Here is a 128,270-nt window from a genome sequence, read left to right as displayed (position 1 = left end):
GCAGAGTTGGTTTGTCTCTCTCCCTCTGCCCCCCTCGCACCCCACTCGCACACACGCGTACGTACACTCTTTCAAATAAAAATCTTTAAAAAAATTTTTTTTAATTTTTAAAAAGTATTTTTCAGATGGCCATATATCAGGCAATGTAGGTAGGGTGTTGAGTCGACCTAAGAGTTGTATACTTCACAGACCAGTAATACACATTTTTCACATTTCTGACTTTTTTGTTCTGTCTGGTAAGAGGATTTGCAAACAAAACAGTCAAACCTGATTGACATCTACTGGCATTCTCATTTTATGAAAGTACCAAAAAAAGCAAGAAAGTTTATTATTTCAGAATAAAGGACAGTCTCTTCAGTAGAACACATTTAGATTTGCAGAAAAATCATGGTGGGGGCTGACTCTGAGTTACTGTGGAGCAGTTACTCCCAAATCTGCTTTGGTAAAAAAAAAAAAAAAAAAATCATTTTGTTTCTTAAAACACACACACACACACCCCCAAAAAAGAGTGAGCTCCACCGATCCCAATTACATTAAAATTTTTGCTATTTTTAAAAGTTCTCAAAATAAAATAAAATAGGGGATCCCTGGGTGGCGCAGCAGTTTGGTGCCTGCCTTTGGCCCAGGGCACGATCCTGAGGACCCGGGATCGAGTCCCATATCAGGCTCCCGGTGCATGGAGCCTGCTTCTCTCTCTGCCTGTCTCTGCCTCTCTCTCTCTCTCTCTCTCTGTGTGTGACTATCATAAATAAATAAAAATTTTTTAAAAAATTAAAAAATAATAAAATTTAAAAAATAAAATAAAATAAAATAAAATAATAAAATAAAATCTCTCCAGGCATTGGTAATGTGCAGCCAGGGCTGCGAACAACTGCCATGGAAGATACTGGACCTCAAGGAGCTTCTAACCTGGCGAGTTGAAAGCCGGGATCACAAACTGAGATACCCACAAGGTCAGCAGGGAAGTGGGTTACGCAGCTGAGTGTTACACCAGCTCGGGAAGACCGGGAATGGATGTTTTCCAGGGACAAAAAAATGTACAACATGCAAATGAAGAGGCCGTGGAATCGCGTCAGCCTCGGCCGCGCCGCAGCAGGACACGACAGGGCACTGGCTTCCAATCCTGAGGGACAGGGATCTCCCGCCCAGGGTTCTTAGCCAGTCACCACCAATCAAGGGGACAAAACAGTTAGAAGTTTCCAGGTCTCCACTTCTCAAAACTTTCACCCCTTGGGGACTGATTCCCAGGCAACGGAGGAAGCTGCACTGAAACGCTGGAATAAGCCAACAAAGCAGCCCTGGACTAGTTGGGACCGAGAGGTGCAGCCGGGGGAGCCGGCGGGGCGACTGCAGTCCGGGCGCCGCCTGAGGTGTACCGTGTGGCTGCTGCAGCCTGAGGAGGAGACGCGTAAGTGACGGTGTTTCTGTCAGTCACAGTTGTCACAATAGCTAGCTGTTACCAATAACTGCTTGTGTTTCACTTCTTTTTGAAAAAAAGTTTTTATTTATTTGAGAAAGAGCCCAAGCAGGGGGAGCAGGAGAGGGAGAAGCAGGTTCCCCGCTGAGCAGGCCCAGGGCCCCGAGATCATGACCTGAGCCCAAGGCAGACGCTTAACCCACTGAGCCACCCCGGCGCCCGTGTTTTATTTCTTGATCTTGGACTAATCCTTCACATATAACAGAGGCCCTCGGATGCTTACTTTTTAACCTCTCTACAGAGAAACCCCTCACAAGGACTGTATTTACTGTTTGTCTCTACTTACTGTTCTATTTTTGTATTTTTGATATTAAAATCTGTGATATAGCTTCAAAATTTATGCTTCTCTGAGAAAATAGAGTACAACATGCTTTCTCTTTTCCTCCTGCTATGCATAACTAAAAACCCTGGAAAGGGGCACATGGGTAGCTCAGTCAGTTGAGCATCCAACTCTTGGGTTTTGGCCCAGGTCATGATCTCAGGGTCCTGGGATCAAGCCCCACACTGGTGCTGTTTAAGTCACAAAGATTGTGGAAGTTTGTGTTGGAAGCCCTAGTAAACTGTAACAACTACAGAAAAGATTGTGTCCTTGGCCTGTCCCATTCTGGCAAGGGCCAAGTGGAGAGCCTAGACTTCTACACTCATGATGCTGTAATGAGACACCCCAACACCTCTGCCAGATAGTGTCAGCAAAGACCAAAGAGGCAAAAACTTTCACCCACTGGGCACCAATGAAACCAACCACTTCCATGGTGAGAGAGGAGCCTAGACCTCCACCCCCACCAGCAGTAATAAGGTTATCTCTCACTTTCTCTGATATGAAGGCCAGAAGAAACCTAGTGGAGAGTCCAGACTTTTACCTGCTGCCTAGAGTAATGGGGCCACCCCACTGCATCGTCAGTGGAGATCACACAAGGAATTGAACTCTCAGGCTCATGCAACCAGTAACAAGACATCTCCTCTTGGCTGTCAATGGAGGCCAAGGGGAAGCTACCCTTCCAACTCCACATGGTAATAATGAGGCAGTGCCCTTCCTCCTCAATCTTTTCATGTCGGACAAGTGTCAGAAAGCCAGCTGAAAGATAATGTTTTGTTTTGCTTTTTTAAGATTTTATTTATTTATTCATGAGTGACACAGAGAGAGAGGCAAAGACACAGGCAGAGGGAGAAGCAGGCTCCATGCAGGGAGCCCGACGTGGGACTCGACCCCGGGTCTCCAGGATCATGCCCTGGGCTGCAGGCAGTGCCAAACCGCTGTGCCAACAGGGCTGCCCCAAAACAGAAGGTTTAAATACGATCCAAAGTCTTATAACATTACACAGAATGTCCAAGCTTCAATAGAAAATCAATCACTTGCCATACCAAGAACCAGAAAAATCTCAAACCTAATAAAGACAGACAATAGATGCCTATACCAGGCTGACAAAGATATTTGAATTATCTGACAAAGATTTAAAAGCACTGCATTAGAGTTCTCCAGAAAAACAGGACAAATAAGTGAATATAGAAGTGGAGAAGTCCCAAGATCTGCTGTCTGTAAGCTGGGAACCCAGGAAAGCAGCTGATGTAGTTCAAAGGCCTGAGAGCCAATGGTATAGATTCCAGTCCAGATATGAAGGCCCTAGAACCAGGAGCACTAAGGGCAGAGATCCAAGTCCTGGCCTAATAGGCAGAGATCAAGGTCAACTTTCCTTCACCTTTTTGCTCTATTTAAGCCATAGCAGACTGGATGAGGCCCAACACATTGGGGAGAGCCACCTGCCTTACTAAGTCCATCAATTCAAATGCTAATCCTTTCCAGAAACACCCTCACAGAACACTCAGAATGATGTTTTAATTAGCTATCTAAACATCCCTTGGCCCAGTGGAACAGATGCATAAGACTAACCATCCCCAAAGTCATGATTACAATGTTTCAACAAGCAATTTATGCACAAGCTTGAAACAGATGAAAAAAGAACCGCCTCAGCAAAGAATATAAAAAGTCTAGCCCAGAAATAGAACATGCAAAGACAATCCAAATGAACATCTTAGAAGTGAAAAATACAATAACCAAAACAACAAAACAAAACAAAACAAAAAACCAATAACCAAAACAAATAACAAAATTTAACAAAAAATCGGTAGATGGGCCCAACAGTAGAATGAATGTGACAGAAGACAGACTCAATGGACTGGAAGTAGAACAGGAAGTAGAACAACAGGAATCACCTAATACAAACGAGAGAAAACCAACTTCAAACAAACAAACAAAACTTCAGGAATCAGTGGGAATATATAAGAGATGTAAAATTTGTGTCACTGGAATCCTAGAAGGAAAGAAAAAGAAGGACAGGGCTGAAAAAAGTACTTGAAATAATGGCTGAACACTTTCTAAATTTGGCAAGTTACATAAACCTAACAATTCAAGAAGTGGAAGAATCCAAACAGGATAACCTCAAAGAAACCCGTACAAAGATACATCATAATTAAACTTCTAAAAACTGAAGGCAAAAATATATATATTGAAAGCAATTACAGAAAAATGACACTTTATCTACAAGGAAAAACAAAATGACAGTGGATTTTCATCAGAGGACATGGGAGGTAGCATAGTATTTCTCAAGTATTGAGATAAAAGAATTGTTGGGGCACCTGGGTCGCTAAGTGTCTGACCCTTTTTTTTTTTTTAAGATTTTATTTATTTATTCATGAGACACACACACACACACACACACACACACACACACTACAGAGGCAGAGACACAGGCAGAGGGAGAAGCAGGTTCCATGCAGGGAGCCTGACTTAGGACTCGGGGGGTCTCCAGGATCACACCCTGGGCTGAAGGCGGCACTAAACCGCTAAGGTCCCCCCAACCCCCCCACCCCCGCCTGCCCTGACTTGATTATCAGCTCAGGTCTGGATCTCATGGTCATGAGTTCAAGGCCCACCCCCTACCCTTCACCCAAATAATTGTCAACCTTTGATCTCTACTCAGTGAAATATCCTCCAGGAATTAAGGAAAAATCAAGATATTCTCATATAAAGGAAATCTGAGGATTTTTCACCAGCTGACTTATAAAAGAATGGCTACAGGAAGTTCTTGAAAAAGAAAGGAAATGGAACAGAATGAAACTTGGAATATCATGAAGGAAGAAAGAACGCAGTGAGCAGAAATACATATATATACAATAGTCATTTCTTCTCTTGAGTTTTCTGAAATATGTTTTATGGTTAATGCAACATTGTCTGATATGGTTCTAAATGTATATAGAGAAAATATTCAAGAAAGAAAATTGTGCTGTAAACGGGGAAGGATAAAGAGTGTAAGGATCATTTCACCTGATCTGATAAAATGATGACACCAATCAACTGTTTTATAATCCCTGCTATCCAAAAGTGGACCATTCCTATGAAATTTTTCACAAGCTGAAAGGGTGTAAAGTTAACAATATCCCCTGCTTTCTGAAAGTTCACATTAGACCATTTCACTTTACAAAAGACCTACATTAGTACCTGTTTTCACAAATGCAAAGAAATCCAAAGAGGACTTCTGCATTTATGAAAAAAGCCATTAGTATACTAATGTAGATGTATGTATACCTACATATATATCTGTATAAATACACACACACAACATATATATGTAATATATAAAATACATATATATCCATTCATGAATATACATATGTGTATATATGGTATAATACCATATATTATTACCATAAGTAATAGGTAATACCTATTGTAATAGGTAATACCTATTACATATGTATATATGTATATTTTATATATTATAATACATGTGTATATATATGTGATATATATAATATATATATAATATGATTAAAAATACCTAGTATTTTTAATACCTACAACAATTACTAAAGAACCTACAAAAAGACACTCAAAACACTTCAGACAAATCAAAATGGAATTCCAAAATATGCTGAATCAACCCACAAGAATGCAGAAGAAAGAAAACCAGAGAACAGAAAACAAAAAAGAAAAATGGCAAACTTAAGCCCTAATATATCAAGAATAAAATTAAATGTAAATGGTCTAAGTAGACCAAACAAAACTCAGAGACTGACAGAGTAAATTAAAAACAAAAACAAAAAAATGACTCAGCTATTGGCTATCTATAAGAAACTAACTCCAAATATATTAATATAGAGAAGTTGAAAGCACAGTATGAAAAATATATATCATGCAAACCTTAATCAGAGGAAAAGAAAGGCTAGATTAATATCAAATAAAGTGGACTTTAGAGGAAAGAAAATTAACAGAGACAGAGAGGGATATTATGATAAAATGGTCAATCCACCAAAAAGATATAGCAATCCTAAGTGTATATTCATAAGACAAAAGAGCTACAAAAACTGATAGAACTAAAAGGAGAAAGACAAATCCACAATTACAATTGGTGACTTAAAAAAAAAAAATTGGTGACTTTAACACTCCCCTTTCAAGAACTGATAGAGCAACTAGATGGAAAATCAGCAAAGATATAGAACTCTACAAAATCAAAATATTTTACCCATTAACAGAATATGCAAGTCTTTTTAAGTGCCCACAGAACACATAACAAAACTGACCATCTTTTGGGACATAAATCAATAAATGTAAAAGAATGGAAATCATATAGACTGTTCTCCAAACACAATATAATCAAATGAGAAGTCAGTAACAGAAAGATAAGAGGAAAATTTCCCAACACTCAGAAACTAAATAGCACATTTCTAGGAAATCCATGGGTCAAACAAGAAATCTTGAGCGGGAAAACAGAGTTTAGTAATTCTGCAGGATACAAAATAAACATACACAGACACATTATATATTAGGAATGAGCATGTGGAAACCAAAATTAAAAATACAAGATCATTTACAGTCACTAAAACAAAACAAAACACTTATGTGTGAATGTAACAAAACGTGTAGAATTTGTATGCTGGAAACTACGAAATGCAGATAAATCAAAGACCTAAATTGATGGAGAGACATACTATGTTCATGGATTGAAAAGACTCAACATAATAAGGATGTTGACTCTTCCCAAATTGATAGACCGGTTTAATGCAATTCCTATCGAAATCCCAGCAAGATTTTTTAGAGATAGAAACATCATTCTGGGGCACCTGGGTGGCTCAGTGGTTGAGCGTCTGCCTTTGGCTCAGGTTGTGGTCCTGGGGTCCTAGGAGATAATGAATAAAAGATCAGTCTACTGGATTTTAAAACCTTATGTGTCTCCAGTAATTATACTGTGTGGTACTGACAGAGGGGCAGACCCATAGATCAAAGTTAAAAACAGAGAACTTAGAAAAAGACTCACATAAATATGTCCAATTAATTTTTGACAAATGTGGGACAACAATGGAGGAAAGACAGCCTTCAAGGTGTCTGGGTGGCTCGGTGGGTTAAGCATCTGCTTTCAGCTCAGGTCATGATCCCATGGTCCTGGGATCAAGCCTCGTATCAGGCTCCTGCATAGCATGGAGTCTGCTTCGCCCTCCCCCTGCTTGTGTTCTCTGTGTGTGTGTGTAAAATAAATAAATGAAATCTTAAAAAAAATGAACTATTAAAACTTAACAGTAAAAAACCAATTTAATTAGAAAAATGGGTAAAAGACATTTCCACTGGGATGCCTGGGTGGCTCAGTAGTTGAATGTCTGCCTTCAGCTCAGAGCAGGATCCCAGAGTCCTGGGATCAAATCCCACATCAGGCTCCTCGCAGGGGAGCCTGCACCTCCCTCTGCCTATGTCTCTGCCTCTTTCTCTGTGTATCTCATGAATAAATAAAATCTTTAAAAAAAAAAAAAGATATTTCCACCAAAGAGAATTTACAGATGGCAAATAAGCATGTGAAGAGATACTCAACATCATTAGCCATTAAAGAAATGTAAACTGAAACCACAGTGCAAGACCACCACACATTTAGCAGAATGGCTCAAATAAAAAGTGGTGACAACCAATCCAGGGAGGATTCAAAGAATATGTTGCTGGTGGGCATGTGAAAATGGCTTAGCCCCTCTGGAAATCAGTTTGTCAGTTTCAAAACACACAACATGCAGCTTTTCTGCAGCCCTCAGACCTTCACTGCAGCCACACATACCACTACCACCACCATGACACACTGTTCTTACCTCCATCAGACAAGTGCTTTGTCTTCTGCCTCAGAGGACTTAGCAAATTTCCACTCACCTTTTAAGGTTGACTTTGCTCCCTGATCTTCAGGCAGATATGGTCAGCCCCCTTCCTTTCTTGGTGCTACTCTAGCAATGGTAGCACCTTTCTTGGTGCTACCATTGATCCCGTGGTTGATTCTTACCTACACCTGAGGCTGTCCCCTTAGTGTCCACTCCTCCAGGAAGCAGGGGCTCCAGAGTGAATCAGGTCTAGGCTAGGATCTTGACTACACTAGTCACTAGTCATGACCTTACACAAATTAGTTCACATCTCTTGAGCCTAAGTTTTATTGTCTGAAAAGTAGAATAACAAAAACAGTAGGGGATCCCTGGGTGGCTCAGTGGTTGAGCATCTGCCTTCAGCCCAGGGCGTGATCCTGGACTCTGAGGATCAAGTCCCACATCGGGTTCCCTACATGGAGCCTGCTTCTCCCTTTGCCTGTGTCTCTGCCTCTCTCTCTCTCTCTCTCTGTCTCTCATGAATAAATAAATAAAATCTTTTTAAAAAAATTTTTAAAAAAAATTTAGCATTGTGCCTGGCATATAATAGGGGCTCAATAAATGCCGATTCTTATAATTGCTATAATTCTCATCAGTCAAACACTCTCATCCCTCCAAGCACACAAGCCGATTTGGAATACTGGGCTCCTTTATCTGTTTAAACAAAATGAGTCAGCTGTGAACAAAATCTTAAGTTCACAGTCCAAGGGAAAGAAAGCAGGGGCGGCTGGCTGGCTCAGTTGGTGGAATGTGAGACTTGATCTCAGGGGTTGTGGGTTCAAGCCCCATGCTGGGTGTGGAGACTGTTTAAGAATCTTTTAAAAGAAAGCAATATTTAAATTAGCTTCAGAGGACAAATATTACAATCCATGAATATCTAGAATTAAGTTAGGTTTTAGTCATTTCTGTGAAAAGGCAGATTCTATAGGTATAGATTTAAGATGCAACTCTCCTACGGAGGATAAGAAATAAAGATGTTCAATAAATACTTGACAAATGAAAGGAATGAGATGAAGATGTTCTGGAGAAAATAATCTATTTGCATTCATTCAATGCAACATTTACTCTACACATGTTATGTATCAGGCACTATGCTTGGTATCAGATGCACAGAATATGAGAAAGTATAAGTAACTTGTCATGAGTTACAATGATATCTGCATTAAAATGACTGGAGACAAGGAGTGCCTGGGTGGCTCAGTTAGTTAAGCATCTGACTGAGGGTCATGATCTCAGTTCCTGGGTTCAAGCCCCACATCAGGTTCTGCGCTCATTGGGAAGTCTGGTTCTGCCTCTCTCTCTGTTCCTCCCCCAGTTTGTGTTCTCTCTCAAATCAATGAATAAAATCTAAAACAAAAAACAAAAAAACTAGAGACACAAGAAATCCTTTTCTCCCTCTACTTAAAAGATTAAAATTGGATTCATCAAATCTCACAGAAGAAAAAATACACACATTTAACTTTTAGTTTTTTATTTTGTTTCAGACAGCTGGACGAGGCATCTACATTCTAGCACATCTTCTTAACAATCACTAAACAAATGAAAGACGGCTTACTTATATATAAAAAGGCAAGGGAAAAAGGTCATGATTGTCTAACAGGGAATTTGAATCCCCAAATAAATTATCTTACAAAAATATCAAACTTGCTTTTCCACATCTCTACTGTTAAAAATGAAGGGAAAAAAATTCACATTAAAAAAAGTCTGCAGGCTGGTATAGCAAGATAATCATTTTTACATACTAAGTAAGTCCTTCAAATAAATATTTTAAACAAATTTAAGTTTTTCAAAAAAATAGGTCAAGTATTTACCCTATATTTGTTTGGTCCACCAGAAGACCGTTTATAAAACTGACATTAAACTGGACTGTATGTAGCTCATACCCTATGAGTAGTAACATACATATCACTGAGGCTGGGTATGCACAAGTGCATATTACATATATGTGAATGGCTACTGCTGTACATACTACTTTCATAAGTAGTTTTACCCTGTAAAAATCCTATAGCCTATCACGAATCAAACTGCAAGGAAAGAAAAAAGAAAATACTTTGCCTATTGTAGACACTTGTTCAGTAATTGTTAATAACGCAAAAATTATCACACTTTTGGGACTTAAAGATTACTGAACATGAGATAAAATTCAATACTGCTGACAAATACTTGAATATGGAGAGCATATTCACCACTCAGGTGGAGAGCACACAAGTGAACGTATATTATAGAACTCTGGTGTCTCGCTGGTCTCTTCCTATTGCTTGATCCTAGAGTTTTACATGACCTTGGATCCTTAGAAGATATAAATTTAATCAGATAATGTTAAGTTTTTCTGTTCTAACAATCAACTTTCCAAGAAGTACACAGTGGAAGGATATAGGGCTTTCTGTATCTCCTCATACTTTAAAGGCCAATTTCATTTTTTATCGTGATGCTGTTAATTGAAATTAACACTATGCTACAAGGAAGGCTGACCATACTACAGTTTTGTCCATAATAGTCAAATCTCTTATTACTGATATATTCCAAAATAAATCCAGTAAACTATTTCCACTTCCAATGGCTTAACTACGAGATGAATCTAACAATTTTTTTAAAACCAATTACAATTAAACTGAGCTGGGGACAGTACGTTTAAAACCCTGTAAAACCACAGCCAATCACTCAAAAATCTAGAATACCAACACTTTCCATCCAGGATAGAAAAAAGAGCATCCAAAATAAAGAGAACAACAGGACTGCTCAAGTAACCAATCAAAAACCACTTCTCTGTTATTTGAGCTAATAGTTACTCGAAGCTTGAAGTTTCCTCCTTCGTTATTATTGGTGGATCCTAGAGTCACAGCTTCAATGTCAAATGTGACAGTGGACCCAGAGGTAACTGCTGGCAACTGATTAGTCATTTCTTTTCCATTTACAAAAACTGCACCTAAAATGTTAAGGTAAAGAGTCATTTACACATGAACAATAACAAAAAACTGAAACGGATTCAAGATGACTGATATCACAGGTCATTTCCCAACTCAGATCAAGAAAACATTTTAGAGTGCCAACTGGTCAAAAAGAATGCATTTCAATATGATAATTAAACCCCATCCCCAAGGCAGGAGAAAAAGTTAAAGCTTTAATCACTTCTTAGAGTTTGGTCCAGGGTTCTAATGTTTTAGAATAGAGTTTCCCCCACATGGACAGCATCAAAAGAAACATAACTCAATTACAAGATTAGATCTTGTGGAATAGCAACATAGTTGAATATGAAATAAACAAGAATCTTGTTCTACTATTGATTGACCCATACCACAAAATATTAACACATCTCAAGAGGGGATTTTATTATTATTATTTTTTAAAGATTTTATTTATTTATTCATGAGAGACAGAGAGAGGCAGAGACACAGGCAGAGGGAGAAGCAGGCTCCATGCAGGGACCGCGATGCGGGACCCGATCCTGGGACTCCTGGATCATACCCTGGGCTGAAGGCAGGTGCTAAACCGCTGAGCCACCCAGGGATCCCTCAAGAGGGGATTTTAAACGTATAATTACTGTAGGTGTGACTGGGTGGCTCAGTCGGTTAAGCGTCTGCCTTTGGTTCAGGCCATGATCTCAGGGTCCTGGAAAGGAGCCCTGCTTCGGGCTCCCTGCTCAGGAATCTGCTTCTCTCCTTCCCCACCCTTCTCATACTCTCTCAAGTAAATAAATAAAATCTTTAGAAAAATAAAATTAAATAAAAAATAAAAGTGTGATTACTATAGAGTAAGAGGTCAAAGAACTCTAGGGAGATAGAACAAATTAACTAAACCTTCGTTTCAGTTCATCAATCGATGTTGAATTTAGATGACCTACACACACAGAATCCAGAGACAGACTGCCTGGTCCAAATCTCAACTCAGTTACCTCTAAGCTATGGGAGTTTAAGCTGGTCACTCAACCTCTCTGTGGCTCAGTTTTCATCATCTATAAAATGAGTGTAATACTTCTCCCTACCTCAACAAGTTGTTAAAAGGATTAAATGATTTATTATTTGTAAAGGGAATAGAATAATGCCTGGTACACAGTAGCCATACAGATATATCATAAAGACTTAAACTTTCTCATCTCCTGCTACAAATGTGTGATGTTATGACAGGTTCATATCTTATTACTGTAATTCATGTATTTCAAAAATAACACCAGTTATTTATCTCTTACCATTTGTACTAATGCACACTGCTTGATCACGCTGCAGAGAGTCATATCCATTCTGTTTTTCTGCACACACTCCTATACTGTCTCTTCTGTCTGGCTGTCCCACAGTTTCAACTCTGTAAACATGGAAGAAAGGTCGTTAATTTTTTTTAAAACATGATATCTAACAGTTACTAAAGTTAAAAAGAGTAATCTCATCATAATTGCTCTTAATAATAGCTAACAATGATTCAGTACTTCCTAAATTCCAGGCATTGATCTAAAAACTTGTATCAGTCATTTAACTGAATTCACCGAACAACCCATGAGGTAGGTGTTATTATTACCATACCTCTTTTATACATAAGAAAAAACACGATTAAAAAGAAGCTAAATAACCTGACCCTGAGCACCTAGCTGAATGCTGGACCCAAAATAGGAATTCAGGCATTCTCATTGTAGGCTCTGGAGTAACTACTTACAGCTATGACAATGCATTCCCATTTTATGTTCCAGCTCTAAACAATAGAAAATGTGTCATACTTGCCAATATAGAAACTGTTATAGTTTCTAGTGACTGTTAACTGCCATCACCATTCAATGTGAGAGTCTATGCAGTTGTTTGATTACTGTTATCAAATATTTAAAGTCTTTAAGAATAGACATTATAATTTGTATAAAATGGATAATACAATTATTAACATATTTTGCTTGGAGAACATCATATGTGGAAGGTTTAAACATTTCTTTGTGTTTTAGTCTCAAAATACATCATCACGCACTCTGGAAATAGGAAACTTACATATAGTCAACCTACATCTCTTCTACCAGATGCATCTTTCCCTCTGTTCCAGAAAGCCAGACTTCACAAGGACAGAAAAAGAAAAACTAGCAAGGAACAGAATGTAGCTTTACCCAAGGAAGATGGGATTATTTATACTTGGCATGGCTTCAAAATGTCTTTTGTTGCAAAGTGGCAAACATGCAGGATCAAAATAAATAGTCGGCGGGTTTCTGAAGTCATTTCACTTCTAAACCAGCAGTCTTAAGAAGTGTGCGGAAAAGGAGAGCCATGCCAGCAATCCTCAGTCCCAGTCCTCCTACCACAGAAACACTGCTGTTAACAATGAGATACAGACCACAATGGCTTTATGAGATTCCAGAACCCAGTTAAGAAGCTGCAGTACCCCAGGAGCACCTGGGTGGCTCAGTGGATGAGCATCTGCCTTCAGCTCAGGTTGTGATGTGGGGTCCTGAGATCGAGTCCCTCATCAGGCTTCCTACAGGGAGCCTGCTTCTCCCTCTGCCTATGTCTCTGCCTCTCTCTGTGTGTCTCTCTCATGAATAACTAAATAAAATCTAAAAAAAAGAGAGAGAGAGAGAAGAAGAAGCTGCAGGACCCCAAGGGAGCACAAGCTGAAAACAGTGGCATTGAAATGGGTAAAAAAAAAGATATCACTTTCCCATGTCAGTCCCTGTCCCAAGCTACATAGCTCAGTGCCTGGTAAGAACTACCCCAGCTTCTGACTTTTCCTTTGGAATGGGGAGAGAGAAAGGAGTGGACCCTGCATCCAACGTTCCAACTCTTCAGAAGGTTGCCTGAAGGGCTGATTTCCGTTGTGTCTGAATGCTTTTAAGACCAAAGAAATGGAGGGGTGGAATCCAACAGCCAGTACAACTTGGTGTGATTAGAAGCAGGTGCATAACTTAAGGCTTCTCTCCTTTGGAAGAAAAGAGAAGAGCTGCATGTGCTTCTGTATCAGCTTTACACAGGGCTGCTCAAGGAAATGGTATCTGTCTGACTGCATGTAGGCACTGCTGGGGAGTTGGCAAGCTCTGGATGCCTGGTAGCCACTGAGTACAAGAGAACAAGGCTGCTTGCTGCTGTCACATCAGAGAACAGGCAGCGCCACACACAGGCACCAGAGGGAGCAAGAGATTACAAGCTCCTGAAAGACCCACAAACCCAGGGAAGTAACATCCTCCCAAAGAAGGTTGCAGAGGCCCCCCACATCTCTAGCTGAGTTCATTTGTAAGGCTCTTTTCCTGTACAAAATCAAGTCATAAAAACTGGGAGAGGGGGCTGTTTTCTCAGATGTATAGAGCCTAACACAAAACTATAAGATATATGGAGAAACAGGGAAACACGGCCCAAACAAAAAACCAAAATACACATAGGGGTGTCTGGGTGGCTCAGTCATTTAAGCATCTGCCTTTGGCTCAGGTCATGATCCCAGTGCCCTAAGATTGAGCCTCACATGGTACTCCCTGCTCAGCAGGAAGCCTGCTTCTCCCTCTGCCTCTGTCTCCCTCTGCTGCTCCCCTTACTTATGCTCTGTGAAATAAATAAATAAAATCTTAAAAAAAAAACAAAACCAACAACTAAAATAGATCTCAAAAAAATTATCCTAATGGGGGTGCATGGATGGCTCTGTCAGTTGAGTGTCCAACTCTTGATTTTGGCTCAGGTCATGATCTAGGGGTTGTGAGATCAAGTCCCATGTTGGGCTCTGTGCTCAGCTCGGAGTCTACTGGAAATTGTTCCCCCTTCCTCTCTCTCCCCACACTTGAGCTCACATGCACTCTCTCTCTCTCTCTCTCAAATAAATAAAATCTTTTAAAAAATTATCCTAATGAAATAGAGACATTTGAATTACCTGACAAGCTATTCAAAACAACTCTCAAAGATGCTCTACAAGCTCAAGAAAATAAAATATGTGTAAAATAAGAATACCAACAAAGAGATGCAAAAACAACAACAACAACACAGAACAACTAAACAGGTATTTTGGACCGGAAGAATAGTAACTAAAAAATTCACAGGAGGAGTGCAACATCACACAATCAAGTAGGAGAAAGAAACATCAAATTAGAAGACAGGTCATTTAAAATTATCCAAGAAAGGCTGCCTGGGTGGGTCAGTTGGTTAAGCATCTGTCTTCAGCTCAGGTCATGATCCCAGGGTCTGGGATCGAGCCCCGCATAGGGCTCCCTGGTACGTGGGGAGCCTGCTTCTCCCTCTCCCTCTGCCTGCTCTTCCCCCTGCTTGTTCTCTTGCTTTCTCCCTCCCTGTCAAACAAATAAAATCTTAAAAAAAAAAGAAGTTACCCAAAGACAGGGACAAGAGAAAAAAAAATGAAAAAGAATGAAGAAAAGTCTAAGGAACTTATGGAGAAGAGAGAAAGGGGCAGAATATTCATTTAAGGAAATAATGGTTGAAAATTTCCAAAATATGGAGTAGGCAATGGACATCTAGATTCAAGAAGCCTAATGGAGCAATGCTTGGGTGGCTCAGTGGTTGAGTGTCTATCTTCGAATCAGGACATGATCCCAGAGTTCTGGGATAGTCTTGCATTAGGCTCCCTGCAAGGGGTCTGCTTCTCCCTTTGCCTGTGTCTCCGCCTCTGTCTGTGTCTCTCCTGAATAAATACATAAAAATCTTTTTTTTTTAATTTTTATTTATTTATGATAGTCACACAGAGAGAGAGAGAGGCAGAGACATAGGCAGAGGGAGAAGCAGGCTCCATGCACCGGGAGCCCGACGTGGGATTCGATCCCAGGTCTCCAGGATCGCGCCCTGGGCCAAAGGCAGGTGCTAAACTGCTGCGCCACCCAGGGATCCCAAAAATCTTTTTTAAAAAAAAAAAAAACCATTTTATTTATTTATTCAGGAGAGAGAGAGAGAGAGAGAGGCAGAGACACAGGCAGAGGGAAAAGCAGGCTCCATGCAAGAAGCTGGATGCGGGACTCCATCCCGGGACTCTAGGACCATGCCCTGGGCCGAAGGCAGGTGCTAAACCGCTGAGCCACCCAGGGATCCCCCAATACATAAAAATCTTAAAAAAGAAGAAGAAGCCTAATGGACACCAACTAGGATGAACTCAAGAAATCACATTGAAACACATTATAATCAAATTGCCCAAAGTCAAAGACAGAATTTTTACACCATCAAGAGAAAAGCGATTCATCATATACAAGGAAGTTCACATAAGACTATCAGTGAGGGCTTCTGGGTGGCTCAGCTGGTTAAGTGCCTAATTCTTGACTGATTCTGGCTCAGGTCATGATCTCTGGGTCATGAGATCGAGGCCCCGTGTCCATCTCATGACCCTGAGATCCCTGCACTCAATGGGGACTCTGCCTGTTCCTCTCCCTTTCCCTCTGTCCCTCCCCGTTCTCTCTTTCTCTCTCAAATCAATCAATCAACCGATCGATCAATCAAATCTTTTTTTAAAAGGCTATCAGTGGACATCCCAGGTGGCTCAGAGGTTTAGTGCCACCTTCAGCCCAGGGCGTGATCCTGGAGTCCAGGATTGAATCCCTCATGGGGTTTCCTGCATGAAGCCTGCTTCTTCCTCTGCCTGTGTCTCTGCCTCTCTCTGTGTCTCTCATGAATAAATAAATAAAATCCTAAAGAAAAAAGACTATCAGTGTATTTCTAAGTAGAAACTTTGTAGTCAAGAAAGGAGTGGAGTGATATATTCAAAGTGCTTAAAAGGGAAAAAAACTCTGCCAACCAAGAATACAATATCAGGCAAACTGTCCTTAAAAAAGAGGAATAGGGAACCCTGGGTGGCGCAGCAGTTTGGCGCCTGCCTTCGGCCCAGGGCGCGATCCTGGAGACCCGGGATCGAATCCCACGTCGGGCTCCCGGTGCATGGAGCCTGCTTCTCCCTCCGCCTGTGTCTCTGCCTCTCTCTCTCTCTCTCTCTCTGTGTGACTATCATAAATAAATAAAATAAAAATTAAAAAAAAAAAAAGAGGAATAAATAGACATTCCTACAAAAGCTGAGGGAGTTCATCAACACTAGACCTGCTTCACAAGAAAAGCTAGAAGGTAAATACACAGATAAATATAGAACACCGTAATACTATAATAATAGTAGTGGGTAAATCAGCCTAAAATACATTGTTATAGGGATTCCTGGGTGGCGCAGCGGTTTGGCGCCTGCCTTTGGCCCAGGGCGCGATCCTGGAGACCCAGGATCGAATCCCACGTCAGGCTCCCGGTGCATGGAGCCTGCTTCTCCCTCTGCCTGTGTCTCTGCCTCTCTCTCTCTATATGACTATCATAAATAAATAAAAATTAAAAAAAAATACATTGTTATAACTATAAGATGTTTTATGTAAGCTCTACGGTAATCACAAGTAAAATACTTACAGAAGACACACTACAGAAAATGAAAAAGGAATAAAAACATGTCACTACAAAAAAAAATCAATGAAACACAAAAGATGGCAATGAGAGAGGAAAAGAGAAACCAAAAAGCTACAAGATAGCAAATAATGACAAAATGACAATAGTAATACCTTAGCTATCAATAATCTTTAAGTCTAAATGGATTAAATTCCATCTATGTATTAAGCTCTATCTATGAAAGTTAGAATAACTGATAAGTATAAATATTCAATTATATTTTGTCTAAAACAGGCTCACTTGAGATTTAAGGAGAGGGTGGGAAAAGATATTCCAACAAATGGTAACCAAAAGAGAACAGAGATGGCCATACTTAAATCAGACAAAATAGATTTTTATGTCACAAAATAACAAAAGAAGCAAAGACATTATATAATGATAAAAGGGTCAACTTACCTATAAGATACAACAATTATTAATACATATGCACCTAATATCAGATCACTCAAATATATAAAGCAAATATTGACAGAACTAAAAGGAAAAATAGTTACACAATAATAGGATATTTCAATATCCCATTTTTGTTTTGTTTTTGTTTTTGTCTTAAAGATTTATTTATTTATTTATGATAGGCATAGAGAGAAAGAGAGGCAGAGATTCAGGAGGAGGGAGAAGCAGGCTCCATGCCAGGAGCCCGACACGGGACTCGATCCCGGGACTCCAGGATCACGCCCTGGGCCAAAGGCAGGCGCCAAACCGCCGAGCCACCCAGGGATCCCTCAATATCCCACTTTTGATAATAGAACATACAGATAGAGAATCAGTAAGGGCAGCTTGGGTGGCTCAGCGGTTTAGCGCCGCCTTTGGCCCAGGGTGTGACCCTGGAGACCCAGGATCGAGTCCCATGTCAGGCTTCCTGCATGGAGCCTGCTTCTCCTTCTGCCTGTGTCTTTGCCTCTCTCTCTCTATCTGTGTCTCTCATAAAAAAATAAAATATAATATAAAATAAAAGAAAAGAAAAAGAAAAAGAAAAGAAAAGAAGGGACGCCTGGGTGGCTCAGTGCTTGAGCAACTGCCTTCGGCCCAGGGCGTAATCCTGGGGTTCCGGGATCGAGTCCCACATCGGGCTCCTTTCGGGGAGCCTGCTTCTCCCTCTGCCTATGTCTCTGCCTCTCTGTGTGTGTCTCTCATGAATAAATAAATAGAATCTTCAAAAAAAAAAAAAAAAAAAAAGAAAAGAAAAGAAAAGAAAAGAAAAGAAAGAAAAAGAAAATCCATAAGAACAGAAGATTTGAACAACACCATAAACCAAATGAACATAACAACACCAACAGAACATTTTACCCAGCAGAAGTAGAATACACATTCTTCACAAGCACACGTAGAACACTGTCCTAGACGCATCACGTTAGGTCAAAAATCGTAACAAATTTAAAAATGTTAAAAATCACACTATGTATATTTTCTTTTTTTTTTTTTTTAATGCTTTGACTCGCTCTTCATCTTTTTTTTTTAATTTTTTTAATTTTTATTTATTTGTGATAGTCACAGAGAGAGAGAGAGAATGAGGCAGAGACACAGGCAGAGGGAGAAGCAGGCTCCATGCACCGGGAGCCCGACGTGGGATTCGATCCCGGGTCTCCAGGATCGCGCCCTGGGCCAAAGGCAGGCGCCAAACCGCTGCGCCACCCAGGGATCCCATGTATATTTTCTGACAATAGAATAAAACTAGAAATTAATGGCAGAAGGAAAACTAGAAAATTTCAGTATTGTCACGCTAGATGGCCATATATCTCTCAGAACAATGGGAGCATCATGTTTGGAACTCCCCCAGATCTTGCCCTTTGGTGGGTTATGATTTATACCCTTTTGCTATAACAAAACTATAATCATAAATGTATACTTTCCTAAGTTCTGTGAGTCATTCTAAAATATTATAGTGTTTGAGGGTGGTCGTGGGAACCCTGGAATTTGTAGCTATCTCTGTAGTTAGAAGTGAGGGTAGGCCCTGGGGACCCCTGAACTTGCAGCTGGTAGCTGAAGTGAGGGCAGTCTTTTGGTGGACTATGCTTTTCTTATCCTTGAGTTTGGCCAACTTGTTGCAAGTACACTTTTTCAGTAAAGATTTATTTATTTACTTATTTAAAGATTTATTTATTTGGGAAGGGGGAAGGGCAGAGGGAGAGGGAGAGAATCTCAAGCAGACTCCCAGCTAAATAGCAGGGCTCAATCTCACGCCCCTGAGATCATGACATGAGCTGAAACCAAGAGTCAGATACTTAACTGACTGAGCCACCCACATGTCCCATCAGTAAACTTTTTACATCAATAATTCAAACAAAATTTCATTAAATCAATTACAAATTGTAAAACAGAAAAGACCTTCAATACAGTGGGAAAAAAAATCCTGGAAAGAAGGAAAAAACCCTCCTAATTTGAATAAATTACAAAGTAATTCCTAAAAGCATCTTTCACCAAAACAGCATGTAATAAATAAGTTGCTCTGAACATGGAATGAACCAGGTAAGTAAATGCTAATATACCTGAGACACAGAAAATTATATTCATAGTTGACTAAGAAATAGAATGGAATTTTAAAATCACTGAATTTTTAAGTTGCAAGACAAGTAGTCAGGACATTATATCCTAAAACTACTGTAGTTGTTCTCTCACATAAAACAAGTTTTGTAAGAAACTACATAACAGGGCAGCCCTGGTGGCACAGTGGTTTAGCGCCGCCTGCAGCCTAGGGTGTGATCCTGGAGACCGGGGATCAAGTCCCACATCAGGTTCCCTGCATGGAGCCTGCTTCTCCCTCTGCCTGTGACTCTGCCTCTCTCTCTCTCTCTGTCTCTGTCTCTATGAATAAATAAAATATTAAAAAAAAAAAAAAAGAAACTACATAACAAAGAAAAATGCTATACAAAATAATTTATGGCAAGGTAGAGTGACTTCCTCTAATGCAAGTAAGTACAACTGAAATGTAATTAATAGAAAACTGACTTATGGGCAAGTTACTAGAAATACATCCACTGCATTAAAGCAAAGGAGTAGAATGTCCTTCGTAATAATTTTTCTCAAAGTAAAATATTCTGAGAGAGAACATGGCCCAAAACAGGAGCAAATCTAAGGCAACAAGAGGTCTAACCTATTATTCCTATTACTCTGCACTTTGGCTAATTTTGATTAGATTTAAGTGACACAACCTCTTTCCTATACAATCTCAAACTTTTACATCACAGCGAATGCTTGCAGCAAAATAAAAAAATTCAGTTGCTTAGCTAATTAAATATATGAAAAACATCCAACTTTATAATAAATATAATAAAATGAAATTTTTATTTTAGCCTAGCAGCTACAGATTTATTAAAAAACAGCAATATTTAATACTGACAAGGATTCAGTGATATCAGTATCCTCACACGCTGCTGGGAAGAGTCTAAAGTGCTTCCAGGAACACAGCCAATTAGACCATGTGTCACTAACAGGAAAACTAGCCCAAGGAATAGAAAATGACCATGTATCAACAAAGAGGGTCATGGCACAGCTTGATATATCAGAAGTAAGAGACAGAAGTACCTTGTCAACTAATGGCAAAGAAGGATTTCCGAAATATATTTGAAATAGAAATACATTGCTTACTATACAAATCCTAAAATAGCTTTTATCCTTTCTCAAAACAAAACAGATAACCTAAATTAGTCCTATATCTACTACAGAAATTGGAAATCTTCCAACAAAGAAAATTCTAGGATGGCAAATTGATTGGTGAATTCTACCAAACATTTAAGGAAGAAAAAATACCAATTTTACACAAACAGTTCTGGAAAGAAAAGAGGAAGAAACACTTCGCACCTCATTTTATAAGGCTGGTCAAAACCAAAAACATCATAAGAAAAAAAAAGAAATATCTCTCTCATCTATAAAAATCCCCAACAAAATATTAAAAACCAAATTTTGCAATATACATAAATAATAATATATGACAAAGTGAAGTTTCTCTGGGGAATGCAAAACTGGTTCAATGTTCAAAAATCTATCATTGCAATTCACCATATTAACAGAAGAAAAATGGTATGATTACCTTAACAGATGTATAAAAATAGACAAAATTAAATATTCGCTTATAGATAAAACTCTCAGCAAAGCACAATTAGAAGGAAACTTTTTTTTTAAGTTTTTATTTATTTATGATAGTCACACAGAGAGAGAGAGGCAGAGACACAGGCAGAGGGAGAAGCAGGCTCCATGCACTGGGAGCCCGATGTGGGATTCGATCCCCGGTCTCCAGGATCGCGCCCTGGGGCCAAAGGCAGACACTAAACCGCTGCGCCACCCAGGGATCCCAGAAGGAAACTTTCTTAACCTGATAGAAGGTATCTACAAAAAACTTACAGCTGAGGCAGCTGGTTGGCTCTGTCAGTAGAGAATGCTACTCTTGATCTCAGGGTTGTAAGTTTGAGCCCCACCCTGGGGGTGCAGAGATTACTTAAAAATAAAATCCTTAAGAAACCAAAAGAACCCTACACATCATTCTTAATGTGAAAGACTGAATGCTTTCCTGCTGAGATGTGGAATAAGTATGTCTACTTTCAAAACTGCTATTCAGGGATTCCTGGGTGGCGCAGCGGTTTAGCGCCTGCTTTTGGCCCAGGGCGCGATCCTGGAGACCCGGGATCGAGTCCCACGTCGGGCTCCCGGTGCATGGACCCTGCTTCTCCCTCTGCCTATGTCTCTGCCTCTCTCTCTCTCTCTCTCTCTCTGTGACTATCATAAATAATAAATAAAAATTTAAAAAAAACAACCTGCTATTCAGAGTCATACTTTATTTTTTTTTTTTTAACATTTTATTTATTTATTCATGAGAGACACAGAGAAAGAGAGAGAGGCAGAGACATAGGCAGAGAGAGAAGCAGGCCACGCAGGAAGCCCGACATGGGACACAATTCTGGACGCCAGGATCACGCCCTGGGCTGAAGGCAGGCACTAAACCGCTGAGTCACCCAGGCGTCCCTAGAGTCATACTTCTTAGCCAGTGTAATAAAGACAATAGAAAGAAATAACAAAACACTGATGAAAAACATTTTTTTAAAAAACTAAATTAAGGGGATCCCTGGGTGGTGCAGCAGTTTGGCGCCTGCCTTTGGCCCAGGGCGTGATCCTGGAGACCCGGGATCGAATCCCACGTCGGGCTCCTGGTGCATGGAGCCTACTTCTCCCTCTGCCTATGTCTTTGCCCCTCTCTCTCTCTCTGTGACTATCATAAATAAATAAAAAAATTAAAAAAAATAATTAAAAAAAACTAAATTAAGAAATATACAATATCCATAGATTGGAACAATAAAAATATTAAAATGCCAATTACTTCCAAACTGATCTATAGATTCAAGTCAATCTCAATCAAAATCCTAGTGAAAGAATTTTTCTTAGAAATGGGCAAGCTAAATCTAAAGTTAAATAGAAAGAAGAACTAGAATAGTTAAAAAGAGAATAAAGTTGGAATAATTCTACTTGATATCAAGACAATATAAATCTACAGTAATCAAGATTATAGTTCTAAGAAACAAGAAACACACAGATCAATGAAATAGAGTCCAGGAACAGATCCCACACATACAGTCAATTCATTTTGACAAAGGTGAAAGGACAATTCAATGGAGAGAGGACAGTCTTTTCAACAAATAGTGCAGGAACTATCGAATCAGATACAAAGCAAAACTCAGGGATCCCTGGGTGGCCCAGCGGTTTGGCGCCTGCCTTTGGCCCAGGGCGTGATCCTGAAGACCCAGGATCGAATCCCACATCGGGCTCCCTGCATGGAGCCTGCTTCTCCCTCTGCCTGTGTCTCTGCCTCTCTCTCTCTGTGTGACTATCATAAATAAATAAAAATAAAAATAAAAATAAAAATAAAGCAAAACTCAATTCAATCCATATTTCACATATTATACTAAAAGTAATTCTAAATGGCTCATAGATCTGAATGTAAAATTTAAAAACATAAAGCGTCTAGAAGAAAAAAAAAATCTTTTGACCTTTCACTAGGGCAAAGATTTCTTAGATACAACTCCAAAATGCACTGGATGTATTTCATCAAAATTAACAACTTCTACTCCCCAAGAGATATTATTAAGAAAATGAAAAGACAGGGATGCCTGATGGCTCAGTAGTTCAGTGCTTGTCTTGGGCCCAGAGCATGATCCCAGAGTCCAGGGATGGAGTCCCACATCCGGCTCCCTGCATGGAGCCTGCTTCTCCCTCTGCCTGTGTCTCTGCCTCTCTCTCTGTGTGTCTCTCATGAATAAATAATAAAATCTTAAAAAAAAAAAAATGAAAGGACAAACCTTAGACTGGTAAAAAACAAAAAACAAAAAAACAACTAACATTTTAGAAACATGTAACAAAAGACTTATATTCATCAAATTTCAATAGCCTGGGTGGCTTAGTCAGTTAAGCATCTGCCTTTGGCTCAGGTCATGACCCCAGAGTCCTAAGACTGGCTCCCTGCTCAGTGGGGAGCCTGCTTCTCCCTCTCCCTCTGCCCCCTCTCCTGCTCCTGCTTTCTCTCTCTCTGCTCTCTCTCTCAAATAAAATCTTTTTTAAAAATTTTTTATAAATAGGCAATAGATTTGAAAAGATACTTCACCAATGAAGATATACAAATGGCCAATAAGTGAGCACATGAAAAGATACTATCTTTGGCTGCCAAAAAGAAAATTAGAACGACAATAAGGTACAACTATATGTATACAGAATAGCTGAAGTTAAAAGCAAAAACAAAGGCCTGGCTAGCTCCATAGGTGGAGCATGTGGCTCTTAATTTTGAGTTCTTAATCCTGAGTTCAAGCTGCACATTGGGTGTAAAGATTACTTAAAAAATAAAATATTATGGGACACCTGGGTGGCTCAGCGGTTGAGTGTCTGCCTTTGACTTAGGGTGTGATCTCGGGGTCCACGATCGAGTTCCACATTGGGTTCCTGCGGGGAGCCTGCTTCTTCCTCTGCCTGTGTCTCTGCCTCTCTCTCTCAGTCTCTCATGAATAAATAAAATCTTTAAAACTAATAATTAATAAAAAGCAAAAACTAAACAAGTGACAATATCAAATGCAGACAACTATGAAGGACAACTGAAAATCTCATATATGCTGCTGGGAATGTAAAATGGTGCAGCTATTCTGGAACACAGTTTGACATATAAACACAATGGGACCCAGCAATCACAATCTTAGATATTCATTTAATCTAAATTTTTTTAAAAGATTTTATTTATTTATTCATGAGAGACACGGAGAGAGAGAGGGAGAGGCAGAGACACAGGCAGAGGGAAAAACAGGCTCCATGCAGGAAGCCTGACGTGGGACTCGATTCCAGGTCTCAAGGATCACACCCTGGGCTGAAGGCGGTGCTAAACCACTGAGCCACCGGGGCTGCCCTAATCTAAATGGTTTAATCTAAAAACTCTCAAATTAGTAAATCCAGCCTGTTTTTCTCCACCGAACTCCTGATTTGTGTATCCAACTGTCTACTCCTCATCTTCACTTGTAGGTCTAACAAGAAACTCAAATCTACTTTGTGAAAGAACAAACTGATTCTTCACCCAGAAATATGCTCTTCCTACACTCTTACATACCTCGGTAAATGACAATTCTGGCCCAATAGTTATTTAGACCAAAAGTCCTGAAGTCACACTGGACTCTCTTCTTTCTTACCTATCACAAGCAATCCACCAGCAAATCCTGTCAGTCCTTTCTTTAAAATATATCCAGATTAAAAAAAAAAAAAAAAATCCAGATTCAGGGGTGCCTGGGTGGCTTGGTTGGTTCGGCATCTGCCCTCAGCTCAGGTCACAATCTTGGGGTCCTAGGATTGAGCCCCATATTGGGGTCCCAAGCAGGGAATCTGCTTCTCCCTCTGCTCCTCTTCCTGCTCATTCTCTCTCTCTCTTTCTCTCAAATCGATAAATAAAATCTTTAATATATAGGTAGATAACTAGATCCATCCATCCAGATTCTGACCACTCATCATTACCTCCACTGCCACATCCTGGTCCAAGCCACCATTAGCTCTCACCAACATTATTGCTATAGGCTCCTACCTAATATCCTGGCCTGTACCCATACCACTTTATAGATTGTTTTCCACACAGCAGCCAATCGACTTGTAAAACATGTCAGGTGATATCACTGGTTTGCTCAATATTCTCCAAAGGCCTTTCACCTCACTAGTCACAGCAGAGTCCTACAGAGCTAGACTGTCAAGATTAGAATCTTGGCACGGATATTAATCTGCACAACTTCTGGCAAGTTGCTTAATCTTTTTAAGTAGGCTCCACCAGCGTGGAGCCCAATACAGGGCTCAAACTCACAACCCTGAGTTCAAGACCTGAGCTGAGATCAAGAATCAGGCACTTAACTGACTGAGCCACCCAGGTGCCCCAAATTGCTTAATATTTTTACATCTCAGTTTCCATATCTCCAAAATGTGTCTACCTCATGAGGATGTAATGAGGATTTACAGACATTTACTCATTAAGTACTTAAGAACTAACACACAGTAAGGTTCCACAAATGTTAGCCACCTATTAACATTTTGTCTGCTCAACTTGTGAATTCATGAAGTCAAAAGGAGAGCATGCCCCCCTTCCCAAAATAATGGAACATAAGCCTGACTTGGTGAGGCCTTTTCTGGGAGGGAAGGGTAGAGGTGGGTCTCTGTTTGCAGTGTCAAATATCCTTCCTGTAAATAGGCACAGGTGACCTCCAAAAGGGTATTTCTTTGAGTAATTAAAAAAGAAATATAGACAGCCTATTCAAAAGTATATCCTACTTTTCTGGGATCCTCTCTGACTATACTGCCTGTCTCCATTAATCCAATCCAGACTCACTACTTGCTGTTTGTATTTTTCTACTCCCTATCTTTGGCTCTTGCTTTGGTTCCCCACCTGAACTGTCCTTTCACCTTTAGCTGCACTAAGCCTTCAACAACCCCTCATCTAGAAGTAACTTTTCCTTCCTCTATATTGCAGAGCAGTCTAGATCTCTCTTTTAAGATTTTATTTATTTACTTAGTTGTGAGAGAAAGAGCAAGTGCATGACAAGTGGGGGAAGGAGCAGAGGGAGAGGGACAAGCAGACCCCGCACTGAGCTCAGACCTGACTTAGGGCTCTATCTCATGACCCTGAGATCAAGACCGGACACACCTTCATGATATCATGTAACCCTCCATCTATAGACAAACTAAAAGCTAAAAGCTAGGGTACAAAATCCTAAAGGAGATCTACTTAGGAAACCAGCAGACTTACCTTACCTAAGTCTATATAATCAAGAGTCTGTGGGGAAAACTTCTGTCTGGCATTCCCCACATCTATCATAATAGCCAAAATCTAACCTGAAAGGACTATACATCATATTTCTAGAGGGGACCACTTTGGCAAAATACAAAACCCAGCAAAGCTGTATTCTTCCCAGAACAATGTGTTCTGTCTCAATATAAGCATAAATCAACAAAATTTCAAAGACCCTAAATTACCTTTTTTAAAAAAATTTATTTATTTAAGTGATCCTTACAACTAATGTGGGGCTTGAATTTATAACCCCGAGATCAAGAGTCGCAAGCTCCTTTAACTGAACCAGACAGGCACCCCAAAACAAATTAACTTTTTTTTTTTTAAGATTTTATTTATTAATGAGAAACACACACACACAGAGAGAGGCAGAGACACAGGCAGAGACACAGGCAGAGGGAGAAGCAGGCTCCATGCAGGAAGCCCGACATCGGACTCGATCCCAGGTCTCCAGGATCACACCCTGGGCTGAAGGCAGCGCTAAACCGCTGAGCCACCTGGGCTGCCCACAAATTAACTTTTTAATCCTAGTAGAGGCTATGCCTTATTCCTAAACTTCCCAAGAAAGATTAAATTAGTAAGATTTTTTAAATATGAGGCGCTAACAGAATTGAAGATATATCTAGTATCTGGTAATGACAGAGACCAGCCTTGTACAGAAAAAGAAAGATCTCCTCAAGCTTAAATTTATTCAGGGGGATCCCTGGATGGCTCAATGGTTTAACACCTGCCTTTGGCCCAGGGTGTGATCCTGAAGACCTGGGATCAAGTCCCACATCAGGCTCTCTGCATGGGGTCTGCTTCTCCCTCTCTCTCTGCCCCCCCGCCCCAACTCTCTCTCTCTGTCTCTCATGAATTAATAAAATCTTAAAAAAAAAAAAGCTTAAATTTATTCAGAAAAAGTAATGCTAACACTTAACCAAAGGTAAGCATTAAACCAAGTAACCCTTTTTAAAGATTTTATTTATTTATTTGACAGAGAGCAAGCACACAAGCAGGGGAAGGAGCAAAAGAGGTAGGAGCAAAGGAGGGGAGGAGGAGCACAGGGAGAAGTAGGTTCCCCACTGAGCAGGGAGCCTGATGTAGGGCTTGATCTCAGGACCCCAGGATCATGACATGAGCCAAAGCCTAATGCTTAATCAACTGAGCCACACAATCACCCACCAAGTGATCTCTAACAATTATCAACCCTAGTACTTCTAAAATAAAGCCCCTAAATTCTTTGACACTTCTTACATCAAGAAGTGGGATCTATGTCTCTTCTCTGGAACTCAGCCACCACGCTGTGAAGAAGCCCAAGAAAGAAACACCCAGAACCAGAATCAATTTGCTAGCTATGTGAATGAGCCATCTTGAAAGTAGATCTACCATTTCTAACTAAATTACTTGCTACTAACACATAAAATCTATCCTTGCCAAGACATGCAAATTGTAGTTTCCTGAGCCAAATAAATGACTATTGTTTTAAGCTTCTAAGTTTTAGGGTGATTTGTTACACAGCAATTGGTAACTGTAACATTAGTTTTTAATGTTCTTTTATTTATTTATTTTTAAAGATTTTACTTATTCATTTGATACAGAGTGAGAGAAGGAGCATGAGGGAGAAACAGACTCCCCACTGAGTAGGCAGCCTGATGTAGGGCTCAATCCCAGGACCCTGGGATCATGTCCTGAGCCAAAGGCAGCTGCTTAACCTGAGACACCCAGGTGCCCCTTACGTTTTTTCATTTTATTTATCTATTTTTCTTCCTTATGTTTTTCTTTTTTTAAAGATTTTATTTATTCATGAGAGAGAGAGAGGCAGAGACACAAGCAAGGGAGAAGCATGCTCCATGCCAGGAGCCCGATGTGGGACTCGATCCCAGGACTCCAGGATCACACCCTGGGCCAAAGGCAGGCGCCAAACCGCTGAGCCACCCAGGGATCCCCCTCCTTATGTTCTTTTAAAGAAAAAGTCTATAACAAAAAACAGCTAGCCTATTGCCCCTTGATTTACCACCTCATGTGACTTGTGGGAGGCAGGTAGCACAGTGGTTAAGAGCACAGACTTGTAGGGCTAGACTGGCAGAATTTGAATAGGGGGAAATCACATGGTCCCTGTACTTTTGTTTCTTCATCTATAAAAGGAAGACAGGAACCTTCTAGGCTCTTAGGATTAAAGAAGGCTGTTGGAAAGGAAGCTATTTTAAAGAAAGGAGGTGGGGGATCCCTGGGTGGCTCAGCGGTTTAGCGTCTGTCTTTGGCCCAGGGCGCGATCCTGGGGTCCCGGGATTGAGTTCCACATCAGGCTCCTGGCATGGGCCTGCTTCTCCCTCCTCCTGTGTCTCTGCCTCTCTCTGTCTCTATGTCTATCATAAATAAATAAATCTTTAAAAAAAAAAAAAGAAAGAAAGAAAGAAAGGAGGTGGTAGCAAAGAGAAGCAAAAATATGGTTTAAAAAAACGGTAAGTAGTCAGAATGGCTGAAATTAACAAGTCAGGAAATGACAGATCTTGGAGAGGAAGTGGAGAAAGAGGAACCCTCTTAGACTGTTGGTCAGAATGCAAGCTGGTATGGCCACTCTAAAACAATATGGAGGATCCTCAGAAAGTTGAACACAGAGCTACCCTATGACCCAGCATTGCACTATTAGTGATTTATCCCAAACATATAAAGGTAGTGATCCAAAGGGGCACCTGCACCCCAATGTTTAGAGCAGCAATGTCCACAATACCCAGATTATGGAAAACAGCTCAGATTTCCATTATCAGATGAATGGATAACGAGGACGTAATACACACACACACACACACACACAATGGAATACAATTCAGCCACCAAAAAAATGGAATCTTGGCATTTGCAATGACATGGATAGAACTAGAGTATATTACGCTAAGCAAAATAAGTTAATCAGAGAAAGACAATTATCATATGATCTCACTAGTGTGGAATGTAAGAGACCAGAGGATCATAGGGAAGGGAGGAAAAAAATTAAATGAGATGAAATCAGAGAGGGAGACAAACCATAGGAGACTCTTAATCATTGGAAACAAACTGAGGGTCACTGGAGGAGAAGAGGGTGGGGGATGGGGTAATTGGGTGATGGCATTAAGGAGGCCATGTGATGTAATGAGCACTGAGTGTTATATAAGACTGATGAATCACTGACCTCTACCTCTGAAACCAATAATACATTATATCATTATACGTTAATTAACTGAGTTTAAATTTTTTTTTAAAACCCACAAAAATGGTAAGATCAGGGAATCTTGGAAGGAAAGGGAAAGTAGGAATGTTCAGAAAAAAATCAAGGAGAGGAATGCCTGGGTGACTCAGTGGTTGAGCATCTGCCTTTGGCTCAGATCATGATCCTGGGGTCCTGGGATCGAATCCCACAGGGAGCCTGCTTCTCCTTCTGCCTATGTCTCTGTCTCTGTGTCTCTCTTGAATAAATAAAATCTTAAAAAAAAGAAAAAAAAAAAAAAAGAAAATCAAGGAGAAGCCTACCAGGAGGGGGTTGCTTAGCAGACCTGGCCACCAAATGAGACTGGGCTCTAGAGACTGACAGAGCTGCCAGGAATGCATTCCAGCAACGACAGCAGGAATAGACTGGGCTGAGCAACAGGGCACTGCCTACAAGAATATAATCTCCCTTCTAACTGTGAGGCCTTCCAACATCCTCAAAAAACTGAATAGTTTACCTTTATTCAAGTAGACTCATCTGCCCCTCCCCCATTCAGCCCCTACCCGCACCATCATCTGACTTCATTGCTGATGCCTGCAGTTCCTTCCAACAAGGAGAGAAGACATTTTCATTCCACATTCAAAAGAAAAATGACAAAAATGCAAAGGTCTGGCTACAATAATAGTGAGCTGAATGAAGATTCAGTTAATCACCCTGCCAAGTGGGGCCCAAGTGGGGCCCAAGTGGGGCCCAGTCAGACATCTTTGGAAGGAGAGGAAGGAACTAATGGTTTATTGAGGCCTACTAAATGTCAGGCCACGGTCCTTAGGTAGCAAGTAGATTCACATCAATTTGGATAATTTCCAAGGTCTTAAATATTTATTGAATAACAGAAGAAACAAATCTAAGTATGCCATTTATCACGCTTGTGGTGACAGAGGAAGTATCTAAAAGCAGGAGAGTATCAGGTCACCATCACTGGGGGGAAAAGGTCATAGAATAGAGAAAAAGAAAAGATCTAAGGATATTGATGCAGAGAAACTATTGATTTCAACACTAACTAGAATCACATTTACTCTCCCATGAAGAAGACAAAAATGATAGAGACTAGCTTTGCCATTTACATGGCTTCGGGTAAGTGATTTAACTTCTGTGTGCTTCAGTATCCTCATCCCTAAAATGGGTAATTACACCTATTTCACTGGGTTATTGTAAGAATCAAATGAGCTAACATAAGTAAAGCACTTAAAATAGGACCTCGTGCGTAATTAATGCTATTTAATTATTGCTTGCAATTATTATTATTACTATGGTTACCATTCTTCTTGTCTGAGATATCTGACCCAAATATATCAACTCAGGAAGACCTATCATTACACAGAAGCACACTGTTCTCAGGAGATTCACTAGTGGCAGTAAAAGCAGAAAAAGGGTTTTTGTAAGCATATAAAACCCATGAATTCCTCTTTGGGGAATAACTAGGTAGACTTCAGGTATTAGACTTTTTTTTTTTTTTTTTTAAGATTTTATTTATTTATTCATGAGAGACACAGAGAGAGGGAAGCAGACATAAGCAGAGGGAGAAGCAGGTTCCCTGCAAGGACCCTGATGTGGGACCTGATCCAAGACCCCGGGATCACACCCTAAGCCAAAGGCAGACAGACGCTCAACCACTGGGCCACCCAGGTGTCCCAGGTATTAGACTCTTTATTTCTCCTTCTCTTCGTTGGTATTTTTCTGGTTATTAAGTCATTCTTCATAACATAAGGGGTGGGAGGAGATGTGAAAAATGAGACAAAGCATAAACGAAAAAAATGAATAAATAAAATGAATGCATAAAGTGCATTCTGAGAACTGCTGACAGTTCAAACAACTTCACTGGTGGAGAACATGGCCACATTAACTTACATAAATACTATCCATACTTCGTATGACAAGGGATTGAGAACGACAGGAACTAGGAACTAGCATTCACCATAAAATCTGATGATCTCAAGGCCTAAAAATGAGAGAAGAGTTTGCTCCCATGCTTTTCCTAATCAAAACTGGGCTTTGGTTTCTAAGAAGAGCTATTCAGAAACAAGACCATAGAGAATACATCTCAGATAACATGAAAACAGGAAATTATTCTAATACAAGAAGAAATGGATAGAGAAGTAGAAAAGAGACTAGTGGTAGGACACCTTGCTTTCAGTTTTATTTTAAAGAGAAGTATACACATATGTCTATAACTATATATTTTACAGAGAATTATATATGTTATGTATGTAATTCTCAGTATGTTTACACTGAAAGGTTGTCTCTCAGAGACCTGCTCACACTGATTCACAAAGGAAAAAAACTCTTGGCCTCTGCTTTTTAAGAGTGACTTTTGAGAGGCAGACTACTTACCTCGATCTTCCAAGAAGAAAAGAGACATAAACATATTAAGTGCATGCTACGTATCAGGCATAAACAAGGTATCTTATATACTTTATCTCAGTTCATCTTCATGATAGCTCTATGAACACTTATGAGAAAACCAAAGCAAAGAGAAATGAGGAACTCTCCCCAACCAACATAACACTACCTATAAATGATGAAATAAACTCAGGTGTACTTTCAATCCAAAGCTCATGTATGTTCTATGGACTTCACTTTACTGCCTAAGGCATGACAGATACTATACTAAACAGATACTATAATATCTACTTGCCTGAATGTCAATGTCTGCCCACAGAAATAAGTTGGAGCACTGGAGTAGAGCACACCCGAGGACTCAGAATCATTCCGGAGGGCTATATTTCTTCGACTACTCAAGCTGTACCCCTCAAAGCCAGCTGTCCACTCTTTAAAAAACAAAGATATTGAAATTAATATCTTTTGAGGAGTATCTTCAACACTGACACATTAAATAAAAGTTGGAAGTGGGGGCAGCCCTGGTGGCGCAGCGGTTTAGCACCTCCTGCAGCCTGGGATATGATCCTGGAGATCCAGGATCGAGTCCCACATCAGGTTCCCTGCATGGAGCCTGCTTCTCCCTCTGCCTGTGTCCCATTCTCTCTCTCTCTCTCTCTCTCGCTCAATGAATAAATAAATAAAATCTAAAAAAAAAAAAAAAAAGGTTGGAAGTGGAAGAGGCTACTCTTAGGGGTCATGGGCAAGTTCCATAAAAGAAGAGATTCAGTGACAGGGGATCTTGGTTAATCCTAAAAAAAAAAAATCACAAAAAATGTTAGTCTATTCCTGCACAATTCTGGCATGGAAGATCAAGCGAGTGTTAACTCCTAACTAATAAAATCAGAGTGTAGCATGAAAGTTTGAGCTGATTCAAACCTGATTAATAACTAACAAATGAGTCTGAATATTTTTTAAAAGACCAATTTCAAATCATAAGACTTCCATCCAGATACTCATTGAAAGTTTGGAAAATCAGTATCGTTCTCCCCCTTTTTTTAAAAATCAGTATCCTGATGCAACATTTAAAATCTTTGGATTTAGGGGATGCTGATAATCCTGCCTGGCAGTATTTCTGGACTCTGGAGATAAGAACTAATGGAAATTTCTCAAAATCCACATGAAGTAATTTGAATAGGACCTGTTCCATGTTGTTCTCACCAATTCAGGTTTTACTGTCAGAAAATATGGTTGTCAGTGCGCTGCCCTGAGCACAGGTACAAGCATTCTGAGACACAGTTATGCTTCAGGAGTGAGAGGACAACAGCATACCATGAGGCACCAATGTGGAGTGACCCATCTGGGGGACACTCCAAGGACTCCACTCCTGTCGGCCATCTCCTCGGGCGCAAACTCTGAACTGATAATCAACGTTGGGGTCTATGTGCAACACAATGAACTCAGTTTCAGAGCCTACGTATACGTCTTCAAAATGATTTGAAGTGCATTTGCGGAACTGGAGCCTGTAATCCTGGGCTGTAAAGTCGTCATCCACCTAAGGAGAAAGGCTTTGTTAGGTAAAAACCAGGAAATGAATGATTTCTCTCAGCATCATGGCTTAAGAACTCTGAGGCCAAGCAGAGAAGCCCACGTGCTGAATATGGGCTACTCTCAGGAAGGACAAAGGAAATATGCCATAACTATTTCCCTTTATTTCTTTACTGAACCATGTGTTCTATACTTCCTACTCTGGTTTGTAGAACTCTGTTTCCTTTGAAGAAATGCCATGTTTTCTTTTTCTTTCTTTCCTTCTTCCTTTTTTTTTTTTTTTTTTTTTTAAGATTTGTTTATTCATTCTAAAAAGAGGAGAGAGATGGAGCAGGGAGGGCAAAGGGCGAGGGACAGAGGGAGAATCTCCAAACAGACTCAACAAACTGAGCCACCCAGGTGCTCTGATATGGCACATTTTCTACACAATAATGCCAAAGATAAAATATTCAAAATATAAAGATAGGAATCCCACAACTAACTACATCATTCACAAGACCAAGATAATTAATAAACAAAACATATAAAAGACTCCCCTAAAACTTAACAGGAGAGAAACCACCCAATAAGAGAATAAACAAAAGGCACAAATAAGCATCCTATAGAATTAGAGATATAAGCAACCAAAAATACATAGAAATAGTCAACCAAATTTGTAATATAGACAATGCAACCTGAAACCAAAATGAGATACCGTATTGGCAGAAATGTAAAGTCTGACAATGCCCAATATTGGTCAGGATGCAGAGTACCAGAACTTATACACTGCTGGTACAAGGAAACTCTGGTACAAAAAAAAAGAATTTGGTATTTCTAGTAGAGTATAAATCCAATACTCTAAGACCTCATAATTTTACTGGGTATATACCTGAGGAAAAAAAAATCTTATATGTGTAAACAAGGGAACATGCATAATAATGTTTATAGCAAAAAAACTGGAACTCTAGGCCCACTGACAGTCAAAAGAATAAAAATGATAAGTCTTGGGCAGCCCCGGTGGCACAGCGGTTTGGTGCCGCCTGCAGCCTGGGGTATGATCCTGGAGACCCGGAATCGAGTCCCGCATCAGGCTTCCTGCGTGGGGCCTGCTTCTCCCTCTGTCTGTGTCTCTGCCTCTCTCTCATTCTCTCTGAATGAATAAATAAATAAATCTTTAAAAAAACAACAACAAAAAAATGATAAATCTTTGTTTTGAACCAACACAAACATCTCTACTTCTTTCTTCTATAACAAGCTTTCAGGGATCCCTGGGTGGCTCATTAGCACCTGCCTTCAGCCCAGGATGTGATCCTGGAGTCCCTGGATCGAATCCCATGTCAGGCTCCCTGCATGGAGCCTGCTTCTCTGCTTCTCTCTCTGCCTATGTCTCTGCCTCTCTCTCTCTGTGTCTCTCATGAATAAATAAATAAATAAAATCTTTAAAAAAAACAAAAACAAAAAACAAGCCTTCAGTGAAAACAATCCACTTAAGGGGTGCCTGGGTGGCTCAGTTAGTTAAGCATCCGACTTGGTTTCAGCTCAAGTCTGATCTCAGGGTCATGAGATCCAGCCCCATGTTGGCTTCCATGCTCGGCAGGGAGCCTGCTTGAGCTTCTCTTTCCTTCGCCCTCAGCCCCTCCCCTTTCTCTCTCTCTAAAATAAATAAGTAAATCTTTAAAAAGAAAATTCATTTAGGGGCACGTGGGTGGCTCAGTCAGCTAAACATCTGCCTTTGGTTCAGGTCATGTTCCCAGAGTCCTGGAATCGAACTCTGCATGGGGCTCCCTGCTCAGTGAGGAGTCGGCTTCTCCCTCTCTCTATGCCCCTCTCCTCTGCTCATGCTCTTTCTCTCTCTTTCTTTTTTTTTAAATATTTTATTTATTTATTCATAGAGACACACAGAGAGAGAGGGGCAGAGGCACAGGCAGAGGGAGAAGCAGGCTCCATGCAGGGAGCCCGACGTGGGACTTGATCCAGGGTCCCCAGGATCAAACCCCGGGCTGCAGGCGGCGCTAAATCACTGAGCCACAGGGGCTGCCCTCATGCTCTTTCTCAAGCGCAGTCATGCTCCGTCTCAAATGAATAAATAAAATCTTTTTTTAAAAGTCCATTTAAAGGGATGCCTGGGTGGCTTGGTTGATGAGTGTCTGCCTTTGGCTCAGGGCATGATCCCAGCGTCCAGGATCGAGTCCCACATCAGGCTCCATGCAGGCAGCCTGCTTCCCCCTCTCCCTGTCTCTGCCTCTCTCTATATATATATCTCTCATGAATGAATAAATAACATATTTTTAAAAAGTCCATTTAAGAAAAATCAATCATTTCTGGAAGCTGAGCATCCACTCTGAATGATGTATTTGTCAATAGCCAAGACACTAATGACTCATTTGGATATGGTTTCTATCTATAATATGGTAACTTATTTACATAACATGATTTAATACAGAAAATTCTCAGCAATGCTGAGAATGTAAAGAAACCACAGTTTAGGATTTTATTTCAGAATTATCAGTTCAGTGTGAAACAGAAAATATCAGACACCCAGTATTTGCTATCATCTTTTGACTTTTGTAATAAACAGAAACGGAAGAGATCTTCAACTCACTAATAGTTAAGTCTGGGAAATCTGTGATGGGAAATACTGCTGTGATACAGATTTTTAAAGGTATTTTTTAGAATTATTTATATCAAACTGGAAGACCTACCTTCATTCAAGTTCCCTGTAACTTTAATCGTAAAGGAAGAGGGACTTTTGTTTGTGAAGAGAAGAAAACGTTCAAAGATAGTTAATAAGAAAGTCTAAAAGGCCCTCAGATCTCAAATGCATCATATTGAAGCCATTTCTACAATTCTTAATTACACACCTTACACCATCGAACAATGATGCCTCCAGGTTTCTCTATTAGTTCTTCTATCTGTACTGGTGGGCGAGATGCTACTGTTCCATGCTTGAAAATGTGGTCTTTCACTATGTTCAGAATTGAGTCATCCAACTGAGCAGACAAACAAGGCACATCAACCAGTAAAGGCACTTCTGGTAAGCTGAGGAAACAAAGTTCATGTGTTTATGAGACTTTTAATTGAGTGTTAAAAATATGAAGCATAGCTTAGATCAGTCACATACTATAATGATGCTGAAGCCCCCAGGAAATAATGCTAAGGCCAGTAGGGGCTTTGTAAAACATTACATAAAGATTCTCTTCCCAAATAAACATAAGTAAGAAAAGAGAAAATTGGTAGGATCACCACTGTCGAGTTTATACCAAAAGATCTGGTGTGCTCAGTTCCCGTATAGTCAGAATTTCTAAAATTAAACAATTCTTTTACATGTTAGAATTGAAGAAAATCTATAGTCAGACTATACCAAAAAATATTAGCACAACTATTTCATACCACTAATACTGGTATTGGGCAGTGAACCTTGAAATATATATTCTCTATCTCATTAACTCAGAATCTTAAAGGGGGGGAGGGGAAGCAGGCAGTTTAAATGTTTAAAACTAAACCTGAAAGGTGCTAACTCCTTTACCTGTCCAACTGAATGTGTGAGGCCTTTTTGGTAAAGTTCCACAGTTTTTCATTCTGTTCTCCTATGCCACCAAGAATGGCAATCTCCCCTACAATCAGGAATGAGAGAACAAATACAGCAAAAATGGTCACATTATAAAGTAATCATTATAACCCATGTCTAGGTGGGTCACTGGTTTTCTTGCAAACAATTCTCAAGTGATTCCACAGTCAAGTTCCCAAAAAGTAAAAGCAGAAACTATTTTAGAAGTGACTCTATTGTGAAGCTCACAAGGAAAGGGGGTACATAATGGTAACATTTTACCAGAGACAAAAGATTCTGCTCTATACAAAGAAATCTAGTTTGTTGACCAGTTTTATACAAAGAAGAAGATCCATGTACTTTTTTCCATCTTTCCTACAGAATCTTTATTTACAGAACAAACAATCTTTATTTACAGCTCCAACAGGAGCTTGTACAGATATTACCCTGACAGAAAAATAGGGCTTTTTTTTTTTTTTTTAAGATTTTAGATTTTATTTATTTATTTGAGAAAGAGAGAGAGAATGGGGGGAAGGAGAGAGAGAGAGAAGCAGACTCCCTCTGAGCAGGGAGCTCAATGTGGGGTTTGATCCCAGAACCCTGGGATCATGATCTGAGCCAAAGGCATCACTTAACTGACTAAGCCACCAAGGTACCCCACGGGCATGGGGTCTTATAAAGTCAAATGGTATAGCTGTCTTCAAAAAAAAAAAAAAAAAAAAAATCACTTATCGGGAATTATTCCACAGAAAAAGAAAAAGAAAAAGCTATATAAAGGCATTAAAAAAATTACGAACTTCTATGTCCTTTCACAGCCCCAAAGAAACACTACTAGAACTCTTTTCCATTTGATATGCCCTGGAGTAATTCAAGTTTTGGGGGACCACATAACATGATATTCTCTCTCACCAAAAGGAAAATAGGAATATTGAACACTGCCTCAAAGTCCTCAAAATTCCATAAGTAAGTTTTTATCCCTTGGGAAGTAGGAAAGAGACTGAAATTACAAAAAAAAAAAAAAAAAGTATAAAAATTTTTAAGCATCAGATGCTGTAACAAACAAGTTTGTGCCTCAAAGGATTTATTTTCTAAAATAAAAACATTTCTCAGTCCTCGGGGTGATGGGTGTACACTCCTGACCTGTGAACTGTTTCTGGGTTTGTTTCCAAATGCAAAGCCTCTAGGGAAAGACATTCTGTGGTCCCACTAAAAAGAATTCTCTCAAAGGCACAGTTAGGGTCAGTGGCAAATAAGCAGTTCTCACTGAAGAGAAGACAAAATGTAATTAGCATGTAAAGATAACACCATACCACATTCTAAATGGGACTAAATAAAAGGGAATGAATTTCCAGTTAGAGCAACAGACTTGTGAGCCATGTACCCTTTTTATCCCATGCCACTCATAGTACTCAATGCAGAAGGGTAGTGGTATTTCAGTCTCCTTCTCTGGCTTTTTCCTTACTTGTCCTTTAAATGCTGGCATCCAGGGCACTTGGATGGCTCAGTGGTTGAGTGTCTGCCTTTGGCTCAGGGTGTGATCCCGGGGTCCTGGGATCGAGTCGCGCATTGGGCTCCCCAGAAGGAGCCTGCTTCTCCCTCTGTCTATGTCTCTCTCTCACTCTCTGTTTCTCATGAATAAATAAATAAAATATTTAAAATAAATAAATAAATGCCAGCATCTTCTGCCACCCTCTCTTCTCGCATTAGCTTTGGAAGATTTCCTTACTCCCATGGATTCAGACATGATATGTACACCATCATTTGCCATACTGACATACTGATCTCTCTCCTAAGCCACATGCCACATTCCCAACTCCTTTGGGGCATCCTGAGCACCTCACACTCAACATGCCCCAAACTGAAGGCCTAACTACCCACTGAAGCCCATCCTTCTTTGTTTCCAATGTCAGTAAGACAGCACAACTCACCTGGTCATCCAAAATTAGGCTGGTTTTTGTCTTCCTAAATTCCTCCCTTTATTCTTCAACCTATCTCCAAGCAATGACCAATAACTAATACTCATTGGTAGGTAAAATCATCAATAATTTTACCTCTGAGAAGTCTTCAAATCAGCTCCACTTCATCTCCACCTGTCACTGCATTCATTATTTCCTGTCTGGATCAGTGCTAGAACTTCCTAATTGGCCTTTTTTTTTTTTTTTTTAAGATTTTATTTATTTATTCATGAGAGGCACAGAAAGAGAGAGGCAGAGACACAGGCAGAGGGAGAAGCAGGCTCCATGCAGGGAGCCCGATGTGGGACTCAATCCCAGGTCCCCAGGATCACACCCTGGACCAAAGATGGCGCTAAAACGCTGAGCCACAGGGGCTGCCCCCTAATTGGCCTTTTTTACCTCTAGTCTTATGACCTCAAATATAGTCTCCAAACTGCAGGCAACATCGTGTTTTTTTTTAATGCAAATCTGATTGTGTAACTCTGCTGCCTAAAATACTTCAATAGACCCTTGATAAGCCATTCACTTCACTCGTGATGTTACTTCCACTACTGCCTCAAATCATGCTGTTACTTTCTTTTCTTCTGTTTAATGAATTCCTTCAAGCCTCTGTGGAACTCCTCCTACAGAGAGCTATCCTACACTCTCCCACAGTTAAGTGCTTCTCCTTCTGTGCCCCTGTAGGTCTTAGATCTCTCTCAGCATGTATGCCTCTTACTGTGCTATGAACCCCAAAGGGCACAACCGTTACCTTTTTATTTAATGTACTTGACAAAGATCTATGTGAAGGGAGGAAGGTGGATGTGAAGACAGGAAGATAGCAAAGCAAGATCTGGGCATGCTTTAAGCACAATAATTGGCTGCAGACAGGTATATAACCACTACAATTTCAGAAGTAAACATCAACCAGTTTTTAAGCTTCTAAAACTAACAATGGAATTAAATTCTATGAACACTCGGAAAAATATTTGAAGAGACTCATAAGGACCTCGAAATCACTGTGTTACAAGTGAATTAAGATACTATCATAAAACCATTTGAGAAAAACCATTTACCGCTGGTTTTGTAAATCATTATAATTAACACTTTAATTGCACTCATCCTGAGATATCTCACTGTATATCTACTATCCTATCTATCCTGAGGTAGGAACTCTCTAAGCATTCCACAGATGCCAAGAAGACTGCCTGGTACCCTGAGAAATCAGCAAAGTGCCCATCTGAATGTGCCACACTTAATAGGCTCCTTGGACTCCCACCTTCTTGGACTAAGTCCTCTGCAGTATTAACTCCATGCTCTATGAGCTTCTGGCAGTCATCTAGAGGTTTAATGGTTTCCTGTTCAATGGTATCCACCTCTTGCAAAAGGGTTACCAATCGCTCATCCAGGAGCTTCCCAAGAGTTCCCTTTAAATCATTAAAATGCTGTTTGAGGACATCTCTTGTCTGTGATGCACTCTCTTTGATCTGAAAAGGAAGAACATAAAAACTCAGAATAAGAATCCTAGAAAAGGCTAATCCACGGGCATCACCTAAAATCTCAAGGCACTACACAACAATCATCTTCCATTTGTTGATAAATGGAATGAGATTCATTTGCACAAATTTGCAGAAATGCATAGTACTGGCCTTCAGATATACAGAATGGGTTCAAACCCTGGTTCCATCGCTCACAAACTACATCAATTTGGTCATGTTAAGTAAGCACTTCACACCTCAATTTCCTTACTTGTCATATGAATATGCTTACTTCATGGAGTTGCTGTGAAGATTAAATAATCTATGTATTATACTTGGTAAAATAAGTGGCACATTGTTGTTCCCAATTTAAAATGTCAGAAAGTATTATTATCTGCATAAAGTAGTTCTTGGCCAGGATGAGCACTGGGTGTTATGCTATATGTTGGCAAATTGAACTCCATTAAAAAAATGCACCAAAAAAAAAAAAAAAAAGTAGTTCTTAGCAACAGGTTTCAGTACAAAAACATTTTTTAATTAAAATTAAGAGGGGATTAAAATTCATCTTGATAAAGGCAGTATATGGTAAATTAGAAAGCCATAATACAGGGGTGCCTGGTGGCTTAGTCGACTGAGCATCTCATTCTTACTTTCAGCTTGGGTCATGATCTCAGGGTCATGATATTGAGCCCAGCCCTATGCTGGACTCATACTGAGTGTGAAGTCTGTTTGAGAGTCTATCTCTCCTTCTCCCTACCCCCTGCTACTCCGCACTTCTCTCTTAAAAAAAAATCTTAGCCATAATACCAAAAAAAAAAAAAAAGAATCACCTAGTGGATAAAATGCCCTCATTATGCTAAAAGAAAGCTAGGAATTTATTTAAAATTCAAAGAGGCTCATAGAAGGCATATGACTCTTTTTTGAGTCCTGTTCCTCTTTGCAAATCTCAATGAGAGACTTACAAACCCTCTCTTCCCAGTAAAACGAAAAATACATATCTTTAAAAAATTAATTTAATTTCAGAAGTTACAAATTCTTTCATATCTCAACCATGGTTTGCCTGCAGCAGTAATTCTGAAACTTGGTTTGCAGAAGAATCATGTAGGCTGCCTGATATAATTTAGATTGCAGGGCTCCATCAGACCTACTGATCTAGATCCTCTGAGGAGGGCTGGAGTGTATGGATGGAGTTCTCATGTTTTGCAAGAACACCGTGATTTTGTAGCCCATACTTTGAGAAACACTGCCCTCAGGTCCACAGAGCCCAGATTAACAGCTGCTGTTCTGTGAGATATGATAGAGAAATCTTTACAGGTCACACATATTTTGAAAACAAACCAGTTGTCTACACAGATACAACTTTTTTTTTTTTAAAGAATATAAACATATAATTCACTCTCACTTAACAGGAAAATTCTAACAAAAGCCAAAAAGTTGAATCAAAATAAACACATACTTTACTTTGTAGATATTGTCATATTAGTTTCATAATGACACATCACATTTACTACTCTAACCCTTTTGCTAACTTTATCTAAGAGTGCTTGAAGTCCAAGAGGATCCACAAAGCACAGAACTTTAACAGTTAACAGAGAAATTTAGAAATTTTTCTATTTATTCTCTAATACTAAATTTATTTTTTAAAGATATTATTTATTTATTCATGAGAAATACAGAGAGAGAGAGGCAGAGACATAGGCAGAGAGAGAAGCAGGCTCCTCACAGGGAGCCCAATGTGGGACTCGATCCCTGGGCCCAGGATCACGCTCTGAGCCAAAGGCAGATGCTCAACTGCTAAGCCATCCAGGATCCCTCTAATACTTTTTTTTAAAAGATGTAATTAATTAATTCATGAGAGAGAGAGAGAGAGAGGCAGAGACACAGGCAGAGGGAGAAGCAGGCTCCATGCAGGGCGCCTGACGTGGGACTCGATCTCAAGTCTCCAGGATCACACCCTGGGCTGAAGGCAGCACTAAACCACTGAGCCACCCGGGGCCGCCCCAGGATCCCTCTAATACTAAAGTTAAAAAGCAGAATACAAAATTGTTTTCCAGAAATGTTCACAATCATATAAAAACAAAAGAGGTCTATGCTCAAGGAGTACAAAGAAATACAGAGGGGAAAAAAAGGAAACAGTTTGGCTGAAGTGACAGGATCAGGTAGCATGGATGACTCAGTGGTTTAGTGCCACCTTTAGCCCGGGGCGTGATCCCTGGAGACCCAGGATCAAGTACCACATTGGGCTCCCTGCATGGAGCCTGCTTCTCCCTCTGCCTGTGTGCCCCTCCCCCCCCCGGATAAATAAATAAAATCTTAAAAAAAAAGAAGTGAGAGGATCATGGAAATAATTTTTTCTCCTTTTGACGATAAGTTATAATAGTGTGTGTGTAGTAAATGAAGGAATTCCTTAAATCAGAGCGAAAAAGAGAGACCCTAATATAAGTTTAATGAACTAGTCTCTATATAATTACTAGGGTACTTCTATGAAATAAACCCCAGACAAAATTTAAAAAGAAAAGGGTTGGGGGCTGTACTCAAAATGTTTAGGTTCATTACTCACCTATGGGGTCCTTAAAAATTAGGCCCTAACATACACAGCACCTGGCAAGTAAATGTTGTTGAATAAAAATGAAGTTAATTGTGTACGTTTTTAAAACCTTTTTTAAAAAACCAGGGAGAGGGCAGCCCGGGTGGCTCACCGTTTAGCACCGCTTTCAGCCCAGGGCCTGATCCTGGAGATCCGGGATCGAGTCCCATGTCGGGCTCCCACATGGAGCCTGCTTCTCCCCCTGCCTGTCTCTACCCCCCTCTCACTCTCTCTGTCTGTCTCATGAATAAATAAATAAAATCTTTGGGAAAAAAAAAAACAAACAAACAGAGAGAGGGCATCCCAGGTGGCTCAGTGGTTCAGCTCTGCCTTCAGCCCAGGGCATGATCCTGGAGACTCAGGATCAAGTCCCACGTCAGGCTCCCTGTATGGAGCCTGCTTCTCCCTGTGCCTATGTCTCTGCCTCTCTCTCTCTCCCTCTCTCTTTCTCTCTGTGTCTTTCATGAATAAATAAATAAAATCTTAAAAAAAAAAAAAACAGGGAGAGAATGCTTTATGATTTTGATACATCACCCAGAATATTGTTAGAAATACAGATTGTGGGGATCCCTGAGTGGCTTAGGGGATTGGCACCTGCTTTTGGCCCAGGGCGTAATCATGGAGTCCCGGGATCGAGTCCACATCGGGCTCCTTGCACAGAGCCTGCTTCTCCCTCTGCCTGTGTCTCTGCCTCTCTCTCTCTCTATCTCATGAATAAATAAATAAAATCTTAAAAAAAAAAAAAAGAGAGAAATGCAGATTGTTAGGTTCACCCAGGACTACTGAATCAGAACCTACATATTATTTATTTTTTTAAAGATTTTTTTTAAGATTTTATTTATTTATTCATGAGAGACATGGGGGGGGGGAGCGGGAGACACAAGCAGAGGGAAAAGCAGGTTCCACGCAGGGAGCCTGATGTGGGACTTGATTCTGGGTCTCCAGGATCAGGCCCTGGGCTGAAGACTGCACTAAACCTCTGAGCCAGGGATCCCTGGGTGGCGCAGCGGTTTGGCGCCTGCCTTTGGCCCAGGGCGCGATCCTGGAGACCCGGGATCGAATCCCACGTCGGGCTCCCGGTGCATGGAGCCTGCTTCTCCCTCTGCCTCTCTCTCTCTCTCTCTCTCTGTGTGTGTGACTATCATAAATAAATAAAGAAAAAAAAATATTTAAAAAAAAAATAAATAAACCTCTGAGCCACCCAGGCTGCCCCTTTTTTAAAGATATTTATGTAAGTATGTGACAGAGCAAGAGAGCACAAGGAAGGGGAGCTACAGAGGGAGAGAGAGAAACGGGCTCCCTGCTCAGCGGGGGGCTCAATCCCAGGACCCTGGGTTCATGACCATAACTGAAGGCAGACGCTTAACCGACTGAGCCACTCAGGCACCCAGAACCTACATTTTAAACAAGACCCCCAGGTAAATTATGATAGACCTTACAGATACCAAAATAAATGAAGAGAACATGTCAAAGCACTGTAATACAGTTCACACTCCCACCACCAAGAGGAAATTCTGCAGTTGAGAAGTATACCAATGAGGTCGTGTCTCACTCTAACGGATACGGCACACACAGGAAGTGCATTGGTTAGGTAAAGTCAGTTTCCTCTTTAGAAAGAATTCAAAAGCTCCTTCAACAGTTTCAGAGATCAGCTATGTTTTGTTTTTGTTTCAGAACCTCAGGGAAAAAAAAAAAGGAAGTATGTGAACATAAAGCAGTGAGAGGGCCAGCGGAGGGGAGACTACATTTCCAAATCCACCTCCTACATTTCCAGTGTAAACGTAGTCCCTTTTGTTCATTGAATACCAACCACTGCTGTTTCATTTGCTTGGCTTTATGAAACTAAATCATGCGGACTTCAATGCTGAGTGGTTTCTTCTTATTTGATGTGGTACCATGGTCTATGTGTTCACTGTCAGCTCACTAACTTTACAATGACTCCTGGAGGTGGGTCTCTACTGTCTACATTGAAGAGGGTGAAACAAAAAAGTCAAATAACTTTCTCAAGGCTTCACAGTACCAGAAACAGTCTGATTCCACTTTTCCCATTTTCAGGAGTTCCCAGGCAAACCTATCAATTATGTACTGACTGCAAACACTTCCTGCTATAACTTATATTTCTTATCCTTGCATCAAGAATCCTGCAGTTGGGCAGCCCAGGTGGCTCAGCAGTTTAGCGACGCCTTCAGTCCAGGGCCTGATCCTGGAGACATGGGATCCAGTCCTATGTCGGGCTCCCTGCAAGGAGCCTGCTTCTCCCTCTGCCTGTGTCTTTGCCTCTCTCTCTCTGTTTCTCATGAATAAATAAATAAAATCTTAAAAAAAAAAAAAAAAAAGAATCCTGCAGTAGACAACTGCACAGCCCTAATGCTACCTAGCCAATCTAGGGCAAAACAACTGCGATCATTAGTAACAAAGTAGATTTATGTAGAATACAAATGATATACAACTCAAGGTCTCAAAAAGGAAACTGTCATATACACTGCTTATGCTGATTAATAATATTCAAACCAGGGATCCCTGGGTGGCGCAGCGGTTTGGCGCCTGCCTTTGGCCCAGGGCGCGATCCTGGAGACCCAGGATCGAATCCCATGTTGGGCTCCCGGTGCATGGAGCCTGCTTCTCCCTCTGCCTGTGTCTCTGCCTCTCTCTCTCTCTCTCTCTCTGTGACTATCATAAATAAATAAAAGTTAAAAATAATAATAATAATATTCAAACCAGGGATCCCTGGGTGGTGCAGCGGTTTAGCGCCTGCCTTTGGCCCAGGGCGCAATCCTGGGGACCGGGGATCGAGTCCCGCATCGGGCTTCCGGTGCATGGAGCCTGTTTCTCCCTCTGCCTGTGTCTCTGCCTCTCTCTCTCTCTCTCTCTCTCTCTGTGTGTGACTATCATAAATTAAAAAAAAAAAAAAAAATAATAATAATAATAATAATAATAATAATAATATTCAAACCAGTTTTCCACTAAAACCTCTATTGTAGTGAACTTTTAAAACTTACTTACTGGGGCACCTCAGTGGCACAGTCAGTTGGGCTTCTGACTCTTATTTCAGCTCAAGTCATGACCTCAGGATTGTGAGATTGAGCCCTGCATCAGGCTCCGCACTCAGTGCAGTCACCTGGGACTCTCTCTCTCTTTCTCTCTCCCCCTTTGCCCCTCCCCACTGCCCTCACTTGTGCTCTCCCTCTCGTTCTCTCAAATAAATAAATCTTAAAAAAAAAAAAAAGACCTTACCTCTACTGCAGTTTAATCTAATCCCTAAGCAACTGTATTTTAAAAGTTGTAAAAGGAGAGTGAGTTCATAAAATGCCAAAAAGTAAACAAGTTTTACACATCAATACTAAGGCTTACAAAAAAAAGCCTAGTAAACATATACTTCATACCCTTTCAAGACAACAGTGCCTGACATACTGTCCTCCAGAGTTAGCTACTAAAAACAGTAGCTACTAAAAAAGTCATAAAGAGTTTAGCTACTAAAAAAGTCATAAAACCTATGTAGAATTTGACTTAAAACATCTGTAGTCTTCAGTGGCTAGACAGTTCCTATATCAATACAATATAATATAATAGCAAATTTTAGGAAATTAACCAGACTCTCCTCTATCTCCTGTAAAACATGCATTTTTTTGACTTTATAGAAGAAAATAATTTTTATCCTCCAAGTTTAAGAATTGATTTTCCCAATTGGTAATAAGAAACTAAAACTATTTTTTAAAATATTTTATTTATTTATTTGAGAGAGAGAGTGAGCAAGCACAAGCAGGGGGAGCAGCAGCAGGAGAGACAGTAGGCTCCCCACTGAGCAGAGAGCCCAACACAGGGCTCAAAACAGGACTCCAAGATCATGATCTGAGCAGAAGGCAGACGCTTAACCAACTGGAGTTACCCAGGCACCCCTATACACTGGCTTGTTCGTTCGTTCATTCATTCATTCATTCATTCATTCATTCATTCGAGACACAGAGGGAGAAGCAGGCTCCCTGTGGGGAGCCTGATGTGGGACTCCATTCCAGGACCCCAGGATCAAGACCTGAGTCGAAGACAGACACTCAACCACTGAGCCACCCAGCCCCTAGACACTGGCTTTAAATGCTAACGAGAACACAATGATAAAAAATAAAAGACAAAGTAAATATACAAAGTAGTCAACTGAAATAGAAAAACCTAACTAAAATGTTTCTTCTCAGTTTGTGTGAAATGTACTGCATTAGCTACTTGTCTTCACACTGACACCAGGACATTGGTCACTGAAGATAATGATGATGATGATGGCAATAAAAATACAGCAATAGCTGTCATCTACCAAACACCTACTACCAAGCACCTACCAAACACGGGTGCCAGCTATTTATACCCGTGGTCTCATTTAAATGCTACCACAACCCTATGAAGAAAGCATCTGTAGATGAGTAACATACTGGAGAGAGAGATAAACATGCCCACATCAGGAAGCTAGTAAAGTAACAGAAAATTTGAATTGTATGACTCATTTATGAACCTATAAGTGCTGCTACATTTGCTTCTTGCCTTTCTTACGGTTAGGCTTTTTTTTTTTTTTTTTTTTTTTTTTTTAATAATGCCCATTTGAAGACATTCAGAAAGAAAATCTTTATCATATGATTTGGTAGTCTGATACATTAGTGGTCCCCAGTGAACCATGAACCATATGTCCTGATACTCTATCATTGTGCAGTCCTCTCCCAAGAATATAGTTGGGCTGTGAGGAGCACTTGCAGGCACAAGTGCATAGTTGCTAAGTGGAACAGATGCTGTGGCAGTTCTGGGTCTCAGCCTTCAGAAAACCTAGCAAGTACTGCTTTTACACTTTTGTAAAAAGTGTAAAAAAGTGTAAACATTTAACACTTTTTAATTTACACTTTTGAGGGTCCTGGCCCACCACGTAAGATGTCTGGCTACCTTTCTGGAGAGTGGAAGTAGGAGATGAGTGGGAAGGGTGTGAGGATGGGAGGGAATCTGGCATCCAGGCCCCGCCATGCCAGCATTCCAACTGAGTTCAGCTGTCACTAAGTCTCCAAACAGGTAAGTGAACATTCTTTCTTGAACATTCCAGCCTTAGCTGCCATCTGATTGCAATTACATGAGTGTTGCAAGCAAAATCAGAACTGCCTAACCAAGCCCCAGTCAAGGCCCAGAATAATAAGCAAATAAGAGTGCTTTTTAGTAATAACGCTTTGGTACAGTTTATTATGTGGTAACAAATAATCAAACCATATGATAAAATGAAAGTTTAATTCTTGATTATCTGCATTAACGAATAGGGTGCATATAATCAAGACCACAAACAATCTAAAAAGAATGCCTACAAAGTTACACCCACAACATTCATAAGGGCACTTATTCTATATTTACTGAGGTCTAGTATATGCCAGTAGCTGGGGTTATAAAGATGAAGAAAGCTTGGGCCTAACCTCAAAAAACTGTCATTCTGGTAGAAGAGATAGTTGCCTGCAAACGTAACTACAATAAAATGTATTAAGTTCTTACATAAGTGGCATAGCCACAAACTGCCATCTGAGCTTAAAAAGGACATTCTTCTGGGAAAGACAGTAGGAGAAATTTAAAGAATAAGTTACCATTTGGAGAAGTAGATGTCATCCTGAATAACAGTAATAATTATTGGTTTTATTATAATACAATAATATGTAATTATATATTATACTAATTATATAAAATTAATATTATTATGGCTAATATTTATTAAGTGCTTTGTATGTCAGGCATGGTACTAAGCATTTTGAATACATTTCTCATCCTATTATTTTTCTTTTTTGAAGATTGTATTTATTTGAAAGAGAAAACACAAGTGGGGGGAGGGGCAGAGGAAGAGGAGAAGCAAACTTCCCACTGAGCAGGGCCTAACTCAGCTTGACCCCAAGACTCCAGGATCATGACCTGAGAGGAAGGCAGACACAATAGACTGAGTCACCCAGGTGCCCCACATTTCTCATCTTAATTCTCACATTAGTCAAGCAAAGCAGATACTATCCTTACCTTTACCGTATAGATAAGGCAAGAGAGGATCAAAAAAGAGAAGCTACTCAAGGTCTCATGGCTAATAGGAGCAAATGCTAACAAAGTAAAATAATTGCAAACATAAGTGGTTTGTTTGACGTTTTAGATCATAAATTACCATGTGATTCACCAGATTTATAGTAATAATAGTTTTTCTCTATCAAAATTATATGTATACTATAATTACAATGAAAAAAATATCTACACAGAGAAAACCTGGTACCTCTGTGACATCCACACACTTTTTAATTAACATCACTGATTTTGGGCAGCCCCGTGGCTCAGCAGTTTGGCGCCGCCTTCGGCCCAGTGAGTGATCCTGGAGACCCAGGGTTGGAGTCCCACATCGGGCTCCCTGCATGGAGCCTGCTTCTCCCTCTGCCTGTGTCTCTGCCTCTCTGTGTCTCTCATGAATAAATAAATAAAATCTAAAAAAAAAAAAAAAAAAAAACCACACGTCACTGATTTTCATATTACTGATTCAGAATGCATGTTTTAATTCTCATCTATATCTTTTATATTTCAAGTGAGTTTTGGACTCAACAGGCAGCTTTCAGAGCGCCATGTTTAAAGACATTTGTTAAAAGACTTGAGAAAAGATTATTGTAGAGCCAATGTAAACATGTGGTCCTCTGCACACAAATATTATGTGCAGCTTTTTCTTCCCCTTGTCTTGGCTATTGATTATTTAGTTTTGTTTCTAGAGCATTGCTTCCAGTATTTCGGCATACCTAAATCAATATATCTCAGCTTACCACCAACAAATGCTCTGTAAGTTACTAAATGCTCCATATAATACTAAACAAAAGAAAAAATATGGTTATGACATTGCATATACAGTAGTCCCTCAGTTTTGCAAAATAATATGTCTGGAAGGATACACCAAATGTTAACAGTCGTTGTCAGTAAGTAGTAGAATTATAGGTTATTTTAAAATTATTTCATCTGTTCTTGGTTTTTCCCCAGCTCTAGATTTAACCTTTTCTTAGGACACTACAAAAAGTACTACTGCAGTAACATCATTTTCAGACAGATTTTTGGACTGTTTTGAAAATGGGTAACAGAAGGGGAAGTGGGAGATAAGAGAAGCAATAATAGCTCTTTTTTCTTTGCTGAGCTACTAAGACTTCCTGCCTGGCTTTCTGAAATAACTTTTTCCCCCCACTGACTACTAGATCTGTCTCAGTCTTTAACTAGTATGATATGTTTTCAAATCCTGTGGGAATAATGATCTATAGGATACATGATATCATATATTAAGAATATCAAGATTGCTAGTTAAATCTTCAAAAAATTGTCTGAAATCAACTATTAAAAAATTGAAAACAAAATACTATATAGACAAATGGTCACATTACAGATGTTATGATATGTTAGGATAAGCACTAGCTTGAGATTATCAATTAGTCATTTGTGTATCATATAATTATCTAACAAACATGATATTTCAAACTATTTTTTTGAGACTTTTTTTTTTTTTTTTTTTATTCATGAGAGACACAGGCAGAGGGAGAAGCAGGCTCCACACAGGGAGCCCGACATGGGACTCCCCAGGATCAGGCCCTGGGCTGAAGGCGGCGCTCAACCACTGAGCCACCCAGGCTGCCCCTGTTTTTGTTTAAAGGAGGCTCTAGTTCTAACCCTGGGCTTAAACTCACAACCACAACATCAAGATTGCATGCTCTACCAACTGAACCAGCCTCTCAATGTTTTAATCTTGAGGATAAATGACAGCAATTTTTAGTAACACATTTATGGTTAAACTATAGAAATCAGTAGAGCTGACAAAATGGTAATGGTATACACTAAGGCAGTGTGCCTCAATTTTTAATGTGCATACGTATCACACTTGACTATCTTATTCAAGTACAGATTATGATTTAGTAGGTCTGGCCTGATTCTTACATTCTTCACAAGCTCTCAGGTCACAGACCACATTTGTGGTAGCAAGGATCAAAAGGACACCACTGGCCAGATGGAGGGAGGCTCCTCACCAAATAGTATCTTAATTAGGTAACAGGATCTGGCCCTTTACTCTGAAAGACAGGAGACTTGCTTGCTCTCATCAATGCCCCCAAGAGACACTGATTCACTCTAAAAGGCACATGAAGGCCAACACATTCATTTTCTGGTGTGAATTATAACTGTACACAGACTAGAACATTGGTATTTCTCACTTTAGGCACCTCCAGTACCTCAAACTAATCCCCCTTTGATAATGTACAAAATGGAGTTTCTGGATCTGCAAAATTTAAGGATTAGGCCCCAGGCAATGGCAATGTCATCAAGGTAATGTCACTCAGTGAGGCAAGTCTGACTGGCCAGTTGACATCACTATGTGACATCTTTATCAGCTATCTCTACTTAAAAAGAGCAGGAAAGCCAACCCTGTAAAAATAAACAAGTAATGAAAACACAATGGAAGTGAAATCTAAAAATGAATACACAAGATTTAGGTTTTTCCTATCTGTTTTGTTTTTAGGAGTAGTAGTAGCCAATGACCCACAAACAAAGGGAAGAATAAATCCATGAAAGCACTGGTCTATTTCCCTCACCATGGTATTTCTAAGACCTAGAAGTATCTCTGACCCATCCAGTAAACATTTATTGGATGAATAAACAAATGAGTATTTAAGGAGGGTGTTAATTTCCTTGGTATTTACATCTTAATACCAAGGATTCCGGAACTATAGAGAACTATTCTTAATTATTTCAACACCATTTAGGCCAGACTGGCTGTAAACATTATCTGATTTCCTGAAGACAATGAATGTATCTCTCTAGCCTTTAACTTATTTACACAGTAGGAGTTATAGACTACCCTTGCATTCCTACGCAGAACTTCCTTTTTTGTAAAGACAGAGGGCAGGGCCTAAACTTAACCACAAGAGAAGAAACTACTACATGCTGGCAGTTGTTTTTGACAGAATAACATAAAACATTTTTATTCTTCTTCCTTCTAGATTCCCATAGACATGGTTTAACATGAGACAAATTTCATGAGAGATTTTTCAAGGGTAAGAAACAAAAGCAAAGACAAGAAGTATGCTGAGTGCTCAAAAGGGTTAAACAATGAGTTACCATACAACCCTGCAAATCCTAAGTATATATACCAAAAGAACTGACAACATAGCCACATAAAAACTTGTACATGAATGTTCCCAGCAACACTATTCAAAATAGCCAAAAAGTGAAAGTAATCCAATTGGTTATCAATTGATGAATGTATAAATAAAATGTGGTTTATCCATGCAACAAATATTATTCAACCATAAAAAGGACTGAAGTACTGATACATGTCACCACATGGATGAACCTTGAAAAGATGCTAAGTCAAAGAAGCCAGTCTCAAGGGAGCCACATATTGTATGACTCCATGTATACAAAATGTTCAGAATTTAGGCAAATCCAAAGAGAGAAAGTCATTTAGTGGTTGTCAGGGGCAGAGGGAGTGACGGCTAATGTGTACGGGATTTCTTTTTGGGGTGATGAAAAACGTTCTGTAATTAGTAGTGAAGGTTGCACAATTTTGTAAATATGCTAAAAAATGCTGAATTGCACATTTTAAGGCATGAATTTTATGGTATGTAAATTATGTATGAATAAAAAAATCACATGCCAAAAGGAAATAAAATCAGCAAATAAAAAATATACACAAAGGGGAGCATCTCTCCTTTCTGCTCATCCTTCCCCCATGCAGTCTCTGACTATAAAGTCAAATTTTATGTAGCTATTCTGCAAATGACTGGAACCCTAAAAATATCCTAACCACTACACAAAAGCGGCTGCTTATTTTGATAACATTTTTGTAACACAGATCTTCCTTAAAATCCAAGTTGACAAAGGACTTATTCTACAAACCCAATCGTATACAATCCACTAGAATTAGCTTTGAGGGGAGGTGCCTTGTAACTGGCACTGGCACAAAACACATTTCAGTTCACAAAAGAAAACTACACTATTAGTCTAGTCAGGAGGCAGTATCATCGGGGACCTAACTGTGATGGATGTTCTCTTGGTGTTTTCTGTCTCAAGCCTGAGACAATGGGCCTCAAAAACAAAACAAAACCCCATACTGAACTACACTAACTCATAGGAAAGTATGTCCTGTGTTTACATAAAGTGAATTCAAAATTACACAAGAAATTAGTAAGTACTACTCCCAGGTGCTAAACTCATTCATTTAGTGTCAACTTTACTGCTTCTTAGTTGCAGATGCAGTTAAATAAAAGTCCTGCTCATACACAAGATATCTTATCCGGCTGAAACATTAGTCATAGAATAAGAGATACTTTAATCTCTTCTGAAACAATGTCCTAGTTTAGAACCTCTATTTCAAAACAGCAGAAAGAATAATGCAGAGGTTTTCAAATGGAAATCAAGATGAATACACTGGAAGGCCATGAAAAGCATTCACCGAATTGGATTTTGCTCCCAGTTTGCTACTAAATAGTGCCTGGCCTAGAGGAGCTCTACAAGGTTTTCAAAATACATAAAACCTAGAACAACTACAACAACAACAACAACAAAAAACCCTAGAACATGCCAAGAATTCTTAATGATGAAAATATCCAAAGGCACTGTTTTCACAACACTATTCTATCAGTTCTACATTTTCAGATTCTGTGCAGCATGGGAGTTACTAGAATGACAATATAGACCAAGTGCCGGTGCCTGGCTGGCTTAGTTGGAAGAACATGCAATTTTTGATCTCGGGTTTGGAGTTCGAGCCCTACATGGGATGTAGAGATTATAAAGAGAAAATCAAAAAAAAAAAAAAAAAAGGTTGTGATATATAGAAAAATCCCATTCACTCAAATGATGGATTCGTGCTCAAACGATTCCACTCAGGTGGAACCCTACTCAAAGAGACTTCATGAAGCCCCTGTATTAATAGTTGCTTGAGGATTATCTGTCTTATTGCACATCGGCAGTGGGTTCTATCTTCCCTCTGTATATGTTCCGGGGTGTTCCTTTACCTTTGATAACCATGTCCCCATAGAACAGATAATGCTGTCACTTGAAAGTATAGTTAGCTTTATAACTTTATAGCACTCCTTTCTTTAAATCTGTTTTTCCATTTCCCTACACTTTTGTATTCTCAAATGTGCGCTGAAGAGTATTTCAATTTCCTTCTTTTGCCCTTCCGACACAGCTCCAACTTCAAATTCTAAAACATCTAGAATAGGGTTAAATGTTTTTTTTTTTTTTTTTTAATGCACTCAAGATTACATGGGACCACGAAGTACGACTTTCAAGCATTAATCCCATTCATTTGGTGTTAACTCTGCTGCTTCTCAATTGCCCTGCGTCTGCCTCTAGTCCTCCCCTTACAATATCCCATGCAGGCCCTCTAAGGGCAGGTCTCCGCGAAGAACCCCCACCTCCTCCACCTCCCCGCAGTGCTCAGCGCCCCGGGTGAGGCCCTGGCTGTTTGCTCTGCTCCCTCGCTCTCCCCACCTCCACCCCAGCCCCATCACCGCCCCGCGCGGTTTAGGGGGCGCCCCTCACCCTCTCCCTGGAGCCCCCAAACCTGTCTCTTCCCCTTGAGACTCCTCCCCCGCCCCGCCCGCTGGGTCCCCGGGCCCCTTCGGGTCCCCTCCCTCGTCCCTTGGGAAGCCCGGGCGCCCCGGCCCCTCGGAGCCCTCCTAGCCCTCCTAGCCCTCCGCCCCGCCGCCGGGCGCGGCCCTCCGACCTGCCTCCGCGCCTCCCGCAGCCCCTGCAGCCTCTGGCCCAGCTCCCGCCGGTAGCTCTGCGCCGCCTCCACGCTCTCCCGGGCCTCCTGCAGCAGCAGCTCGGGCTCCAGCTCCATCGCCCCCTCGTCCGGCCGCGCGGCCGGCGGCTGCGGGCGCGGCTTCCCCACTGCCCCGGGCGCCGGCGAGCGGGGCCGGCGCGACCACGCGCAGGCGGAAGCACCGCCCCACCCCGCCCCACGGCCGCCTGATTGACAGCCGCGCCCGCTCCTGGCGCGAGCCGCCTCCGGGTCCTAGCGCCGACCTCGCCGAGCCCGCGCGGCCGTGGCCTTGCTCCCGCGCAGCGCGTGAGTGCGGGGCTTCTCTTCCAGACACGCTCGGGGGCAGGGAAAGATCCGTAACTACGCCCCGCGGAGCGCTGCCCGCATCTTCTCTCGTTCAGGCCTCACTACCAGCCCCCCTTGCGTCTCCATTTCACGGAGCAGGAAACACAGAGGGGGGAGGTATTTAAACCGCAGGTATTTAAACTCAGATGGCTTTTTTTTTTTTTTTTTTAAGATTTTGTTTATTTATTCATGAGAGACACAGAGAAGAGAGAGCAGAGACATAGGCAGAGGGAGAAGCAGGCTCCATGCAGGGAGCCCGATGTAGGACTCGATCCCAGGTCTCCAGGATCAGGCCCTGGACGCCTAAGGCAGGTGCCAAACTGCTGAGCCACCCGGGCGTCCCTCAGGTGTCTCTTAAATCGTCGCTGCCGTACCTCCCTAGCAAAGGAGGGTCCTTGAAGCGGCAGGCGTCTCAGAAGGTCACTGTGAACCAGGCACCCCGCTCACAGGGTCAGGCAAGAGCTCACCACCCAGAAGGTCGCAGTCCAACGAGGGAGCCAGGACGATGACCAGCAGAGGTACAGCAATCTGGCCAGAAGAGCAAGCTGGGTGTTAGCAAGCTTTTCCTGTAAGGGGGCAAGTGGTAAAACTTGGGAGCTAGGTGGGCCTCCCGTCTCTCTTGCCTCGTCGGAGGTAAATGAGCGTGACCCTGTGCATATAAAACCTTATGGATACAGATGTGAACTTCACATAATTTTCCTGTGTCACAAAATATTCTTAGCACCTTTTTAAAGCTATTTAAAAATAAAAATACGGGTTCCTGGGTGGACCAGTCAGTTAAGCAGCTGACTCTTGATTTTGCTCAGGTCCTGATCTCAGGATTTTGAGATAGAGCCCTGCAAAGGATGCTCAGAGGGAGTCGGCTTGAGATCCCCTCTATCACTCCCTCTCTCCCTCCCCCCACTTGGGCCCTCTCTCTCCCTCTCTCTCTCTCTCTCTCTCTCTCTCCCCCTCATAAATAAAATCTTTCAAATAAAAAAAGCAGTAGGTCAGATTTGGCCAGGGCTGTTGTTTCCTGACCCCTAGCCTAGGATGTTAGAGCTGAAAGTTGGCTTAGCCAGGAAACAGAGACAGAGCGTGTTTTGCTAATTTTACACAACAAATCTGTATTAAAAGCTAGATTGCAGTTTTCCTGGGCAGAATAAAGCTCTTTCTACAACACTGTTTTGTGCTAAGTAAATGACACTTGGAACTAGAGAAATTTTAAAAAGGGAAGCACTACTGGAAAAAATGGGAAATTAGCTTTATCTTGAAGGTAAGGTAGTTGAGCACTTAGTAAATACTCAACAAATGCCTGTAGAATAAATCAAGGTATTAGCTAAACAAAAGGGATGTGGAATGGTACTCTAGATAGGACAAAACTAAGGAAAGGTATAGGTCTTGGTAATAGTAATATAAGTGGATTCTTTAAGAAAGAAGGGACAGACCACTTTGGGGAGGTGAAACGGAATAACGTACTGGGAGATGAAGTTAAAGAGAATAAGGGCCATGGAGTTCAGGTTAAGAAGTTTTGACTTTAGGCGTTCCAGGTGGTTCAGCAGTTTAGCGTCTGCCTTCAGCCCAGGGCATGATCCTGGGGACCCGGGATCGAGTCCCACACCGGGCTCCTTGCATGAAGCCTTGCATGGAGCCTACTTCTCCCTCTGCCTGTGTCTGCCTCTCTGTCTTTTGTAAATAAATAAATAAAATCTTTAAAAAAAAGTTCTGACTTTAATGAATAGACATTAAATGTTTTTGCAAGTGCATTGACATTTACAAAGCAATGCTTTAGGAAGATAAATGATAGGGATGGCATTTGGGTGTATCTAAAGATAAAGTAGGGGAAGGGGTGCCTGGGTAGCTGTCAGTTAAGCATCCAACTCTTGGTTTTGACTTAGGTCATGATCTCAGGGTCAGGGGCCCTGTGATGGCTCCATGCTCAGCAAGGAGTCTGCTTGTTCCTCTCTCTCTTCTCCCCTCCCCCAATCCCTCTCTCTCAAATAAAGAAATAAAAACTTAAAAGTAAAGATAAAGTGAGGTTAGCAATAGTAAATTCTCAATAAATACTTGTTCAGTGAAATGAAAATACATAGGAAAGATGGATGGAGTGGTAAACAAGGAAAGACCACAGGCATTAATTAGTCCAGCTATGATAGGATAGAGGCTTGAATTAGGATGTTGACCTTTACAGAGGTTTGACAGTAAAGCAGAGGAAAAGATAGTTAACTACTTCAAGGGAATAGGAGGGTTTAGGCAAAGAAACAGGATTTACTAAATGATCTTGAACACAGTATGTTCTGTGTGCTCTCTAAAGCTAACTGAATAGAATTGGATCCCACCCCGGAAGACTTTACTATGTGAAATTTTTTTTTTAATTTTTTTTTTTAAGATTTTATTTATTTGTTCATGAGAGACAGAGAGAGAGAAGCAGAGACACAGGCAGAGGGAGAAGCAGGTTCCATGCAGGGAGCCTGATATGGGACTTGATCCTGGGACTCCAGGATCATGCCCTGGGCCAAAGGCAGGCACTAGACCGCTGAGCCACACAGGCATCCCCTATGTGAAATTTTAAAAAAAGAAAAAGAAAGAAAGAAAAATTGGGAGCCCCTGACTGGCTCAGTCAGAGGAGCCTGTGATACTTGATCTCAGGGTCAAGAGTTCAAGCTCCATGCTGGGTATAGAGATTACTTAAACAAACAAACAAACAAACCAACAGAGGTACCTAGGTGACTCAGTCAGTTAAGCTCCAACTCTTGATTTTGTCTCAGGTCATGATCTAGAGTCCTGGGATCGACCGCCGCATCAGGATGTACACTCAATGGGTAATCTTGAGGATTCTCTCCCTTTGACCCTACCTTCTTTGACTGTCCCGCTCTCCACTCAGACTCACATTCTATCTCTCAAAATAAAGTAATCTTTTTATTTTTTTATTTTTTTTTATTTTTTATTTTTTTTATTTATTTATGATAGTCACAGAGAGAGAAAGAGAGAGAGGCAGAGACACAGGCAGAGGGAGAAGCAGGCTCCATGCACCGGGAGCCCGACGTGGGATTTGATCCCGGGTCTCCAGGATCGCGCCCTGGGCCAAAGGCAGGCGCCCAACCGCTGTGCCACCCAGGGATCCCTAAAGTAATCTTTTTAAAAATAAATAAATAAGCTTTTTTAAAAAAAGAAAAATTAAAAAGAAAATGTCTGTAAGGCCAAGACATGAATTTTGGTCTCATTCAACTTCATTTCCTTGACCTGATAGGAAACAAGAAATATGTATGTATATATGTATGTATGTATGTATGTATGTATTTAAGGTTTTATTTATTTATTCATGACAGACACACAGAGTGGGAGAGAGAGAGGCAGAGACACAGGCAGAGGGAGAAGCAGGCTCTGTGCAAGGAGCCCGATGTGGAACTCAATCCCGGGTCTCCAGGATCCGGCCCTGGGGTGAAGGTGGTGCTAAGCTGCTGAGCCACCCCGGCTGCCCAAAAATATGTATTTAATATAGCCACATTATACAGAAAAATGATACAAAGAAAACTGAAGAAAATCTTGTGAAACCACTCCTCACGGGCTTAAAATTTTTGGATGTTTTGTTTTAGACTTTAGAGCAAAGTAAATAGTCTGGTCAGTAACTGGAGGATTGATCTAGAGGTGGCAATGATAGAAGCCAGCAGGCCAGCAGGCAGAGTTTTACAGTAGTTTTTTTTTTTTAATATTTTATTTATTTATTCATGAGAGACACAGAGAGAGAGAGGCAGAGACACAGGCAGAGAGAGAAGCAGGCTCCATGCAGGAGCCCAAAGTGGGACTCGATGTGGGACTCAATCCCGAGACTCCAGGACCACGCCCCAGGCCAAAGACAGGTACTAAACTGCTGAGCCATCCAAGGATCCCCAAGTTTTACATAGTTTTATCTCCTTTGCATCACACTGGTCTAGAATTGACTTTTCTTTTTTTTTTTTTTTTATTTATTTATGATAGTCACAGAGAGAGAGAGAGAGAGAGGCAGAGACATAGGCAGAGGGAGAAGCAGGCTCCATGCACTGGGAGCCCGACGTGGGATTCGATCCCCGGTCTCCAGGATTGCGCCCTGGGCCAAAGGCAGGCGCTAAACCGCTGCGCCACCCAGGGATCCCTAGAATTGACTTTTCAAGTTTACCCAGAGGTGAGCAGGTTCAGGGCCACAAGCTTCTCCTGCTAATAAGACTTGTAAGAAACAAAGCAACTTGCTTAGTTATTTAGTTACAAGCATGATATAATTGCTTGGAAGATTACAACAGCTGGAAAATCAAGTTGTAACCAGAGAGTTGTTTGGTAAACATGGGTTCAGTCCAGAATACTTTGGTTATCTGGTCAGCCAAGCCTTCCTCTCCCCTCTCTCCAGCCTTTGCTCAGAAAGCTTCTAACTGTATTGGGCACACTGACATTTTTCTTAGTCTCTTAGCTCCCCTGTTTGCACACTTAAAACTATTAACACATTCTTTAGAATCAACTGGCTGTAATTTTTCTTTAATTTTTTTTTTAATTTTTACAGTCACACAGAGATAGTCACACAGAGAGAAAGAGAGGCAGAGACACAGGCAGAGGGAGAAGCAGGCTCCATGCACCGGGAGCCCGACGTGGGATTCGATCCCGGATCTCCAGGATCGCGCCCTGGGCCAAAGGCAGGCGCTAAACCGCTGCACCACCCAGGGATCCCTCAACTGGCTATAATTAAGTAAGTCTTAGTACATAGGTTTTTTTTTTTTTTTTTTTTTTAAGATTTTATTTATTTATTCACAAGAGATACACAGAGAGAGAGGCAGAGATACAGGCAGAAGGAGAAGCAGGCCACATGCAGGGAGCCTGATGTGGGACTCCATCCTGGGAGTCCAGGATCACACCCTGGGCCAAAGGCAGGCTCTAAACCACTGAGCCACCCAGGGATCCCCAGTACATAGTTTTTGAATAGGGACTCATACAAAGAAATACTACTGTCCAATCAAAAATAATTAAGAGATAATTCTTTCTTTTTTTTTTAAGATTTTATTTATTTATTATTAAGAGAGAGGCAGAGACACAGGCAGAGGGAGGAGCAGGCTCCCTGCATGGAGCCTGACAAGGGACTCGATCCTGGGTCTCCAGGATCAGGCCCTGGGCTGAAGGCAGGCACTAAACCGCTGAGCCGGGCTGCGCCTTAAGAGATAATTCTTTTTTTTTTTTTAATTTTTATTTATTTATGATAGTCACACAGAGAGAGAGAGAGAGGGGCAGAGACATAGGCAGAGGGAGAAGCAGGCTCCATGCACTGGGAGCCCGACGTGGGATTCGATCCCGGGTCTCCAGGATCGTGCCCTGGGCCAAAGGCAGACGCCAAACCGCTGCGCCACCCAGGGATCCCTTAAGAGATAATTCTAATCTTGATTGTAACTCGTAACATTTTAATTAATGCTGTATATTTTTAGTTTGGAGAACTCACATTTACAGAAAATCAGAAGTCAACAGAAAAATTGTAAATAGAATGCAAAATTTTTCCTCCTCAATAAACCATTTGAGAGTAAGTTACCAGATTCCTTCAGTATATTCTTCTATGAACCCACAGTGCAACATCAAAAGCAGGAATTTAGGGGTACCTGATGGCTCAGTTGGTTAAGTGTCTCCCTCAGCTCAGGTCATGATCTCAGGGTCTTGGGATTGAGCTCCATACTCAGCTCCCTGCACAGCAGGGAGTCTGCTTCTCCCTCTCCCTTTTCCTTTGCCCCTCCCCTTGCTCATGCATTTGCAAATGAACTCTCTCTCTCAAACAAGTTTTTAAAAACTTTTTTTTTTTTAAGATTTTATTTATTTATTCATGAGAGACAGATAGAGGGAGAAGCAGGCTCCATGCAGGCAGCCCGATGTGGGACTCGATTCAGGGACTCCAGGATTACGACCTGAGCTGAAGGGAGGCACCAAACCACTGGGCCACCCAGGTATCCCAAATTTTTAAAAACTAAAAAAAAAAAAAAAAAAAAAAACAAGAACAAAAACAAAAAACACTGGAGGGGTGCCTGGGTGGTTTGGTTTGAATGTCTGGCTTCTGCTCAAGGCGTGATCCCTGGATCCTGGGATCAAGTCCTGCATCAGGCTCCCTACAGGGATCCTGCTTCTTCCTTTGCCTGTGTCTCTGCCTCTCTGAGTCTCTCATGAATAAATAAGTAAAATCTTAAAACAAAACAAAACACACACACACACACACACAGGAATTTAACATTGAAACCATATTTCTCAGACTCCCATTCAAGTTTAATCAACTGTCACAATGATGCCCTTTATAGCAAATGGATCCAGTCCAGAATCATGGGTTGCACTGATTTGTCATAGCTCCTGACAGTGAGTGTCTAATTCATATTGTTATAGGAATTCCTAATATCCTCTTCTCCACTCCCATTTTTTAATTCCCTATTAGTGCCCTGGAGTTTCTTCCTCAATCTCTTACTCCCTTCTTAATGGAAATCTGATACCCAGCTCCCTCCTTCCCACCTGCCTCATCAGTCATTTCTCTCAATTCTGTGGCACAGGAGCTTGGGAGCAGGTGGAAAACAAGCTGCAGGTAGAGAGATGAAGGCAAAATTCCCTCTGTGGATAGGCTGGGATGTCAGAGCCAAGGCTGAGAATATACACATGCTAATACATTTTGGTTTTGTCAGTATTTCCTGAGTTTACCTCAATGGCTTCTTGATTTATTCAGTTTCTAAAATATCTATCTATATATATATCTTTTACACCGGTCAGTTATACCTTGAGTCTCCCTAATATTCCTGTGACTTCTTTCATCTTGCATTCTTTCTTTTTTAAGAATTTATTTATTTATTCATGTGAAAGAGAGAGCATGCATGCCCAAATGGGGGAAGGAGCAGAGGGAAAGGGAAAGAATCTCAAGCAGACTCTGCAGTGAATGAAGAGCCCCACATAAGGCTCGATCCCACAACCCTGAGATCATGACCTAAGAGGAAACCAAGAGTAGATGATCAACTGACTGAGCCACCTACATGCTCCTCATCTTGCACTTTTTTTTTTTTAAGATCTTATTTATTTATTGGACAGAGCAAGAGCGTGAAGGAGCAGGGGTGAGGGCAGAGGGAAAGGGAAAAGCAGGCTTCCCAGTGAGCAAGAGCCCCATGTGGGGGACTCAATCCTCAGACTCACAATCTGAGCCAAATGCAGACCTTTAACCAGGTGAGCCCCCCAGGTGCCCCACTTTGCATTCTTTATAATACTTTCACTTACAAGTTATAGGAAACTCAAACTACTTTCAACAATAAAGGGGATTCATTTATTCACTAAAATATGGTATAACTGAAAAGGTTTTAGAGTCTTTTTATTTTTTTTATTTTTATTTCTTAATTTTTATTTTATTTATGATAGTCACAGAGAGAGAGAGAGAGAGAGGCAGAGACACAGGCAGAGGGAGAAGCAGGCTCCATGCACCGGGAGCCCAACATGGGATTCGATCCCGGGTCTCCAGGATCGCGCCCTGGGCCAAAGGCAGGTGCCAAACCGCTGCGCCACCCAGGGATCCCTTTTTTTTTTTTTTTTTTTTTAATTTAGAGTCTTTTTAATTCAGAGGTCAGACTTCTTCCCAACTCTTTTCTCTGCCATTAAGTACCATTACTTTATTTTAAGGATGTTTAATCTTATCCACCTTCTGGAAAGAGTGCAAGGACCTCTTTCTGGAGCTAAATTAGTAATGCAAACATGCTTATCTCACAGGGGCACCCCGAGATCTCTTGGAATGTTACATTTCCGGGATGGCCTATACTAGGTCACATGCCCACCTTTGAACCCATAACTGTGGCCAGAAAGTGGAATTATACAGATTAGTTTCCAAGGATCCAGAACGGGGGATGGAATTGACCAAGTGGAGGAACTGTGTACATCAGAATAACAATAGTAATGGTTATCAAGAGAGGGGATATAATATTGGGGAGAAAATGACATCTTCCACTGCCTTTCCATGACTACAACATGTCACCTCAAAAAAGTGCTGAAATTGAAGTTAAGAGGCTTAGCTAAATGCTAACTTTGAAAACATCTCTGAGCTAGTTTCTCCTCTTTTTTTTAAAGTAACCTCTACCTCCAATATGGTGCTCAAACTCACAACTCTGAGATCAAGAATGCTATGCTCCTGACTGAGCCAGCCGGGCTCCCCTGTGAACTACAGTTTCTACTATAAATTGGCAATAACATAAATGTCTTCCTCACAGAGTTGGTGTAAAGTCTGAATAATGTGGCCATCGATGTAAAAGCACACATTCATTTACAAAACCTTTAAAGAGTACAAGGTATATGTTTGGCCCCATGCTAGGTACTGAGAATCAAAACAAGGGTAATACCTTGGAGGACACCTGGGTGGCTCAGCGGTTGAGCGTCTGCCTTCACTCAGGGCGTGATCTCGGAGTCCTGGGATCGAGTCCCACATCCGGCTCCCTGCATGGAGCCTGCTTCTCCCTCTGCCTACGTCTCTGCCTCTCTTTGTGTGTCTCTCATGAATAAATAAATAAAATCTGGGATCCCTGGGTGGCGCAGCGGTTTGGCGCCTGCCTTTGGCCCAGGGCGCGATCCTGGAGACCCGGGATCGAGTCCCACGTTGGGCTTCTGGTGCATGGAGCCTGCTTCTCCCTCTGCCTGTGTCTCTGCCTCTCTCTCTGTGACTATCATAAATAAATAAAAATTAAAAAAATAAAATAAAAATAAATAAATAAATAAAATCTTAAAAATATAGATAGATAGATAGATAGATAGATAGATAGAAATAAGTTTAAAAAAAAAAGAATAAGGGCAGCCCCGGTGGCGCGGCGGTTTAGCGCTGCTTGCAGCCCAGGGCGTGATCCTGGAGACCCTGGATCGAGTCCCACGTCAGGCTCTCTGCATGGTACCTGCTTCTGTCTCTGCCTCTCTCTCTCTCTGCGTCATTATGAATAAATAAATAAAATCTTTAAAAAAAAAAAAAAAAAAAAGGTATCCCTGGGTGGCGCAGCGGTTTGGCGCCTGCCTTTGGCCCAGGGCGCGATCCTGGAGACCCGGATCGAATCCCACGTCGGGCTCCCGGTGCATGGAGCCTGCTTCTCCCTCTGCCTGTATCTCTGCCTCTCTCTCTCTCTCTCTGTGTGTGACTATCATAAATAAATTTAAAAAATTAAAAAAAAAATAAGACCTAGGACTTGCCTTCGTAGTCTGGAGGGTAGGGCGAGAGACATTGGTAGGGATTTATAATATAATGCATCGAATGCAATAAGTAGAAGTACAGAGACCTGCCACCTGATCCAGCTTAAGGCAAACTGAAAGGAAGAAGGTATCAAGGAAAGTTTCTTGGAGTAAGTAAACCCTGTACTGACTCTTAGAGCTTTTCTTGCTTTAGCCACATGTGGTTTTTTTTTTTTTGGTTTTTTTTTTTGTTGTTGTTGTTGTTGTTTTTTACTTTTTCCTTCAAAACTCCATCAAAACAGCAATTGAGGAACTTAAAACCGGAACAGGGACCAGCAGAACAGTAGAGGGCACAAAAAGCACTAGAGAGTTCCAGAAATTTTTAGAAGATGGAAAATGGATGGAGGGGTAGTAGGAATTACCCAGGCCAACTAGAGGAAGTTACATCTTAATCTTCAGATGGGGAACCATTTAGAATTGGGCTAACTCCCTGAAGATTCCTGAGAAAGTCAGGAATAGGAAAGTCAGCCTAGGAGACCACAGATACATACTTTTAAAGTTTTAGTCACTTTAGGGGCACCTGGCTGGCTCAGTCAGTGGAGTATGTGACTCTTGATCTTGGGGTTTTGAGTTTGAGTCTCAGGTTGGGCATGGACCCTACTTAAAATTTTTTTTTGAGAGGTGCCTCAGTCAGTTAAGCCTCTGATTCTTGATTTCAGCTCAGGTCATAATCTCAGGGTTGTGAGATCAAGCCCCATGTCAGGGCTCCATGATCAGTGGGGAGTTGGCTTCAGATTATCTCTCTCCCTCTCCCTCCCTCCGCCCCTCTCTATCTAATAAATAATCTTATTTTTAAAAAAGGTTTTATTTATTTATTCATCACACACACACACACGGACGCAGAGACACTGGCAGAGGGAGAAACAGGCTCTCTGTAAGGAGCCCAATGTGGGACTCGATCCCGGACCCCAGGATCACGTCCTGAGCCAAAGGCAGATGCTCTCTAATAAATAATCTTAAAAATTGTTTTAGTCACTTAAAAAAAACTGCAACCCCTATTCTGATATTCCTTTTCTTATCCTACTTCCTGCATTTTTTTCTCCTTAGTATTGATCCCTGTCTTACCATATATGTTACTTATTTATCATTTTTATTGCGTGTCTTTTCCAATTTGAATATAAACTCTAAAGGGAGTTTGTTTTGTTTATATCTGCTTCCTTTATAGCTGGCGTAAATCAGGCACTAAATAGCATTTATTGGATGGATGGATGGATGGATGGATGGATGAATGGATGGATGGGTGGATGGATAGCACAGCACATGACAGTGAGGTATGAGACCTAAGAAAAAGGGACATCAGTCAAAATTAGAGTTAGTTATTGCAGGTTCATTGCCCTATTCCATGCATTTAGGTGATGCCTCCCCACTGCTTCCACAATTGCAGGCGATACACCACTCCTGCCTCCAAAGAGATTGGAGGACAAAATGAATGCTCCCAGAGGAAAGCCCTTCACCTATTAACCTTGGGAAGTTCTCCAATGTAAATGCCAGCTCATCTGATCAATCCTATTGTAGGGAACTGCACCCCACTAATGAGTCTTACCCACGGTGAAAACCTTCAATTAGCTTTAACCATTAAAAAAAAAAAAAAACCGGCTTTATTGAGTATAAATGATTTGCAATAAACTGCAAATGAACATTTTCATGATACCTGTTAAACCATCACCAAGATAAACATTTTCGCCACTCCCCAGAGTTTCCATATAATCCATTCCTCCTTCAACTTCTAAACTCAGGTAAGGACGGATCTGCTTTCTGTCATTAGGGGTCAATTTGCGTTTTCTCAAATTTTAAATAAATGGAGTCATACAGTATGTATTCTTTTTTCATCTGGCTTCTTTTACTCGGTATAAGGATATTGAGATTCATCTGCGTTTCATGTATTAATAGTTCATTTCTTTTTTATTGCTGATAGTATTCCATGATATGGAGGTATCACACTATGTCTATTCATATACCTTTTGATGCAGTATTTTACTATTACAAATAAAGCTGCTATGAACATTTGTTTACAGGTATACAATTCTTTATAATTATATTGGGAAGGTGGGAGGAGAGAAAGAGTAGAGGGTGGTGTTATAAGAGAACTAAATCCTTAACCAACATAAAAGGACATTAACGAGTACTTTTTAAAATTGTTAAATCAAGAAATAGCTGTATAAGCATATTGCTCTATTTAAACATAAGGAGGGACTCCTGGTTGGCTCAGTGGTTGAGCGTCTGCCTTTGGCTCAGGGCGTGATCCTGGAATTCTGGGATTGAGTCCCACATTGGGCTCCCTGCATGGAGCCTGCTTCTCCCTCTCCCTATGTCTCTGCCTCTCTCTGCGCGTCTCTCATTAATAAATAAATAAAATCTTAAAAAGATTAAAAATAAAATAAACATAAGGAGATGGGCGCCTGGGTGGCTCAGTTGGTTAAGCAGCCAGCTCTTGGTTTCTGCTCCGGTCATAATCTCAGGGTCCTGGGATCCAGGCCTGAGTCAGGTTCCACTCTCAGTGTGGAGTCGGCTTGGGTTTTTCTCACTCTCTCCCTTTGCCCCTCTCCCTGCTTGTGCTCACACACTCTCTCTAAAATAAATAAAAATCTTTTTAAAAAAACAAGGAGATAGGGATGGCTCAGTGGTTGAGTGTCTGCCTTTGGCTCAGGGCATGATCCTGAGGTCCTGGGATTGAGTACCGCATCCAGCTCCCCCCAGGGAGCCTGCTTCTCCCTCTGCCTGTGTTTCTGCCTATCTCTCTGTGTCTCTCATGAATAAAAAAAATAAAATTAAACACACACACACACACACACACACAAGGAGATATTTATAGTGATAGAAGAGTTTTGAAAGTGACTGCCTCTGGAAAATTATACTATATGAGATAGAAATCAGCTCTTTTTGAGGCATGGGACTGGCTCAGTCAGTAGATCATGTGACTCTTGATCTCAGGGTGGCGAGTTCAAGCCCTACACTGAGCATAGAGCCTACTTTATTTTTTTTTATTTTTTAAAAAATTATTTATTTGTTCATTTATGATAGACATAGAGAGAGAGGGGGGAGCAGAGACACAGGAGGACGGAGAAGCAGGCTCCATGCCGGGAGCCCGACGCGGGACTCGATACCGGGACTCCAGGATCGCGCCCCGGGCCAAAGGCAGGCGCTAAACCGCTGAGCCACCCAGGGATCCCATAGACCATACTTTAGAAAGAAAAAAGCAGGGATCCTGGGTGGCTCAGCAGTTTAGCACCTGCCTTTGGCCAAGGGTGTAATCCCAGATCGAGTCCCACATCAGGTTCCCTGCATGGAGCCTGCTTCTTGCTCTGCCTCTCTCTCTCTCTCTGTGTCTCTCATGAATAAATAAAATCTTTAAAAAATAAAAAAAAAGAGCAAGAAATGAGCTCTTTTTATTTTTAAGATTTATTGATTTATTTTTAAATATTTTATTTATTTATTTATTTATGAGAGACATAGAGAGAGAGAGGCAGAGACGCAGGCAGAGGGAGAAGCAGGCTCCATGCAGGAGCCTCATGCAGGACTTGATTCCGGGTCTCCAGGATCCCGCCCTGGGCTGAAGGCCGCGTTAAACTGCTGAGCTACTGGGGTTGCCCTATTGATTTATTTTAGAGAGAGAGTGAGTATGAGCAGGAGAAGGACAGGAGGAGAAGGAGAGGGCGAGGATCTCAGGCAGACTCCCCACTGATCATGGAGCTTGACCCTGAGATCATGACCTGAGCTGAGATCACGTTGGACACTTCACTGACTGGGCCACCTAGGTGCCCCAGCTCTTTTTTGATAGTAAGTTTTGTAATGCTCTTTGACATTTGTTAACTAAATGCAGGCATGACTTTGATAAATATAAAAGGTTTTTTTTTTTTTTTAAGATTTTATTTATTTATTTGAGAGAGAGAGAGAGAGCACAAACGGGGGCAGAGGGAGAGGGAAAAGCAGACTCCCCACTGTGCAGGGAGCCCAACATGGGGCTCGATCCCAGGACCCTGGAACCATGACCCAAGCGGAAGGCAGATATTCAACAGACTGAGCCATCCAGGTGCCCCGATAAATATAAAAGTTAATAATTTTTAAAAGTAGGGGTGGGGTGCTTGGGTGCTCAATTGGATAAGCCTGGGACTCTTGATTTCAGCTCAGTTCATGATATGCCTTGTGATGGGCTCTGCCCTCAGCGAGGAGTTTGCTTGTCTTTCTGCCTCTACTCCCCCTACCTTCTCTCTCTTAAATAAATAAATAAATCTTTAAAAGTAGGGGAAGATAATAAAAAAAAAAACCCATGGACACATTGTAAATGCTAAATTGCTATACAAATATGAATATTTATTTAATTTAAAACTTCTAAGTGCCATGAGCTCCTACAGAAGAGTTGTGTAAAATACTAACTCAATGCAAATGCTTAACAAACCAGTACAAAAACAAAACAAAACAAACAAACAAAAAAACCAAACAAACCCAGTACAGTTTAAATGCTTAGTAACTGAGAAGAATAAAAAGCACTAGAAATATACCCTGATCATCCAGCAATTCCACTTCTAGGTGTGTCTTCTGGTGAAACATTACATAGGTTTAAGGAGACATAGACAAGAGTTTTCACTGACTTGCAGAAACAGAAAATTGGAGACAGCTTAAATGTTCATCACTAAGGAAATGGATAAATAAAATGTGGCTAATTGGATGGAATGCTCAGGAATGAAAGAGTGAATCGGATCTACATGTATCATGGATAGCTTTTGAAAACAATGATGAATGAAAAAAGCAGATTGCTGAATGATATTTACAGTGTTACCTTTTCTGTAAATAAAGACAACATAAAGATATTTCTATGGATACATATATGTAGGTAAAAGTATAAATGTTTGCAGTGCTACCCACAAAATAGATAGTAATGGCCAGCAAGAAGACAAGTGAGTTTCGGGGTGGAAGTTAAGAGGACTTTCTATTTTCTCTGTAATCTTCTCATTTATTTCTCCTCCTTGTCCTCTTCCTCATCCATCTCCTTGGGCAATGTTCTTACTCTATGGTTAGTAATTAAAAAAAAACAAACAAACCAGGGGACACCTGGGTGGCTCAGTGATTGAGCATCTCTGCGGTTGGCTCAGGTTGTGATCCTGGGGTCCTGGGATTAAGCCCCGAATCAGGTTCCCTGCCGGGAGCCTGCTTGTCCCTCTCTGCCTGTGTCTCTGCCTCTTTCTCTCTGTGTCTCTCATGAATAAATAAATAAAATCTTAAAAAAAAAACAAAAACAGAACAACAAAACAATATATATTTTAGAAGACTGAAGGTAGCCCTGAACAACCTTATCCTGGGCTAATAATTTTATTTAAAAAATATTTATTTATTTTTTAGAGAGCACAAGCAGGGGCAGACAGAGAAGCAGGCTCTGTTGAGCAGGGAGCTGGATCTGAGGGCCCCAAGATCATGACCTCAGTGGAAGACAGATGCTTAACCGACTGAGCCACCCAGGCATCCCCTGGGCTGATAATTTTAAAAGAAAACAATGATTATCTTCAGTTTCATTGGAGAAATTTGTATCCTTTATGTCGTCAAAACAACAGCAACACAATTGCCTCAGTAGTTACAAGCAGTATGCATAACCTGCCCTAACAGGGTGGCTTCCCCTTACTGCTTGATACATCCTTTTACCTGCCTTACTTTGCGGTTAATACCACATAGATAAAACTATGCACTCAAAATAAACAGACTCTATATGTCACTGCAACGAATGTTTAAAAAAAAAAAAAAAAGGTCATAGCTAAACCAATCCACGAAAACAATGCAAACAATGCAAATAACGTACAAGATTAGCATCACTACAAACCAGCAAAGCACTGGTAACTGCGACAGATGGAGAACACTCCCAACTAGCTGAGGCCCCTGTTGGGCTCCTAACTGCCTGCGGGGGACGAAGTCCAAGAGAAGAAATGCCTCTTTAGCTCAACTAAGGGTTCAAAATCACAATCTCGGATCCCAAATGGGAGCATCTCGAGGTGGGGGACGCTTGCCTAAATAACATCCCGTCTGGGAGGAATGTAATGCATTATTTCCTTTTTCTGTATTTTTCGAATTTCCGTTTTTAAAAAGAGAAAAAGAGGCTAGCCCGGGGCGTCAAAAGTCTAGCGTTTTAACTCTGCCACCAACGGACTTGAGTGCAATCACGTCTTCACCCCCGACGCCGGGCGCGAGCAGTTCGAAGCTCCGACGGACCTGCTCGCGCTCGAAGTCCCGCTGGGAGACGGATCGCGCCCGCCGCAGCTTCGCCCCAGAAGCGTTTTGGCCCTCTCCGGGCGCCGTCCGCGCAGCCTCCAGAAGCAAGCCTAAGCTCCGCCCCCTGCGCTCCGGACGGCGCGAAAACCCAATTGACAAGAACTCCGTCCGGAGCCCGCGGGTCCGCTCCGCGTTCGGCCTGCTCTGCCGGCCGGGGTCGAAGTCCCGGGCGCTCAGCCTGGGGCCCCCCCGCGTCGAGGCGCCCCCGCGCCGGCCGGCCGCGCCCCGGGCTCCTCGCAGCCCGCGCTTTCTTGCCGCCGTTTCCCGCGTCCGACTCGGCGGAGCTGGTGAGCTGGGCCCGGCCTCCGCGACCGCTCCGGCCGGGTGGGCGCGGGGCAGAGGGAGACGGCCCCCGCGGCCCGGCTGCTCCCTGTGCGGGAGCCGGCCGCCTCCATGGCCCCCGGGCTGAGGGGGCCCGGCCGCGCAGCGCCCTAGGAGCCGGCGTTCCGGGAAGCTGGGAGCATGGTGGGGGTCCTGGCCATGGCGGCGGCAGCTGCTCCCCCTCCGGTGAAGGACTACGAGATTGAGGTGAGCTAGCGCGTCTCTGGCCGGAGGAGGCGGGTGGACGGTGATCCCGACCCCGGGTCCCGGAGGGGAGACGAGGGACCTGGCTGTGACCTTGCGTGCCGCGACTGCTCGAGCCTGTCGCTTCCCGAGTCGCGAAGGGTCGACAGCCGTGGAGACCGTGAGACGAGTGCGGGCCCGCGGAGTCAGGGCTTCGAAGGACACCGCGCGACCCCGTTCCCAGGTCCTAAAAAGTGTTGGCGGAACCTGGCGTTTTGGCCTTGTGAGATGTCTCAGAGGCCCCCGGGATCAAGTCTGGGCTCATCGTAAGGAATCAGAACTTTAGCTTGAAGTTCAACTCGTCTGTCTGTTCTCATGGCCCTCGAGCCTAAGCTGCTGCGGTTAGGAGACCCAGCAGGGAACGCTGCTGTTCTTACGTATTCGCCGAGTTTCAGTGAAATGCACTGAGCAGTTGGTGTGAGGATACTCCAAAGCCGTGAAGTGCTGGAGTAGCAGCAGCTCAAGGTGATGGCTGCTGTAGTTTTACACCTTTTCGTCTCAAGCTAGCATTCTAACTGAAAGACGCATACAGGTGCCCTTGAAAGGAGCCAAGATGTACGCTCATTTATTTAACTGGGACTCTTTTTTTTTTTTTTTTTTTTTTAATCATTGAATAACTTTTGTCAACTTGCCAATTGTTAGGCTGATACTTGTTTGCGAAATCAAGGCAGTTGCTCAGCTTTCCTGGGTGTGAAGAAGGACTTGATGGTACTTGAATTAGACAGTTCTTGATTTTTGTATGGTCAGTTTTTATCAAGCTTTCCTTACAGTTTCTCCTTTTGGTGCCCTGCTTGTCTTATTTCATAATAATGATGCTTACCTTTTAGTATTGCAAGGGTCGGAGTCTTGTACACATTATTTTGCTTAATATCAACCCTGTCATGAGTTCTCATTATCTGTATGATCCATATGAATGGATGAGGGAAGAAGGTTAAAAAATATTAAAAGTGGGGCACCTGGGTGGCTCAGTCAGTGAAGCATCTGCCTTTGGCCCAGGTCATGATCCCGGGGCCCTGGGATTGAGCCCCAAGTTGGGCTCTCTGCTCAGTGGAGAGTCTGCTTCTTCTTCTCCCTCTGTACCCCCATGCTCTCTCTCTCTCATATAAAATTTTTTTTAAAGTAATTAAAAGTAAGTTAAGTTAGAAAAATTAGAAAGTTAAAGAGGTTGCCTGGGTGACTCAGTTGTCCAAGTGTCTGACTCTTTATTTTAAAGATTTTATTTATTCATCAGGAACACACACACACACACACCACACACACACACACACACAGAGACAGAGAGAGAGAGAGAGAGAGAGAGGGGCAGAGGGAGAAGCAGGTTCCATGCAGGAATCCTGATGTGGGACTCGATCCCGGGACTCCAGGATCAAGCCTTAAGCCAAAGGCAGGCACTAAGCCCCTGAGTCACCCAGGGATCCCTTAAGTGTCTGATTCTTGAACTCAGCTGAGGTCTTGATCTCAGGGTTGTAAGTATAAGCCCTGTGTTGGGCTCCACACTATGGAGTCTACTTTAAAAACTTAAAAAAGTTGAGACGCCTGGGTGGCTCAGCGATTGAGTGTCTGCCTTCAGCCCAGGGAGTGATCCTGGAGTCCCGGGATCGAGTCCCACATTGGGCTCCCTGCATAGAGCTGCTTCTCTCTCTGCCTATGTCTCTGCCTCTCTCTCTGCGTGTCTCTCGTGAATAAATTTTAAAAAATCTTTTTTTAAAGATTTTTTATTTATTTATGATAGTCACAGAGAGAGAGAGAGGCAGAGACATAGGCAGAGGGAGAAGCAGGTTCCATGCACCGGGAGCCCGACGTGGGATTCGATCCCGGGTCTCCAGGATTGCGACCTGGGTCAAAGGCAGGCGCCAAACCGCTGCGCCACCCAGGGATCTCAAATTTTTAAAAATCTTAAAAAAAAAAAAAAAAAAAAAACTTAAAAAAGTCAAAAGTAAATGCTTAAGGTACCATGCTAGTAGACGTCAGAGCCAGCACTTAAATTGTATCTGCCTGACTCCAGAGCCTATGGTATCATGCCTTTGATACCATCTCAGGGTAATAATAATACTAATAGCTCATTAGCATTTTATTCTAATGCATTTACTATTTCATTTCAACATATAACATTTTAATCTCTAATTTATTTTGCCTCCTATTTATCCAGCTGGTTAGAAATTTGTCCCCCCACCACCACAAAAAAAAAAGAAATTTGTCCCAATACCATTTATTAACTACTTACTTGCTCACTAACTTATTTGCTACTGCTCTCATATACCAAGTTCTTAAATATATACTTATTTCTTTTTCTGGTTTTCTAACTCATTCCATTATGTTGGCTACCTTATGCTTTTTCTTTTTTTTTTTTTAAAGTAATTTCTACACTCAGTGTGGGCCTCAAATTCATAACCCTAAGATCAAGAGTCGCACGCTCTTCTGACTGAGCTGGCCAGGTGCCTCCAGTATTTTGTTTTAAATGATGGTAGGTTTTTTTTTTTTAATTTTTAAAAGATTTTATTTTCTTATTTATTCGAGAGAGAGAGAGAGAGAGTCAGAGACACAGGCAGAGGGAGAAGCAGGCTCCATGCAGGCAGCCCAATGTGGGACTCGATCCCGGGACTCCAGGATCACACCCTGGGCCGAAGGTGGCGCTAAACCGCTGAGCCACCGCTGAGCCACCCGGGCTGCCCGATTTCACATATTTTTATGCAGTGTATTTGTTACAAATGTTGTGGGGTGGGTGTTACGTGGCTATTACTATTCAAAGGTTGTAAACAGAGACCAACAGAAATGAACACCTTTGTGCATATGTGTAGTAGCCTTGAAACTTTTTATTGAAGCATATATAAAGTAAAATACATGAGTTATAAGTGTATGACTTGATGTGATATTGAGATTTGAATGTAGGTTTAATTTTAAAGCTCTTTTTTCCTAATATATCAGGTTCATTACCTAAGGGAGCCTTCCTTTTTTAAATCAATTTAGGTAAAATATTAGATCCATGTTTACAATTTATGTTTTGTGTTACTTTGCTTGAAATAAGCGCTTTTTTTTTCCTCTTAAACTGATAGGCATGCAAAAAACGAAGGAAAGATGATGAGAGATCTTCCTGCAAAACAATTACAAAATATTTATCACCAGTTGGGAAGACTGGAGAGAGTGTTTTCTCTCCACCAAAATCCAGCAATATTCTGGATTATTTTAGAAAGACTTCTCCCACAAATGAAAAGACACAATCAGCAAAAGAGTGCAAGAAAAAGTCCTCAGCACCATTGTCTGCTGACAGTGGCAAAGACTGTAAAACACCTTTGGAAATGTTTTCAAACATAGAATTTAAGAAGAGAGGAAAGAGAGTTAATTTATCTCATCAACTAAATAATGTTAAAACTGAAAATGAATCTCCGGTTAAAATTAGTAGTGATGATAGCAAAGAAGACTCTAGTCTAAATAATGATTTTGTAGAAAGTAGTACTTCTGCTTTACTCTACAAGAAACTTGCACAAAGTATTCAAGATATCAAAAAGCAGTCAAGTACTATGACCTCCATAAAAAGCTCTAAGAAAGTGAATCCTAAACAAGGGATCACAAAAAATGATTGCAAAAAAATGAGAAAAAGGAAGCACAGAGATATAATAGATCTATCTGACAGCTTACCATTGGCAGAGGAACTAAATCTTCAAAAAGATGGTAAAGATGGGAAACAGATCATGCCTTCCCTAACTAATGAGATCAAGAGTACTGCAAATGATGCAGACTCTAGAGGTGATATAACTAAAACAGCCCACTTAAATGATAATACAATTACTGTCTCATATGAGGAATTTCTAAAAAGTCACAAGGAAAACACAGTAGAACACATACCAGACTCTACAGTGTCAATTTGTATTCCTTCTGAAACGGTTGAAGAGATGGTCAAAAGTGGTTGTATAAGTGACCCAGAAACCTGTGAAATTTCCCAACATGTATGCTATAAGACAGTTACTGTTCTTGCACAGGTTCATCCTGTTCCCCCCAGAAAGACAAGGAAAATACCCTCAATTTTCCTGAAACAAAAGCAGTTGGAAATGGAAAATAGTCTGTCCGATCCTGAGAGTGAGCAGACTGTTCAGAAAAGAAAATCTAATGTTGTTATACAGGAAGAAGAATTAGAATTGGCGGTGTTGGAAACTGGAAATTCTGAAGCTGTGAAACCAAAATGCACTCTAGAGGAAAGACAGCAGTTTATGAAAGCATTTAGACAGCCAGCATCAGATGTGCTTAAAAATGGAGTCAGAAAGTCTTCTGATAAGCAGAAAGAGCTCAATGAAAAATCTGTAAATGAGGAAGGAAGAGACAATAATTCTAAAAAAATCATGGAAAATCCTAATATTCAAGTGGTTTCAAATTCACAGTCACATACTGATAAAGGAAGTTTTCCTAAGGAGAAAAGTAAAAAGCTGAAGAAAAGGGGTAAGAAAATGTTGGATACTGGTACTATTCCAGGTGAAAATAGACAGGGAAATACTCAGAAGAAAGCAACAACTTTTTCCTTAAAAGATAAACAGAATCAAAATAGGCTTAGAATGAGTTTAAGACAAAAGAAAACAGAAATTTTCAAAAACAGTATATTATTGAACTGTGAAAGTCTTACTTACAAAGATTTAGCAAATGATGACCATCTAAAGATTTCCTCTCTGTGTAACAAGAAGTCTTCAAGAAAAATCAGCATACCAGTTAAGGATATGGTTATACATTCTAAAGTTGAAGCTGAAGACAGTTTGGTAAATGTTTCCACACCCAAGTCAACCAGAAGATCTGTAAGAACCAGCAGTACACCTACAGCAATAGTCATTAGTGGTACTGATTCTGAAGATGGTAGTCCAGCAAAGACCTCCACTCCAAAAGCAGCCAACTTGCCAGAAAAGCATAGCTTATATACAGCAGAATTAATAACAGTACCATCTGACTCAGAGAGCCCTATTAGGTAAAGTTTTGTTTTTGTTCTGAAGTTCTCAGTATCTGCATACATTATTAGCTGGGAAGGAAAATACGTAAAGCATTGGAGAGTATTATTTTTTCTAGAACACAGCAGATTTATGAGAAACAAAAAAGTTTAAAAAATGCTGTTTATTTTCCACATTTAATTTAAAGTCAAGCATGATTTCAGAAGAAATCTAGATGTATTTTACATGATTTCAAACCATTACAACAGTTACTAATTCCCTAGGGAAATATTTTTCAAATAGGAATTTTGTGCATCTAACAAACTTAAGATTAAAAATAAGTCAGAGTTTTATTTCTTGGGTAAACTGAGCCGTGTACTATGAGGTATATACTTTCATGCTGGTTTTGGCCAGTGGAAGAATGATCTTAGGAGGTAATTTTCTGTAAAGTTTATGATTTCTAAAAGGAAACATTTTATATTTTAGCTTTGAGTTTAGCTTTGAGTTTGGCTTACTTTTCATTAGTACTCCTTATTAGAAACTAATAAGGAGTATTTTTGTTTTTAAGAAATGTTTTTAAGAAATGTCCAGAAATTTGAGCCCTAGTTGGTTCTTTTCTGTATTTAATTGAAATTCTGACACATAATCATGAGAATGTTTCCGAAAATCTTTTTTTCCCCCAGAATGAAATTCACCAGAATTAGTACTCCCAAAAAATCTAAGAGAAAATCTAAGAAAAGATGCGAGAAATCTGAAGCAACTGATGGAGATTTTACTTCTCAGACTAGAAAGGTAATTGAAATATTAGAGGGTCCTGTAAGTGGTATTCTGTTTCCTAAAACGATTACTAGTAGAAGTAATATGCTCAAAGAAGAGTCACATATTTTATAGATTGGTTATGTTGACTACAGCTGCATATTATTATTCACTATTTTTCTATTCCTTTGGCTAGTTTTTTAAGCAGTCAGCATATCTTATTGTGAGATGAAAACGGTTGATAAGGACAGTATAATTAGAAAAAGTTTTCTTGGAATGCCAAATGTCTAACCCTTAGCTTAGCTCAGGTCATGATCTCAGTATTATGATACTGAACCTTGAGTCAGGCTCTGAGTCCTGAGCCTGCTTGTCTCTCTCTTCCTGCCCCTCCCTGCACTTGTGCACTCTTTCACTCCCTCTCATTCTGTTTCTCTAAAATAAATAAGTAAAATCTTTAAAAAGTTTTCTTGGTAGAAATTACATCTAATAATTTTCCTTAAGACTGCTTATAGGTTGTGATTGAGTTTTTGTTTATTTCTATAGATCAAAGGCCAAAAAGTAGAGTCTGTAACTCTGGTACAGGTCTAAAAACCCTGGTACTGTTGACATTTTGGCTGGATAATTCTTTGTTACAGGGGACTGCTTGTGTATTGTAGGATGTTTAGCAATAATCCAGGCCTCTACCCATGAGATGCCAGTAGTTCTCCAGCTACCCTGGTTATGACAACCACACAATGTCACCACACATTACAAATATCCCCGAGAAGGAAACAAATCCACCCCCTGCCCCATTGAAAACCATTTCCCTAAAGGAAAAGGTAGGATATTTAAGAATAATTTAGCTGCTTTTACAGACTAATCTGCTTATTTCTACCATGAGAGAATTGGATTCTCTTTAGGGTAAGTAGGTACAGGTATGTGTGTGTTGAAAAGCTCCCAAGGTGATTGTGACATAATCCTTAGGTGAATACCACTGCTACAGAAGATTGGTGTCTCTTTTGTTGTTATTTAACAGCTATCATGTTTTTTGACTGCTTATCAAATTCCAGGCACTAGGCTTAGTACTCATCATTAATCTCATAAAGTAAATATTTAACCCTTTTTTGAAGTACAGTGGAGCCAAAAGAAGTGAGAACATTTTTAAGAGTAGTTGAAGTGGTATACAGTGCAATCCAAGCTGGGTGGATGGAGTAGAGACTGACAAACAGGGAGAAGATAGTAAGTGCTATCAAGAGACAAGTTTCTGATGTAGTCAGGAGTAACCAAGTAAGGCTGGGAGAATGAATGGCTAGGTCAGAAATTAGGATGTTGGAAATGACTATTTTTGAGGTGATAGGATTATGGTTGGTTTTAATTTTCTTTATTTTTCTGTTTTCTGTTTATTTTTTTAAAGATTTTTATGTATTTATTCATGAGAGACACAGAGGCAGAGATACAGGCAGAGGGGAGAAGCAGGCTTCCCACAGGGAGCCTGATGTGGGACTCGATCCCAGGACCCTGGGATCACCACCTGAGCCGAAGGCAGACACTCAACCACTGAGACACCCAGGTGCCCCTGTTTTCTGTTTTTTTAAATAAACATGAACTTTTAAAAACTTTTATCAGAAAAAAATAACTGGGACACCTGGGTGGCTCAGTCAGTTAAGCATCCAACTCTTGGTTTCTGCTCAGGTCATGATCTCAGGGTTGAGAGATTAAGCCCCAGGTGGGGCTCTGTGCTAAGTGAGAAGTCAGCTGGAAATTCTCTCTCCCTCTCCTTCCCCCCACCTCAAATAAATAAATAAATAAAGCCTTTTTTAAAAAAGAAAAAAATAACTTAAAAAAGACTTTAAGCAATAGCAGGATTACTTGCCAAAATGCTTATGTGTGTTTTTTTCCTTCCACACATTCATTAAAACATCTTTTTGTGTAACAGTTTGTTTCAGTAGTTGAGTTGTTAATTTAAATTTAGGAAAATTATTTTGAATATGAATTTATAAGGTTTCATCAGGCTGCCAAAAATTTTGGTAGCAGAACAACAGAAATCTATTGCTCTACTGTACAGAAGTAAATCTTTGTTTTCCTAACCTTACATGTATTTTGAATATCCATCCCTGCGCTTTTCTATGGTTTTTTTTTTTTTTTTTAATTTTTATTTATTTATGATAGTCACAGAGAGAGAGAGAGAGGCAGAGACATAGGCAGAGGGAGAAGCAGGCTCCATGCACCGGGAGCCTGATGTGGGATTCGATCCCGCGTCTCCAGGGTCGCGCCCTGGGCCAAAGGCAGGCGCCAAACCGCTGCGCCACCCAGGGATCCCTTTTCTATGGTTTTTTAAAAACTTCTTAAGGTTTTAAAAAACAGCAAGCACTTGTATAAAATTAAAGGTGAAAATGTTTCATTTCCTACTCTGGGAGTAACCCACTTCTTTTTTTTTTTTTTTTAAGATTTTATTTATGTATTTGAGAGAGAGAGAGAGTGAGCGGGGGGGGGGGGGGGGGGGGGAAGAGGGACAAGCACAAACTCCAAGCTGATTGCAGAGCCTGACTCAGGACTCGATCTCAGGACCCTGAGATCATGATCTGAGCTGAAATCAAGAGTCCAATGCTTAACCTGCTGAGCCACCCAGGTGCCCCTGAATGTTTTTAACCTAAACAAAAAAGCCTGTAGAACTCAGAATATGGAAAGCACATTGTCCGGAAGATAATATTTAAATGCACAAAGTCAGTACATCAGTGACAAAGTCAGTCGTAAAGGCTAGACTTTATTCTTGTCTAGTGTTGTTTTCCGTGCTCAGTACCTTTTCAGCCTTTCTCCAATGGATTCACCTTAAAGGCGACTAAAAGAAAGATGTCATGAAGATGATGGGAAAATAACCAACAATTCTAATCCATACAGACATCTAATAACAGACATCTCTCTGGGTGTTTTCCACAAATGTAATTATATTTATCTGAATAAATTTCTAGTTAGAAATTAAGTCAAACTAAGTATAACTGGACACATTTAATTTAACTTCCTTGCTAAGATTTGAGTAACTTTGTCTTTTATTTAATATGATTTGTGATTGTAGTTTTATATATATATTTTTTTAAATGGATTTTATTTTTTAGAACAATTTTAGGTTCACAGCAAAACTGAATGGAAGATACCAAGATTTCCCATATATCTCCTGTATCCACACTGCATATTATCCCAGAATAATAATTATTCTGGTATTATTAATACCAGAATAATACATTTGTTACAATTGATAAACCTGCATTAGCAGATTGTTACCCAGAGTCTGTAGTTTACATTAGGGTTCACTCTTAGTGTTATATATTCTCTGGGATTAGATGTATCATGATGTGTATCCACCATTATAGTATCATATATGTAGTATGATATCACTCCCTTAAAAATCCTCTATGCTTTGTCTGTTCATCCCTTTCTCCTCACTTTACTCCTGGCAACCACCGACCTTTTTTACTCTCCAAAGTTTTGCCTTTTAAAAAAATTTTTTATTGTTAAATCTAAAATATTTGCCACTGACCTAAACTAATATTTCAAATTTTTGTTTAGGTAAGCAGTGCTTCAAAAAATCTATCAAAAGCAAAACAATTGGTTGAAAAAGCAAAAGCTTTACACATTAGTAGGTCAAAAGCTACTGAAGAAATAGTGACACCCTTGAGACGTTCATCTAGACATCAGACACTTCCTGAAAGGACAGAATTGTCAGAAACAGAAGTAAGTATTAAAAATATTAATTGGTATGAATTCTGTTCTATTCTGCTTGGAGTGGGAGAAGGAAGTCATTATAAAGTTATAGGGTAGATTTGTAAGAAACCCTTGAGGTGGTAGAAAGAATATCATTTTCAGTTCTGTTTTAGAAGCTTTTGGCTCTTTGCCTGCAGAATACAGTCTGAATGCTTATCAAGTCATTCAAGATCCTTTATAGGCTGAATTAGCTCTTCCCTTTCCTCAAAACAACCCCCTTCCTCATATAAACAGTATTTGCTCTAGTCACACTAAATTATTCATTCCTCCCCAAATGGTGTAATTTTTTACTTTTTTTCATTTTGTAGTCTCAGCTTGAAATGCACATTCCAAATATTCTTTTCTACATAAAGCATTGCTACTCAAACATTAAGTCCTACTAAATGCTAACACCTCCTGTTTTTTTAAAAACCAGCTTTATTATAGAGATATAAATCACATACCATACGATCCACTATTTAAAGTGTATAATTCATTGGCTTTTAATATATTTAGAGTAGTACATCCATTACCACAATTTTAGAACATTTTATTACCTCAAAAAGAGCCCTCATTCCTCTTAGCCGTCACTTCCCAATCTCTCTTCCCCCAGCTGTAGCCAATCAATCTACTTCCTATCTCTTTTTTTTTTTTTTTTTTGTTAGATGCTTGGGACGCCTAGGTGGCTCCCTTTATTTTTTATTTATTTTTATTATTTTTTTAACTTGTATTTATTTATGATAGTCACACACACACACACACACACACACACACACACACACGCAGAGAGAGAGAGAGAGAGAGAGAGGCAGAGACACAGGCAGAGGGAGAAGCAGGCTCCATGCACCGGGAGCCCGACGTGGGATTCAATCCCGGGTCTCCAGGATCGCGCCCTGGGCCAAAGGCAGGCGCTAAACTGCTGCGCCACCCAGGGATCCCTCCACTTCCTATCTCTAGAGATTTGCCTACTCTGAACATTTCATATAAATGGTAACATACATACCATATATGGTCCTTTGTGTTTGGTTTCTTTCACTCATAATGTTCTCAAGGTTCATCCATGTTGTAGCATCAATATTTCATATTTATTTATTTATTTATTTATTTATTTATATTGCCAAATAATACCCCATTGTATGGATATATTATATTTTATTTACTGATTCATCAGTTCATGGAGATTTGGGTTGCTTCCACTTTTTGGCTATTAATAATGACTCCTCTTGAAAGCTTTGCTGATGCCTACAAGACAGGTAGTTTCCTCCCCTATATATACTTCTATGTTTTTTTTGTATTTTGGTTAGTATTGCTCTCACCATACTGTTTTATATGGAACTACCTACTTACAGATTAGCTCTCCCTTTGTCCCATAAACCCTGGTATAACCTTGAAGCCAAGTCTTGTTTCATCTTTGTACTCCCAGTGCCTGACATATAGTAGATGCTCAGTAAATATAGGCTGACAACATGAAAACATCAGACTTCATCTAGACTTCATCTAATACATTTATAGGGTGTATGGCTCTCAAAGAATATAGCTAGAATTTTTATAGCTTGGTCATTTTGATTCTTTTATCTGGAATAAAGTATTTTGGTTGCTTCTTTTATTTTTATTTTTTATTATTTTTTTTTTCAAAGATTCATTTATTTAGGATAGACATAGAGAGAGAGGCAGAGACACAGGAGGAGGGAGAAGCAGGCTCCATGCGGGGAGCCTGATGTGGGACTCAATCCCGGGACTCCAGGATTGCCCCCTGGGCCAAAGGCAGGCGCTAAACCACTGAGCCACCCAGGGATTCCCTGGTTGCTTTTTTTAAAAAGAAGACCCATGATCATAATAAATCTACTCTTCAGTATGTGAACCTATGTGATGTCACTTGGGTTGATGTCACTTATATGTTCCCCATATCAGTCAGGTAATGTCTGATGGAGAGGTATTTGCAGCTGCTGCTAATGTCATTGTCTTACCTATGGCTACTAGCACCATAATCCTTTTGAAAATTTTTTTTTTTTTTTTTTTTTATTTATGATAGTCACACAGAGAGAGAGAGAGGCAGAGACATAGGCAGAGGGAGAAGCAGGCTCCACGCACTGGGAGCCTGACGTGGGATTCGGTCCCGGGTCCCCAGGATTGTGCCCTGGGCCAAAGGCAGGCGCTAAACCGCTGCGCCACCCAGGGATCCCCTCCTTTTGAAATTTTAAAACATCAAGTATATGACGTATTTTTAAAATGGTTTTCTTATTCTGTCCTAGGATTCTTTAATAATAATCGATTCAGATCATACTTCTTTAAAGCAACCTGAGAAAAATCAGAAGAAGCTTCAGTGTCTGAATGATGTGCTAGGAAAAAAACTAAACAAGATTCCTAAAAATGTACCTGGTAATCAAACTTGATAATGCTTATGATGAACATTAGAATGTTTCAGAGGGATTATATTGCTCTGAATGCTGTCATTTTAATTTAATTCCTTGTCTTATATGGTATAAACTTTATATTAAGTATTTTTATTTAATAAGTAAAATTATAGTGTAGTGTAGAGTTTTATAAAGGTGATTTTGTACATTTAGGTTCTTGAATTTCTATTTAGCCTCATTAAGTTAGAGGTTCCTATATCTGACAGACTATCAAAATCATCAGAATAAATTAAAAAGTCCTTAAATCTTTAGGTCCTTCCCTAGGCATATTGACTGAGAATCTCTTTAGGTGGGTGTGGGAATCTGTAGTTAAAAAAAGATTTCCAGGAAATTCTGATAATGATATTGGGAGACCAGATCATTATATAGAAATTTTTAAAATTTAAAAGGTATTTTTTTAGTTAAAAAAAGTAGAGCTATTTTTTTATATAGAAATTTTTAAAATTAAAAAGTTTTTTAAGTTAAAAGTAAAGAGTTATTTATTATTTATTTTTTTAAGTTTAAGAAAGTAGAGCTATAATTTGAAAGTAGCTGGAGGTAAGTAGAGATGATAAACATTGGCACTAACCTAAGTATTTATTTTTCTAAGGGAAAATGAAAGTTGCTCCGTTATTTCTTACCAGAAAGACTCAGAAAACAGCTGATCCTGTTACTGGTTTTGATGAAAGCAGGTCAGTCCAATACAAATTTTTAAATGCTGAAATATCTTACGGAATGTTTTCTGTATTTTTGCTTTACTTTGATGAGAAAGCGTGTACATTATCATTTGAGGCTTTAACAAGTTCATTTTTATTTTTATTTATTTTTTCAAAAGATTTTTATTTATTCACGAGAGACACAGAGAGAGTGGCAGAGACATAGGCAGAGGGAGAAGCAGGTTAACCACAGGGAGCCCAATGTGGGACTCGATCCTGGACCTTGGGATCAGGCCCTGAGCCAAAGGTATACACAGTCAACCGCTGAGCCACCCAAGCATCTCTAACAAGTTCATTTTTAAAGGTGACAATGTTGACAGTGCTGCAGCTACAACTTGAAGATCAAACATTTTTTGGCCATCTCTAGATGAAACACTGGGAAAATAAACCAAAAGCATCAGAGAGCTGATTATGAACTTATTCAATAAATATTTAAATACCTGGTACAGGGGTGCCTGGCTGGCTCAGTGGAAAGAGTGTGAAACTCTTGATGTCGAGGTCATGAGTTTGAGCCCCACACTAGGAATAGAGATTATATTTAAAAATAAATAAAATAAAATCTTTAAATACATGCTATGTATGAAGCACTGTATTTGGTACAGGAATATTATGGAGAACAAAACAAGACACATTCTCTGTCCTCATGAGGTTTATACTCTGGAAGAAAGATAATCTATGATTAAACATCAGTTGGACCAACAAATGAAAAATTGCAGTTGTGCTAAGAAGGAGAGGTATCAAGTTCTTTTACGTTTCTATTAAGTGGATTTGGTCTGGTCAAGCAAGGAAGGCTTTGCTAAAGAAATGTCACCTGAACTGAAGTATTAGCAGGAGTTCATCAGGAGGAACTGTGTTTTAGCCAGAGGGAACAGTCTGCAGAGTCCCTGTAGCTGGAGAAAGCATGGAAAATAGTAAAGGTTGAAAGAATGCCAGTGTGGATTGAGCACAGAGAGCAGAAGTGAGAGGAATGTGGGATTAAGCTGGAGAGGTGGGTGCCAGTCCATGTAGCACCTTTAGACCATGTGAAAGAATTGTGTCGTTATACCAAGGGCAATAAGAATTAGGTAATAGGAAGTGTCCATACTCAAACACAAGTATGAACATAACCATTTTGAATTTTGGAAAGTTTATTCTGACTACTGGATCAGTTTGCTGGATTAAAATCCATAATGATTAATTATATCTGGAGGTTAGGGGTAGGAGAAAGGAAGGTGTAAAGATGATACTTAAGTTCTAGTATCCTGATGCAAGTGGATGGCATGATGAAAGAAGACCAGGTTTGGGACATCATGGTTCAGGTTATTTTTTCCTCTTTCACTTTTATTGAGGTATAATTACATATTATTAAATGCACAAATCTTTTTTGTATTTAAGTACAATTGACATACAATATCCTGTTAGTTTGAGATGTACATGATAGTGATTCAATATTTTTATACATTACAAAAAGATCCCCATAAGTCTAGTTACCATTTGTCATTGTATAGAAAGTTACTACCGTTGATTGATTATGCTCCCTATGCTGTACATTTCATCCCACAACTCAACTATTTTATGACTAGAAGTTTGTACCTGTTAATTCTCTTCCTCTATTTTATCTGCCTCCACCCCTTCCCTATTCTGGTAGCCAACACTTTGTTTCCTGTGTCATGAGTCCATTTCTGTTTTATTTGTTTGTTTTGTTAAATGCATAATCCTTAAACATAACAGTTTTGGATAAGTACTTTAAATCAAGATTTAACATATTTCTTTTACTCCTGAAAGGTTATTCTTTTTTTTTTTTTTTTTTAATTTTTATTTATTTATGATAGTCACAGAGAGAGAGAGAGAGGCAGAGACACAGGCAGAGAGAGAAGCAGGCTCCATGCACCGGGAGCCTGATGTGGGATTCGATCCCGGGTCTCCAGGATCGCGCCCTGGGCCAAAGGCAGGCGCCAAACCGCTGCGCCACCCAGGGATCCCGGTTATTCTTTTTCTATTATTGTCCCTACCACAACAAAAAGTTACCACTATTCTGATTTCATCACAGTTGATTAGTTTGATTTCTGTTACCATGGATTTGTTTTGCCAGTATCTAATTGCTTTTGCTCAGTACACACGCTTTTTAAAAATCAGCTTTATTCAGGTATAATGTACAATCATATGTACACAATGTCAAGTAAATAGTTCGAGGTTTTTTTTTTTTTTTTGGAATTTTTATTTATTTATTCATGAGAGACACAGAGAGAGAGAGAGAGAGAGAGAGAGAGAGGCAGAGACACAGGCAGAGGGAGAAGCAGGCTCCATGCAGGTAGCCTGATGTAGGACTCGATCCAAGGTCTCCAAGATCACACCCTGGGCTGAAGGCAGCACTAAACAGCTGAGCCACCCGAGCTGCCCATAGTTTGAGTTTTAACAAATGTACACATCTGTGTAATCATCATAACAATAGAGAACATTTTCTTCACACTCAAAAAAGTTCCTTTGTGCCCCTTTGCAGTTAATCCCTGCCCCCAGGTCCCAATCCCATGCAATTTCTGGTCTGTTTTCTGTTGATATAGATTGTTTTGCCTTTTCTATAATTTCATAGAAATAAAATCATACAGGGTACACTTTTGTCTCTGGCTTCTTTCAGTCAATGTAATGTATCAGTAGCCTATTCTTTTTTATTGCTGAATAGTATTCCTTATATGAATAAGGATACACAGTTTGTTTATCCATTCTTTTATTGATGGCCATTTGGGTTGTTTCCAATATTTGGCGATTATTAATTAGGCTGCTGTGAACATTCCATACACATGTGTAGACAGTGTTCTCATTTCTCTTGAGTAAATACCTAGAAATGGAATTGTTCTGTCACTGGGTAGGTATACGTTTAACAGTATACAAATCTGCCAAACTTTTCCCAAGTGGTGGTTCTATTTTCCACTCCCACTGGCAATATAGGAGAGTTCCAGTTGCTAACACTTGGCATTATCAGACTTTTTAAATTTTAGCCATTTTAATAGGTTTCCAGTGATATATTACTATTTTTTATTCTTTTATGTATTATTTTTAATCAATTTTTTTTTAATTTTTAAAAATTATTTATTCATGAGAGACACAGAGAGAAAGGCAGAGACATAGGCAGAGGAGAAGCAGGCTTCCCCCAGGGAGTGTGATGTGGGACTTGATCCCAGGACCCCACAATCACGCCCTGAGCCAAAGGCAGATGCTCAACCACTGAGCCACCCAGGCATCCCAATTAGTTACATTTTAAACCTTGTTGAGGTATAATTTACAAATAGTCACCTGTATTTAAAGTGTATAACTTACTTGGTGACCTTTGTCAGTTGTGTGAAAGCACCATCACTGCCATACAGATACTGGTTTATATCCATTGTCCTCTAGAAGACTCCTTATGCCCTTCTGCAGTTCTTCTAGTCCCAGCTCAGACAAGTGCCAATCTTTTTCTATATGTTAATTTGCATTTTCTAGAAATCTTTATTAATGAAATCATATATACTTTTTTTTACCTGGCCTCTTTAAGTGTCCTGATTTTGAGATTTATTCATGTTATCAAACACAGTTGACTCCTAAACAACATGGCTTGAATTATGTAGGCCCGCTTACATGGATGTTTTACATTACGGTGCTGTAAAAATCTATTTTCCTTATGATTTTCTTAATATTTTTCTCTCTAGCTTTATTGTAAAGAATATAGCATATAATACAAACAACATAGACTATATGTTAATCACCTGTTAGTGTTAGTCACTAAGGCTTCCAGTCCACAATAAGCTTTTATTAGTAGGTAAGATTTTGGGGAGTCAAACATTACACATGCATTTTTCACTACACATGGGGTCAGCATTCATAACTCCCATATTGTTCAAGAGCCAATCAGTAGTTCATTATTATAATATTTTTGCTGAATAGTATTCCATTGTTTGGATACACCACTTTTTGTCTGTCTCCTCACCTGTTGGTGGACATTTGGGTTTCCAGTTTTAAGCTATTGTGAATAAAGATGTCAAAAACATTTGTGTAGAAGTCTGCTGGGATTTTGCTGATGATTGTATTAAATTGTGAGAGAATTGATTTAACAGTATTAAGTCTTCTGATCTAAGAACATGGCATATATTTCTATTTGAGTTTTTAATTTCTTTCATCAGTGTTCTGTGGTTCAGTGTAGAGGTTTTATACATGTTGTGTTAAATTTATCTCTAGTTATTTCATGTATTTATTATTATTGTAAATGGTACTGTTTTCCAATTGCTGATTTCTAGTATATAGAAATAAAATTGATTTTTTTTTTTAATCTGTAGATCCCACAGTTACCATTTCACCTAATGCTATTATCTTAGATGCATTTGCTTTAGCCAGTAGAATTGTTTGAAGGAAGAAATTTGCTGGTTTTGGACTACTTAAATTTCTTAAAATTAATATGTTCCTTAATTGGTGCACTATGAAAGAATTTTAAAAATAATTGATGTTGAAATAACTTTAAGAAAAGTTACTAGAATACTATAAAGAACTCCATATCCCTTTACCAGGATTTTCCATTTCTGCAACTGTTTTTATTGAAGTGTGCAGACCATATGTGTTGTAGGATGACTCTCAACTCACCACTCAAAGATAGATAGCCTCTGTTAACATTTTGGTGGATGTCCTTCAAATCATTTTTCTTTATGTATTTATTTTTATGGAATTTCTTAAAACTGATAGTCCCTCATTATGAGACTCAAGTTCTACATTTCTGTCAGAATTACCACAGAAAACAGTTTCCACTTGGATTAACCACACTGTGATCATTGTCAGATGGTGATGAGCTGTTGCTCATTGTCCTTGGTTGTTCTTTTTCTATTTGTTGGCTGCTATGAGAAAGTGCTTTTACATCTCTCATTTACATATTTATTCATGGTTTCCTATTTTTTTCATGGAGTTTTAATCCATCAATTTTTATTTTGATATTTAGGTTATTTCTAATTAGCTAGTAGGAAGTTTTCAGCATGGTTTCTGTGTCCCTTTGACACATCCCTGTCATTTATTTGGCATTCCTTACTTTGTGGAACAGGAAGATGTTCCAGGTTCATCTTTGATATGCCCTGCCCCAGCTCTGTATATAGCCTTTTTTCCACAGAGCCTTGTTTCTTTTTATTGTAGGATGGTATTTAGAAGTCAAGATCTAAGTGCTTATTTTACTCATTGCTCCTGAGGTATCAGAGCTTCTGGGCTTCTTAGCAGATAAAGCTAGGAAATATGCACACACACAAATATATGCATACACATATACACACACATCCAAACTATTTATAATTGCATATAATACATATTGTATCACATATATATAACGTGTATATTTTACAGCACTACCTTGTACCCTTCTCCTGAAAGTTTACCTTCTGCTATAGGCAGGTACTCTTTTTTTTTTTTTTTTTTTTTTTTTTAATATTTTAAGTACTTTACACCCAACATGGGGCTCAAGCTTACAACCCTGAGATCAAGAGTTGCATGCTGAGCCAGCCAGGTACCCTGGGCACATACTCATTTAGCTACCACTTCACCCATCTTTTCCTCCATCCCTCCAACTAACACTAAAAAAAGGCATACCTCCACTTTTCTAAGATTAATTCCTGCACACTGGCTTTGGATCTCATCTTTCCCTCATTTCTCTCAAAAAGTAAAGAAATGGAAGTTCTTGTTGCCTCTTTTTAATTACTGATCCAAATTTCTGTTTGTAGAGAATATGACAGTTCTCATTCTGTATGTAACAAGCTAGGAAGGGCAGATAAGCTGTGATACCAGTCTCCCCACTCCACTATTCCAGCATCCCATCCTCCTCTACCTCCTCATTTCCCTCCCAGGGAAGTCAAGACTCTTACATTTAGCAAGATGGAGATAACCCAGGTAAAACCCAGGTATCAGTAATAAAGGCCCTAATGTTCTCGCTTATTATTTGGGAAACATTACCTTAGAAATTCCTATATTAACTTTTTGAAATATAACATTGTTTTCAGATTATAATATAAAGGCTTGCTTCTTAAAAAAGAAGACAGAAGACACAGGGAAAAAACTCACCATTCAAAGATAGCTTCTGTTAACATTTTGGTGGATGTCCTTCAAGTCATTTTTCTCTATGTATTTTTACGTAATTTCTTAAAACTGATAGACTTTTTATGATAAGCAAAAATGAATTTGACCAGCTAACATCTCAAGTAGTTGATTTTTATCAATTAAAAAGTATTCTATGGTTTATTTTTTTTAAGTGTTTATAACCTTAGGTTTCCTTTTTCACATCGTTTTCTTAAAAGTCAAGATACATGTGAAAAGTCTCAGGATTGCGATGTGCAGTTTAAAGCAAAGCGTGACTTTCTAATGAGTGGTTTGCCAGAATTGCTGAAACGACAGATTGCAAAGAAAGCTGCTGCATTAGATGTGTACAATGCAGTGAGTACCAGTTTCCAGAGAGTTGTCCACGTACAACAAAAAGATGATGGTGAGTTTGTTATAATGAAATATTTTTAAATGATAGAAGGAATGTGAAACTGTAAGTTGACTTAAAATGAGGCAAAGGTTTAAAGATAATTCTTAAAGGGATTTTTAGTGGGAACTTGAAGAATGTGTTTCATTCTCTCTTCCTCAATCTTGGACTCACTTTACTGAGGATGGGGAGCTTGGGGCAGGAGAACCAGCAGCATCCTCAGCCCTCAACCCTCACCCCGAGTGCTAATAGAGAGTAGGCACGTGGGTGGGTCCTTCAGTGCTTTTGTTCTGAGAGGCACTGTGTTCTAAAAAAGGCAGTGCTCTTCACATGTAGCCTATGTATAACAGGTCATCTTTAAGACTTTCTCAGAGGAGCTCCAGCTCTGTCCTTTCCAGTGGGCTACTGAATGTTCAAGGGAAATCTGGTTGCCTCCTTTCCAGAACAGCTTTTTCTCTCTCATCCCATATAAATATCTGCTAGAATAGGTAACAAACAAGTAGCAGCGTTATGTGCTCCATCTCACCCTTTCCTCACACACACCATGCACATGGGTGAGTTGTTTGCACAAGCCACTTGCACAATTGTCTTAGCTTGATCAGAACTGGATTCTATTTGGATTCAAATGTTATAGTAACCACAGTCTTATTTTACTTATATAGTTTTTAATTACCAAAAGTGTACAAAGCTTTATATCATCCTCGTCATTGTTCCTGCCTGTAGGTTTTTTTGTCAGTACAAAAGCAATTGTATTCTTCTCAGCTGGCTTTGTGGTTTGGTTTAATGCACTCCCTCTACTCAATGAAATATCTACATTCTTTTTCTTTCTCTTTTCCTTTTGTGTTTCTGACCTTAATAGTTTTTGAGTTTTGTTCAGCCTCCCATTTAGATTTGATTTTATTATTTTATTTTATTGAATTTTTTGAGAGGGAAAGAAGAGCACGAGCAGGGAGAGACAGAGAGGGACAGCACACTCCCCTGCTGACCAGGGAGCCCAACACAAGGCTGTATCCCAGGACCCTGAGATCATGACCTGAGCCTAAGTCAGATGCTCAACTGACAGCCACCCAGGTGCCCCTCAGCCTCCCATTTATACAGGGAAATTCCCAACCAGACTTCTTTCCCTTTCTTCCCTGGCTCTGCCATTCGCCATTCAGTTGATGAAACTTGTCTTGTTACTTTCACCAGTTAATTTTATACAGCATTTGTATTACTATATTCAACTATAGAAATTAATTACACTCTTCTTCCCTGGTATTGATAAACACATTTTCACCAGAGCGCTGCTGTCAAACTTAGCATATATATTTGTAGATGAGATGAGGGAAGCCCAGAGAGAATCTCTCTCTTAGAACCTTAAGAGTTATTACATACTGATTTACTAGTATCATATGTGTGCATAAGTAGTTTAATCTCCATATCCACTCTAGGAGGTTTTGATTATTATAGTTGTCACCTCTGCTTTACAGATGAAAAAGCTAAGGTTTAGGATCTTGCTCATGCTCACCTAGCTAGCAAGTGGCACAGTTTGGATTTGAACCCAGGTCTGACTTCAGAATTTAAACTTTAGAGCAGGATGCTAACTGCCCCTGAAATCTTTACCCTGAATAGCAAGGTTGATTAAAAAAGAAAAGAAAGTTTGCTATTACTTGGTTATTTTAAACAATTGGAACAGAAGATTCACTAATTTTTTATTAATTGTATTTATTGGAAGTGAGGATGGGTTCCCTGTATAGTCATTTGAGTTTTGGTATCTTTGTGTTAACTGTGTAGTTGTCAGGTCTTTGCATGTTTGCATATTTGGCATTGAATGTATATGAAGGAAAGTAATTAAGATACTTATTTTCTGTTTTTCTTTAGGATGCCACTTGTGGCATTTGAAACCACCTACTTGCCCTCTCTTAACCAAACTTAAAGAACTGAATACTAGAGTAATAGATCTCTCAAAATGTGTTCTTGCTCTTGGTGAATTTTCAACATTGAATTCAAATTCCAAAATTACTAATTCTACGGTTGTGGTAAGTATAGAGAGCTCATCCTTTGTAGGGTGTTTCCTTCACATCTCTCAGAGGGGAAAAAAAAAAATGGATATCGACTATTGTCATCTAAAGTTCATTTTTTTTCCCCTAGAGTCCAATTTAAAAAAATAAATCCCAGTTGAGGTAGACATCTCTTTTAAATATTCCTACAGCTTTGGAAACATTTTAAGAATTAATGGTAGCCAATTTCAAAAGAATATTAGGTTATATATAGCACATTTAGGTATTGTATATGTCAGCATTCTAATCTGATAAATGTATAACTTACAGTTAGTTGAAAGAGGAAACAATAAAAATATGAATGAAATCCTTCAAAAGCTATGCAAATGCAGCTTTGCTGTCAATGTTGTATTTAGTCACTAAAACTACTCCTACATTAATACTGACTTATTAGAAAGTGGTTGGTGACTAATATTAATAGATCATGTAGGGGTCACCTGGCTGGCTCAGTCAGTGGAGCAGACAACTCTTGGTCTCAGGGTTGTGAGTTTGAGCCCCATATTGAGCATAGAGATTACTTAAAAAAAAAAAAAAATCTTAAAATAGATAATGTAGGTCTGTTGTTGAGCATTTTATTCTTTATTGCAGTTTGTGGACAGAAGGAAAGATATGACTGAAGAAATAAGAAATCTTTTGCTAGAGGAAATTAGGTGGTCAAATCCTGAGTTTTCTTTGAGGACATATTTTTCTTTGCTTCTAAAAAAACGAAGTGAGCACCAAGTACTTTCTGAATGTCATCGTAAACAAGGTTAGTGACAGTTATCATTTACGTTAACATTTTGCTTTTGAAAACATTAAGACTTCGTCATTGACTCTTGGAAGTCCAGAGAGAATATTGCTGATGATCAGCTGTTCAACTGGAATAAAGCATCTTGGTCAGTGCAGTGTTGGCCCCTACCATGCAAACCCAAAGACAGATTTTATTAGGTTAAAACATTAATAGTTCATTTAAGGAAAGCCTTAGGTGAGATCATTTGAATTTACATACTTTGTGTAAAAGGCAGTCTATAGAACAAGATGTCCTGATTGCATTCATTGTGCCACATTTGATCCTTACCTCTTTATCTTGGAGTAAAAAAATTATTGGATATTTTGAAGTGATATATATAGATGACTGGATATTAAAATTGGTTTTTGGTTGAATAGTAAGCACATGCACTTCTGTAATTTCTGAAATAGAAAGTCCACAACTAGAGCCTGATGTCAATCAAAAGGAAACCAAAAGGAAACGAGTGGAAACAGACATTCATAAGTCAAAAAGAAAGAAACCAAATGAGTCTTCACCAAGTCCAAAAAAGATAAATGAGAAACCAGAAGAACTTGACAAGAGAAACAACTCCAATAGGATAAAGCAAGGCCTTTCTAAAACATCCAGGAAGAAACAAACTACTTTGAGTATAGCGTGTAAAGTAGAAACAGAAGCAGTTGAAGATCCTGATGTTCTGATAATAGATGATGGCAAAGAGTCTCCCTCAGAAAGATCTCCTATTCCTGGTAAATCAGACCTTCTTTCTCTGCTCCTACAACACTTTTGTTTATTTAACCCTTCATTTTCTCTTTTTAATACATGTTCATTGCAACATTCAAGCTATATATGTATATAAAACAAAAAGTGGAAGCCTTATTAATTACACACTGACACAGTGACACATTTAATAGATTGGTGTTTGGTCTTTGATTTTTCTGTGCTTTTGTAAATATGTGTTTTTTTAAAAACCTGGAATTGTACTATACAATTTTTATGTATTTATCATTATTATTTTTTAATGCTATACAATTTATACCTATTTCACGTGTCTCTGACATGTTCCCGTTTGGGTTATCTAGCTTTTTCAAAATATTTTTTTAAATTAATTAAGTCATCCAGTTATATAGCTTTAAAGTGTGTTTTGATATTTATACAGCAAATTTCCTATCATTTTTTAAAACTATGTTTATGTAGCTGTACTGCTGAAAGACCTACAGATTCTCCTACCCCCACAAATCCCCTTGGGTTTTGATTTTGCATTAGTGTATAGATTAATTTGGAATGAATTGGCATCTTTACAACATTCCGTCTTCTCAAATGGGAGTAGCACATCTCCATTTACCCAAGTTGACTTAGTAGGTCGTTTTAATTTCTTTTTCCAGGAGTCAAAGGAAATTACACTAAAATTATACTGCCTTTGCTCTTTTTTTTTTTTTAAGATTTTATTTATTTATTCATAGAGATGCAGAGAGAGAGAGAGGCAGAGACACAGGCAGAGGGAGAAGCAGGCTCCCTACAGAGAGCCTGACATGGGACTTGATCCAGGGTCTCCAGGATCATGCCCTGGGCTGCAGGTGGTGCTAAACCGCTGCGCCACCAGAGCTGCCCTGCCTTTCTTTGCTCTTTAGATTATTTCTTACAGTATACATTATTTTTCATGTTTCATTTTTTTAGTGATTATTAAAGTTTTAAATATGTGCTAATATTTATCTTTTTAATATTAAAAATTTTTAAAGATTTTATTTATTCATGAGAGACTCAGAGAGAGAGAGGCAGAAACACAGGCAGAGGGAGAAGGAGGCTCCATGCAGGGAGCCCGACGTGGGATTCGATCCCGGGTCTCCAGGATCACACCCTGGGCTGAAGGCAGGCGCTAAACCGCTGAGCCACCCAGGGATCCCCTAAAAAAATTTTTTTAAGGAATCTCTACCCTCAACATGGGGCTTGAACTCATGATCCCAAGATCAAGAGTCACATGCTCTACCCACAGAGCCAGCCAAGCGCTTCTAAATGTGTACTTTTTTTTTCTTTTTTAAGATTTACTTCTTTATTAATGAGAGACACAGAGAGAGAGAGAGCATGGCAGAGATACAGGCAGAGGAAGAAGCAGACTCCATGCAGGGAGCCCGACATGGGACTTGATCCAGGGTCTCCAGGATCATACCCTGGGCTGAAGGCGGTGCTAAACCGCTGAGCCACCGGGCTGCCCTACTTTTTTTTTTTTTTTTTTAAGATTTTATTTATTTATTCATGAGTGACACAGAGAGAGAGAGAGAGGGGTAGAGATACAGGCAAAGGGAGAAGCAGGCTCCATGCAGGGAGCCTGACGTGGGACTTGATCCCAGGTATCCAGGATCACGCCCTGGGCTGAAGGCAGTGCTAAACCACTGAGCCACCTGGGCTGCCCTAAATATGTACTTTACTGTCATGAGACTTTATGGTGGTTAGCTTTCTATTATTATTTTTTTTAATGATATATTTATTTGAAAGTGTGCACGGAAGGGGAGGATGGAGGTTCGGCAGAGGGCAAAGGGAGAGGAGCTGACTCTGCCGGGTGCAGAGCCAGACATCTTACAATCCTAAGATCAAGACCTGAGCCAAAATCAAAGAGTTGGCTGCTTAACTAACTGGAGCCACCTAGGTGCCCCTCCCCCCCCTTTTTAAGTAGGCTCCGTGTCCATCATGTAACCCATTGTGGGGCCCAATGTGGGGCTTGAACTCACAACCCTGAAATCAAGACCTGACCTGAGATCAAGACTTGGACACTTACCTGACACTGAGTCACCCACTTGGCCCAGTGGTGGTTAGCTTCTACGGGGGAAGGTTTTTTTCTTTTTTAAAGATTTTATTTATTTATTCATAGAGATGCAGAGAGAGAGAGAGAGAGAGAGAGGCAGAGGGAGAAGCAGGCTCCATGCAGAGAGCCTGACGTGGGACCCGATCCAGGGTCTCCAGGATCACGCCTTGGGCCGCAGGCGGCGCTAAACCGCTGGGCCACCGGGGCTGCCCGGGGGAAGGGTTTTGATAACGAAGAATTTCAAATATGGGGTACCTGGGTGGCTCAGGCGCTTAAGTGTCTGACTTCCCCTCAGGTCATGCTCTCAGGGTTCTGGGATCAAGCCCTGCGTTGGGCTCTATAGTCAATGGCAAGTCTGCTTATCTCTCTGTCCCTCCACCTACTCATGTTCTCTTTCCCTCTCCCTCTCACTCTCCCTCTCTCTCTCCCTCAAATAAAAATATTAAAAATTAAAAAAAAAACTTTTTTTTAATTTTAAAAAAAGAACTTTGCCCCTTTTGGCATTTTGTAGATATAAATACTTGTATAAATACGTATTATTTACATGAAACGATACTGTAAATGTCCAAGAATATATACTTATGTCAAGGAGCAATATTTTAATGCATATTTTTTGCTTTAGATTCTGGAACTGAAGACATGCTTTGGACAGAAAAGTATCAACCTCAGAACTCCAATGAACTCATAGGCAATGAACTGGCTATAAAAAAGTTACATAGGTTGGTAAAACTTGTAAAAGAATTGAGAAATTGTTTATGAATCTAGTTTTACTACTTTATTTATACAAAAATCTAGAAATTATAAAGTAATACATTATATGATAAAATCTTTTAAAAAAAGAAAATTAGGAAAAATGTGAAAAGTAAATATTCCTTTTTTCTTCCATTTCTACTCTCCAGAGGTCAACCATTAAAGATTTTTTGTAAAACCTTCCAGGAAAAAAATTTATGCATATATTGGCTCCTTTCTTCCTAACAAATAGGATCATATTACTATTAATTCAGGTCCATAATCTTTTTTTTTAAGATTTTATTTATTTATTCAGAGAGAGAGGCAGAGACACAGGCAGAGGGAGAAGCAGGCTCCATGCAGGAAGCCCGATGAGGGACCCGATCCTGGGACTCCAGGATCACGCCTTGGGCCAAAGGCAGGCGCTAAACCGCTGAGCCACCTAGGGATCCCTCAGGTCCATAATCTTTTGTTTATGATTCCCATATCCAAGAAGTTTTGAAAACTGAAAGTTACTAATTTTATCATATATTATGAGTTTTAGGAATCTCACTTAATAGGAGTTCATATATTTTTTATTTATTATTATTTTTTAAATCTTTCCAGGGATTTTTTTTTTTTTTTAATTTATGATAGTCACACACACAGAGAGAGAGGCAGAGACACAGGCAGAGGGAGAAGCAGGCTCTATACACCGGGAGCCCGACGTGGGACTCGATCCTGGGTCTCCAGGATCGTGCCTTGGGCCAAAGGCAGGCGCCAAACTGCTGTGCCACCCAGGGATCCCCCAGGGATTTTTTTTTTAAGATTTTATTTATTTATTCATGATAGACACACAGAGAGAGAGAGAGGCAGAGACACAGGCAGAGGGAGGAGCAGGCTCCATGCAGGGAGTCTGACGTGGGACTCGATCCTGGGACTCCAGGATTACACCCTGGGCGGAAGGCAGGTGCTTAAACCACTGAGCCACCCAGGCTGCCCAGGAGTTCATATATTTTTTAAAATAGAAATTTTAAGTAATTGTAGATGTAACGCTACAGACCCCATTAGAGGTATTGTGGTATATATGGTATATGTGCCAAATTACTTTTCTAATACCTGAAAATTTTTGAATTCTAAAACTCACTTGTCCAAATGATTTCATATAAGAAATAGGGGCCCATAATAATAGTTAACACTTTAGCTCAGTACTGTTCTAAATATTTTCATTGTTCTTAGCTCATTTAGTCCTTAAAACTGTACCATGAGGGTAGATACTATTGTCCTTATCTCATAGATGAGGAATGGGCCTACGGGGTTGAATTATTTGTCCAGAGTCACACAGCTCGAAAGTGCTGGAGCTGAAACTCAGACTTGGGCAGTCTAGAACTTAATCTTTCTACTTATGCTTAATATCATGTATTAGGCATCTTTCATGTCATCACATGGTCTCCTCAGTTCTTTACGGTTGTTCTGTACTGGTTTCTTAGGTAACTCTACTGTATGTATCTTTTTTTCCTACTGAGATACTTAGGTTTTTCCCTTTGGAAGCTAGTATAAACAATGTTGCAGTGAATAACTTTGCACATAGAGTCTTGTGTATTTTGGTAAAATTACTTCATTTAAAAATATTCATGCCCATGTAAAGATATTTTACTATATATAGTTGGTTCAAAGAGATCTCTATTCTGTGAATTATTTTTATTAACATACATTTTCTCATGGCAGCTGGTTGAAAGACTGGAAGAAAAGAGCTGAATTGGAAGAAAGACAAAATTTGAAGGGAAAAAAAGATGAGAAACAGGAAGGTATTTTGAGTCATTTGATTATCTAGTTTTTATAAATTAATTTTCCAGCATTTATTGGCAAGAAGTTTGTAAGGTGTGATCATTGCATTTTGTGAGATAGAATTGCTGCCCAAGCAATTATCAATTCATAATTTGCATTTGAATAATTTTTCAGATCTGTTGGATAGCATAGATTTTAAAGGCAGTTCAGATGACGAAGAAGAGACTCGCCTTTGCAATACTGTTCTTATAACAGGGCCAACAGGAGTGGGGAAAACTGCTGCAGTGTATGCTTGTGCTCAGGAGCTTGGATTCAAGGTTAGTAAGAGCTACACTGGGAGAATGTTAATGTAGTAGTTACACTTGGATTAAAGGAAAACCAACCATTCTGCCTTGCTTTCGTATATTCTTCTTTTAGATATTTGAAGTCAATGCATCTTCTCAGCGCAGTGGTAGACAAATTCTATCTCAACTGAAGGAAGCTACTCAGTCCCATCAAGTGGACAAGCAAGGTGTAAACTCTCAAAAACCTTGTTTTTTTAATAGTTACAACCTAGGCAAGTCACCAAGTAAGTAAATTATTTTCCTTAGGTCATAACCTTTGAAAAAATAAAATCTGCAAAAAGAATTTTAGTAATCAGCATTTTGCCATTCGTTTTTTTATATTTTCCTACACACACACACACACACATGCACATACCTTTAAAATTATTATTTTTTCCTGGACAATTTTTTTTTAAGATTTTATTTATTTATTCATGAGAAACACACACAGAGAGAGGCAGAGACACAGGGAGAAGGAGAAGCAGGCTCCATGCAGGGAGCCTGACGTGGGACTCAATCCCGAGACTCCAGGATCACACCCTGGGCCTAAGGCAGGCACTAAACCACTGAGCCACCCAAGGATCCTTTGATAAGGACTTTAAAAGAAAAAAAATTTTTTAAATATTTTATTTATTTATTCATGAGAGACACAGAGAGAGGCAGACACATAGGCAAAGGGGGAGAAGCAGGCTCCATGCAGGAGCCTAGTGCAGAACTCGATCCCAAAACTCCAGGGTCACGTCCTGAGCCAAAGACAGATGCTCAACCACTGAGCTACCCAGGCGGCCCTTAATAAGGACTTTATTTATTTATTATTATTATTATTTTAAGATTTTATTTATTTATTCATGAGAGACACAGAGAGAGACAGAGGCAGAGACACAGGTGGAGGGAAAAGCAGGCTCCATGCAGGGAGCCCCACGTGGGACTCGATTCCGGATCTCCAGGATTACACCCCCGGCTGACGGCAGCGCTAAATTGCCGGGCAACCAAGGGCTGCCCAATAAGGACTTTCTAAAAAGTAGTATAACCACAGTATCATAATTAGACCTTGAAATTAACTTTATACCTTAATTTGGTCTAATACATACTCTTATTTTAGCTTTCTGTTTCAAATGATTTGTACAAACATGGTTTACATCTTTTTTTTTTTTTTTTAAGATTTTATTTATTCATGAAAGACCAGAAAGAGAGGAGAGACACAGGCAAAAGGGAGAAGCAGGCTCATCACAGGGAGCCTAATGGAGGGCTTGATCTCTAGACCTGGGATCACGCCCTGAGTGAAAGGCAGACGCTCAACTGCTGAGCCACACAGGCGTCCCCTACATCTTACATTTGATTGATGTCTTTTAAATTTCTTTCAGTCTCCCTAATAATTACCTCATCCTGGTGCGTCTGAGTGGTTTGGTTGAGTTCTGCCTTTGGTTCAGGTCATGATTCCGGGGTCCTGGGATCGAGCACACATCAGGCTCCCTGGTCAGCAGGGAGCCTGATTCTTCTTCTCCCTCTGCTGCTCCCCCTCCTTGTGCTCTCTCCCTCTCAAGTAAATAAATAAAATCTGGGATCCCTGGGTGGCGCAGCGGTTTGGCGCCTGCCTTTGGCCCAGGGTGCGATCCTGGAGACCCGGGATCGAATCCCACGTCGGGCTCACGGTACATGGAGCCTGCTTCTCCCTTTGCCTATGTCTCTGCCTCTCTCTCTCTCTCTCTGTGACTATCATAAATAAATAAAAATTTAAAAAAATTTTTTAAATAATAAATAAAATCTTTAAAAATAATAATAATAGTTACCTCATCCTTTTCATATCATTTATTTGTTGAAGAACATAAGTCATTTTTCATAAAATTACTCATGTTTTTGATTTGGCTTATTGTATCTTCATGGTATCAGTTAATATATTCCTCTTCCCTTTTTTCTTGTAAGCTGGAAGTTAGATCTGTGGGTTTGGTTAGATTCAGGTTCTGTTTCAGGGCCGGCATACATGCTTAGGCAATGCTGTATACTTCCTATGACATCAGAGCCAAAGATACAATTGTGGTATTAACATGGATTGGTGAGTTCAGTTTTCAGGCTGATCCACCCACTATAAAGTTCTGCCATCACTCTGTTAACTAAAAGTATTTTGTAGTCATCAATAATCTTTATCTCGCTTGATTATTTAATTAATTGATTAACTTGATTATTTAATTAAACTTGATTATTGATTATCTAACTTGATTATTAAAATAATTAATCCTTAATTTTTAAATTAAGGATTTTTAAGATGAGTGATTTTATAATTCACTTAGCCTTTCTGAATTTATTAGTTATACATCTAAGAAGCACTTCTCTCATCCGTTTAGACACTGATACACAGTTTGTACAGGAAAGGCACAGGAAATGCTTCATTCTTCCCTTTTATTTATCAATTCTTAGCGTATTGGTGTCCTAATAATCTCTGAAGTTGTCCAATGACGTTTGGGGTAGTTTGTTTATTTTAGTATTATGATGAACTCATGGATTTGTATATATTTAATGTGTTTTAGTCCTTTGTATTCATTATTCTGGTTGCTTTTAAGATTTTCTCTTTGTCACTAGTTATAAGAGACTATGATTTTGATGTGCATGGGTATTTTCTTCATGTAGTTGGGTTTTACTGAGCTTCTTGTATGAATGAGTTTATATTTTCATCAAATTTGGAAGACTTGAGGGGGACCCTCTGCAAATTTCTGAAACACTCTGTGTAACTCTCTTCTCTTCACTCTTCTGCCCCATGACTTTCTACCTGACATCTCCAGACTCCTGTTGAGTCTCCTCAGTTCAGGAAACCTCTGGACTGGCTTCCCCTTCTTTACAATGTGGCCTAGATACTGTCTCACAAGGCAGGAATCTAGGCAATTCCTGGGGTTCACCTTGTTTCCTGTCTCTCAGGTATATCACTGTCCTTTTTTGCATGATGTCCAAAGTCTTGAAAAGCATTGTTTCATCTATTACGTTTGGGGGTTTTTTGTGTTAATTCAGATATATGGGTAAATCCAATGTATGTCTTTGTCAGAAACAACCTTTTAGGGGCACCTGAGTGGCTCAGTGGTTGAGTGTGCCTTTGGCTCAGGTTGTGATCCCGGGGTCCTGGGATCAAGTCCCGCATCGGGTTCCAGAACCCTCAGGGAGCCTGCTTCTCCCTCTGCCTATGTCTCTGCCTCTCTGTGTCTCTCATGAATAAATAGATAAAATCTTTAAAAAAAAAAAAAAAAAAGGGATCCCTGGGTGGCGCAGCGGTTTGGCGCTTGCCCTTGGCCCAGGGCGCGATCCTGGAGACCTGGGATTGAATCCCACATCGGGCTCCCGGTGCATGGAGCCTGCTTCTACCTCTGCCTGTGTCTCTGCCTCTCTCTCTGTGTGTGTAACTATCATAAATAAATAAATAATAAATAAATAAATAAGGCAGCAGAAACCTTTTTTCTTTTTGTGCTCATATAATCTGCTCTTTGACTAGTGGTAATGCAACTTAATTGGCTTGTATCCTTTTGATGTAGCCCCAGTAATCTTGATATTTATTTTTTTCTGGCTTATTAAGATGTCTTAGACCTAGAAGTAGTACTCTCTCCGTGGAGCTGATTGCTTTTGTGGAAAATCCTTGAAAAAGAATATATCAATAAAATTTAGCCAAGCACTTACTAAGTATCTGTAAGTAAAAATTGGCATGTATTTTCTTTTTTTTTTTTTTTTTTTTAATTTTTATTTATTTATGATAGTCACAGAGAGAGAGAGAGAGGCAGAGACACAGGCAGAGGGAGAAGCAGGCTCCATGCACCGAGAGCCTGACGTGGGATTCGATCCCGGGTCTCCAGGATCGCGCCCTGGGCCAAAGGCAGGCGCTAAACCACTGCGCCACCCAGGGATCCCTGGCATGTATTTTCTAATAACAGTTTGGAGTGATGCCAGTCCATGATCAAGCAATCCTTGTACTATGTCAAAATTAGAAAAATAAGGAAAAAATGGTAATTTTTTAGTAAATTGAAATCTATTCCATATAAAGGAATATTTTTTATTTTAAGATTATGTGCCTGTTACCTTGTGTTGAAATGCCCTATTTTTATAACATATATGTTATTTTTATAATATATAACATGATAGTGACATCTAGGATAATTTTTCAAACTCAACATTTTCTTTTTTTTCTTTTTTAAATTTAAATTGTAGGTAGTTAATATACAGTCAATATTGGTTTTTGGAATAAAATTCAGTGATTTATAACATGTAGCACCCAACACTTACCACAAAAATACCTTCCTTAATCCCCATCAGGCATCTAGTCATTCCCTACGCACATCACTCCATCAACTCTCAGTTTGTTCTTTATCCTTAAGAGTCTCATACGGCTTGTTTCCCTCTCCTTTTTTTCTTTTTCCCCTTCCCATATAGTTCATCTGTTTTCTTAAATTCCACATATGAGTGAGATCATATGGAATTTATCTTTGTTTTTTTCACTTAAGCATAATATACTCTAGCTCTATCCATGTCATTGCACATAGTAAACTCAAAATTTTCAGTAAGTTTTCAAGCACCTATAATATGCAAAGGATATGAGAAGATCTGTGGAAGTGGGGTATATTAAAAAATAATTTGAATGTGTGAGGACTCAATCAGAGCACTTAGAGGGGGAGAAAAGGACATGCTCCAGAATAAATGCTTGGCACCATAGGACTTCTGGAGGGTCGAGATCAGTCATTTATTTTTAAACTTTGTATCTATCCTCCACAGTATCACTAGAAAAACATATTGTTTTCTTTGCAGTATCCATTTACTACAGGGCTAAAGTGAAGTTGGATAACAATGTTCTGTAATGTGCTTAGAATGTACCATTATCACTTTTCCTCTAGCCTCTTCTGAACTCCAGCAGATGTAGAGAAAGTGAATGGAGGGATTATGAACATTCTTTGCCTCAAGGATATACATTTCTTTAGAAAAGAGTGTCTTCCAAATGACTGGTTTTACCTTCTCTGATGATAGAATAACTGTAATAATATAGTACTATTGGTACATAGTATTTGAATGTAAGAATGAAAGAAAATATATCAATTTTTAAGTGGTAAGAGGAGAAATATAGACTGTGGATAATTCAATCTTACCATCCGGTTAACTTTTAGAATACTTATCATTAGTTAAATTTGTTTTTGGCAGAAAAATTAAACTCCCCTAAGAAAGTTGTTACATCACCAAGGAAACTTCCTCCACCGTCACCACAAACTAGTGTACCTAAGCGAACACTTCCACCTAAAACTTTGGCAAATTATTTTAAAGTGTCTTCCAAGCCAAAAAATAATGAAGAAATAGTACTTCTGGAAAATAATAAAGGTAAGCCATTAAATGGACATAATATATATGACATTTTTTAATACTAATGACCCTGATATATAAAAATATCGTATTTCCTGAGTTCCTATTGCTATTTATTAAACCTCAGCTAGATTGACGGTCCTACATATAGGAGTTTTGATTTTTTGCTCAATTATTTTTTCTTCACCCCTTGTTTCACTTTTGATAGGGGGGTTTCTATTTGAGTTTATTCTGCAGAAACATCCAGTGTTCTATTAAAACTTGATTCTATCTAAAATACTAATATTTTATTTATGCAGGAATAAAAACTTCTTGTGAACAAAAACCAGTTATTCAGACTAAATCTACAAACACAATTAAGTCAAATGTCAAAGAATTTGGAGCTGAGGAACCCAGCAGGAAAAATGCAACATCTCTCATTCTTTTTGAGGAGGTAGGCTTATGGGCATATGTTCATGATATCTCATAGTAAGAACTTAACTGTAGAAGAGATGAATACCCACCATTTGCTTCAATATCGATGAAACCAGAGGGTATTATGCGGAGTGAAAGAAGTCATTCGGAGAAGGACAATCATCATATGGTTTCACTTATACGTGGAATATAAGAAATAGTGAAAGGGATTATAAGGGAAAGGAAGGGAACTGAGTGGGAAAAATTAGAGAGGGAGACAAACCATGAGATAGTCCTAACTTTGAGAAACAAAGGGTTGTGAAAGGGGAGGTGTGTGGGGGGTTAGGGTAATTGGGTGATGGGCAATGAGGAGGGCAATTGATGGGATGAGCACTGGTGTTATAGGTTGGGAAATTGAATTTAAATTAAAAAAATGTAAAAAAAATTTTTTTAAGTTATTCTAAAAGGTTACTGTATGTGTTTCTATAAAGTATTATAAAACCACCAAGAAAGTCAGGAATACTTGTATCCTTGTATCCTTGTATTGTTTTGAATTTTTTTTTTTTAAGATTTGTATATTTAAAGAGAGTACGCATGTGTGCATGAGTCGGGAGAGGGGCAGAGGGAGAGAGAAAATCTTAAGCAGACTTCATGCTGAGTGTGGTGCCTGACGTGGGCTCGATCTCAGGACCTTGAGATCATGATGAGCTAAATCAAGAGTTGGATGCTTAACTAACTGAGCCACCTGGGCACCCCATTGTATCTCTTTGAATTTAAAGTGAATGAAACTGTCAACTGTAGAAGAATTTTTCAGAAAGATGATTAATGCAGTTCAGGATTATTCATTATTGTTCAGTGATTATAGAAATTATTCTGACTCATACTTGTCCAGTTACAGGTAACTAGATTTTTTTGGTTTAATATTTGATAACTTTTTACTTTTATTTTATTTTTTTAATTATTTATTTATTTATTATAGTCACACAGAGAGAGAGAGAGAGAGGCAGAGACCTAGGCAGAGGGAGAAGCAGGCTCCATGCACCGGGAGCCCGACGTGGGATTCAATCCCAGGTCTCCAGGCTCGCGCCCTGGGCCAAAGGCAGGCGCTAAACCGCTGCGCCACCCAGGCATCCCAGCTTTTTACTTTTAATAGTGTAAAACATTTTATGCTTTCAGTGTGGACTGAATTCATACTGTTCATAAATTCATAAATTTTATTTCTAACAGACAAGACATATAGTATATCTAGTATGTATACGTAACCTATCCAGTAAATGTTTTGTTACTCAATACAATATTATTCTCACAAATGGCTCTTAGGTTGATGTCATTTTTGAAGAAGATGCTGGGTTTCTGAATGCAATCAAAACATTCATGGCAACAACTAAAAGACCTGTAATCCTTACTACTAGTGGTAGGTAACAATGATTTTACAACTAATTACATTTGGTTAAAATATTTTGAGAAAGCATCTCATTTTAGTTAGAAATGTTCCTTTATAGTAAATTAAGTCTTTTTTTTTCTAAAATCTGGAGGCTCCTGGATCATTTTTTAAATGAAGAATTATTCAAATTTGCTATCAATTCACAGCCTTGAGTAATTATAAAATTCATATATTACCCTGCAAATTGCGGTGGTTTGGAAACTGGATACTACTTTGAATCATTTTGTTGAGTATTAGATATTGCAACAGCCTAGAATGCAGGTAAAGAGATTTATGGACTAGCCAGTAAATGGATTTTGATAGGGGCGATAATAGATCCTTCTTTTTGCCTCTTCCTGATACTTATAATTAGATCACTAAATGTCACTTGCTGGTCAGAATTGTTTATGAAGTCCAACTTTTCTGTAGTATCTTAATATCGAATTTAATCATTCCTTATCCCCTGAGAACACTTCCATGTGGATTATTGCATATTTTAGTTAAAGTAAGCCACCAGCCTAATGGAATTAGTCCACCTTCCTTTTTTTTTTCCACCTTCCTTTTTATTTGTTTGTTTATTTTTAAAGATTTTATTTATTTATTTATTTATTTATTTATTTATTTATTTATTTATTTATTCATGAGAGAGAGAGGCAGAGACACAGACAGAGGGAGAAGCAGACCCTATGCAGGGAGCCCGATGTGAAACTCAATCCCTGGACCGGGATCATGTCCTGAGTCAAAGGCAGATGCTCTACCACTGACCCATCCAGGTGTCCCACACTTCCCTTTTTTAAAAAAAGATTTTATTTTTAAATAATGTCTATACTACCCAATATAGGACTTAAACCCACAGCCCTGAGATCGAGAGTCACATGCTCCACTGATTGAGCCAGCTAGGTGCCCCTGGAATTGGTCCAACTTCCTAATAATTTGCATTCAGTGTTCAATTTTAAAACACAGTTGTTTTGTTTTTTTTCATTATAAACACTGAATTATAACATTGTTTTCTAATTATTTTTCATTGCACATATTCAGCAGCATATCTCTGCTATGGATTTCTATAGGAAAATGTGTTTAGATTCCACTTACAAATTAATGGTTCATTTGACCGTTAGTGATTGTACTCTAAAAATAGTGATAAAAATCATATTACTCAAAGGTTACATGAGATTTTTTTTTAAGATTATTTATTTATTTATTCATGAGAGACAAAGAGAGAGGGGCAGAGACACAGGCAGAAGCAGGCTTCATGCAGGGAGCCCGATGTGGGACTCGATCCTAGGACTCCAGGATCACGCCCTGGGCTAAAGGCAGGTGCTACACCACTGAGCCACCCAGGTGTCCCGGTTACATGAGAATTTAATTAAAAGATCAAAAAATTACTTTAGGTCAAGAAAAACTCAGTTCCTTAATGATTTTTAATTTACATGATATTTTCATTACCGATAAAATAGAGAATATTTTCATAGAAAAAGTAACTGGAAAAATTAATTTAGTAGTCTTAATAGTTTTTAAAAATGTTTTTTTTCCTATAGATCCAACATTTAGTTTAATGTTTGATGGCTGCTTTGAAGAAATTAATTTCAGTACTCCTTCGCTTGTAAGTTTTAATTTTGATCATATGTCACAATTCTATAAAAGGTGATTTATTATGATAATGGCAGTGTATCTTCAGTATACTGTTGAGTAGGAATTAAGAGTGAACATCTCTGCCTGTTTCTGAATTTGGGGCTAAAGTAGACATTCTTTTACCATTAAGTGTGATATCAGCTATATATTTTCATAAATGCACTTCATCAGTTACCTGTGTTTTTATTGTGAATGGTAGTTAAATTTTGTCACATACTTTCTATTTTTTGAGGCAATCATATGTTTATCTTTTTTAATTCTATTAATATGGTGAACGATGTTGGTTGATTTTTGAATGTCAGATCAGTCTTGTATATGATCATGATGTGTGTTACATCTTTTCTAAAGTTTTGGATTTGTTCATATATTATTATGGGCTTTCATGTCTACATTTATGAAGGATGATGGTGGATGGTTTCTAGGCCATTTGAAATAGATTAGGACATATATTTTAGTAGCTACTTTTTTTTTTTTTTAAGATTTTATTAACTTATTCATGTGAGACACACAGGCGGGGGCGGGGGCGGGGGGCAGAGACACAGGCAGAGGAACAAGCAGTCTCCATGCAGGGAGCCCGATGTGGGACTCGATCCCGGGTCTCCAGGATCAAGCCCTGGGCTAAAGGCAGCGCTAAATCACTGAGCCACCCGGGCTGCTCTAGTAGTTTCTTTAGAAATAGTATGCATTCTTAGTTTTCATAGTATGTGATATATATATATTTTTTTAAGATTTTATTTATTCATTTGAGCACGAGCGGTGGTGAGGACAGAGAGGCAGAGGGAGAAGGAGCAGCAGACCCCTCACTGAGCAGGGAGCCCAACACAGGGCTCAATCCCAGGATCCTGAGATCGTGACCCGAGCCAAAGGCAGATACCCAACTGGCTAAGCCACCCAGGCACCCTAGTTTTTCAGTGTATTTAGTGTTAGTATTATACTAATTTATGGAGAATCTAACAACCTTGCAAAGATAGAAGTCCATTTATCATCCCTCTATCTTATATATTTTCAAATGTTTTACGTTTACTTATTATAAACTTCCAATATAATGCTCAGCTTTTTTGCTTTAGCCAGCTGTGTATATTTGAAAGAAATTAGGAGGAGAATAAAGCATTGACTTTTTTTTTTTAATTTTTATTTATTTATGATAGTCACAGAGAGAGAGAGAGAGAGAGGCAGAGACATAGGCAGAGGGAGAAGCAGGCTCCATGTACCGGGAGCCTGACGTGGGATTCGATCCCGGGTCTCCAGGATCGCGCCCTGGGCCAAAGGCAGGCGCTAAACCGCTGCGCCACCCAGGGATCCCTAAAGCGTTGACTTTTATGTTCTCCTATATACTTGTAATTTCTAATATACTTCATTCCTTCCTGAAGATCTTTTTCTTTGATTTTTCTCTTCAGCCTATAGAATTTCATTAACAATTTTTATAGAGCTAGTCTGCCGGCAGTGGATTATATCAGGTTTCATTTACTTGAAAATGTCTTTATTTTTACTTCATTCTCAAAGATTATTTTCCCTTGGTATAGAAATCTGGGTTCTCAGTTTTTCCCATCAGTACTTTTTTTTTTTTTAAGTAGGCTCCACACCCAATATGGGCCTTGAACTCACCACCCAGAAATTAAGAGTCACATACTCTACCAACTGAGCCAGCCAGGTCCCCCTGCATCAGTACCTTAAAGATATCATAGCATTGTCTTTTGGTCACTGCTATTTCTTTCTTTTTTTAATTAATTAATTAATTAATTTTATTGGTCACTGCTATTTCTGATTATAAGTCACTTTTTCCTTTTTGCCTCCTATGTAATATGTCATTTTTTTCTGGATGCCTTCAAGATATTCCTTTTTTTTTTTTAAGTTTTTTTTTAATGTATTTTTTTATTGGAGTTTGATTTGCCAATATATAGTGTAACACCCAGTGCTCATCCCATCAAGTGCTCCCCTCAGTACCTGTCACCCAGTCACCCCATCCCCCCGCCTACCTCTCCTTCAATTACCCCTTGTTTGTTTCCCAGAGTTTGGAGTCTTTGAGATACTCTTTTTGTTATTTTCAACAATTTGCCTATGATGTGCCTAGGAGTTATTTTTCTTCATATCTATCATGCTTATGGTTCTTGGATATCTACAATCCATAAATATATGTCATTCCTCCAATGAAGGACTTTTTTCTTTTAATATTTTATTTATTTATTTGACAGAAAAACAGAGCACAGCAGGGGGAGGGCAGAGCGAGAGGGAGAAACAGGCTCCCAGCCGAGCAGGGTGCCTCATGCGGAGCTTGATCTCAGGGTCCTGGGATCATGACCTGAGAGGAAAGCAGATGCTTAACCAACTGAATCACCCAGGCGCCCCCTAAGGGACATACTTGAACTTATTTTTCAAGTTTATTTCATGCCCATTTTCCTTTTCCTTCTTGGGAATTTAATTACAGGTATGTTAAACATTTTACATTGTCCACATGCCACTACAGTATGCTGTTCTCTTCCCCCTCCAACTTTTTTTTGTTTGTACTTTTGATTTGATCCTTTATATTGATTTGTCTTTAAATTTACTGACACTTTTTTTTTTTCTGTCATCTCCATTCTTCTGTGAGGCCCATCCAGTGAAATTTTTATTCTGATATTATGGTTTTTAGTTTTATAATTTGTTTGCTTCTTTTTATGGCTTCTATTTTTCTTCTGGGATTTCTTATGTTTGTTGATTATGAGCAGGTTTTCTTTAAGCATAGAATTTTGCTAGCTGTTTTAAAATTCTAATTCTAGCATCTTTATCATCTTGTGATTAAGTCTACTGATTGTCTTGCCTCTGAGGAATTAGTTACTCTGTTTCTTTGTGTAGTAGTTTTAGATTTTTATCTTGTACTTTGCAAGTGATATGTTGTAGATACTCTGGATTCTGTTACGTTCCTCTAAACAAATATTCTCCTGTAGTAGGTAGCAGCTAAAGTTTCTGTTCAGGTCTTTTATTTTTATTTTATTTTTATTTATTTTATTTTTTTTGTTCAGGTCTTTTAGTTTTAGCTGGGCTGCTTTGAGACAGGCCCACACATGTGAAGTTCAGGCATCAACCAGGGATTTGCATTCTTCTTTAGAATTTCTGTTTCACTACTTTCACAGACCTCCCCTCTCACTTTCCAGCTACTGCCATCATCCCAAACTCTGTCCTCTGATTCAAGCCAGTAACACTGTGAGTTTCTGTCTGAGTTTTAGCCACCACTGCTGCATTCTTTCCTCAGTCAGAAATCAATTTAAAGGAGGGATTTCACCCAGGGCCTTTTTTTTTTTTTTTGGTCCAAGTATTGATTTCCCTTCAGTAATCTTCTGCATTTAGTTACTCTCTTGTGCCTTCAAATAATGTGTTTTTAATATTTATTTGTGTTTTTTAAAATTTATTATTTATTTATTTATTTTTATTTATGATAGTCACACAGAGAGAGAGAGGCAGAGACATAGGCAGAAGGAGAAGCAGGCTCCATGCACCGGGAGCCCGACATGGGATTCGATCCCGGGTCTCCAGGATTGTGCCCTGGGCCGAAGGCAGGCGCCAAACCGCTGCGCCACCCAGGGATCCCTATTTGTGTTTTTTTTAAGAATTATTTATTTATTCATAGAGACAGAGAGAGAGAGAGAGAGGCAGAGGGAGAAGCAGGCATCATACAGAGAGCCTCACGTGGGACTCGATCCGGGGTCTCCAGGATCATGCCCTGGGCTGCAGGTGGCGCTAAACCGCTGCGCCACCGGGGCTGCCCTTAATATTTATTTGTAGTTGATTATAGAGTTTATTGTTATTACTGATGGCAAGGTTTGTCTGAGAGTAGGTACTTCATTATTGAAAGCAGAATTCCTAGTTTGTGGGAAGCAGATGTTCCAGAAGTGTGCAAGAGTAGTGTATGTGTATAGAATAAAGTCTCAGATTTAATAGGGGAAATCTTTTTGTTAATTCTCTTATTTATTTTAAGGTAAAATGCTAGTGGTCTTGTAAAGTCTGCAGAATGTAAATATAATTTTGTTTTTAGCTTCTCAAGGTAAAAAGCTTTCCATAAACAGGGGGAAGAGAATAGTATGTATTTTGTTTTATTATTATTATTTTTAAAGATTTTATTTATTTATTCATGAGAGACATAGAGAGAGAGAGGCAGAGACACAGGCAGAGGGAGAAGCAAGCTCCATGCAGGGAGCCTGACGTGGGACTCGATCCTGGGTCTCCAGGATCAGGCCCTGGGCCGAAGGCGGCGCTAAACCGCTGAGGCACCTGGGCTGCCCTATTTTGTTGTTTTACAAATAATATTATAGCAATATTGATGGATCACTAAATAAAATGAAAATTTTTATGTGGTCCATATTGTTTTTTAGATTTTATTTATTTGTTTGTTTGTTTATTTATTTATTTGAGAGAGAGAGCATAAGTGGTAGGGAAGGGCAGAGGGAGAAGGAGAAGCAGACTCTCCACTGAGAGCCTCCAATGCAGGACTCAATCCCAGGACTCTGAGATCATGACCTAAGCCGAAGGCAGACATTTAACCAACTAAGCCACCCAGGCATCTCTTGGTCCATTTATTCTTAGGAAATCACATGGGGGAACACCTGGGCTCAGTGGTTGAGCATCTGCCTTCAGCTCAAGGCGTGATCTCAGAGTCCTGGGATCAAGTCCCACATCGGGCTCCCTGTATGGAGCCTGCTTCTCTCTCTGCCTGTGTCTCTCCCTCTCTGTCTCTGTGTCTCTCAAGAATAAATACATAAAATCTTAAAAAAGAAAAAAATCACATGAGGTTTGGGTTTTGGTTTGGGGGGGTTGGTTTTTTGTTTTTTCATTTTTTCCTAATGTTTCTTATTTACATATATTTATGCATTTGTGCATGCATGATACAATTTTCTAATTCTGGTTTTTAAAATTTATATAAGTATTTTTCAGTATTATTATAGTATTCATATTTATAGTTTTAATTGCTGTAAAATATTCCATCAAGTTGTATCATTTCTCAAACTTTAATAAAATTGCCTCCAGCATTTATGGAAAATCTATAAAATTTCCTTCCTGTTTTAGACCAAATACAGTTCCTAAAATAAGTATACATAAAACATTTTTAATTTGGACATATATTCCTTTATATTTTTCTAGATTAGTTTCATTCTCAAGAGCTAAAATAATGTGAATTTTAGTTAAATTTGTCTACTTTTAGATGTCTATTACTGATGTATTTCTGTTTAACTCTGCAATTCACCAATTTTCTTTTTCTTTCTGTTTCTCTTTTTCTCAGCGTAATGTGGCCAGCTACCTACAAATGATCTGCTTGGCTGAGAACTTTAGAACTGATGTGAAAGACTTTGTAACATTGTTAACTGCAAATACTTGTGATATCAGAAAAAGTATCCTTTACTTACAATTCTGGATTAGAAGTGGAGGTGGATTTTTAGAAGAAAGGCCATTATCCTTTTGTCGTAAGTTGATCTAAGAAAAATTTCTACAGTGAGGCCCTATGTTAAAGTACATGCTATACCAAATTATCTGAGATTTTTAAAAATTTTGAGCATTCATGTATCACGTTAATCTTGAAAATAAACATGTATGTCAACTTTGTTTATAAAAATTGTATAAACATTAAAAATGGGTTAAATAGAGTTAAACTACATGGAACAAATTTTTATACATTTATAAGCATAGTTTCTTTCCCTTTTTTCCAAAGATTGATTGATAGATTTGATTGAATGATTGATTTTAGAAAGAGAGAGAGAACACGGGGTAGGTAAAGGGAGAGTCTCAAGCCAACTCTGTGCTGAGTGTGGAATCCAACCCAGGGCTCAATCTCAAGACCCTGAGATCATGAACTGAACTAAGTCAATAGTCAGACACTTAACCAACTGAGCCACTCAGGCGCCCCATAATCATAGTTTTTTATAAGCAAGTAGGATGATATTATTTAGCAACTAGCTTCCTTTTTTTACTCCTTAGAAAACATATTGGTGAATTTTCCATATATATAAGTTATTTTTATATGACTGTGAGTTCTCGGTTTCTTCCCTAGTCTATAATTCTATTTTTCATAAGAACTTTATAATTTCAGAAATGTTTTATTTCTTATCAATCTTCAGTCATTGTTACCTAATTGAAGTCACAGACATTTATTGAGGACTTTCTCCATGCCAGGTCCTGTGTTTACATGAATAAGACATGGTTCCTTCCCTGAAGAAGTTCATAGTTTGTGGTTTTCATGCTCCATAGTCTGTTCTGTAGTTACAGATCCTGCTCTGTGAAGTACACAAATATTTAAATAAAACCAAGGTGAAGTTCTGTAATATTAATCCCCTGTCAAGTTTTTTTTTTCTTTGATCAGTTCAAAATTTTAATGTATTAAAAAATTTTTTTAATGTATTATTCTTTTTCATAATAGCAATTGTATATATTTAATTCAGTGTGAGCCTGTATCTTTAACTATTTCTTAGAAGTAAATATGATAAATAAGACAAGGAAAATATGCTCTTATAAAAAAACAAACTAGTAACTATTGCCATGCTATTGGATATAAAGTGTTATGTCAGGAATTTTAAAAGATGAAATCTTAGTATAGCATTATTTTTTTTCTTGAAGATTTTATATGCATTTTATTTGTCTTTCTTAAACACAGATACATACTCATTGGAAATTCAAACAGTGCAGAAATATATAAAGTAAAAAGTAGGGATCCCTGGGTGGCGCAGCGGTTTGGCGCCTGCCTTTGGCCCAGGGCGCGATCCTGGAGACCCGTGATCGAATCCCATGTCGGGCTCCTGGTGCACGGAGCCTGCTTCTCCCTCTGCCTGTGTCTCTGCCTCTCTCTCTCTGTGTGACTATCATAAATAAATAAAAATTAAAAAAAAAAAAGTAAAAGATCTTCCCTACTTCTTAGTCACCATTAAAGCTTTATCTATGCATGTACAAATATTGCTGCCTACTTATTTAGCAAAGTTAACCAATACTATATATACGGTTAAACAATTTGCTGTTTTTTACTTGATAATTAGTTAGTACGTACAATTCTAGCCCTCTCTTTCACAGTTGCATCCTATTCCATAGTAGGGAATGGATATAACATAATTTAATTAACCATTATTTATTAAAGGAAATCGAAGTTATCTTCAGTTTGTTATTAAAATATGCAGTGAATATCTATACACCTCCTTGAGCTTATCTGTCAGTACTTCCGTTGGAGAGAACTCTAGAAGTATAGTTGCTGGCCCAAAGGCTAGAATACATTTTACATTCCAATAGGTATTGTCAGGTTGCCCTCCCAAATATAATTGTCCTGATTTATGTTCCCATGAATAGTTTATGATGGCTTTTTAATGTATACTTCTGAGAGAACTAGGTTACCAGTTGCTTTACTTTTGCCAGTTTAAAAGGTGAGAAGCAAATATCTTATTTTAATTTGCATTTCCATGATCAGTAGTGAAATTGCACATCTTTTTATGAGTTCATTAATTATTTGTATTTTTTCTGTGACTTGTCTGTTCATAGTCCTTGCACTTTTTTCTTTTGGATTGTTTTTAAGGCCACCACCACCACCCCTATTAACCTCCGTATGCTAGAAATGTTTGTATTATATTCTTTATGAATTAAATACATATGTGAAGAACAAAATGGGACTGTAAGTCCAAAAGGTGCCAAAAGATCTTAGATTTTAAATAATTGTTTGCTACAATTTATTAAAAATATAGATAGCTTAAGATTTTCTTTTATTAATTTTGTAGGAAATAGCAGAAACGCTCAACTTGTTTGCTCTGAGGATGGCCCTGATTCCAAAAATAAACCTAAAAGTACTAAGAGGAGTCCTACAGACCTTCCCAAATGTGACACCGGCTGTGTTGAGACCTTGTTTGGCCTTAAGAACATTTTTTCCTCATCTGAAGATTTATTTTCATTTCTAAAGGTATTTTCAATATCTAATGTGGGATATCAAATTTATATTCCTTTTCATCTTCATAACACTCATTCCCATCTTTTGAATCTTAAGGTTAATTTAAATTTACATATAATTTTTATAGGCTTTAGATTTCTGATTTTAACATACTATACCACTTTGGTAAGTGTTGCATAGACAGATCTCTAAATACATATTATAGGATTTTTTTTCTAAGATTTTATTTATTCATGAGAGACACAGGCAGAGGGAGGAGAAGCAGGCTTCCATGCAGGAGCCCAGTGTGGGACTCAATCCAAGAATTCCAGAGGCAAAGGCAGACGCTCAACTGCTGAGCCACACAGGCATCCCAATATTATAGGATTTATACTAGAATTTAGAAAGATTTCAGATTAAAAAGACAGTTTCAGAAAGGTAGTTCTTAAATAAATGAGCTTCTGTTGAATTGGGGTATAAACTATTAGAAAATTTAATTCTGGGGCAGCCCAGGTGGCTCAGCGGTTTAGCACCAACTTCAGCCCAGGGTGTGATTCTGGAGTCCCAGGATCGAGTCCCACATCGGGCTCCTTGCAGGGAGCCTGCTTCTCACTCTGCCTATGTCTCTCCCTCGCTCTCTGTCTCTGTGTTTCTCATGAATGAATAAATAAATATTAAAAAAAAAAAAGAAAATTTAATTCTTCAAATTTTAATAGTCTAAATTTAGTTTTTAGACTCAGAACTATTTTGATGAATTAAGGGAGCATACGTCAATAAAATTATGAGAGGGTAGCAACTCATTACTTTTAAGATAGAATAAGGATGCCACTATATTCATATAGGTAGGAAAACATTCAGACTATGTTCTAACACTTCTTCACTCAAAATTGTTTTTCAGCACAAAATCAGAACAAAGGAAGAATGTCATCAGTTCATCCAGCTTCTTACAGAATTCCGAATGCAGAATGTAGATTTCTTACATAGTAATCTTGAGTTCATTCTACCACTACCTGTTAATATCATTCCAGAAACAGAAAACTTCTATGGTTCATCAGTAAGTGTGGACAGCAGTACAGCAACAAAACATATGAAATGTCTTGCTAGGAAACATTCTGAAGGAGAGAAGCCATTGAAAAAGCCACAAAAAAAGAAACAAAAGAAAAAGATGGAAATTCTAGATGATAGCGACTTGTTTGACACCGAATTGGATTTCTCTAATGAATTTCTTAGCCGTTCTCCTGCATCTTCCTCAAATTCAGAAGACAGCAAAGCCAGAGACAAAGAAAGCAATCCAGATGTAAAGAAACTGAACAAATGTTTAGAGTCTAACACGGAATCTATTCCTTGTCCTAAAACACCAGCAGAAAAAAAATGTTCTGCCCTTGTTTCTCACTGTTTAAATTCTCTCACTGAGTTCATGGATAACATGTCCTTCTTAGATGCTCTTTTAGTTGATGTAAGAGAACAAAAGGAATTTGGTAAAAATGACTTTAGTTGGACAAATGTTAAAAGCGGACTTTGTGATGAATTTAGTCTCGAGACTAGTGATGGATGGACTTCTCAGAGCTCTGGAGAATTAAAGGCAGCTATAGAAGCACTCAGCTTTACTAAATGTTCATCTACTATTTCGAAAGCACTGGAAACCTCCTTGAATTCTTGCAAGAAATCAGGAAGAGATCCAACTAAAGAGCTTACTCTCTCCATTTCACAAAAGCGCAACAATGTATACTTTAGTCAGTCAGCAGCTAATTTAGAGTAAGTCATCCTTTAACTTGTTTTTTCAATAACAGATGATAAAGAGGAAATTATTCATTTCTTTTTACTAATTTTGAAATGCTGGGCTTTATTGATCCCAGGTTAAACACTTAATATTGGGGCGCCTGGGTGGCTCAGCGGTTGAGTGTATGCCTTTGGCTCAGGGCGTGATCCCAGGATTCCGGGATCAAGTCCCACATTAGGCTCCTATGGAGCCTGCTTCATCCTCTGCCTGTGTCTCTGCCTCTCTCTGTGTCTTGTGAATAAATAAATAAAATCTAAAAGAAACAAACACTTAATAATGTAGCTTCTAATAAGACAGGGAGACCAGCCTGATGGTTAGGAAGAAAAACGAGATATTAGAAGACTCTTGAATAACAGGGAATGGGGTTTGGATATGCTTGGGGCAGATGGTGGGTAGCCATTAAAGATTCTTTTGGTATGGGAGTGACTGTGTTGAAAATGATATAGGAAAAAAAAAATACGGGAAGTTAACCTGGAATCTGGTTAATCTAGTCTTAAGAAAGACTAGAAACTGGTTATATTTGGGATTGCTGCATTTTTCTTGGGCATTAAAAATAAAAAGTAATGCATTACTTTTAATTTACAGCAGTGCCTGGAAGAGGATAGCAGTCATTAAAAGTGTATTTTCTAGCAGATCTCTTCTAAACCTGGGTAACAGACAAGCTAGTATAACTGAGTACTTGCCAACTCTTCGGAACATTTGTAGGACTGAGAAGCTAAAAGAACAAGGAAAAAATAAAAGAAGGTAAAGGCGCTATATAAATAACATTATATATAGCTATTTGAAGATTAATAAATATTCTCATCTGATTCTTAAAAATTGCATTTTTCCTTGTAATTTTTGACAGGTTCCTGCACTATCTTGAAGGGATTCATCTTAACATTTCGAAAGAGACTGTGAACACTCTGGCAGCTGGCTTCCCTTAACATCTACATTACCAATGCCTTGTACAGATTATTATGTGTTCCTCAAGATACATTTTTATATTGATCTTCATGGAAGAATTTATTTCTCTTAATGTACATTTAAAAAAGGACTATTTGTATATTATTAGTGTGCAAATATTTAAAGTGAAAAAATTTGAGTCACAAATTGTATTTATGATTGTGGTGATTTTTTTTTTTTTTTCTGAAACTTTTTGTATTGGTTTAGTGTTGTTGTATTTTTGTGTGAGTGAGCTGTTCTGGAAGGTAGAATTCACTAAATATTTCTAAAGGTGTTGCACTGTTAATCTGTAATTTTTCTTTCCTGTTTATTTTAACCCACCTCTCTCCAGCCTGTCAGTACTCTGTCAAGTTGTATATATGAATCATCTAGGAGATAATCTAGTTTACACAATACAAAATTATGTAATACATAAAAACTTCCTAGGGAAGAAATTATGCATCATTTTTCAAAAAGTACCATCTTCCCAATAAGTTTATTTTTAGTGTATTCCTCCAGCATATTTTACCATTGAATCATTGAATATTGACAAAGTGAAAACAAGATTATGAATTGTCATTTTCATAAATCCTTTTTAGCAACCATACATGTGATATCTTGTATATTTTGCCAACTCACATCATTTGCTTGTACATTTTTTGTATTTTTATATCAGTATTTTATTTCATAAAGATATTAATGGTGTTAATATATCTATTTTGGACAAACTGCTTATTCATTAAAATTGTAACAAAGGATTTTACTATATGAACTTTCTACATCATAGCCATTTCCACTTCAGGTTGGTTTTGGAGAAAGTGTGTTTTTTTAATTACAAGATCTTTAAATCCCACATTTTACTTCAAATCATTTTTGCTATTGCATAATCAGGTATATCTGAAAATAGTTTCCTATTTTAAGTGTTTATATTTATTAGCCTAGAATTCAGTTACATTATCTGGTGAATTATATATTTACCTCAAAGGTAAGGATCCTAATTTTGTACAGATGGAAAATACTGATGTGTATACCTGTTTACAAATGTGTATGAAAGATATGTTTTACCTCTTATTTGTTCAGTCTACTTTTTCATTGATAGTATGTTGATTTAATTAAAGGTTACAGGTTTTGCTCTTGTACAAAAGAAGAGATCTGAAGTTTTGTGGGTTTTTAAGTATATGAATTTTTTTTCTGTTGCATACTAGCATTCACTATTTGTAGAGGACTTACCTGTTAATTTGGTCTTACTAGAAAATTCTGGTAATTCTCAGTAACTGAGAAACAAAGTAAAAATCAAGAAATAATGGGAATATTTTTAATAGGGACACATAAGATTTTCTTTTAGGTTGGGGGGGATTATGAATTTTTTTTTTAAGATGTATATATTTATTTTAGAGGGAGAGAGAGCACAAGTAGGAGGAACAGGGAGAGGGAGAAAGAATTTCAAACAGACTCCACCCTTGTGGGATGCATGGGTGGCTCAGTTGGTTGGGTGTCTTATCTTTGGCTCAGGTCACGATCCCAGGGTTCTGGAATCGAGCCCCACATCAGGCTCCCTGGTCAGTAGGGAGCCTGCTCCTCCTTCTCCTTCTGCTGCTCCCCCTGCTTGTGCTCATGTGCTCTGTCAAATAAATGTATAAAAACTTAAAAAAAAAAAAAAAAAAAAAAAGGCTCTACCCTGAGCAGAGTGTAGAGCCCAACATGGGGCTTGATCTCAGCATCCTGAGATCACAACCTGAGCTAAAACCAAGAATCCAACAGTTAACCAACTATACTACCCAGGCACCTTGAAAATTATGAATACTTAAAGGTGGTAAATTCCTTTAAGACTTAGATCCACTTTTGAGTTAAAGTAACTAAATTGATAGCTTTTTCAGTACTTAGCATCTTATCCTGTAAATGTCTAAAATGAACACATTTTCACAAAGCTATTTCCAGAAATATGTGGGAGGTAGAATGCCACATATCTGGCATGAACAACTGGATGGTTGGTGAAGCTATTTACCAAAGTACAGAATAATGACAAAGGAGAGGATTTGAAGGAAAAAAGGATTATTTGAGACATATAACTTGGGATACCTACAGCAGATCCAAGGTGATATTTGTATACAACCATATGTAAATGTAGAGATTTACAAGTGAATGACAAGTCCAGACTGTATCCCAGATTCCCTAGCGAGTTGGGAGATGCTAGAAGAGAGGACTTCTACTTATTTTACATGATTATTTGAATGTTCTTCTAACAAGCATATTTCACTTTATAGATTAAAGGAAAAATGTGATGCTTTGACATTAGAGACTTGGGTTTAAGACTGGTAAGATATGAGGGCCTGAACTAATTCAAATGTAGTGGGAAATGTGAGTTAGGAAAAAAAATGCTACTCTTCTCAAAAGATGGTTTATCTAGGAGTGCCTGAATGGTGTAGTCAGTTAAGCCCCTGACTCTTGGTTTTGACTCAGATTGTGATTTCAGAGTCCTAGGGTCAAGCCCCAAGTCAGGATCCATGCCTAACATGGAGTCTGGTTGGGATTCTCTCCCCTAATCTTTAAAAAAAAAAAAAAAAAAAAAAAGTTGGTCTGTCCAAGTAAAATATTTTGAAGTGAAAAAAATGAACCTATTAGACAAAGCTTGTTTGTTCTGGGCCTGATAGAATTAATGAAAATCACCTTTTGGAAGTAGTACATCAAACCACATACTACTTACAGAATTAACAGAATTTCATAAATTGTGTTCCTGATTATATTTAGTGTTATTCCCATGATGAATTCCACCCAGAAAAGTCATTTTCCCTCCTTTAATGATGCGAATCCTTTAGTATAGGATGGAATTAGCTTTTCAGGGGGAATAACTTTCTTGTTTGGTCTGTTTAGGAGACCTCTTACTTTTAACACATAAACCCAAAAGGTTCAGAATCTCTTAAGGTATTTATTGACTTGGCTTATTCTGTGAACAATTCAACAGCTGGAAGTCTGACTTTAAACATCCAAATACAAACATGTTTTCTTCTCCATAAACATGGATGTTAAAAACAGTTGGCTTTATGGCTTTAGAGCTAATAAATATAAATTAATATAACATCAGAGTTCTTTATATTAACCTCAGCATTTTAAGGTTCGGTGTCAAAAACTGCTAATTCATAGAAGGCAACGGCTTGTAATAGGGAATCATATAACTCTTCTGCTCTCTTTTGCTCAGTAGATGAAAACATCTGTCTGTAGCGTACAATCTTCTCCTTAGGGAAGACGACCCGAGGGTCTTCCTTCAGAACAGACTCTGTGAGGAGCTGCTTCACCAGCTCTTTTCCACTAGTCCGTGTGTCCCCAATCATCAGTTCAAAGTGCTTCCCCACTCCATTTCGATTCATGCTCAGCACCCGATGCTGGCCATCCTGGGCAAACGTTTTGTTTAATAAGGCATACAGCATGGCTTCCATGATATGAAAATGTAACAGTAGGGGAAACCGAGATGTGTTCTGAATTGAAAGCCCTATTTTTTCCAGAACGTAGAAGTCAGCTGTAGGTATCTTTGAAATGACTGAAGAAATCTTTAAAAAAAAAAAAGAAAAAAATAAGTGAATAGAAATAATTAAGTTTTGTTGTTTGGGTTCCTTCTCCCATTTCTATTTTTAAAATACATAATGTACATTATACTATTACTGTTTTTGAAAACTGAAAAATAATTTTATGGAGAAGTCAGGACAGCCATGTTCTGCTCATGGTTCTATCTGGAATAAACTGAGCTAAGGCAAATCACTTAGTCCTCCCAAGTACTAGTTTCTTCATCTGTAAAATGGACTTCAAAATTTCTAAAATCTACTGACTTTAAGATTAGACAATTTAAAATGTTTATTAACCTTTTAAAAATATGTAGAGTAGAGCATAGGGTTAGAATAACTAGCCTCCATCAGAGGTGCCTGGGTAGCTCAGTGGGTTGAATGTTTGACTCGATCTCAGCTTGGGTCTTAACCTCAGGGTTGTGAGTTCAAGCCCTATGTTGGGTTCCACGCTGGGTGTGGACCCTACATAAGAAAAAAAATACCTAGCCTACAATCCTGTCAGATGCCCTGATTGATTATACCAGTTTTCATATATGTAATCAGGATGGTAATTACTGCCCATCTCACAAGGTTTTGAAGACTCCAATAAGACAATTAGTGAGCATTCTGAAAAATAAGCTTTGGGGCAGCTACGTGGCTCACTCAGCTAAGCGTCTAACTCTTGATTTCAGCTCAGGTCACGATCTCAGGGTCCTGGAATTGAGCCCCACATTTGCTCTAGGATTCTCTCCCTATCTCCCTACCCCCAACCTTGCTCTGTCTCTCTAAAGTAAATATATATATTTTTTTAAATGAAAAATAAGGGGTGCCTGGGTGGCTCAGTTGGTTGAGCATTTGCCTTCGGCTCAGGTCATGATCTCAGGGTCCTGGGATCAAGCTCCACATCGGGCTGGGCTCCCTACTCAGCAGGGGAGTCTGCTTCTCCCTCTCCCTCTGCCCTTCCTCCTGCACACACATTCTCTCTCTCAAATGAATAAACAAAATCTTTTAAAAAATTTAAAATAAGCTTTATAAATAGAGTGATGAAGTCCTGTAATATTTAGGATAATGTACTTTACCACCAATTTTCTCAGTATCTGCCTTTGATATATTAAGGTATTTCATGAACTAAATGAAGAAGATTCAAATTTTAAAAATCATAGGTGACAGAAAACATGACAGGAATGGGTAATTTAAAAAAAGAAAAAAAGAATGGGTAATAATAACCCAAAGGAAATCTATCTGTAGTATTACATTAGATTCCCTTTAGGACTAGAAGGTTAAACCACACAAGGAGATATCTAGCAGGCAGAAATCTAGAGGGGCAGCTGCTTTACCTTTTGTAAATAGACAGATGATAAGTATGTTCCTTTCATCAATTGGCAACAGTCATTCTGCTGCCAGTCCAGCACTGCCAATTTACGATCCAAGTGAGCCCAAGCAATTCTTCGAGTTCCAAAAACAATGGATACTATACTAGTAACTGCCTAAAACAAAAAGGCTGGTTTAATTAAAAGTATAAACATTTTAAGAGATACAAAATTTAAACTATAAACTAATAATGCTCAATTAGGTTTTTTTTGTTTTATTTTGTTTTAAGATTTTACTTATTTATTCATGAGAGACAGAGAGAGAGAGGCAGAGGGAGTAACAGGCTCCATGCAGGGAGCCCGACATGGGACTCGATCCTCGGTCTCCAGGATCACACCCTGGGCTGAAGGTGGCACTACACCGCTAAGCCACCGGGGCTGCCCAATGCTCAATTAGTTTATGTGATAGAAATATACTGGGGCACCTGGATGGATCAGTTGGTTCAGCATCTGACTCCTAATTTCATACTCAGGTCATGAGATCGAGCCCCTCATCAGGCTCCACATTCAGCAAGGAATATGCTGAAGACTTTTTCTCCCTCTGCCCCCCCCCACTCTCTTCCTAAAATAAATAAATCTTTAAAACAAAGAAAAATACTTCCAGTTTATGAACTGAATTGTTAAAGAAATGCAAGAATAACTATTATTAAAAGATAGCCAGTAGCTGTCGGTTTATAGACAACCTTTACCTAACCCAAAGCAGGCATTCAAATATTCAAATGTTCCTGGGGACTGTGCTAGATGCCAGGAAACCAGGAACATACGCATACATTATAAGAAATGCCACCACACAACAGTTAGGCTGTAGAGAGGAGACATGGTCCGGAAGACTTCCTGAAGACTAGGAGGATGAGTAAATAGTAAACAGAAGTTATTTCACCACATGTCCACACAGATAGGCTATGTGACACCTCACACACTCAGACCCAGACCCTGGAAATGTGCAGACGGGAAGGCAGATTTTTGCAAAAGTACCTTGCTTTATCCTGAGAGCTCCAGGAAGCCACCAAAGCATGCAACATTCAGGCACAGCATTTACATCAGAACCATCACAGACTGCTGTGTGGAAGATGGGCCATAGAAGGCTAGACTAGAGGTAGGGATCTGTAAGGTGCCTGTTATATGACAAAGCATTAAGAACAGAAGACAGTGGCCATGACAAGAAAGACCAGAGATGATGGGGGTAAATTGATATTTGGGATGGGGGAGCTTAAACCTACTTTTATTGCAGCGAATAAATGGCACCGTTAAGATGATAGGAAGCAGATCAACCTGGGAAGGTAGGGGAAGAGGAGTTGTTTTTTTTTTTTTTTTAAGAGGAGTTGGTTTTTAACGTACTGTATTCAGGTTGCCTGTAGGGCTTCTAAGGGGAAATGTGTAATAGATCATTGGAAGCATGGATTTAACTCCGCCAAGTCTGGGCTGGAGTACAACGGCATCACTTCACCCACACATAGTTCATTTAGTTATAGGGATAAATAAGTGTGTTCCACAGAAACAAAGGCAGAGAAGCGGGACCACTGTGTAATTCTATACCTATCTCCCTTTCACTGCTAAGGAATGAATATCCACTAAAGGCAGAATAGTCTGGATGCCCAGACATCTACAAAATATAGACCTTCTTTTGGTTCTTTAGCTCAATAATCCTCAAGCTTTAGTGTACATAAGAATTACTGAACCAGGGCACCTGGTGGCTCAGCGGTTGAGCGTCTGCCTTCGGCTCAGGGCATGATCCCAGATTCCCACATGGTTCGAGTCCCACATCAGACTCCTTGCATGGAGCCTGCTTCTCCTCTTCTCTCTGCCTCTCTTTCTGTGTCTCTCGTGAATAAATAAATAAAAAGTCTTAAAAAAAAAAAAAAAGGGTCCCACATCGGGCTCCCTGCATGGAGCCTGCTTCTCCCCCTGCCTGTGTCTCTGCCTCTGTGTCTCTCATGAATAAATAAATAAAACCTAAAAAAAAAAAAAAAAGTATTACTGAACCAGGTTGCACACAGCGCGTCACGGGCAACAGATTTTTTTTTCAAGGACTACTGCATGAGGGACGCCTGGGTGGCTCAGCAGTTAAGTGCCTGCTTTAGGGTCAGGGCGTGATCCTGGAGTCCCGGGATCGGATCCCTCATCGGGCTCCCTGCATAGAGCCTACTTCTCCCTCTGCCTATGTCTCTGCCTCTCTCTGTGCCTCTCTCTCTCTGCCTCTCTCTCTCTGTCTCTCTCATGAATAAATTAACATCTTTAAAAAAAAAAAAGACTACTGCATGACTTTCTCCATACAAAATGACTTTTTTGAGAAAAAAAAACTTTATTTGGAAGTCAATACAATTTTTTGTATTATATACAAAATGACTTTAGAACCTATCCAAGTAAGACTGCAATTCCATTATAATGAGTATAAATAGTATTTGTAGTCAAAACTCTGAAGGGAAATCCAAATCCTGAAAAATTTGGTTCAAATATGTTCTAGATCAACTGGAGGAGTTCTATCAGTGGCCCATGAGTGGACTTCATGAAACCTACAAGTCCTCTGAAAGTATATGCAATATTCTACGTAAATGTGTTTTTTGTTTTCTGAAAAGAGGGTCCCTAGCTTTTATCAGGTTTTCAGAAAGTATCCATAAACTAAGACTGGTCCAGAAAAAATGTGCTTACTCTCAGTATGGGATGAGAGAATGTTTTATCACGTATTGCTACACAGGACCTACGCTTCTCCTCCAAGATTTAATGTTTGACATGCCACATGATTCTAAGATTTGTTTTTTAAGAAACACTGAAAAGGATCTGCTTATAGAATGCTTTTTAAAAGGAGGAGGGAGGGACAGAAAATAAGTCAAGCTGAAAAGACCAGTATAATGTTCTGAAGTCATTCCCTGGCCATAACCCTCTTTGCATCTTAATTTCTCATTACTCTCGATATAACCCTCAGATGCAATCAGTTCCTCAATTCCTCTTAAATAAACCTCGCACAAACCTATTTCTCTACACATATTCTTTCTTCCTAGAATGCCGGCCTCCTCCAACAAGCCTCATTCTCTCTGAGATTCAGGTTTTGTTCTATCAGTCAACTTTGCCCACCAGGCACAGCCCGTGGTTTTCGGTTCTCCTCACTGCCCACTTACTCTCTCTACATCTCATTCTTCTGTACTGATCACATACCAAACTAAACTATAAGCTGTCCCACTGCCCAGAATAGTGCTTTACAAAGTAGGTTCTCAACCCATATGCCGTAGTGTAACAGACCTTAAGAAAACGATATACCAGAACGCCTGGGTGGCTCAGTGGTTGAGCATCTGCCTTCAGCTCAGGGCATAATCCTGGGGTTCCAGGATCCAGTCCTATATTGGGCTCCCCGTCAGAAGCCTGTTTCTCCCTCTGCTTATGTCTCTGCTTCTCTCTCCCTGTCTCTCATTAATGAATGAATGAATAAACAAATCCCTTAAAAAAAAAAAAAAGAAAAGAAAAATGATATACCTTAAGCCTCTCTCTTTCTATTTCTGGTTTGATGAGCTTTCTCAAGAGCCGGTTGTCCTGGAACTTTCTTTTTTTCCCTTCAGTCTCTGGACAAAGAATGGAGTTACAAACTTGAATAGCAGTTTTATACTGGAATAGGGGCACATTCATTAAACTCTCCAAATGCTGAAACGGCCCAAACTTCTCTCTGTGCTCGATAATATTGACGGATTTCCTTCCACGAAGCAATCTGAAAGCTTCGAGTTCTTTATTAGATGCTGTATTCAACACATGCAAGATGGAAGCCTGCTGCTCTGAAGAGAAGAGCTTGTCAAGTTCATTTCCAGAATCTTTTGTATCTTCATCACAAAAAGCAGCATTGGGAATGATCTTCTTAGGTGCCGTGCATTTCTTCCGACAGTAGGAATTAGGTATCACTTGGAACAAGGATGACCCTAACGGAACTGGAAAACATCGCCACCTTCCTAAAAGGGAAATTTAGCCAAATGTTAGGTTGGAATAACCTACTTCTTTTTGGTATTACTTGTGGCCTGACCAGAGCCTTTTCAAAGGGACAGAGACTCTCCTGTAATTTTATTTTTTTTTTCTCCTGTAATTTTAGAACTATATACTACACTCAGAAGAGAGTTCTTGATTTCCCTGGATAAGCTCTTAAGTTTTACTACCTAGAAATCTTATTTTATACCCATCAAGAAGCATATATTTTTTTAAAACAATGACTTGGAACACCTGGGTGGCTCAGTGGATGAGCATCTGCTCAGGGTGTGATCCTGGGGTCCAGGGATCGAGTCCCACACCGGCCGCCCCGCATGGAGCCTGCTTCTCCCTCTGCCTGTGTCTCTGCCTCTCTGTGTCTCTTGTGAATAAATAAAAATATTAAAAAACAAAAACAATGACCTCAACTACTTAACCTGTTTGACATTAACTTTAGAAGGATCTTTTTGTAATTAATATCTCTTAGTATTTATTTCCACATCCATTTTCACTAGTTCCTTTCTCATGCGTTGGGACCAAATAAAATTAAATTGTATACGTTTATGAGAAATGTCTCAGCTGAGTGGCAGATGCAAGGGGCGGTTCTTATTTTCACCCGCACACTTTTCAAGATTTCTACTCGGACTGCTACCGCCAGCAGAAAAACACACCATAAAAGAAACCATCCTGGGGCAGCCCGGGTGGCCCAGCGGTTTAGCGCCGCCTGCAGCCCAGGGCGTGACCCTGGAGACCCGGGATCGAGTCCCACGTGGGGCTCCCTGCATGGAGCCTGTTTTTCCCTCTGCCTGTGTCTCTGCCTCTCTCTGTCTCTCATGAATAAATAAATAAAATATTTAAGAAAGAAAGAAAAAAAGAAAGAATCCTGTAAAGTGGGGGTGGACACGGTCCCGCCCCCGGAGGTCGCCCCTGAGCCCCCGCCCCCCGTCCGCCCCCCGCTGGGGAAGGGGCCGCTCCAGAACCCCTCGCCGGGAAGCAGGGTCGGTCCGAGGCGCCGTCAGCTCAGCGAGGACACCCCGGGGCCTGCGGGAGGATCCACTCCAGGACGAGCGGCCAAGGACAGGCGGGAACCCTACCTCCGGCCACGAGGAGACTACAGACGCTCATCCCTCCGCATCAAGCACTGCGTTCCCACGCTCCAGTCTTCCTCCACCGACTTCCGGCGCATGTCTGTGCTTCGCCCGGAAGTGCCCGGGCTCGCGGCAGAAAGGTTCCGGCCCGAGCGGCGTTCCGAGGCGGGCGGGGCGGGAGGTGCGGAAGCCGCTTTCCCGCTGCGAGGCTCCGGGGGCTGGGGTGGGGGTGGGGGAGCCCAACCCCTGGGGGGTCCGCACCGTCCTTCCACAGCGTTCCAGAAACGTTCTCGGCCCGGCTGGCCGAATCTCTGGGAGGCAAACGCCTAGGCCCGTTTTAGTCCGTAGTTGGCAAGGTCCCTCCTCCAGGGAGCCTCCCTGGGTTTATTCCACGCGCGCGGCCCTGCCGTGGCAGCCCTGCCTGGGGAGCAGGGGGCGGAGTGTGGTGGGAGCGCGGGCCGCTGCACCAGTGACCCCCTCACTACGCGGAGAGGCAGGGGGTCAGGAAGGACGGCCGAGGAGCCCGCGCCTCTGCCCCCGAGCCTTGCAAGTCGGAGCCGCCGTCCGCTCAGAATGGATGGGGTCGGGGTCGGGGTCGGGGGTGGGGGTGAGGGGTGGGGGGAATGAGTTGTTGTCA

At 39.7% G+C, this 128,270-nt stretch overlaps 3 protein-coding genes across 7 annotated transcripts; 1 reads left to right on the top strand and 2 right to left on the bottom strand.

The window, feature by feature from the left end:
* Nucleotides 1-9,096: 9,096 nt before the first annotated feature.
* Nucleotides 9,097-54,840, bottom strand: CRLF3 (cytokine receptor like factor 3). The gene is made up of 8 exons (XM_025476480.3): nt 54,628-54,840; nt 40,114-40,321; nt 36,880-36,967; nt 36,215-36,392; nt 33,159-33,381; nt 32,146-32,278; nt 11,829-11,941; nt 9,097-10,568 (listed from the first exon to the last, which is right to left on the bottom strand). The coding sequence occupies exons 1-8, from the start codon at nt 54,742-54,744 to the stop codon at nt 10,312-10,314; spliced, it is 1,317 nt and encodes a 438-aa protein (XP_025332265.1). The 5' UTR covers nt 54,745-54,840; the 3' UTR covers nt 9,097-10,311.
* A 15,685-nt stretch (nt 54,841-70,525) lies between these two features.
* ATAD5 (ATPase family AAA domain containing 5) lies at nt 70,526-120,773 on the top strand. 4 transcript variants are annotated; one of them, XM_049114803.1, is made up of 24 exons: nt 70,526-70,995; nt 73,387-73,495; nt 74,085-75,976; nt 76,619-76,727; nt 80,235-80,399; nt 82,661-82,787; nt 83,412-83,493; nt 89,745-89,974; nt 91,820-91,977; nt 92,587-92,746; nt 93,178-93,492; nt 96,166-96,262; nt 97,980-98,059; nt 98,214-98,356; nt 98,457-98,607; nt 103,526-103,699; nt 103,981-104,114; nt 105,395-105,488; nt 107,036-107,100; nt 112,381-112,561; nt 114,848-115,026; nt 115,892-116,748; nt 117,359-117,517; nt 117,621-120,773. In XM_049114803.1, exons 2-24 carry the CDS (start codon nt 73,490-73,492, stop codon nt 117,697-117,699), a joined length of 5,637 nt encoding a protein of 1,878 aa, XP_048970760.1. In that variant the 5' UTR covers nt 70,526-70,995; nt 73,387-73,489; the 3' UTR covers nt 117,700-120,773. The 4 variants fall into 4 exon arrangements, with proteins under 4 accessions (XP_048970760.1, XP_048970759.1, XP_048970758.1 ...); XM_049114802.1 differs by lacking the exon at nt 73,387-73,495 and having other exon boundaries at nt 117,362-117,517; XM_049114801.1 differs by lacking the exon at nt 73,387-73,495.
* On the bottom strand, nt 120,604-127,783 carry TEFM (transcription elongation factor, mitochondrial). 2 transcript variants are annotated; one of them, XM_025476486.3, is made up of 4 exons: nt 127,640-127,783; nt 126,072-126,535; nt 122,571-122,720; nt 120,604-121,242 (listed from the first exon to the last, which is right to left on the bottom strand). In XM_025476486.3, the coding sequence occupies exons 1-4, from the start codon at nt 127,668-127,670 to the stop codon at nt 120,805-120,807; spliced, it is 1,083 nt and encodes a 360-aa protein (XP_025332271.1). In that variant the 5' UTR covers nt 127,671-127,783; the 3' UTR covers nt 120,604-120,804. The 2 variants fall into 2 exon arrangements, with proteins under 2 accessions (XP_025332271.1, XP_025332272.1); XM_025476487.3 differs by lacking the exon at nt 122,571-122,720.
* Nucleotides 127,784-128,270: the final 487 nt, after the last annotated feature.

This window comes from Canis lupus, chromosome 9, assembly GCF_003254725.2.
Source record: "Canis lupus dingo isolate Sandy chromosome 9, ASM325472v2, whole genome shotgun sequence".
In the NCBI taxonomy this organism is placed as follows: domain Eukaryota; kingdom Metazoa; phylum Chordata; class Mammalia; order Carnivora; family Canidae; genus Canis; species Canis lupus.
This window is presented reverse-complemented; position numbering and strand designations above follow the sequence as displayed.

Coding starts and splice junctions, on each gene's coding strand:
- CRLF3 (XM_025476480.3), bottom strand. CDS start 54,744: ATGGAGCTGGAGCCCGAGCTGCTGCTGCAGGAGGCCCGGGAGAGCGTG. Junction 40,322..54,627: donor TGCGGGAGGCGCGGAGGCAG/GTCGGAGGGCCG, acceptor CTTCCTTTTCAG/ATCAAAGAGAGTGCATCACA. Junction 10,569..11,828: donor AGTGTGCATTAGTACAAATG/GTAAGAGATAAA, acceptor TTAACATTTTAG/GTGCAGTTTTTGTAAATGGA.
- ATAD5 (XM_049114801.1), top strand. CDS start 70,930: ATGGTGGGGGTCCTGGCCATGGCGGCGGCAGCTGCTCCCCCTCCGGTG. Junction 75,977..76,618: donor GACTCAGAGAGCCCTATTAG/GTAAAGTTTTGT, acceptor TTTTTCCCCCAG/AATGAAATTCACCAGAATTA. Junction 112,562..114,847: donor AAGGCCATTATCCTTTTGTC/GTAAGTTGATCT, acceptor TTAATTTTGTAG/GAAATAGCAGAAACGCTCAA.
- TEFM (XM_025476486.3), bottom strand. CDS start 127,670: ATGAGCGTCTGTAGTCTCCTCGTGGCCGGAG. Junction 126,536..127,639: donor TAGTCTCCTCGTGGCCGGAG/GTAGGGTTCCCG, acceptor TTTCCCTTTTAG/GAAGGTGGCGATGTTTTCCA. Junction 121,243..122,570: donor CATCTGTCTATTTACAAAAG/GTAAAGCAGCTG, acceptor TTTTTTTTAAAG/ATTTCTTCAGTCATTTCAAA.